The sequence below is a fragment of the Aquarana catesbeiana genome, linkage group LG04 (assembly GCF_042186555.1).
Source record: "Aquarana catesbeiana isolate 2022-GZ linkage group LG04, ASM4218655v1, whole genome shotgun sequence".
NCBI lineage: Eukaryota > Metazoa > Chordata > Amphibia > Anura > Ranidae > Aquarana > Aquarana catesbeiana.
The window spans coordinates 373,815,001-373,959,179 of NC_133327.1; the positions used below are offsets into that span (position 1 = coordinate 373,815,001).

Here is a 144,179-nt window from a genome sequence, read left to right on the forward strand (position 1 = left end):
ACGCGGGGCCGCCATTTTGGCGACACCCGGAAGTGCAAAGTAAACAAGCGGCACACGCCGGATTCTCATCAAAGGGGGTCTTAGTGGGTATATAAGTAAGTATGGCAGCAGTGGCAAGGTACCCCAGAGGAAGTCTAATGAGATGAAACGCGTCGGGAGACTCCACTGCCTGCCATTTAATCTATTTTAAGCGCTTTTTTACCATGGAACATGTAAGTTTTCTACCACAATAAATTTTATTTCTTTTAAACGATATCACACTATGTGGCCCCCCTTCTTTACTTTTCATGAGCCATCACTGAGTTGGGCCATACAAGAAAGAAATTTGCTGGGAGCCCTGGATACAGCATCCGGATTTCAGATCTGTCCAGTGTGACACTTCACCTACTTGCCCGGTGGCAATATAAGCATCTCTGACTCAAGGGATATACGTCTCTGTGAGTCCAACGGTTCCGGTAAGCCTCCACCATTATACATCGTTTGTCTTCAACCTATGTGACGTAGAGATATCACCATCTACCCTGGATCCTTATTATTTCCAGCTTCCATATAAATAGACATTTATGGACATGTAAAAACCATTTAGGATATATAGTGTTGGGAACTAAATGGTTATATATATACAATTTTTTTTTTTTCCTATCGCTTTTTGTCATTCTACTGGAACCTTTATTGGTTTATATATTCCCTTAGGAGAATAGATATTGATTTAGGTTCTTCTTGGCATCATCCTTTCAGTTTGGTGGTCCAAATTGGTTACTATGTCCTTTGGGATTTGTTTATGATTTAACATTAGCGCTACACTGTCTATATGCACCAGATGGGGATGTCACTTGCCATGCTGCCTGCCACCAGATGGGGATGTCACTTGCCATGCTGCCTGCCACCAGATGGGGATGTCACTTGCCATGCTGCCTGCCACCAGATGGGGATGTCACTTGCCATGCTCCCTGCCACCAGATGGGGATGTCACTTGCCATGCTGCCTGCCACCAGATGGGGATGTCACTTGCCATGCTCCCTGCCACCAGATGGGGATGTCACTTGCCACGCTGCCTGCCACCAGATGGGGATGTCACTTGCCACGCTGCCTGCCACCAGATGGGGATGTCACTTGCCACTATGCCTGCCACCAGATGGGGATGTCATTTGCCACGCTGCCTGCCACCAGATGGGGATGTCACTTGCCACGCTGCCTGCCACCAGATGGGGATGTCACTTGCCACGCTGCCTGCCACCAGATGGGGATGTCACTTGCCACTATGCCTGCCACCAGATGGGGATGTCACTTGCCATGCTCCCTGCCACCAGATGGGGATGTCACTTGCCATGCTCCCTGCCACCAGATGGGGATGTCACTTGCCACCATGCCTGACACCAGATGGGGATGTCACTTGCCACGCTGCCTGCCACCAGATGGGGATGTCACTTGCCATGCTGCCTGCCACCAGATGGGGATGTCACTTGCCATGCTGCCTGCCACCAGATGGGGATGTCACTTGCCATGCTGCCTGCCACCAGATGGGGATGTCACTTGCCATGCTGCCTGCCACCAGATGGGGATGTCACTTGCCATGCTCCCTGCCACCAGATGGGGATGTCACTTGCCATGCTCCCTGCCACCAGATGGGGATGTCACTTGCCATGCTCCCTGCCACCAGATGGGGATGTCACTTGCCACGCTGCCTGCCACCAGATGGGGATGTCACTTGCCACGCTGCCTGCCACCAGATGGGGATGTCACTTGCCACTATGCCTGCCACCAGATGGGGATGTCATTTGCCACGCTGCCTGCCACCAGATAGGGATGTCACTTGCCACGCTGCCTGCCACCAGATGGGGATGTCACTTGCCATGCTGCCTGCCACCAGATGGGGATGTCACTTGCCACGCTGCCTGCCACCAGATGGGGATGTCACTTGCCACCATGCCTGCCACCAGATGGGGATGTCACTTGCCATGCTCCCTGCCACCAGATGGGGATGTCACTTGCCATGCTCCCTGCCACCAGATGGGGATGTCACTTGCCATGCTCCCTGCCACCAGATGGGGATGTCACTTGCCACCAGATTGGGATGTCCCTTGCCATGCTGCCTGCCATCAGAAGGAGGAGGAGGGCGGAACAGCGGTGCGGGCAATGAGAAATGTCATCTCTCTCCACTGCCGCGGCACCGCTGACATTACTAGATACTCTCGATTTTTTTAAAAATGGCGCCACGCAGCGCAATCACGCTACTGCGCATGCGCCGCCCGGCCGAGCGCTTACGAACTTTCCCGAGCCCGGCCGGCTTCGGAACGGCGCATGCGCAGTTGCGTGGTCGGCTCGCGGCCATGTTTTCTATGGGCACTGGTGCCCATAATAGACAGCACGAAAGGGGGGGCGGCCGCGAAGTCGCTGCAGGAGCGGCGCCGCCCCTACACCACTGCCGCCCCGAGGCCTGGCCTCGGTGGCCTTGTGGCAAATCCGGCCCTGTACATAGTTAGTCAGGTTGAAAAAAGACACATGTCCATCCAGTTCAATCATAAAAAAAAAAAAATAAAATAAAATAAAAAATATCATACAATCCAATATACTGTACCCAATTCTATACCCACAGGTGATCCAGAGGAAGGCAAAAAACCCCAGCAGAGCATGCTCCAATTTGCTACAGCAGGGGAAAAAATTCTTTCCTGATCCCCCAAGAGGCAATCGGATTTTCCCTGGATCAACTTTACCTATAAATGTTAGTACCCAGTTATATTATGTACATTTAGGAAAGTATCCAGGCCTTTCTTAAAGCAATCTACTGAGCTAGCCAGAACCACCTCTGGCGGGAGTCTATTCCAAATTTTCACAGCTCTTACTGTGAAGAAACCTTTCCATATTTGGAGAAGTAATCTCTTTTCCTCTAGACGTAAAGAGTGCCCCCGTGTCCTCTGTGTTGACCGTATCTTTATAACTCAACACCAAGTTCACTATATGGACCCCTTATATATTTGAACATGTTGATCATATCCCCCCTCATTCTCCTCTTCTCAAGAGTGAATAAATTCAGTTCCTCTAATCTTTCCTCATAGCTGAGCTCCTCCATGCCTCTTATCAGTTTGGTTGCCCTTCTCTCCACTTTCTCCAGTTCCCCGATATCCTTTTTGAGAGCTGGTGCCCAAAACTGAACTGCATATTCCAGATGAGGTCTTACTAATGATTTGAACAGGGGCAAAATGACATCTCTCTCTCTGGAGTCCATACCACTCTTTTTTTTTAATAGAAAATTTTTATCAAACAAATCAGCATTACAGTACAAAAAATTAGTACAGTCATTGCGGTAAGAATAACAACAGTGAGATTTACTCTGAAACAATAACTACTGTTTATCAGGTGTTCCAGATGTGCACACAACAGAATTTTTTCACTTAACCATACTTCTCATGGCTCGTATCATCTTAAAATTCTTAGATAATATAAAGTAAATAACCCAGTATTCAATCAAGCCTATTAGGGGCGGCGGGGGGGGGGGGGGGAGACGGGGGGAGAAGAAAAAAGGGGGGGGAGAGGGGAGGGAAGAGGAAGGAAGGTGGGGGGGAGAGGGAAAGGAAGGAAAAGGAAGGGGAAGAAGGGAAACGGGCATAAGAGGAATAGACTTGAGATGCAGGACGTCCTCTACTATTTTCCACATCTTACTTATGGGGTAGGGGGTTCAGGGTCCCCAGAAGCGTCTACCCAGGACGACCAAATTTTGTCAAACTTCCCCGGACATTGCCTACTTTCGTCTATACAGGGGGAGTACCTTGTTCACCGACCTTATCCACGAGGCCAGGGTAGGAAGCTCCACCATTTTCCATCGCAGTAGAATTTCCCGCCTAGCATAGTACAATGTGAAGGTTAGACACAATTTATCATATCTATCACCCTCGACATCCTCCAGATGACTGAGCAATAGTATTTGGGGATCAACCGGTAAGTCTGAGCCTATGACATTCCTCAGTGTGGAGGCCACTGCTGACCAAAAGGGTCTTAGATTGGGACAAGACCAGACCATGTGCCAGAAAGTACCCACTTCCTGTCTGCATCTCTGACAGTTGGGATCTCTTTGGTGGTATATGCGCGCCAATCTCTGTGGGGTGAAATACGCCCTGTGTAGGAACTTGAATTGTATGAACCTATCCCTTGCAGCGATCATGGAAGGAATGTAGGAGATTAAACACTCCTTCCACTCCTCCTCGTCTAAAGAGGGGATATCAACCCTCCACTTTTCCCAGGTTTTAGTTAATTTCGCATCATACTCTACCGTAAGGTATAAATATAGTGTTGAGAGAGGCTTCCCCATCACGCTGGAGGTCAGGAGCCTTTCAATGGAGTCAAGTTCCAGAGTGAGAGGGGCAGGGAACTGAGCCTCAAAGGCGTGCTTCACCTGCCAGTATCTGAATTGGAAGGAGGTTGGGATAGCAAAGGATTGCCTCAGTGCTTGGAAAGTCATAAGCCTGCCATCTTTAACTATATGTTTTAATGTGAGGATTCCCTTTTTTGCCCAGAGAGAGGGGTCCGGTATAGTGTAAAAGTGGGAGAGCAGAGGGTTACCCCATAGGGACATGTGGGGTGAAATGTAGTTGGGCTTCCTATAGATTTTCCTAGCCTCCTGCCATACCCTCACAGTGGTTCGCATCGGAGTTGTCATGGACAAACTGGCCCTAAGACCGCGAAACGGGAGATTGCTCAGGGCAGCAAAGGAACCCAGAATGGCTGCCTCCAGAGTGACCGCCGGATTCTGCGTGGGCTGGGAGAACCACCACCGAATCATGACCAAAACAGCTGCCCAGTAGTAGATTTGAAAATTCGGTAACGCCAGTCCCCCCCCCGAAAGTGGGAGATATAAGATCTGCTTGGCCACCCTGGGTGGCCTCCCAGCCCAGACAAAGTGTATCAACAGACTCTCCAGTCTTCGAAAAAAAATCTTAGGAATGGGTATGGGTGTGTTGCGGAAGAAGTATAGATATTTCGGGAGGTAAATCATTTTTAATAAATTGACTCTGCCAACAGGGCTCAGTGGAAGGGAACGCCAAGCCGCACACCTAGCCGTAAGCTGTGCCATGAGTGGACGCAAATTGTTATCGATGTAGTCTTGGACTTTACCGCTAATTTTTATTCCCAGGTATTTAAAGTCATCTACCCATTTTAGCTGTGGGTGAGGTATTCTAGGGGTCGAGGGATGGAGTGGGAAAAGAACCGACTTGTCCCAATTAATGCGAATCCCCGAGTACCCACCAAATCGGTTAATCAGTTCGAGTGCAGTCTGCAAAGAGGACGACGCATCCGCTAAATAAAGCAGAGCGTCATCCGCGTATAGTGATAACTTCTCCTCAATGGGACCCACCTGGAGTCCCCTTACCCCAGGGTCGGCCCTCAACAATATAGCCAGGGGCTCCATCGCCAGAGCAAATAGACCCGGGGAGAGGGGACACCAATGTCGCGTGCCTCGAAACAATTGGAATTTTCCCGAGAGGCTTCCGTTAGTATGTATTCTAGCTGAAAGACAATGATATGACATGCGGAGCCATTTCGTGAAACCCGGGCCGAACCCGAATCTCGAGAGCACTTCCCATAGGTAGCCCCACTCGACGGAGTTGAAAGCCTTCTCCGCGTCGAGTGAGGCCACCGTTCCATTAGCCGCCTCGTCGGCCCTGTCTATGTGGGTATGGAGGCGTCTGATATTAATGTCAGTTCCTCTCCCGGGCATGAAGCCTGTTTGATCCCTGTGGATGAGAGCAGTAATTACCAGGTTAAGCCTGTTGGCCAGTACTTTTGCCAGTACTTTTGCATCCACATTCAGAAGGGATATAGGGCGATACGAGGAGCATATCGTGGGGTCCTTCCCTGGCTTGGGGATCACCACTATGATTGCTTCGCTCATAGTGTCCAGGAGTTTTCCGAGCTGCGTCGATGCAGAGAAGAGGCCCTGAAGTTTATCGACTAGTTCCGTAGCATATTGTTTATAAAACTCCACAGGGACGCCATCGGGTCCCGGAGTTTTCCCTGTCTGCATTGATTTAAGAGCCTGTAATATCTCTAAGGACGTGATTGGAGCATCAAGCTTGTCACGATATGTTACAGTAAGGGTTGGGATATCAATGTCGTCTAGGTACGCCACCAGATCTTCCCCTCTATAGTCCATCCTGGAGCCATAGAGGGATTCGTAGTACTCCGCAAAACAGCGGTTAATCCCCTCCGGGGTATGGATCAACTGCCCCGAGGAGTCCCTAATATGTGAGATGCTCATCCCGCCTGCCTGTTCCCTGGGGAGCCAGGCCAACAAGCGACCCGACCGCTCTCCCTGCTCAAAAATCCGTTGGGATTGAGCCAGCATTTTCTTCTGGGTAAGAGAAGTACGGAGACGAACCACCTCCTTTGTCATGAGTTGTAGATGCGAATAGTGCGCAGGGTCCCGGGAATGAACAAAAAGAGCCTCCGCACTACTTGCCTCCCCCTCAGCCTTAATTAAGTCTGCCCTACGCTCTCGTCGGACTCTGGCAATGATGGTCTGGTAACGTCCCCTCGTTGTGGCTTTAAAGGCATCCCACACAACTACGGGGTCAGCCGAGCCCTCGTTTACAGCCCAAAAATCAAGCATTTCTGTTCTAAATTGGGAGTCTACTGCAGTGTCTGAAATCCAAAATCTGGAGAGCCTCCATATCCTTTCTACTGAGCCAAGGGAAATACTGAGCCAAGGGAAACCATACCTCTCTTAATACAAGAAAGGACTTTGCTCGCTTTGGAAACCACAGCTTGGCATTACATGCTATTATTGAGCTTATGATCTACCAAAACCCCCAGATCCTGTGAGCAACAACCCTCGCTTAAATCCAGGGTGCTACATACAATAAGAATGTATTGTTTATGGAGAGCTTTACAGACTTCCAGGGACACACTTCTCCTGTTTTCAATACTACAGCTCTGCTCCACATAGGCTGTTATATGATTATTCAGCTCCTGCATACCCTGCCAAATGAATGCTTTATGCAAGAAAAAGGTAAAGTACAAAATGAGGAATGGGTAATGGAGGAGTTTTAATACAGGAGACTGGAGGCTGAGGTAATACCTATTCTAAAAGATAGAAAGCTTTTCCTTTTCTGAAATAGAGGAACAATAATAGTATATTATTACATAGGGATGCTGTATTTTACATGGTAATTTACATGGTCTAGTGCGGAAGTAAAAACATTTTTTTTGAAAGCATAAGATCAATGTTTTTTTTTCTGATGTGATGCTTCAAAGGTATAGGATAGATTTGATATTGATATTATCCATAAAGAGGACCTGTCATCCCTTATTTCTATCACAAGGGATGTTTACATTCCTTGTGATAGGAATAAAAGTGAGGTGTCGCTGGGAACGTTATAGCGAGAGCAATAATTCTAGCCCTAGACCTCCTCTGTAACTCTAAACTGATAACCTATAAAAGTTTTTAAATCGTCGCCTATGGAGATTTTTAAATATCGTAGTTTGTTGCCTCTCCACGAGTGTTAACAATTTTAAAGCATGACATGTTAGGTATCTATTTACGCAGCGTAACATCATCTTTTACATTTTACTAAAGAATTGGGTTATATATTGTGACTTTTTTTGCATTAAAGTGTATTTTAAAAAAATGCTTTTGAAAAACTGCTGCAAAAATACCATGTGACATAAAAAATTGCAATAACAGCCACTTTATTCTCTAGGTTCTCTGCTAAAAAATATATATATAATTTGGGGTTTCTAAGTAATTTTCTAGCATAGAATACTAATTTTTACTTGTCAATGAACAGTGCTAGAAAAGGCTTGGAGTTCATTGCATTAATGCCCTTGTCACCACAACACATAGGTGTACATGGGCCCTTTATAAATGCCATATACAGTGGAACATCGGATTGTGAGTAATGCGGTTTACAAGTGTTTCGCAATACAAGCTATTTTGTATAAAAAATCCTGACTCTGTTTGCGTTGTCTCACAATACTAGCAGGATTCAAGCCGCTGGGGGTTCAGTACCGCATTTGGCCAGAAGTGCGGGGGCACCGGTGAAGCTCAGAGACCGCTCTCCGAGTGGTCTCTGTGTATTTCCGAGTGTTTCTGGCGCCCCAGAACCTCTGTCCACATGCGATGCTGCATAGACAAGCAGTGGCTGTGGAACGGATTAGCTGAGTTTCCATTATTTCTTATGGGGAAACTCGCTTTGATATATGAGTGCTTTGGATTACAAGCATTCTTCTGGAACGAATTATGCTCGTAATCCAGGGTATTACTGTACAGTTAAAAAGTGGTCATATTATGGATTTTATAATGCTCAAACTGAGGGCAAATGAAGAGAATTTCTTACTTTAGTACAGTTTTGTTTCCTGGACAGCGTGAACAGTTCCTTCACCAATTTTACTTATTGTCTGAAGTTGTTTTTTACGTTGACTATTGTAAATTGTTTTCATTGTATCATTTCATTTCTTGAACAAACTACTGTGTGTGAAAGAAATTAACAGTGTATGTGTTTGATTCCTGTAATACATCTTGTGGAATATTCCTCCCGAGTATATTTCATTAGCGACCCATCTTCAGATGCCTATGAGGATAGTAAGTCATTGAATCATAACAGGTTGTGAAAGATTTGATTATGTGGTTGCCTTGAAGAAAAAGGAGAAAAATTACACTTTTCTTCTTGGGATCACATGGCTGACATAGTAAAAAAAAGAATCTGGGGCTCTTATTCTTTTAGACATCCTTTCATGAGTAATCAAGCAGAGAAGCCATTCTGAGATAGAATCACAGTGAAGCATACTTTCATAATGAAAGGAAGCCTAGAGGTAAAATGATACACAGATTGATGGCGATGTGATGCAATAGAGGCTCTGCAGGGATTTTTAACACACATGCTTTCCTCTGCATCAGCTCCCAAATTCTATTCAAGGTTCATTTAGTGTCATCTGTACCATTTTTCCCCTTCCAAAGTAATTTATTCTTTAAGGCAGCATGATCAAGTGGAAATGATGCAGGTTCTTGTCTAGTAGGAAAGCAGCAGAAATGAAATACAGTAAGTATACAGATTACCGCTGGCAGCTTTAAGATCATACCTTGGACAAGACCATCTAAGTACATTACTGTGGAAGACTATTTATCATTTCAGGCTCCAATATACCACATCTGGAACCATTATAGAATGAAAAGAGATATGTTTGGTCTTGCCCAATAAATTAAAAAATATATTTTTGTCTTTGCCTGGATTTAAATATATTTCTGGGAAGGCCAAGGGGTGAGATCATCTTGTTTCTATACTTTGGGCATTGATTGTGATAAAGGCCAACCATTTTAGGTTTAATGCCATTTTGGCTGAGTTGCAAACATTTTCATCAGCATGTACTTCCCTTTCATGCTGTATGACTCAAGCCTTTGAACCACTTGCAGATACTATGCATGCAGGCTCCCTTTTGCCAACTCTTACTCCTTATTTAATTACAGTGCATCCAGGAAAGTATTCACAGTGGTTCCTTTTTTTTTATATTTTGTTATGTTACTGCCATAATCCAAAATGGCTTTAATTCTTTTTTTTTTCAAAATTCTATAAACAATACCCCATAATGACAACATCAAAGAAGTCTGTTTGAAATTTTTGCAAATTTATTAAAAATAAAAAATTAAAAAAATGTACATAAGTATTCGCAGCCTTTGCTCAATACTTTGTTGAGGCACCATTGGCACCAATTACAGCCTCAAGTCTTTTTGAGTATTATGGTATAAGCTTGGCACACCTATTTTCGGACAGTTTCTCGCATTCTTCTTTGCAGGACCTCTCAAGCTCCATCAGGTTGGATGGGGAGTGTCAGTGCACAGCTATTTTTAGATCTTTCCAGAGATGTTCACACAGGTTCAAGTCTGGACTTTAGCTGGGCCACTCAAGAACATTCACAGAGTTGTCCCGTAGCCACTCCTTTGTTATCTTGGCTGTGTGCTTAGGGTTGTTGTCCTGTTGGAAGATGAGCCTTCGCCCCAGTCTGAGGTCCAAAACGCTCTGGAACAGGTTTTCATCAAGAATGTCTCTCTACATTGCTGCATTCATCTTTCCCTTGATCCTGACTAGCCTCCCAGTTCCTGCCACTGAAAAACATCTACACAGCATGATGCAGCCACCACCATTCTTCACTGTAGGGATGGTACTGGCCAGGTGATGAGCCGTGCCTGGTTTCCTCCAGACATGACGCTTACCATTCAGGCCAAAGAGTTCAATCTTTGTTTCATCAGACCAGAGAATTTTGTTTCTCATGGTCTGAGAGTCCTTCAGGTGCCTTTTAGAAAACTCCAGGCGGGCTGTCATGTGCCTTTTACTGAGGAGTAGCTTCTGTCTGGCCATTCTACCATACAGGCCTGATTAGTGGAGTGCTGCAGAAATGGTTGTTCTTCTGGGAAGTTCTCTGCTCTCCACAGAGAAACGCTGGAGCTCTGTCAGACCCACCATCAGGTTCTTGGTCACCTCTTTGACTAAGGCCCTTCTCCCCTGATCGCTCAGTTTTGCAGGGTAGCACACTCTAGGAAGAGTCCTGGTGGTTCCAAACTTCTTCCATTTATGGATGATGGAAGCCACTGTGCTCATTGGGACCTTCAATGCTGCAGAAATTTTTCTGCACCCTTCCCCAGATTTGTGCCTCAATGCAATCCTGTCTCAGAGGTCTACAGACAATTCCTTGGACTTCATGGCTTGGTTTGTGCTCTGACATGCCCTGTTTACTGTGGGACCTTATATAGACAGGTGTGTGCCTTTCCAAATCATGGCCAACCAACTGAATTTACCACAGGTTTACTCCAATTAAGTTGTAGAAACATCTGAAGGATGATCAGTGGAAACGGGATGCACCTGAGCTCAATTTTGAGTGTCATGGCAAAGGCTGTGAATACTTATGTACATTTGATTTTTTTCATTTTTTATTTTTAATAAATATGCAAAGATTTCAATCAAACTTCTTTTACATTGTTATTATGGGGTATTGTTTTTAGAATTTTGAGGAAAATAATGAATTTAATCCATTTTTGAATAAGGCTATAATATAAAAAAATGTGGAAAAAGTGAAGCGCTGTGAATACTTTCCTGGTGCACTGTATATAACATAATTATCTAATTGGTCTCTGCTATTGGTTTCTAGCTGTCCCTGTATGTATAACTCTTTGTTTCGATGTATAGTTTTAATTTTACAATTTGTACATGGCAGCAACCATACGTGCTCATTACATGATACAGGGGCTGTGTTTCCTACTGAAGTAGGCCATACATGGTTCAGTTTTTTTTATTCAACCAGCAGGCTGAACAAAAAAACTTTGAACACAGAAAAAATTGTACGCTTAGTGTAAAAGGAACAAAGGCAGCAACCTATATTCCAGACACAAAGGAATTACAAAAATAAGTACTCTAAAACAGGGGTAGGCAACCTTCGAGAGATGGAGATCTAATTGAACAACACTGATGAAGTCAAAGATCACCGGGCACAGTGTTCCCACCCCCCAAAATAAAAGACAGTAACACCGAACAACGTTTTTTTTTGCTAAAATATTTTTACTCAGATCAAGAATAAGTATTACAAGAGAGTGCAGGGTTTAGGAGTGCGCTCAGAATGCAGGGATCAGGAGTGGGCTGTGCTCAGAATGCAGGGTTCAGAAGTGCATTACGCTCAGAATGCAGGGTTCAGGAGTGCGTTACGATCAGAATGCAGGGTTCAGGAGTGCGTTACGCTCAGAATGCAGGGTTCACAAGTGCATTACACTTAGAATACAGGGTCCAGGAGTGCGTTACGCTCAGAATGCAAGGATCAGGAGTGCTTTATGCTCAGAATGCAGGGGATCAGGAGTGCGTTGCGCTCAGAATGCGGGGGATCAGGAGTGCGTTGCGCTCAGAATGCAGGGGATCTGGAAGGTAGTTGCGCTCAGAATGCAGGGTTCAGGAGTGCGTTACGCTCAGAATGCAGGGGATCAGGAGTGCGTTGTGCTCAGAATGTGGGGGATCAGGAGTGCATTGAGCACAGAATGCAGGGGATCAGGAGTGTGTTGCGCTCAGAATGCAGGGTTCAGGAGTGCGTTACGCTCAGAATGCAGGGTTCAGGAGTGTGTTACGCTCAGAATGCAGGGTTCAAGAGTGCGTTACACTCAGAATGCAGGGTTCAGGAGTGAGTTACTCTCAGAAAGCAAAGGGACACAGGATTAAGAGACAGAGAGGATAGTATGGTAATGTCAGATTGGCTTAACAGCCACTTTAATTCATCCTTAAAACACTTCCACTTGCCCGAAGTGCTGTTTGTTGAAAATATTTGGTCTGTGAAGGATCTCAGCTTATTGAAGTTAGCTGTTTTGAAATGTAGAGTTCTTGTCATACCAATATGCTTCTCTTTCCTGTACTGTATGGCAAGTATGATTACACCATGATTGCACTTACCCAGGCTGGCTATACATGGATAGAAAATTGAATCATTCGTTAGATTTTTTGCAAGGTTACTGTGCTTACTGTGACAGTCAAGCTCTGTTCCAAGATAAAAAATCAAACAATTTCTAATTGTTTGTAGGTCAATCATTTGAAAACAAAAATGTAAGTGAAATGCGCATGAGCAGTAATGCCGTGTACACACGGGCGGACTTTTTGGCATCAAAGGTCTGACGGTCTTTCCGACGGACTTTCAACTGACTTTTGATGGACTTCTGACGGACTTTTGAACGAACGGACTTGCCTACACACAATCACACCAAAGTCCGACAGATTCGTACATGATGACGTACGACCTGAATAAAATATGGAAGTTGATAGCCAGTAGCCAATAGCTGCCCTAGCGTCGGTTTTCGTCTGTCGGACTAGCATACAGACGAGCGGATTTTTCGACCAGACTCGTGTCCGTTGGAAAGATTTGAAACATGTTCCAAATCTAAAGTCTGTCTGATTTTTGACCGAAGAAGTCCGCTGCAGGTCCGATGAAGCCCACACACGGTCGGATTGTCCGATGGATTCGTCCCGTCGGACCAGTCTGGTCGAAAAGTCCGCCCGTGTGTACACAGCATAAGGGTAGTAATAGTAATCAGAAAAAAATCAATGTTGAACCACTTGCCTGCAGGGCACTTTCACCCCCTTCTTGCCCTGGCCAATTTTCAGCTTTCAGTGCTGTCGTACTTTGAATGACAATTGTACCCAAATTAATTTTTAAATTTTTTTCCAACAAATAGAGCTTTCTTTTAATGGTATTTAATCACCGCTATGTTTTTAATTTTTTGCTAAAAAACGAAAATATTACATTTTTTTGTCAGAAAATGTAGAAAATAAGTAATTTTTTTTTCTTCTTCACTGATGTGAGCTGATGAGGCTGCACTGATGTGCACTGATAGGGTGCACTGATAAGCACTGATAGGCAAAACTGATGGGCACTGATAGGTGGCACTGATGGGTACTGATGGAGTGGCACTGATGGGCACTAAAAGGCAGCACTGACGGGGGCGTGGCCTGAAGCTTCATGGAGTGAGGTGTGCGGTGTGAGAGCTCCGGCTACAAGTATCCTGAAAACCCATCCTGCGGGGCTAAAACACCCCTAAAACTTGGCACCAGGTACCACAAACCACTCGGCAGTCTCCCGTGACCATGTCGCCTCCTAAACGCAACACCGGGACTCTCGGGAAGCTTGACAAATACCGCCATGAGGAGGGGGAGCCTGCGACTGAAGATGGCGTCCCGTCGAATTCGGGGGAAGAGGCCCAGACATCCGGTGATACCGCTCGGATCCTGGAGGCGGTTTCGGTCTGTCAAACAACCCTCACCTCCAAGATAGAAGAGGTTAAGGTGGATATCTCGCTTATCCGACAAGATATCCACAAGCTCAGGGAGAGAGTGTCTGAGACGGAGCGCAGGATCGGCCAGACAGAGGATGAAATCCCGCCACTGCAGATCAGTGTGGAGAGATTGCAATACCAGCTAAACACAGTACTCAGTAAACAGGACGAGATGGAGAACAGACTGCGCCGTTGCAATCTCCGTTTTGTGGGACTTCCAGAAAAAGCGGAGGGCTCAAACCCCCCCACATTCCTGGAGAATCTCCTGGTAACTAACTTCGGCAGAGAGGCCTTCTCTTCCACCTTCGTTGTGGAGCGCGCGCACCGGCTGGCGGCGCGGCCACCTGCTCCTGGAGCCCCCCCGAGAACCTTAATAGCGAAATTATTAAACTTTCGCGACAGGGACACTATCCTGCGCCTTACCCGGGAAAAGGGTAATATCCCGTTTGGAGACGCACATGTGGCGGTCTATCCCGACTTCTCCGCCGAGGTGCAGAAGAAGAGGGCACAGTTCTCAGAGGCCAAACGCCAGCTGCGCAACCGCTACCTGGTCTACGCCATGCTGTTTCCAGCGCGCCTCCGCGTGATCCGGGACGGAAAGGCTCACTTCTTCGAGGATCCCTCGGCGGTAATCTCCTGGCTGGAGGGCTAAGCCGTGACCGCTGAAGACACCTTGAGCTGATCACCGAACCGCTGCTCCTTTACCCCGCGGCATGCAGGATTCCTCTATCCCGGAGCCATATACCACGCAAACAGTGAGTCACCCCCTCCCCCACATCAAGCCCGTACTCCCCTCCAGCCCGGTGGTTGCCTATGCCACTTGACTACATACCTTTTTTCATCCACCCCATGTATCCGGTTTAAAGCCATTCAGCTCAGTCACCCCGCTATATCATTTTTAGCCCCCCCTTTTTGCTGAAACATATGCCCAGCCGGGCTCCAGTACTTTGAAGCACCCCCCTCAGACGTTTGGATGCTGATTTGTTTAGCATCGCCATGTTCTTCAGATAACTCTTGTTCGCCCTCAGCGGATTGCGGGGTGGCTTCTACCCTAATCACAACCATGCATCTAAGCATCCTGCTTGGATCACTACCTGATTGGGGTGCTACCCTGCAACTGCATCAAGTAATGTTTCCCTGGCCAGCAACAGCCCCCACGGATGTGGAGGGTTGTCATAAGTTTGATAAGCCACGCTGGTCCAGAGTTGGCACAGTTTTTGTTTTTGTTCTTGTTATTTTGCTAGTTAAAGGTATCGATTCTCTTTCATATGAGCAATGTCTTACATTACATGCCACAAAACTCATAGCTGATTTGTGTATGTCTGTATCCATCGTCCTACTCACATGCGGGGTTTTCCGCAGATTGGCGGGACCCACCCTGGGTGTGTGTTCGGCCGTCCCGTGGAATCACCCCGATGGGACTGGTGCGATTGCAACTGTTTATTGTTTTAAAGAGGTGCCCTGCACGGGGCTGATTTTGTTGGATGGGGTGGGGGGTCTTCTCCTGCTGGTCCGATCAGCCATCACATTCCACTCACATAACTGATGGCCTCCTTAAAAATAGTGACATGGAATGTGAGGGGGCTATGCGATAAGTCCAAACGCCTTGCTGTGCTGTCTCATCTCAAGCGCATGCGTGCGGATATATCTGTATTAGTGGAGACCCACATAACAGGGCAGCTTCAAATGGCTCTCAAAGGCTGGATATATCAAGCTCCATTTACTAACAACTCCAGAGGCATAGCTGTCCTCATAGCCAAAACGGTTAATTTTCAACTGCATAATTTAAAGTCGGACCAGCAGGGGAGATTCCTATTCCTACATGTAACAGTGGGGGGGCTTGAATTCCTCTTGCTAGCTTTCTATATACCCCCACCCTTTCAATTCACTGCCCTCAGAGAGGGACTGGCTTTCATGTCTGAGCATCCCACGACACCAGCGATCTGGATGGGGGATTTCAATATAGTGATTGACCCCACACTCGACAGGCTCCACCCATCGGGCACACCACAGAGCAGGCCGACTCTCACAAGGTTCGGCAGATTCCTTTCGGAATTTGCCCTATCCGATAGCTGGAGACTTAAATATCCCAACACACCAGCATACTCCTGTTTCACGCCCGCACAAAACGCAATGTCTCGATTGGACATGATTTTGCTCACCCCCACTCTCATTCCAAATCTCCTAGCAGCGGGGTTTGGCTTGAGAGTACTCTCAGACCACTCCCCCTATTGGATCACTCTGAGGCTACCGTCCTCTGCGCCATCCCGCCTCTGGAGGCTGAATCCATTTTGGCTAACAATCCTCAATGACGTTGAGATCATACAGCGTGAGTGGTCTTTTTATTTCCAGATCAACCAGGGGTCGGCCTCGCCCGGAGTGGTGTGGGAGGCCTTCAAGGCCCATGCCCGCCTGATCCTATCCACACACATCAACAGGCACAAGGCCTCCTCAAACAACATTCTGCTACAGGCTGAGGAGCACTTGGGCTCCCTCGAACAGGCTTTCCTGTCAAACCCTACACCCTCCAACTCTGCCCAACTACGTTTGCAATCTAGACTTACAGATAGCTTACACTTCGAGAAAGCAAAGAAAGGAATCTTCTTTAGAAAACAAAGGATCTTTGAGCATGGTGAGCGGGCTGAGAAACTCTTGGCCTACATGGCTCACCTGGACCACACGCCCCCGGTGGTGGTCCGGCTCTGCTCACATGATGGTACCATGCTCACGGACCCTGAACAAGTAGCCCACGAATTCAGAAGATTCTATGCAGATCTCTACACCTCTAGGGCTAATCAATCCACAGATGAACTACACCTTCTTTTAGATAGTGTAGATTTCCCCTCCCTCTCAGACACCCAGGTGGAAGTTTTGGAGGCCCCTATAACTGAAGAATGCATTAAAGAAGCGATGGCGAATCTCCCTTCGTCCAAGGCCCCGGGCTCGGATGGCCTCCCCCTGGAGTTCTATTCCCAATTCCAAGAGGTCCTCATCCCCAGACTAGAGGCTCTATACACACACATACATACGTCCGGAACACTCCCACGCACCATGAGTGAGGCACTGATTGTCCTCATTCCCAAACCAGGCAAGGACCCCCTCCAGCCCGAGTCCTACCGCCCGATCTCTCTCCTCCAATTGGATGTGAAAATTCTCGCCAAAATTCTCGCCATGAGACTCAATAAGGTCATCCTCAGCCTCATCCACCCCGACCAAACAGGCTTTATGCCCAATAAAAATACAGCGTTTAACTTAAGAAGGCTATTTACAAATTTACAAGCTACGCATGATGAGACTGGGTCCAGAGTGGTGGTCAGCTTGGACGCCGCCAAGGCGTTCGATTCTGTGAAGTGGAGCTACTTATGGGAGTGCCTTCACAGGTTCGGCTTTGGCCCCAGGTTCATCAGGTGGCTCCAACTTCTCTATCAGGATCCTACTGCTAGGATCCAGGTTAACGGCAAATTATCCACCCCATTCTCACTGTCCAGGGGAACACGTCAGGGCTGCCCAATATCTCCCATGTTGTATGCCTTAGCGGTCGAGCCATTGGCCATAGCTATTAGAGCACACCCGGGCATCAGGGGCCTCCGCCGGGGGCAGCTGACTGAGGTGCTCAGCTTATATGCTGATGACATGCTACTTTACTTGTCGGATGCCGGCCCCTCGCTGGCCTCGGCTCTACAGCTTATCCAGCAACATGGGACCTTCTCGGGGCTACAAATAAATTGGTCTAAGTCCCAAATACTCCCCATTGATGTCTCTGTTCCAACGCACACCCAGGTGTCCCTCCCACTGATAAGGACTAGCCAGCTCAAATACCTAGGCATTCAATGTTCGCGCTCCTTAACTGACTACATACTCCTGAACATCGAACCAATGTTCGCGTATCTGAAAGGCAAAACACAAGTTTGGTCCAGACTCCCGCTGGGGGTGATGGGTCGTAACAGCTTGGTGAAGATGATTCTTCTTCCCAAGCTGCTATACCTATTCTGGCATGCCCCACTATATGTCCCAGCTCACATCTTTAGGTCCCTCGAGTCTATACTCAATACGTTTATATGGGGCACATCCAGACATAAGCTGTCATGGCAGACCCTTAAATGCCCTACCCACCTGGGGGGCACCGCCACCCCCGACCTCGCACTCTACTACTTAGCTTCGCAGCTGTCCCATCTTTACTATCTCAATAGGCATGACAGACTCCGCTACACCACCCTGGTATGCACACATGCCTCTGACGTGGTGGCACACCCCTTCCAGATACTTTTCTGCAAACATAGGGGCAATTCTGGCCCTATGGGAGGTAACCGGCTGCTACAGCATCATAGTAGAATCTGGCATCGCACACTTACTATCATAGGAGCCCCTCCTTTCCACGCTCATACCCCACTATGGGATAATCCTCAGCTCCCTGAACTACTGAACATCCCTGACTATAAGCTATGGATCATCTTTAAAGTTATATACCTCTACCAGGTCGTAGCGGGAGGGGGGGTCAGGTCCTTCCAGGCTCTAAAAGATGAATTCGCCCTTCCCAATCACATGTTTTTCAGATATCTCCAGATTCGTCATGCCCTTCAATCCCAATTTAACAATAGCATCCCGCCTTAGAAGTGGTGACTGTCACAGACCTTCTCTTAGGCGATGACCCGAAAAAGATGATCTCCACTCTATATAATATCCTTCTGTTACCCGCTGCCACCAACCATACTCAAAACCTAAGGGTTCAATGGGAGGCTGACGTCGGGACCTTGGATGATGACCAGTGGGGGGACATACTAGGGATTAGCACAAAAGTATCCCCGAAACTATCAGATCGCCTCACCCACCTATACATTCTCCACAGATCTTATCTCACCCCTGCACGCATCCTCAAGTACAAGCCGGGCGCCGCTTCGGCCTGCCCCCGTTACGGTGACACCTCAAGCACCTTCTATCACCTAATGTGGTCTTGTCCAATCGTCCAAAACTACTGGCTGCAAATAGTCAAATTTCTCCATGATCAAATGGGCTCTCCTCTGACGCTGTGCCCTCGCCAATGCCTACTTGGCCTGCTCACAGTATCGGAGGAGGAGAAATACTTATCAATATTCATGCAGGAGACCCTCTTCATAGCCAGATTGCAGATTGCCCAACTGTGGCTTCGGCCCAACCCCCCAACAGTGCAGCAGTGGAAGAGGGCGGTGAACATCACCCTACCCCATAAAAAGGTTTTGTATTCCCATCGCGGATGTCCTGCCAAATACCATAAAATATGGGACAGATGGATAAATGAAGCCTCTACATGTACAGACTAGCAATCTATAATACTAACTTGTGCGGTGGCACAATGCCACTCATCTTTACGTATGATCAAAAACTCTATAGCAACTCAATTAAGATGTGCACCCCGTTACTGGCTTGTAATGACATGTCAAAATTATCAATGTAAAGGTCGGTGTCTTTGACTTCAGTAAATGCCATGTATTGTTAATCATCACCTGTAAGATGTACTGACTATTATGCTCAATAAACTTTATTTCTGATTAAAAAAAAAAAAAAGGCAGCACTGACTTGCATCACTGATGGGCACAGAATGGCCTCACTGATGAGCACAAATTGGCATCACTGATGGGCACAGATTGGTGTCACTGATGGGCACAGACTGGCGTCACTGCTGGACAATGTTGGGGCTGCACTGATAATCAGGGCACTGATAGTCAGTGCCCTGATTATCAGTACAGGTCTTCCTTGTCAGGAGATGCCACTGATCGGCTCTCCTCTCCTCACACTCTGTCAGTATGAGGTGAGGAGAGCCAATTACCGGCAGTTCCGTGTTTACCGGCAGTTGCGTGATCGGCTCTTTACTGAGATCAAGGTCGTGCTGTGCCCCAGGGACACAGTGCACCTGTGAACGCTACACGCGATTGCGGGGAGATTGAGCGACGTCATATGACGTTGGTCCAGAATGAGAAGGATCCCGCCCACCGTCATTTGTCTAAACGGCAGGCGGGTGGTGGTTTTGTTGAAAACAACTGGAAAAATGTTGAAACTCACAGGAAAATTTCTGATACTATGACTGGGCCATCGACTGTTGGATCGAAAGAATGTTTAAAATTTTTTACAAATTATCAGGTTTTTTTTATCCACGTGTGGTCAGCTTGACCTGGACATTCATAATGAGCTCCATGCTGTTTGATTTGAATAGATCCAACAGAGCATTATTCCTTGTTGGGGCTTCAAACATCAGTTCCATTAAATTGTCCTTCAATAGGTATCAGGATAGTTAAAACCACCCATAATAGTAACATTATATGGCTTCCCAACCTGTTAAAGGAGCAGAAAATCTTCCCCACCCTTTAAGTTAGGGCAGAGGTGTAACTATAGGGGGTGCAAGAGTCGCAGTTGCGACCCGGCCCCATGCTGCAGGGGGCTTGTGCGGCTCCCCTGTCACATGTATCTACACCTGGATAGGAGGGCCACATATCGAAGAACCGATCCTGCTCCTGCAGCTGCTCAAAGCCCTGCGGGAGCCAGGAGTTACTGGAGGAGATCGATTCATCTACCGTCGCCCCGCCAGCCTGGTGCAAGCTGTATCCACAATTTTGCAAGGGGAAAGCAGTCATCCCTACCTCGGACTGCCAGCTTCACCCCCCAGACCCGATTCCAGGTCCTGCCCCCCCGATTTCAAGTCCCGCTTAGAGGCAAGCAGTCATCCATACCTCAGACTGCCAGCTCCGCCACCCAGCCCCACCCCCCAACTCTGACTCCTTCTTGCCTGAAGGCTGTTGCTGCTACATGGTATGATAAATGCTCCCTTTCCAGAGGCTGCTTCTGGTAAGGCACTCTCTGTCACAGCAGATTCCTGAGGGAAAAAACACAAAGCACTGCCCAGCGAATTATAGTGTGTCCAGGTGTCCTACTGCCTGTCATTCATACTCTCCGCCACTACCCCCTTGTCACACTGCCCCCCATACTGTCCTCCACTACCCCCCTCCCATCACACTGCTCCCCCCATACTGTCTTCCCCTACTCCCCTCCCGTCACACTGCCCCATACTGTCCTCCACTGCCCCCCTCCTGTCACACTGCCCCCCATACTGTCCTCCTCTACCCCCCTCCCATCACACTGCTCCCCCCATACTGTCCTCCCCTACCCCCCTCCCGTCACACTGCCCCCATACTGTCCTCCACTGCCCCCCTCCTGTCACACTGCCCCCCCCATACTGTCCTCCACTACCCACCTCCCATCACACTGCTCCCCCCATACTGTCCTCCCCTACCCCCCTCCCGTCACACTGCCCCCATACTGTCCTCCACTGCCCCCCTCCCATCACACTGCTCCCCCAATACTGTCCTCCACCACCAGCCTCCCATCAAACTGCTTCCACATACTATTCTCCACTACCCCCCTCCCCTCCCCTCCAACATCCGTACCTCGGACTGCCAGCTTCGCCCCCAGACCCGATTCCAGGTCCTGCCCCCGATTCTAGGTCCCGCTTAGAGGCCAGCAGTCATCCATACCTCGGACTGCCAGCTACGCCACCCAGCCCCACCCCCCGACTCTGACTCCTTCTTGCCTGAAGGCTGTTCCTGCTACATGGTATGATAAATGCTCCCTGTCCAGAGGCTGCTTCTGGTAAGGCACAAACACTCTCTGTCACAGCAGATTCCTTGGGGAAAAAACACAGAGCACTGCCCAGCGAGTTATAGTGTGTCCAGGTGTCCTACTGACTGTCATTCTGCTCCCCCTCCATACTCTCCGCCACTACCCCCCATCCTCTCACCCCCCCATACTTTCCTCCACTACCCCCCTCCCATCACACTGCTCCCCCCATACTGTCCTCCCCTACCCCCCTCCCATCACACTGCTCCCCCAATATTGTCCTCCACTACCAGCCTCCCGTCACACTGCCCCCCATACTGTCCTCCACTACCCCCTTCTGTCACACTGCCCCCCCATACTGTTCTCCACTACCCCCCTCCCCTCACACTGCCACTTATACTGTACTGCACTACCCCCTCCCGTCACACTGTCCCCCATACTGTCCTCCACTACCCCCTTCTGTCACACTGCCCCCTATACTGTCCTCCACTACCCCTCCCCTCACACTGCACCCCATACTGTCCTCTACTACCATCCCCTCCCGTCACAATGCCCCCCTATACTGTCCTCCACTACCCCCCTCCCGTCACACTGCCCCCCATACTGTCCTCCACTACCCCCTCCCCTCATACTGCACCCCATACTGTCCTCCACTACAACCCCCTCTCGTCACAATGCCCCCCCACACTGCCCACCCATACTGTCCTCCACTGGCCCCCCTCGACACACTGCCCCCCATACTGTCCTCCACTACCCCGCTCCTGTCACACTGCCCCTCCCATACTGTCCTTCACTACCCCCTACCCGTCACACTGCCCCCTATACTATTCTCCACTACCCCCTTCCCCTCACACTGCCCACCCATACTGTCCTCCACTGGCCCCCCATCACACTGTCCCCCTATACTGCCCCCTCCCATTACACTGCCCCCCATATTGCCCTTCACTGCCCTCCTCCTCCGCTGCCTTACTGACCACATCCACTGCTCTGACCACGTCCACTGCCATACTGCCACTGTTCAATGCTTTATGGACTGACACTATTCACAGTCCACACTTACACCACTGTTGGAACTACTAGGGTTGCAAAGGTCCCACTTGCGACTGGACCATAGCGTTCCACCACCATGGCAGGGCCCATGGCTGAAAGAATGTGATACACTGCACAATATGTTAAAAGGATCCGCTGTGGGACCCGTAAAGGGTCCTGGGATCAGTAGGAAGGTCTCTGGGCTCGGAGGGAAGGGCCCAGGTTGGAGGTCTGGGGGTCCTTCATGGTTTCTTGTACCAGGGCCCTGAAGGTTCTAGTCACGCCTCTGTGTTAGGGGGCCTATAACATATTTCCATTTATTATTTTTTGCACTGTTACCGACTCCGCACCATCACTGTTCTCGTTAGTGATATCCTCTCTCTAAATCACTTTCAGATCAGTCCTCACATACATACAATTGTGTACCCCTTGATATTAGCAGCCCAGTCGGGTGAACTGTCCAACCAGGTTTCCAATATTCCCACAAAAGCCGCATACACACGAGCGGAATGGCCGACAGAAAAAGTCAGACGGAAGCTTTTCATCATCTATTCCAAATCGTGTGTAGGCCTCATCTGACTTTTCACTTCGAAAATTCTGACGGACCTAGAAATAGAACATGTTCTAAATATTTCCGACGGAACCAATTCCTGTCGGGAAAACCGCTCGTCTGTATGCTGTTCCGACAGACTCGTCTGTATGCTGTTCTGTACGTCACCGCGTTCTGGACGGTCGGACTTTGGTCGGACTTTGGTTTGACCGTGTGTAGGCAAGACCGCTTGAATGGAATTCTGTCGGAGTTCCGTCGGAGAAACCTTCGGAGTTTATTCCGACGGCAAAACCGGTCGTGTGTAGGAGGCAAAAGTCAAAGTGCTCCTCAATTACCAGAAGTTATAGTTCATCCATTTTGTTTGCCAGGCTTCTTGCATTTGTGAACATACCGTTTAATTCTGTATTAGAGTTTAATATTCTATTATTACTCATTACTGAGTTATAATTTATTTCCACCACTCATTTTTTATTGGACTTAGACAATTTCTCTTCTGTCTAGTTTGAGCGCAGCTCCCCCCTATTATTCCAACCCCTCTATATCCTGTTGCTCAATAGACCCTTGCCCATTATATTATTTTCTGATCCGCCTCCCCCCCACCCCAGATCCTAGGGGTTTTCTGACATGTGCATTGTATTTACTCTTCCATTCTATCCATCTACAAAAATTACATCCAGCATTAAAAGGAACTGCAAGCATATCACGGTGCACATTTAATAACAAAGACACTTTAATAAACCAGAGATAGGGCACACTTTCAGAAAACTAATAACCTAACAAGAAAATGTTTATTATAATATTAACCAGAGTATATTAATTGTGGTTGTATTTTTACTTTTCATCACAACACATTGTAATGACCCTAAGTGGCTCATTTTATATTTTCGTCTTGACATTTCAGAAAAAAAAGCAAAGGCACCAAGCAATTTATTAATATTTTAGCCTTTATCATAGTAAATGGTTTTTAATGAGTGATTTATCATGTACAGTCAGAATCACTTTACCATTGATATCCATAGTTATACAAAAAGTGTTTCTGGCTTTTTGTAGTGCTTTTGATGAAAATGTTAACAAATATTGGAGACCTAAAATAACAGAGCAATAAAAACAATACAACAATAAAAACAATACACTACAATACAATAGGAGTGAGTGGGCAGAGTCACTCAGTTGTCCGGCCCTGTTCACAACTCCACGTAGCGAACATGCGTTTGTTTTGGTTGTTTCGGAGCATTTTTACAAGTCACGCATTGGCCTGCCCATTCACTTGAATGGGCTGCCCTAATGCAACAATCACTCAAGAGAAGCTCCAGAACTTTTTTAGAGTGGAGCATGGTGCGTTACCACAGTTTCTGGTGCTTTTGCGCAATTGGGTGCCTTTAACATGTAATGACAACACAAACATGATGCACATGTGCAGGGTTTCTGAGCAGTCTGCCATGCATTTGGAAACACACAGATGTGAATGGAGCCTTATTATTCCTGTGTAAACACACCAATTCCACTTTCAGGTCCCATTCACACCAAGAGTAGTGGGAGCGCATGTTTTTTGGCTCGTTTTTCCAGCGACACAAATAGGACAGCCCGTTGAGTTCAATGAGCTGCACTACACGTGGCAAAATAGCTCATTGGACATTTTGCTGTGATCTGGGTTGCACGTTTTTTACTGCGCATTTTGCTGTGTTTGTCACTCGTTTTTTCATGTGGCAAAATATGTGTTTGCTTCTGTGTTTGGCGGGCCATTAACAATTAATGGCACCAAAAGCACAACTAGTTCATTTTAGGTCTGTAAAGGTGGCCATATACTATACAATCTGATTGTACAATCGCTGTACAAACTCCTTTACCAAAACTGTATAATAGGAGGGCACACCTACAGTATCTATCCAATCACTCTGTATCCATTCAAGCAGGCCTTTGCAGTACATAGTTAATGGTAGCTTGAAAGGGGATTGTACTACAGCTCTAGCCACATACTATAGGCTGTTATGTGATCTCTCATCTCCTGCACACTCCAAAATGCCAAATGAACGATCAAAGACAGTGGAAACATAAAATGACCACATTTTGGAAAGTTACAAACACCACAACGTTTTTCCAAAAATGGCATAGTGAGTCTTTTGAATACATTTTTATGCCATTATTGGAAAATACGTATTGAAAATAAAAAATTATTTTTTAACACAGAGTTGTCAACGTAATAAGACATTTCTCACACACAGCAAGAGCATACTTAGAATAACACCAAAACACATTCAGCTACTTCTTCTGGGTATGGCGATACCACGTGTGAGACTTTTTTTAATGTCTGGACTGATTATACAGTATACCAGAAATTGTGTATCACAAAAACAAACCAATTGTATCAAACCCAATGTACTTAATTGGTTGCCTCTATACGAGTGTTAAGGGAATATAGCTTACTGTAGTGTCACTTATAGCAGTCCCTGTTCCCATAAGCCAAGCAAGCCTAGCCTACTGGTAGGTGGCTGCTCCTAGGAATGCCATGTTAACTGACCAGGAAGTATAGGAGGCTGAAGAAAGAAAGAACAAAAGAGTTCCTGTGATTCCAGGAGTGCAGTTGTCCACAGGGTACAAGGGTCACACTTGCGAACTGGCCCTGGAGTTCCACCACTGTGGGGGGCCCTGCCTGCCCATTCCGTCACTGTGGTGGGGGGGCGCATGTTCCGTCCGATGGCATGTTCCAGCTGATGGCCAGTAGAGTGAAGGGGGAGGAGCTCTCCACTCTGCGAGGAGACCCCATGTCAGGAGAGCCATCACTGGAGGCACATGAAGGGAGCTGAGAGGCAGAGACACACTGAGCAAGGAGAAGGGGGAACTGACTGACACTGAGAGCAGGTGAGTGCCATTATCACTGATCCCAACCCCACCACCACCACCGCTGCCTCTGACTGATTCCATCCTCCCCCGAACGCGCTTCAGGCAGTGGTAATGGGGGGATAGGGATGACATCATTGGTGATGGAGGGATAGGGATAACAACAGTGAGGGGATAGGGAAGATATCAGTAGCAGAAGACTGATGTCATCCCTATCTCCACCACCACTGCCACTGATGTCATCCCTATCCCCACCAACGCCACTGATGTCATCCCTATCCCCACTACCACCACCAGCGTTGTAATCCCTATCCCCACCACCACCACCGCCACTGATGTCATCCCTATTTCCACCACCACCACTGATGTTATCCCTATCCCCACAACCACTGCCCCCACTGATGTCATCCCTATCCCCACTGCCACTGATGTCATCCCTTTCCCCACCACCGCCTCTTATGTCATCCCTCTCCCAACCACCGCCACTGATGACATCCCTATCCCACCACCACCACTGCCACTGATGTCATCCCTTTCCCCACCACCGTCTCTTATGTCATCCCTCTCCCAACCACTGCCACTGATGACATCCCTATCCCACCACCACCACTGCCACTGATGTCATCCCTATTCCCACCACCAGTGCTGCCATAGATGTTATCCCTATTCCCACCACTGCCACTGATGTCATCTCTATCCCCCCACCACCACCACAGATGTCATGCCTATCCCCACCACTGCCACTGATATCATCCCTATCCCCACCATCAGTGCTGCCACTGATGTTATCCCTATCCCCACCACCACTGATGTCATCCCTATCCCCACCACCGGCACTTATGTCATCCCTATCCCCACCACTGCCACTAATGTCATCCATATCCCACCACCACTGATGTCATCCCTATCCCCACCAACGCCACTGATGTCATTCCTATCCCCACCACTGCCACTGATGTCATCCATATCCCACCACCACTGATGTCATCCCCATCCCCACCACCAGTGCTGCCACTGATGTCATCCCTATCCTCATCACCACCACTGCCACTGATGTCACCCCTATCCCCACCACCGCCACTGATGTCATCCCTATCCCCATCGCCACTGATATCATCCCTATCCCCACCACCACCAATTGTGTCATCCCTATACCCACCACCACCACAGATGTCATCCCTATCCCCACCAATGCCACTGATGTCATCCCTATCCCACCACCACCACTGATGTCATCCCTACCCCATAACCTGCTGCCACTGATGTCATCCCTATCCTCACCACCACCACTGCCACTGATGTCATAGCTATCCCCATAACCTGTGGCCTCGGACTTTATCCCCACCCACCAGACACATGGGAAGTGGAGAAGGACAATGTGATGGTGGCAGGAAATCTCAGAATGCAAAAGCCAGGAGGAAGGTGCAGTCTGGCAATAAAGGGGACATTAGCAACCAGGGACCCAAAGCTCCAGGGATAGCCACAGGAAAAAGAGCAAAATGGGGGAGTTAACAGGGAGCAAGCATGTTGAATTTCAGGGGCTTGCAAAGCATGTTTGCTGTTAAATTCTGAGTTCTTGACTGCACTGATGACCAATGAGCCCCATTTCTGCAATGCACAATTTCTAGCCTTTGACAAAGCAGGCTAACCTTGTGTAAAGCCAGTCACTAACCATCAATTGTGCCACAGTGACAGTGGGGCCTACCTTTCATCTGCCTACAACTAACCAGGTAGCATGGCCTACATCCAGTCTGTTGGAGCAGCCTTCAGGGAGTGTACCCAGCCTTTGTTGAATAGTGAAGTGATTGAGTGGCCTTTGGGTAACCATGTTTGTGTTTTAAACTTTGCTTACACTCTATTATAGACACTACTGTATATGGTAGAGCTCTCTTAAAAGAGACCAACCCATCCCTGTAGTTAATTATAGAAAACTTTGAGAAGGCCTTTGTGGATTACAAGTACCTTCACTTGAAGGCTGAGTGTTCCACTGTTAAATTTATGGGCTTCACTACCAGCAGACTTTGTACAGATTTAACCACTGACCAGTGGTTAGTTAGGCCCCAACAGTTAGCCTCACCCCTCTTGCTACATATCAAGGATGTTGGCTACATTGATTGTTTTATTGATGTTTGTAGTGTCGCTCTCTACTCACCTAGTGCATTTAGGGCAGGGCTATTCACTGGTGGTAAAGAGAAAAAACCATAGTCCTACTTATCTCATCACATTGTTGAACAATTATGCTGTTAGTAAACTGTTACCTTTATTGTTGTCCGACCCACTTAACAGGGGTCTACAATGTGTATTTTAATAAAGCCAATTATTGGCTATTGACATATTGATCCAATGTCCATGTTGGGATCCAATTACAGGGTAGGTGATCACTGGAAATGGTGGTAGAACCCAAAATGTCCATAAGCTCCTGAGGGGGTCATTGCTACATGTACATTAAAGTGCATAGAGGGCTTCTTGGTTCTTTTTGCTCCAACTCACTCTAAGCTGAAGAGCCACCCTAAAGTGAAAAAAAACCCCAAAAAACAATCATAGGAAGACTATTGAGGCTTGATGAGTTGCTATATCAAATTTTGATTTGTCTTCTACTTTCCTCTGTAAAGGAAACAGTGGGATTTATGGGACCTTTACAGTACCATCACAGAAGCAAATATGGCCTAGATAGACAATATGATTTAGGAGGTGAGTTCCCCAGCTCCATGAAAACTGTGATACAAGGGAAGGAAGGGGTGGACACAGACCAAATAATTTTTAAGTGTCAGGTGCTGGTATGCAAATTGGCTAATCTTCCTTTGTAAGGGAAATACTTAAAATATTGTTTTGCTTTTATTTGTTTAATCATTTTAATTTTTTAATCATTTTAATTAATTTAATCTTTTAAAACAAAATCCCAACTTTCTAACAGATGAGAGTTTACTTTGATCAATTTTAACAATAGAAGTTCTAAATTCTTTGCTTTTCGGCAAATAATGAGAAGTCAGTTCATACAATCAAATTAACGTTAAACTAAATGCACTACAGGAAAGACCACAAACATCTCCTGAGTCTTCTAAGGTAGCTGATATTGCCGTAGCCTGCTTGTTTATTTGTTGATTTAATTCCTATCCTTTGGGTACACATGGCACAGCAAAGCAGAAAAACAGAGTAAGGTAAAGAGCTGAGTGTGGAGCCTCCCGAGCCTGTGGGTACATGACGCAGATGGTTGTGTATGTGAGTGTATGTGTGCATAGAGAAAGGTAAGACTAACACAGACGACAGAAGGGAGCTTTGTGTGCTTTCTCATATCCAGCTTCGCTCACTTTCTATCTCTCAGTTAGATTTCAGGCATCATAAACATGCAGTGGCTCCTTTTGACTCTCTTCACTACTTACTATCAGCAGGTAAGTTGTGGTGCATTCATTTATTTTTCTTTAGCTCCGTGTTTAACTTTACAGAGTTTATGCTGCCAAAAAATATATGGAGAGGCCTATAGTAGGAGCAAACGTAAGCCGCTGCTCTGAAACGACGATCTTAAAGCTGCATTTCATGCTTGTAGACTTGCTCAGATCACATAGTTTGAGGTGGGAGCTCGCTCTTAAGCATCTAACAGCAGTTTCCACACCACGCCAACCTAACTAATTCACAAAACGTTTTCACTACTTAACTATTGAATACAGCACCCAAACTCTGAGCTACGTTTTCTAAATTAGTTATGGGGTTAAGGAAACATATTTTAAACTAGATTGCAAGTCTCTAAACATCAAATTATAATTTTGGCAGTGACACACCATGAAAACATAGCAAGCAATAGCACGCCATCAGTTACAAAGGTTTCTCAAGCCTATATGCTAAAGAGTCATCCCATGTGTTGGACTTTGTTTTAGGTGGGGGGGGTTAGAGATGTCATTGGAGTGTTAGTTAAGCAAGTTAAACACTCAGGTTCCAACAATATTTAATGTTATGTAACTTCACATTTTTGTCCCTTTTGGGATGTACTGCAAATGTCAGAAAACACCCAATTATTGTTAGTACTCAAGTCAAAGGGTGTCATCAAATGCTGCATTTTCTATTCAAATGCATGCAGCTGCATCCCAATTTAGAAAGCATTATTTGGCAAGTAAAGGCTGCTTTTAACCTACTTTACCTACAGTGCAAACACACTTCATTAGGACATACTGCATCCAAAGGAACACAGCGCAACACAAAGCAGGTCTAACTCAGCCTCTGAAATGTCAAGTATAGCGCTCCATTAACATCAATGGAATTTTGCTGACCTGTGTTTGACATGTGTTCCAAATGCACCTGTCAACATAAGCTCTTATTTCCTTTGAAAATATATTTTAATACATGTGTATAAATTATAATATTGTATTTTATTCCTTTTGTTTTCTGTGACACCTTTAACAACATGGAATCATTTCAATTGTAAACTCTCGCAAGCAGGGCCCTCCTAACCATCTTGCATTGATTTGTATTTAAAGCGGTTGTAGACCGCTGGACATTTTTTTTTTTTTACCCTGCAAGGTAAAGGCATAATGTGCTAGTATGCATCGCATACTAGCACATTATGTTAAACTTACCTTAAAATGAAGCCCTCCTGCACCGTGATGTCAAATCTGGAGGCCGCTTCCATCTTCACCCATCTTGCTTGGATTCTGGCTCCGTGATTGGCCGGAGCCACGATGATGTCAATCCCACATGTGTGCGGGAGCCGCCGGTCACGGCATGGGGCTCTGAAGAAACGGCATGGTGGTCGTTCCTTCAGAGCGCATGCGCCAGTGATGGCACTGGCTGTATGTACAATAAATATCTCCTAAACGGTGCACATTTAGGAGTTGCTTACATTTAGCCTTATTATAGGCTTACCTATAGGTAAAAGTCATGCACGGAAGTTAACTTCCACTTTAACTCTCTTGTCTCCCTTTATTTTGTGAATAGCTGTGCAAACTATTGGTGCTCTATAAATCCTGTATATTAATAACAATAATTATTATTTTTATAATAATTTGTAAGTAATATGTAGAAATACTACCATATTTTAATATTTGCCCTAAATGTTCATAGGGAAACTAACTGCTTTCAAAGGTAATCTTGAGTAGGATTTAGCAAAATACAGGACACACAAATTTACAGTCATTAATGGACAACCATGACATAATATATTATATTCTGATATCTGTACATGTTTAAACGTTTCAATACCAGGCACTTTTACCCCCTTCCTGACCAGGCCAATTTTCAGCTTTCAGCGCTGTCACATTTTGAATTAAAATTGTGCAGTCATGCAACACTGTACCCATATGACATTTTTTATATTTTTTTCACACAAATAGAGTTTTCTTTTGATGGTATTTATTTACCAATGGGTTTTTTAGTTTTTGCTAAATAAAAAGAATAAGAAGTTTGAAAAACAAAACAAAATGTTTTTCTTTGTTTTTTTTGTTATAACATTTTGCAAATAAAATCTTTCTTCATAAATGTAGGCCAAAATGTATAGTGCTACATTTCTTTGGTAAAGATAACCCTAAATCAGTGTATGTTATTTAGTCTGTAGGAAAGTTATAGAGTCCACAAAAAGTCCCGAAAATGCCCAGACAGAACAAATACCCCCAAATGACCCCATTTTTGGAAAGTAGACAGTCCAAGGTATTTAGGAGGCATGGAACATTTTTTGAATTTGTAGTTTCTTGTCTTGTTTTTTTTTTAAATTAATAAATTAAAAAAATATTTTTTTTTACAATCTTTTTTTCTTACATACTGTCACCAGTGCAGTACAGAACAGCATCATCATATAACTAGTGTGGTGGTGATCAAGTATGCTGACTGGTGACAGTATGTTAAAAAAAAAAAAAATTTCTTTCAATTTTTAACATTTTTTTTCTTTTTTATTACAATTTCATTTTCCTTTTTTTTTAAACAATATTTCAATATTTTGTTTTACATACTGTGACCAGAGCAACACAGTGCTATCGTAGTATCACTGTACTACACTGGGGAGGTGATCACTTTTATAAGCAACCATTTTTATGAATTACATCCATTCATCCAGTGTATACTATTGTCATTAGCTGTACCACAGCTGATCGTATGGTACAAATGGGCTGTGATTGGCTCTATCTGTACCATGTGATCACTGTGACCAATCACAGAGATAGATACAATAGTACACAATGAATGGCTATAAATGGAAGCCATTTATTGTGTACAATCGTCATGTGATCTGCTGCGATTGGTCACAGTGATCATATGGTACCACAGTGACCTGGTACACTGATCTGTCATCTGCTGTGTCTGGTGAACACAGTGAGTGAAAGATCACGCCACAGCACAGCCCATGGTACATGCACAAGGTGCGATCCTGGGAGGACGTCTTATGACATCCACCCAGGATAGCAGCGCTCCTGCTCAGTCATCTTATAACTATAGGCTAGGCAGGAGGCAGTTAATACATGTAATATTCATATTATTTTATATGAATTCTTTTTTTATTTTACATGCTTTTTTTTATATTCTCTCCACATCTACATGGGGATCAAGCTATTTATAAGTAGAAGATTTCAACCATCAGGATAAAAAGTGACTATTGTAAGCACCGTTGGCAGTGTTATTGTTTCTCCCCACCTCTTTCTAGAGCTGCACAATTAATCGTTAAAAAATCGTGATCTCGATTCACCTCCCCTGACGATCTCTCCTGCTGAGTTTGACGATTCTTTCATATAAACAAGTGGAGAGATTATCTGCTCACTCAGCTGTCAAAAGAAAACATCCAGGCAGTCTGCCAAGTTTAGAACTTGAAACATTGTATCTATCTTCCTTGTTAGATCAAAGGGATAAACTTCTCTGTGTAAACAAATAACCTGGGCAATCTGCCAAGCTTTAAACAACCTGTAAATGCAGGAAGTTTAACCACTTAAAGTCTAAATCTTTTTCTGACACTTCTTAAGTTAAAATCAATATTTTTTGCTAAAAAAAATTACTTGGAACCCCCAAACATTAGAGTATATATATATATATATATATATATATATATATATATATATATATATATATATATATATATATTTTTTTTTTTTTTTTTTTTAGCAGAGACCCTAGGGTGCAATATTTTATGTCACACTGTATTTGCCCTGCGATCTTTCAAATGCAATTTTTTTGGGAAAAAATACACTTAAATTAAATAAAATAAAATAAAATAAAAAGAAACAGTAAAGCTTAGCGCAATTTTTTTTTGTTTTAATGTGAAAGATGATGTTACTCCGCGAGAATCGTGAGAGAATCGTGATCTATCCTCTAAACAAAAAAATCGTGATTCTCATTTTAGCCAGAATCGTGCAGCTCTACCTCTTTCACTGTCATTTTTTTGAAATGCTTGGCATGTAACGCCACCAGCATTATAATCCGTCCAAATATTGAAATCCTGATATCAGAAAAGGTTACAGTGCTGTTATTATGTGTTATATATTCCTGGAATTGGAGCCTGTTGCTAAAAAGCTGTTTTGAGTACAAGCAGATTAGGACTTAATGTCAGACAATCTATATAACACACTGTGCAGCGCTGAAAAATATGGAAACAATACTATATAAATATATGAATCCAGTAAACACTATATATAACATAAATGTCTAAAGCATAACAACATATAAACACTATAAATAAAGTGCTTGTGCTCCGTGATATTGCACTCAGTCCTCACTAGGGATGAGCTTCGTGTTCGAGTCGAACCCATGTTCGACTCGAACATCGGCTGTTCGATCGTTCGCCGAATTGCGAACGTTATGGGCCGTTCGCGCTAAATTCGTGTGGCGCGTCACGGCCCATAATTCACTGCGGCATCGCAGTGCATTGCTGGCTGATGATTGGCCAAGCATGCACTATGACCCGCATGCTTGGCCAATCACAGCGCCGTCAGTAGAGAGAGCTGTAATTGGCCAAAGCCAGGGTGGCTTTGGCCAATTATGGCTCAGGGGATTTAGTACACACCCCACACTATATAAGGCCGCCTGCACGGCGGCCCTGTGTAGTGTGTGTTCCGGTGTGCTGAGAGATAGAGAGAGAGAGAGACAGTGTCATTTGATTTGAGTTAGATAGATTAGGCAGAACAGTCAGTCAGTTAGCTGCACTTACAGTGTATTGTGTATATATATGCATCCCAGGTGTTGCATATATATATATACACTGTATTCAGTTTAGCTAGATCCGTTCCTGTTATCTTCTATCTAGACTATTTACATTTAATGCAGTGCGTCCTGCTCACAGTGTTCAGCTAGATCCGTTCCTGCTATTTACATTTAGTGCAGTGCGTCCTGCTCACAGTGTTCAGCTAGATCCGTTCCTGTTATCTTCTAGACTATTTACATTTAGTGCAGTGCGTCCTGCTCACAGTGTTCAGCTAGATCCGTTCCTGTTATCTTCTAGACTATTTACATTTAGTGCAGTGCGTCCTGCTCACAGTGTTCAGCTAGATCCGTTCCTGTTAAATTCCTACTGACAGGCAGGCTTGTCTGGTTACAGTATATAAAGCTACCTGAAGAAAATTACAGGTGTTCTATTTGATCCTATTAGTACCACGGTCAGGCAGCTAGACTATTTACATTTAGTACAGTGCGTCCTGCTCACAGTGTTCAGCTAGATCCGTTCCTGTTATCTTCCTACTGACAGGCAGGCTTGTCTGGTTACAGTATATAAAGCTACCTGAAGAAAATTACAGGTGTTCTATTTGATCCTATTAGTACCACGGTCAGGCAGCTAGACTATTTACATTTAGTACAGTGCGTCCTGCTCACAGTGTTCAGCTAGATCCGTTCCTGTTATCTTCCTACTGACAGGCAGGCTTGTCTGGTTACAGTATATAAAGCTACTTGAAGAAAATTACAGGTGTTCTATCCCAGCTTAGTGCAGCTACAGGCCATTAGTATGTCTGGAAGGCCAAGAAGGAGAGGCAGACAGTCACAAGCCAATAAGAGAGGGCAAGCAGGCTCTGTGTCTAGTGCTGGTCGTAATATGGGAAAACAATTTCTCCTTTCCACTGATGCTTTCCAATCCTTGTTCCACAAAAAAACCCAAATTTTCAAAAAACATTTTTCATTGGGACAAAAAAGTGAGGTGAAATCTTCTGAAGAGGAGGAAAGACAGCAAAACAAATGTCACAGGGGTGATAACCCTTCCCTATGTTTTCCAAAAAGCTTAGAAAAGATTTTTTGGCTGGAGCTAAACACGTTAAAAATGTTCAAAATTACAAACAGATTCTACTTAACAACAAACCTACAGTCCCTGTCTTGTTTGCACCGCCTGTATACTGCTGTTCAGAGTATATAGGGCCTGGTGGCCCCACACCTTTCCTTATTTTAATTTGGGTGCGGGGTTCCCCTTAATATCCATACAAGACCCAAAGGGCCTGGTAATGGACTGGGGGGTACCCATGCCGTTTGTCTCACTGATTTTCATCCATATTGCCATGACCCGACATGACATTAAACCCGCAAGCAGTTTTAAATGAGATTTTTTCCTTTAAAAATGACATTTGGTGCAGGGACTGTTCTAAACATGGGAAACACGCGTCACTTTACAGGCATACTATAGACACCCCCCAGGTACGATATTTAAAGGAATATTTCACTTTTTTTTTTTTTACTTTAAGCATCATTAAAATCACTGCTCCCGAAAAAACGGCCGTTTTTAAAAGTTTTTTTTGCATTGATACATGTCCCCTGGGGTAGGACCCGGGTCCCCAAACCCTTTTTAGGACAATACCATGCAAATTAGCCTTTAAAATGAGCACTTTTGATTTCGAACGTTCGAGTCCCATAGACGTCAATGGGGTTCTAACGTTCGTGCGAACTTTCGGTCCGTTCGCGGGTTCTGGTGCGAACCGAACCGGGGGGTGTTCGGCTCATCCCTAGTCCTCACTAAACAACAACAGCCTTTATATATGAAAATAAAGTGCTTGTGCTCCGTGACTTTCAATTAATCCTTGATGAGTGTTTAAACTAAACAGCAAAAGTCCATATTAACATCAACCATGTGAAATTGTGTCTCCCACCAGGTGTACCCTCACCTTAGGGGCTTAAAAAATAAGCCTGTAATTGATAGCAATAGCCTGAAGAGATCCTCCTTTGCCTCCTTTATCCTATGCAGGTTTATGGGACACTTGTATGGAACACAGGCCACCTGCTACTTCCGATAATAACCCAGCTCAGAGGTCACTATTTTCTCCTGGTATGTTCAGAGACTCTCCTCATATACATCACATGTGGGAAATGATAGAGGCATGCAATAGCGTGATAACATTTAAAACATTTTAATTGCAAACAGAACTCCACATATATACAACTCACATTTCAAATAAATAAAAAACGCCTTTTAAAGTGCTATAGTGCTGAGGGGTGATAGAGTCACCTGTGGTTTGGTTCTCCAGCCCCGGTTTACACGGCGCTCCCCCTGTCCTATGCCAGCTCTGCAAAACTTCCTGGTACCTCTCTTGTCAGCCGATCAAGCTCCTCCTACCGGTTTCGTCTGGGTTATTATCAGAAGTAGCAGGTAGCCTGTGTTCCATACAAGTGTCCCATAAACCTGCATAGGATAAAGGAGGCAAAGGAGGATCTTTGCAGGCTATTGCTATCAATTACAGGCTTATTTTTTAAAGGGATTGTAAAGCTTCATTGTTTTTAAAAAAAAATAATAACAAACATGTCATACTTACCTCCACTGTGCAGTTCGTTTTGCACAGAGTGGCCCCGAACATCCTCTTCTGAGGTCCCTCAGTGGTGCTCCTGGCTCCTCCCCGCATCGAGTGTCCACGTTGGAGAAGCTCTTTCCTATGGTGGACACCCATGCAGGCGCTCTCCCGAGTCCTGCATCTGTGTCCATTCACAGAATGCAGGACTCGGCCCCGCCCCTGTTGCCGCGTCATTGGATTTGATTGACAGCAGTGGGAGCCAATGGATGCGCTGCTATCAAGCTATCCAATCGGGACACGGGACACCAGCTAGAGCTGGTCTGCTCGTTCCTGCCTGGCGAAGGATCGGGGTCAGGTAAGTAAAACTGGGGCTCAGGGGGGGGGGGGGGCCTGCAGCACCATGAGGGTTTACAACCCCTTTAAGCCCCTAAGGTGAGGGTACACCCGGTGGGGGTTGTGTGTGCACAACGCATGAAGACACAATTATCATATGGTTGATGTTAATATGGACTTTTGCTGTTTAGTTTAAACACTCATCAAGGATTAATTGAAAGTCATGGAGCACATGCACTTTTTTTTCATATATATGGACTGCTGTTGTTTAGTTTAATAACCTCATTGAGGACTGAGTGCAAAATCACGAAGCACAAGCACTTTATTTATAGTGTTTATATGTTGTTATGCTTTAGACATTTATGTTATATATAGTGTTTACTGGATTCATATATTTATATAGTATTGTTTCCATATTTATCAGCGCTGCACAGTGTTTTATATAGATTGCATTATCACCATCTAGGGAAGTGTGGGAATTGCAGGCAGCTTATTAGAGTTATATCTCCTGTGTTTATTTTAGGTTAATTTAGGCTTAGCGTGGCAGCTCACAAGGTTTTTACCCATTCATGTCAGACAAGCAGATGCTGTTGCTGCTGCATGTGGTCATGAAGTGGTTAAGCTTGTGCTTGCTGAGTTGCACTCCTCTCCTTTGCTCATGTGAGCATTCCAGCTACCTACTTTACTTTCTAAATAAAAGGATCACTTTATCTCATGTACTGGAATCTACACATGCTTTTGAAAGTAAAGTATTTCCTGTCGGGCTAATTCCTTAAATCTTTGGTTGTGTATAAAATTGAAAACATGCTGTCATATGGGTAATGGTGAAAGATTTGCCATGGGTCTGTATTTATAAAGGTTCCGATGTATAGAACTATCCAAGATTTAAAGGGTAACTCCACTTTCAAGGGAAAGAAAAGAGTAAATTTAAAAAAAATAATATAGCATATATAATTACTATGCTAGCCATATTGTAATTAAATGTTATCAAAAATTACCTTTCCTTCTCAATCTGCAGTGCTGTCATTTTCTGTAAAATGCAATGCAACAAGGCAACTTGAAGGCAATCTGTACACAGATGTTCACTGATTTTCCCAAAAGTCAGATTTTTTTGGGCATCCTCTGCTACAAAAATATAATTTTTTGGTGTGATACTCCCAAAGGGAAATCACGTCCAAAGGGATGCAGGCCCTGACACTTTTCTCATTAGAATCCTGCAAGTTCAGCAGCTGAATGATAATTATAAAATCACTCCCATTCACATTAGTTATGCACATGGACAGAGACAAACAAATATTTCTTCAGGATAACAAAAGGCAGGAATTTTCAAAAAAGTTTGTTAAACTCCCTGCAATGTACATTGATCACCCTGAGGGGAATGTTTTTTTCTCAACAAAAGTGGAGTTACTCTTAACTATGATTTATCATAGAGTATATTCACTAATTTAATTCAGCTGCTTTTTAAGCAATGTTTGCTGTCTATTAGCACAAATGTATTGTTGTTATTTTATCAGCATAGATTGTAAAATGCCCATTTCTCTTATGTTCAACATATTTTTAAAGTGACAAAAAGATTACTTGAAAATAGTTGCCATTATATCACGTGATTTCGCAAAGGTTATTGTAACCGTATTGGTGCACTTTCTATAAAAACAATTGATTAATGTCCGTGAAACTTTATTTGCACAACATTCAAATTTTCAGGACAAGCTTGCAGGGTATACCCCATTTTTCAAGTTTCCAAGCAGTATTCATGTTTGAATGTTACTGCAAATAAAAAAAGTATCATGGACATTACTTGGTTTATCTCCTAAGTTAAAGCAAATCTGAAGTGGCAAATTTCAGAAATCATGTGATGCCATATACTTATAAAGTGCATATTGCTATAGTTTCTTTGCAGGGCAGAAGAGCAAGCAAACTCATTGATGGCAACGAACAAGGCAGCGGACTCAGAGAACGTCCAACGAAAGGAGTTTTGTCACTGGCCATGCAAATGCTCCAATAAACGTGTATGCCCCATGGGAACAAGCCTGGTAAAGGATGGTTGTGGATGCTGTAAGATCTGTGCTAAACAACTGGGGGAAAGTTGCAATGAAGCAGAGGTGTGTGATCACCACAGAGGTCTGTACTGTGACTTCTCAGCTGATGCTCCAAAGTTTGAAGTTGGGATTTGCAAATGTAAGTTTGCTTTCTTATTGTTGGCTGTATTGGGGGATTTGTTAATGTTTTTCTTTTATCATTTGATGAATTGCAAATCTAAAGTATTATTGATCAGTGACCGCCATGCATTTTGAATTTTACTCATGCATTTGATTTACAGCTTTATGTTGTTAAACAATGTAGGAACAATAAAAAAATACACAAAGAAATATGAGGTGTGCCCAGAAAGTAAAGAGAATGATGTAAAAATTATTTTATTGAAAAATTTTACAATTGAACATTGGGGGTTATTTACGAAAGGAAAATCCACTTTGCACTGCAAGTGCACTTAGAAGTAAAGTCGCTGTAGATCCGAGGGGGACATGCAAGGAAAATAAAAAACAGCATTTTAGCTTGCACATGATTGGATGATAAAATCAGCAGAGCTTCCACTCATTTCAGATCAACCCCTTAGATTTAGAGCGACTGCACTTCCAAGTGCACTTGCAGTGCAAAGTGGATTTGCCTTTCGTAAATAACCCCCATTGTCTCCTTTAAAGTATGCGCCTTGTGAATGTAACAATGCTCCCAGCGATTTTTCCATTCTTCATAGCATCCCTGGAAGTCTTCAAGTGGGATGGCATTCAGGGCCCGCGTAATGGCTCTTTGGACGTTATCCACACTACCAAAATGGTGTCCTTTCTCATGTTCAAATCCTGAGTCACGATTTCACAAACAATTGACTTGGTACAGTAGTTCCCATTTCCTCTGCAATCATTCTGATAGTGAGCTGTCAGTCAGAGTTGAGAACAGATCTCTCTGCATCAACATTCTGTTCCCTTTTTGAACTACGACTCGCTATCAGAATGATTGCAGAGGAAACTGGAATTATGAAGACAATTGTTAATGAAATTGTGACTCAGGATTTGAACATGAGCAAGGACCCCATTTTGGTAGTGTGGAGCTTTTCATCGTATATTCCGACTGTGTGTATGCCCCATCTGACTTTTTCTGTCGAAAATTCAGATGGACTTAGATAGAGAACATGTTCTATATTTTTCCGACGGGAACAAGTTACTATCGGAAAAAACGCTCGTCATTATGCTGTTCCGATGCACCAAAAACGGCGCATGCTCTGAAACAAGTACGAGACGGAAGCGCTCGATCTGGTAAAACTAGCGTTCATAATGGAGATAGCACATTCCTCACGCTGCAAAATTCGGTGATCTTTAATGCAGCGCATTCTTTTGTATTTTATAATGCTAAAAGAATGAAGTTGTTTTGCTGCTGATATTCACACAGAGTTCTCACAAACTTATTTCTTTAATATTTCTTGTGATCTCATGAATAATCTTTTATTTTTTTAAAGCCAGATCTCCATAATAATGTTTAGAATTATTTTTTATAGTCACGAGTCTGAAAAGCGCGAATCGTCTCTCACCAAACTTCTACTAACACGAGATAATCACAAGATTAGCAGAAGGAGCCCAAATGGTGGAGCAGTGGCTATTGAACTTCCTTTTTATAGTGCCGTCGTATGTGTTGTACGTCATCGCGTTCTTGACGGTCGGAATTTGGTATGACCGTGTGTATGCAAGACAGCTTGAGTGGAATTCCGTCGGGAAAACCGGTCGTGTGTACAGGGCATTAGGGATGCAATGGAGAATTGAAAAATCGCTGGGAGCGTTGTGTACACTCACAAGGTACATACTTTGAAGGAGATATTGTTCAATTGTAAGATTTTTCCAAACTAGAGTTACTAACGCAGCTAAATTTCAGATAGTCCTTTTATTTACCTGAGTAGCAGTGCAGTTCTAAACATTCATATTTGTGGGGCCTAATTCTGCAAACAGATTAGGTTCTAAAGTCTCACCAATATTATGTGGTTTGGGACTGGACCAAGGAGATTGTGTACATCACATGCATCACTCACACACCTAGAGCTCAGGGCTTTCAAATAGATCGGCACAGAGATTTTTGCAGAGCCGTATTGCGATGATCTTAGCGTTATAATCATAAAAAGGTAATCAATTTGTATATACAGTGTATCACATTTTACACAGTAATTTTTATGTGAATAACATTTTTTCAGCATCTGACTTTTGCATATTTAGTACTTGTGGTAATTTCTCTAAAACCATCATGCAAAATTACTAATTATGCTAAATTACTTAGTCTAGACTTTTGAGACCTGACACAGTACTAACATCCCTTTGGCCCAGCCCCATACATGAGAAGCTGAACCCCATTAAATTGTATGGAGCCAGGATATGGATCAAAGCCAATTTGTCTCCCAAAGAAGTCTATGTACCCCTCTTAAACATATGCAAACATTAGGATGAAGAAGCTGTCTCAAAGGATGTAAACATTGAGACAGACCTCCACAGCTAAAACTCAGTGGAGTGGGGTCAAAAAGGTAACAGAACATTGAAAGTTTCCTTACCCTTTAAAGCTCTAAATGTACCACAAGACCTGAGTTTTTTTTTTTGTTAAAACATGTTTAGCATGACATAATCAAGAGGAGAATCAGTCATACACTGTATGTGCATGTAAAAGGCATGGGGACACCTTATCATTTTTTTGGTAAAGGTATGTTTATTGATTACGAGTAGTACACAGGACAATAACAAGGTGCATCATATCCGTTAGATACAGGGTAGAAAGATGGTAGGTGGTGTCTTTGGAAAATGTATCTAGGCATTCTGCTTCAGGGGTTGTGGCTAGACAGGTACATCTCTGCACATATGGTGGTCTTGCCCCAAAGTTTGTCGCTTTTGGATGAGGGTACATTTCTTTATATTTTCAGTCACGATGGCCAATATTATTACAGATGCAAGCATCACCCTGCTGAACAAACTAGTCGAAAATCTCCCGAGACACACACAGACCTTAATATACTTTATGTTCCTAGTGGCCAAAATCGCATTTGCGACTGCATGGAAAAGTCCAGTTATAGATATAGCTTTAATGAAACATAAGCTCAGGTGGATCATGTTAAATGAAAAAATTGTGAGTGTCATATGGTCCCCCTGGCTTGCCTATTTGCAGGTCCCAGATATATGGAGCTGACTCCGTCAAAAGATCCTCGGACATACTCACCTTCACTTTCTATTTTCCTTATTTTTCTCTTCTTTTCTTTCCTCTCCAGTCCTGTTTCTGTTCCCTCCCTTTCTCCTTTCCCCTTCCTTACATATGTTACTTACACAATTAGTCATTCTCCAATGAATGACTAAGATGCTGTCTGACAATGGGAAGCGCTTCTAAAATCTTATAACACAAGTTAAATGCTATACCATTTTTCAGATCACTTCATAGAGGTTATGTATTATTATCTCATTAGTCATGTTCCCTCTATGTTCTTTTTTGTGTATCTACTTTGTTGTATGTACAGAGCTATGTGAGGATTGTTTGCTCTCTATTGTTCCTCCTTTTTCTTCAGAAAACATTTAATAAAAACAATTGAAACAGAAAGATGGCAAGTGAACATCTGCCAAACATAATATGTTGCTGACCAGTAATACTACGGTACATAGATACATGCCTATTTACATGGCTTAACATGATGCCCCTTTTCTGAAAAAAACATGACCTATGAAAGATTCAAACTTATAATGCCCCGTACACACGGTCGGACTTTGTTCGGACATTCCGACAACAAAATCCTAGGATTTTTTCAGACGGATGTTGGCTCAAACTTGTCTTGCATACACACGCACACAAAGTTGTCGGAAAATCCGATCGTTCTAAACGCGGTGACGTAAAACACGTACATCGGGACTATAAACGGGGCAGTGGCCAATAGCTTTCATCTCTTTATTTATTCTGAGCATGCGTGGTGCTTTGTCCGTCGGATTTGTGTACACACGATCGGAATTTCCGACAACGGATTTTGTTGTCGGAAAATTTTATATCCTGCTCTCAAACTTTGTGTGTCGGAAAATCCGATGGAAAATGTGTGATGGAGCCTACACACGGTCGGAATTTCCGACAACAAGGTCCTATCACACATTTTCCGTCGGAAAATCCGACCGTGTGTACGGGGCATAACAAAGAAATGAGTATTAAGTAGCACACAGTATACATATACCTGATATTTTCTGTCCTTGAACTTACAGATTTGTATGCTGTTGGATGTGAACTCAACGGTGTGCTTTATCAGAATGGACAATCATTTCAGCCAAGTCCCTTTTACACCTGTCTTTGTATAGGTGACACAATTGGATGCTCTCCACTGCCTAATTCTAAACAAGATGGAAGCCAATGCACAGAGTCTACAGACATCACAAAAAAAAAGGCTGACTTATCGAACTGTGCTCTAGAGAAGAACGCAGCTATGACAGAAAACAAACTTATACCAGGTATACAGAATTACCTAGCTTTCTTTGTTCACTGTAAGGCCTCTTTATACAGGTCAACCAAACCTGTTGATTTAAAATAAATTTTGTTTTAGTCCACAATAATATTTTATCATAGTTTGCAGCACTGACAAATGTCTATGTAAGTTTGTTTAGTGATATTGAGCCAGACATTTGCAGCATGTAAGAAACATACATAAAGGTTGTTTGGTTACCCAGTGATTAATAGTTTGTCTTTTTTTGTGGGTTTTAGGGTGGACACTTTTTGTGTGTAGACATTAAATAGACAATAAATTTCACAGCATGTAAGGTATTTACATAGCATCTGGGATCAATAGTGGAAATGTCAACTTTGAGTTGTTCAAAGGAAACAAACAATGAAGGATATTTGTAGGCATATCTTGTGAAAATTCTAGTTGTCTGACTGTCTGTGGCTTCCAATACATAATACAAGCATTTTACAAGTGAAGTCAACACCTTATTTTTGTAGAGTTCCAGAGTCTGTGACTCAAAAAGTATTGAGGCCTTAAAGTGTAAGTAAACCCCCCTATCGTTTTCAGCCAAGGAAGCTGCCATCTTTGCCTCTGTTTAATCTACAAATGCCATGATGCTGCACATGTGATCAGCTATGACACCAGCCATTGGATGGTTTGACAGTTTGGTTGAGAGCACAACCAATGGGGGTGTTAACATTTCTGGTACGTGCCGGAAATGAAACAGTTTTATGGATGTGCTGACTTCCACTGTAGGCTGGCTATAGATTTCCCCGCATCCAATTTGCAAGTCAGGAGACTGTGACAGGCTCTCTATGTAGCCAGTTCACACATCTCCAGAGTGGATCTGTTGCAATTTGCACAACGGTCCTGTGCGTCGTCTGATCCATTTCAGGTCCGAATTCAGGCAGAAATGCGGGCTGAAATTGGATCTGAACCGGTGAATGGAGAGGCACCGGACCCCCTGCTGTGAGCCGCTCCGTGCGGCAGTGTGAATCCAGCCTTAAAACCTTATAATTGTATTACATGTTCCAGTAAATGTAGGGATCATTATTTTAAGGCATTTTGTCTTTTAATTGTCAGCACTTTACCTTATCAGAATTCATTGTGTATTCTGTGCATAGGAAGCAAAAAATAATTTTCTGAGTGAATACGCTGATAAAGATTGACTATATCCGCTTTTAGCATTTGTGATCCAATTATATGAGATGTATTTTGTGTATGATGTCTAGATCATTGACCTTAATCAGTAGCTGTCACTTTGTAATGTAAATGGTAATAGTTTTAGCTGTGTGTTTTCATCTATACTATGGCTCACAGATGCTTGTTATATTTGAAGATGACTCACAGGCTGTTCCGAATCTGTTTTGTCGGATCACTTGCATTAAGTGCAGAAATCTCACTGCAGGTTTTTTTCAAACCAATAATTTAGCACATTGTGTGTCAGTGCCAAATTATTGTCATTCATATAATAATGGCATTGCTTTGTTCTAAACAATACTTTCACTAGTATTGGTGGAATTTTTGTTGTAATTATCATCAGCAAAACAATGATGGATCGCTAAGGGGATTTATGTATGAACAGTGAGCTAACAAAAACATTTCTTGACGCCTATAGTAATTAAACAGCTTGCAACTGCACTCTAATACAAAATTGAAAGGGCTAATTTTAATCTGCTTTGGACTTGGAAAAGCGATCCAGTGGATCAGGCAATACTGCTACCTCCTACATGCCTGTTTTTTTTTTTTGTTTGTATACTTGAACAGTTTTTTTGATTGGGAGTACTATACTGTGAGCCTAGAATTTGGCTCGAGGTTGCGGCTCAGCCTCATTCACTTGGCGGCGTTACAGCTAGCACAGATATATAATTTTTGCAGCTGCAGTAGTGAAGCAAAGCATCATACAACTTCATCGGGTCACGGTAAAACTGTGCCTCAACCGCCCTTGACCGCAAGTGAAAACCAGCCTAAAATGATATATTCTGATTGGTTATTAGAACATATTTCCTGTGGGCGGAGAGTTAATATTTCAAACAATCTGCTGTTTTATAGGTTACTGTTAACAATACGTCTTTTATTCTGGGTATATTTTGTCGTTTATGAATTTAGACATCGTTTAGAAGATACACACATTTATAGACAGTAAATTATCAAACAAATTCTGTGGGTGTTAAAGTATAATTAAAGACAACATTTGTTTTTTGTTTTGGATAGAGTGGAGAGAGATTAGAACACCTGCCAGATTTTTATTGCTGTCTGTGCCCCCCCCCCAGTGAGGGAGAGTCCCCCTCTCTATTTGTCCTGCTTACCATTATCATTGAAAGTGAAAGTAAAAGAAAATCCCACATTTTGGGTTGTCCCCAGAAAAGTAATAAAGGGTAACTTTTTCAATGAGGACACTAGTTCTGGTGACCTGGGGATCACCAAGGAATTTCCTTAGTTTGCAGGGATTTCCTCTCACTTCCTGTCTGGCTATGGGACAGGAAGTGAAGGGAAATCTCTGCAATGGGACACAGAAGGCAAAAAAAAAAAAAAAAATTCTGACAGGGGTAATAACCCTCCCTTAATCCATCCAAAATGAAAAAAAATGTTTTGCCTATAGTTCCACTTTAAGCATGGTACTTCATTCTAAATTAAAAAACCTTGCGAGCTACCACTCCTGAAAATACTCCTATTTGGACAGCTGCTAGCATTGATCACGTCCCATAAGATTGTGCCTAAACAGTGTATATAAATAAATATATGTAGCAATAACTCACGGTGGAGCTGCTGATTTTTTATCGGGCCTGTTCTCTGATCTCTTCACCCCTCTTAACTTGTTCAATCCCCTTGACACAGCTGTAGTGCAGTGTTGTAGTGACACTAATACCAATTATAGCTCTCAATATATACACATATATAGATATGTACCTCTACCTCTACCATGACTCCACCTGCAGGAGAAAAACAACACTGCACACAAACTTCTGTAATAACCAAAATAATTTCTCTTTTTACTTAAATGATAGGTATATATAAAAGTTATTACAGTGACTACACTATCACACCTACGTAGTGTAACAGTGCAGTAAATATTTACAATAGTCTTTGTACACAACACAGATATACATAGATTTATCCACACACACAGAACCTTCCTGAAAAATCCCCTGATTGGTGCGTCTCCAGGTAGGACCAGTGTTCAAAGCGAAATCGTATAAGCTCTGGACACCTTCCCACCTCCAGCACACTGTAGCAAGTGCAAAGGCACAGGAATGAGAATATACCACACTATAGATATCAGGGAGCTCCCCCTGCTTTAAACAGTAAAGTCACTATCCCTTTATGAATATTTGCAGGGCCCTGCAATAGGAGAGATAGTCCTGACGTCTTCAATCTTCGCTAGCTATCAATCAGTATTTGTAATCCACAAAAGAGTTCTTCTGGAGTGTTGCGCAGTGCAAGGTGATACATAAAGGTAGTTATAATCAGGCAAATTGATTGAGTGTTCTTACTTGAAGGAGACAGACATCTATTATCAGTCCCTGGATATTGAAGTCTGTGTAAATGTAATGCTTCCCAACTAAATTGTTCCGTGGGACTATCAGTCTCAGCAACACTCTGTAACAGCTATAACTGTGTGTAATGTTGAACAAACTTCTGGGTGTTAGCCCTCTCACCGCACCGGACCCAGACAGATGGATGTCTACGTTTCAACAGTTCTCAGTCCATATGGAGCCACCACCACGCTGTCACGCCGCTCCGTTCACTAACGACCAGGAGTCCTCAGTTATCTCCTCCACGGGTCTCCGGAACGATCACTTCTGCTGCTCCAGCACACTGTGATCAATAGCAGGATCCTTGTTGCTGCTCTGCTCCTTCGCAAAGTAAGCCGCAACCCTGTGGGACACACACACCCACAGAGTTCTGCTGGCAGGCCACACGTCCTAGGAACAAGAGACCTAAGATGGACGCTCTCAGCCCTTTTATATCCTCCCCACAATGCAGTTCGGTTCTCCTCTCGTCCATGGGCATTGTGGGTAGGTCATAGTTAATGTCCAGAAGTAAACAATCAATCACTTCCATGTCACTTCTCAAAATGATGAAAATAAAGTATTGTACCCTTATAATTAGCCACTAGATGGCACTATATCAACTTATTACCTTAACAACAACACATACGACTAGAAACAAAAGTTTTCAGCACTATATATATATATATATATATATATATATATATATATATATATATATAAAAGATGCTGTGCTATCTTAATAATGTAAACAATACATATGTAATAATGAGTATATAAAGTGACAATAGTGAAATAAAGTGCTATAGTGCCTAAAGAAAATACACTAATAATAAATCTCGTGAATCAAAACAACATGATTAGATTATAAAGTCCATTTCAAACATAATAAAATCATATCATGATAATCCAAACATGAAATGAATAAATAAAGTGACAAATGGTGACGTAAAGTGAATCCCCCAGAGGAAGATACGTCATAGCCCTGTATCAACACGCGATGGGGAGGGGACAGGATGGTGCAGGAGACAGCTGGTCTGTCTCAAGGCGGAGGGACATCTGATCTCAGCGTTTTTCTGCTTTCTGTAGAGTGGTTGTCAGGGACTCGCTGGCCATAGCAGAGCAGATGTGCAGAGACAGAGGCCATTGTGCATGCCTGGGCACAATTCGAATGATGTCCCTCCTGACAGGCAGGTCCGCGGGCTCAGGCGAACGCCTATGCACATGCGCAAATGTGTGCACCGAGTGCACGCGCCCCCATTAGCATTGGTGCCCATTTGTAGTATATAAGGTTGGCAGATGTACTAGGGCCTTTGCTGTCTAATCTGCAGTTTCCCCCTGTATCCTGTTTCCAGTGCCTATCCTGGATCTGATTGTTACCTGGCTTCCTGACTACTCTGATTCTCTCCATTCCCGACCTTGGCTTGCTTGACCCATCTTCAGTCTTACCTCCGGATTTCTCTGTTGCCAAACCTCTGCCTGAACGTGACCATTCTTAAGTGTTATCTCTGATGTACCTTGATTCCTCTGTATCTGACCCGGCTTGTCTCACTCTGCACCTTGCTTCAGCCTCCATGTACCTGCATCCGCAGCAACCCTGCATCCACAAGTGCCTGCACCCAAAACCACCAACCGCAGCTCTACTACTGCTGCTGGCTGCTACCAGTGTCCTGCTACGGAGAACATCACATGGCACTCCTACCCCACCATGCTCTCGCAGCCGCTGTTGCAAACTCAGTGGCCCTTGAACCGGAGTTGTATGAGAGGCTTTCCTCTGCTAGTCAGGCTCTACCTTAAGGTATGTTACAGTATCAGACAGCCATGACAGAGCCTGCAAAAGGATCCTCTCCAATGGAGGACATTTGCCAACACCTCGAAGCCCTTACACAGACCGTCAAATCCTTACAAGAGGGTTATACTCAGCTGGACAAATGGGTACAATCCCTTGCTACTCCACCCGGCTCTCTCACCAGTCCGGCTCCAGCACAGGTGGGTCCTCCACCTACAGTGATGATGCTACCACCAGAACTGCGGGTTCCCACACTCGAGCGATTCTCCGGGGATCGGAGCAAGTTCCGGGCCTTCTGTACTGCCTGCCAACTATACTTCGCTCTCCAACCCCAAACCTTTTCTCTGGAGGCCACAAAGGTTGGGTTCATCATTGCTCTCATGCAGGGGTGCCTCAGTCATGGGCCCACCAGGTACTGAAGAAAGAGGATCCACAAGTGCAGGAAATGTCATCCTGTTTCAACGCAATGGCACAGCTATATGATGACCCCAATGTACTGTTACGGCCGAAACAGTTCTCCATGCCCTGCAGCAGGGTCGGTGAGCAGCCGAGGATTATTCCAGATTTCAGATGTTGGAATGGGGACACCCAATGGAATGACGCAGCCCTGCAAAACCAATTCCGTTTGGGCCTTTCTGAGAACCTCAAGGACGAGCTCGCCTGGGTCGGGGTACCTAATACCCTGGAGGCCTTGATTACCTTGACAATCCAAATCGACCAGCGGCTCCATGAGCGCTAAGCCCAGAGATTCATCCCATCCAACCGGCCTGTCTGGATGACACCAAGGGCCCCACTTCTGGCTCATCATGCCCAGTCCGACCCAGCCATGATGCTTACAAGTTCTGCCAGCTCGGCCCCTAATGAGTCTGAACCCATGCAAATTGGATTACTACGCCCGACATTATCTCCTGAAGAGCATCTGCGGTGCAGACAGAGGGACCTATGCCTATACTGCGGGGAAGCCGGCCATTAAATACGTGCCTGCCCAGCGAAACGACGTAAGTGCTCCCCCATACCTAACTCCAGCTCATCTGTCTTCCTTGTCAACACATGCAACTCATCTCATGCTTCTCCTCTCTTTTCACCGTCCGAACAGAGTAGTATGGGTCTATGCCATTATTGATTCGAGGGCATGCAGCTGCTTTATCGACCTGACCTTTGTTACTCAACAGCTCTTCCCACTACGATCCAAGACGCAGGGTTTTTTTGGTATACTTAGCTGACAGATCCCGTATTAAGTCAGGACCAGTCACCCAGGAGACCTGGCCCCTCTCTGTGACTACACCAGCTTGGCATAAAGAACTCCTAAACCTGGATGCAATCTCATCTCCACTATTTCCCATCATTCTGAGCCTTCCCCGGCTCCAAGCCCATAACCCTCAGATCGATTGGAGCACTGGTGAGATCAAGTTTCAGTCCCATTACTGCCAGGAACACTGCCCCCCTAGGGCCTCCGAGACCGAAACCAGCTTACTATGTATGGGTTCAGACCCGGAGACAAGTCAGCCTGTACCCAAGGCTTATGAGGAATAGGGATGAGCCGAACACCCCCCGGTTCGGTTCGCACCAGAACCCGCGAACGGACCGAAAGTTCGCACGAACGTTAGAACCCCATTGACGTCTATGGGACTCGAACGTTCGAAATCAAAAGTGCTCATTTTAAAGGCTAATTTGCATGGTATTGTCCTAAAAAGGGTTTGGGGACCCGGGTCCTACCCCAGGGGACATGTATCAATGCAAAAAAAACTTTTAAAAACGGCCGTTTTTTCGGGAGCAGTGATTTTAATGATGCTTAAAGTAAAAAAAAAAAAAGTGAAATATTCCTTTAAATATCGTACCTGGGGGGTGTCTATAGTATGCCTGTAAAGTGACGCGTGTTTCCCATGTTTAGAACAGTCCCTGCACCAAATGTCATTTTTAAAGGAAAAAATCTAATTTAAAACTGCTTGCGGGTTTAATGTCATGTCGGGTCATGGCAATATGGATGAAAATCAGTGAGACAAACGGCATGGGTACCCCCCAGTCCATTACCAGGCCCTTTGGGTCTTGTATGGATATTAAGGGGAACCCCGCACCCAAATTAAAATAAGGAAAGGTGTGGGGCCACCAGGCCCTATATACTCTGAACAGCAGTATACAGGCGGTGCAAACAAGACAGGGACTGTAGGTTTGTTGTTAAGTAGAATCTGTTTGTAATTTTGAACATTTTTAACGTGTTTAGCTCCAGCCAAAAAATCTTTTCTAAGCTTTTTGGAAAACATAGGGAAGGGTTATCACCCCTGTGACATTTGTTTTGCTGTCTTTCCTCCTCTTCAGAAGATTTCACCTCACTTTTTTGTCCCAATGAAAAATGTTTTTTGAAAATTTGGGTTTTTTTGTGGAACAAGGATTGGAAAGCATCAGTGGAAAGGAGAAATTGTTTTCCCATATTAACTCTTACAGGAAAGAATTTCCCTTCCTAGGGGTAGATTTCATCTCACTTCCTGTTGTCTCCTTCCGTTTGCAAGTAGGAGTCGTTTGTAAGTTAGATGTTTGAAAGTAGGGTCCTGCCCTATATACTCAGCAGAAATTTGGGCCTTAGGTGTTGCTGTGGCCACAACACTGTAAGCCCTCACAGGGCCCTGCTGTGAAATATTAGATCAAGAATTGTAATTACATGCCCCTGTTGAACAGGAGCTGAAAAATTAGGCCTTAGGCACTGGTGCTGGTGCCACAACACTGCAACCCCTCACAGACACTCTAGTTGGAACGCAGGAACGAGCCCTGCTGCAAAGTATTGCTTCAAAAATTGTAATTACACGCCCCTGTTAGACAGGGGCAGAAAAATTGGGCCTTAGGCACTGGTGCTGGTGCCACAACACTGCAACCCCTCACAGACACTCTAGTTGGAACGCAGGAACGAGCCCTGCTGCAAAGTATTGCATCAAAAATTGTAATTACACGCCCCTGTTAGACAGGGGCAGAAAAATTGGGCCTTAGGCACTGGTGCTGGTGCCACAACACTGCAACCCCTCACAGACACTCTACTTGGAACGCAGGAACGAGCCCTGCTGCAAAGTATTGCATCAAAAATTGTAATTACACGCCCCTGTTAGACAGGGGCAGAAAAATTGGGCCTTAGGCACTGGTGCTGGTGCCACAACACTGCAACCCCTCACAGACACTCTAGTTGGAATGCAGGAACGAGCCCTGCTGCAAAGTATTACATCAAAAATTGTAATTACACGCCCCTGTTAAACAGGGGCTGAAAAATTGTGCCTTAGGCACTGGTGGTGGCGCCCAGAACCAAAAATGTTCTTACAAGCTATCAGCGTGATGATTGAGGAGGAAGAGGATAATTACTCAGGGATAGTCACTCAGCATCAGCATAGGCAGTCTTTGAATGGATCTGAGATTTCAAAAAAAATTATTCGGTTACATCAGCATCAGGTGCTTGGTAGCTGGTGGTGATCCAAGACTCATTCATTTTTATGAAGGTCAGCCGATCGACCGAGTCGGTGGACAGACGCACCCTGTGATCGGTTACCACGCCTCCAGCAGCACTGAATGTGCGTTCCGAAAGAACGCTGGATGCAGGACAGGCCAGTAGCTCAATTGCATACTGTGCAAGCTCTGGCCAGTGATCCATCCTCAAGACCCAGTAACCCAGAGGATTTTCGGTGGGAAAGGTGTCCAAGTCTGATCTTACCCCTAGGTATTCCTGCACCATGTAAAACAGACGCTGGCGATGGTTGCTGGAACCGATCATACCTTGGGGCTGCGGACCAAAAAATTGTCTGAACGCATCGGTCAGACGGCCACCTTCTCCACCGCTTCTTCTTTGACTGACCGAAGCCTCAGCAACACGTTGTCCAGAAACAGGAGTTTGTAACCTCCCAGTCTCTGGGAACGCGTTGCACAGACCTTTCTGCAAGGCCTCCCGAAGATGTTTCATCCTCTGCTCCCTCTGCGATGGCAAGATAAGGTCCGCAACCTTACCCTTGTAACGTGGATCAAGGAGGGTTGCCAGCCATTATTGGTCCTTCTCCTTGATACCACGAATACGAGGATCCTTACGCAGGCTTTGCAGGATCAGGGAGGCCATGCAGCGTAGGTTTGCTGAGGCATTCGGTCCGGAGTCCTCTGGGTCACTAAGAACGACATGGTCCGCAGCCACCTCCTCCCAGCCACGTACAAGTCCATGTGTTTCTTGGGACTGATCCCTTAAAGACTGCTGCTGATGCTGAGTGCCAGGCTCCACCTCCATACTGACACAATCTTCCTCCTCCTCCTCTTCCTCCTCGTCCTCTTCCTGTGTGATCGGCGGGCACGCAGGAACACTGTCTGGATAAAGGGGGCCTTGAGAGCTAAGGAAGTCCTCCTCTTCCTGCCTCTGTTCTGCCTCAAGTGCCCTGTCCATTATTCCACGCAGCGTGTGCTCCAACAGGTGGACAAGGGGGACAGTGTCACTGATGCATGCACTGTCACTGCTCACCATCCTCGTGGCCTCCTCGAATGGTGACAGGACAGTGCATGCATCCCTGATCATGGCCCAAAATAGATCAAATAGAACACCTGTAATTTTCTTCAGGTAGCTTTATATACTGTAACCAGACAAGCCTGCCTGTCAGTAGGAAGATAACAGGAACGGATCTAGCTGAACACTGTGAGCAGGACGCACTGTACTAAATGTAAATAGTCTAGCTGCCTGACCGTGGTACTAATAGGATCAAATAGAACACCTGTAATTTTCTTCAGGTAGCTTTATATACTGTAACCAGACAAGCCTGCCTGTCAGTAGGAAGATAACAGGAACGGATCTAGCTGAACACTGTGAGCAGGACGCACTGTACTAAATGTAAATAGTCTAGCTGCCTGACCGTGGTACTAATAGGATCAAATAGAACACCTGTAATTTTCTTCAGGTAGCTTTATATACTGTAACCAGACAAGCCTGCCTGTCAGTAGGAAGATAACAGGAACGGATCTAGCTGTACACTGTGAGCAGGACGCACTGTACTAAATGTAAATAGTCTAGCTGCCTGACCGTGGTACTAATAGGATCAAATAGAACACCTGTAATTTTCTTCAGGTAGCTTTATATACTGTAACCAGACAAGCCTGCCTGTCAGTAGGAAGATAACAGGAACGGATCTAGCTGAACACTGTGAGCAGGACGCACTGTACTAAATGTAAATAGTCTAGCTGCCTGACCGTGGTACTAATAGGATCAAATAGAACACCTGTAATTTTCTTCAGGTAGCTTTATATACTGTAACCAGACAAGCCTGCCTGTCAGTAGGAAGATAACAGGAACGGATCTAGCTGAACACTGTGAGCAGGACGCACTGTACTAAATGTAAATAGTCTAGCTGCCTGACCGTGGTACTAATAGGATCAAATAGAACACCTGTAATTTTCTTCAAGTAGCTTTATATACTGTAACCAGACAAGCCTGCCTGTCAGTAGGAAGATAACAGGAACGGATCTAGCTGAACACTGTGAGCAGGACGCACTGTACTAAATGTAAATAGTCTAGCTGCCTGACCGTGGTACTAATAGGATCAAATAGAACACCTGTAATTTTCTTCAGGTAGCTTTATATACTGTAACCAGACAAGCCTGCCTGTCAGTAGGAAGATAACAGGAACGGATCTAGCTGTACACTGTGAGCAGGACGCACTGTACTAAATGTAAATAGTCTAGCTGCCTGACCGTGGTACTAATAGGATCAAATAGAACACCTGTAATTTTCTTCAGGTAGCTTTATATACTGTAACCAGACAAGCCTGCCTGTCAGTAGGAAGATAACAGGAACGGATCTAGCTGAACACTGTGAGCAGGACGCACTGTACTAAATGTAAATAGTCTAGCTGCCTGACCGTGGTACTAATAGGATCAAATAGAACACCTGTAATTTTCTTCAGGTAGCTTTATATACTGTAACCAGACAAGCCTGCCTGTCAGTAGGAATTTAACAGGAACGGATCTAGCTGAACACTGTGAGCAGGACGCACTGCACTAAATGTAAATAGTCTAGAAGATAACAGGAACGGATCTAGCTGAACACTGTGAGCAGGACGCACTGCACTAAATGTAAATAGTCTAGATAGAAGATAACAGGAACGGATCTAGCTAAACTGAATACAGTGTATATATATATATATATGCAACACCTGGGATGCATATATATACACAATACACTGTAAGTGCAGCTAACTGACTGACTGTTCTGCCTAATCTATCTAACTCAAATCAAATGACACTGTCTCTCTCTCTCTCTATCTCTCAGCACACCGGAACACACACTACACAGGGCCGCCGTGCAGGCGGCCTTATATAGTGTGGGGTGTGTACTAAATCCCCTGAGCCATAATTGGCCAAAGCCAGCCTGGCTTTGGCCAATTACAGCTCTCTCTACTGACGGCGCTGTGATTGGCCAAGCATGCGGGTCATAGTGCATGCTTGGCCAATCATCAGCCAGCAATGCACTGCGATGCCGCAGTGAATTATGGGCCGTGACGCGCCACACGAATTTAGCGCGAACGGCCCATAACGTTCGCAATTCGGCGAACGATCGAACAGCCGATGTTCGAGTCGAACATGGGTTCGACTCGAACACGAAGCTCATCCCTAATGAGGAATACCAGGATGTTTTCAGTAAACAGGATGCAGACACACTGCCTCCCCATAGACCATATGACTGCCCCATCGAGGTAACTCCCTGGAGCTGAGATTCCCTTCGGGCGCATCTTCCCCCTGTCCGAGAAGGAACAAGGAGCACTAAGGGAGTACGTGGACGAGAATCTCAAGAAGGGATTCATCCGCCCGTCCACATCCCCTGCAGGGGCTGGAATCTTTTTTGTGACCAAGAAGAATCCTTACGGCCATGTGTTGATTACAGGGAACTGAATAAGATCACGGTTAAGAACCGCTACCCTCTTCCCTTGATGCCGAGCTATTTCAAAAACTGAGAACAGCAACCATCTTCACAAAACTGGACCTCACAGGAGCATACAACTTGGTCCGCATCAGAGAAGGGGGTAAGTAGAAGACAGCTTTTGCACCAGGTTTGGTAATTATGAATATTTGGTAATTCCCTTTGGCCTATGCTATTCGCCAGCCACCTTCCAACACTTCATCAATGATGTTTTATGGGACCTTCTATATATCATTGTCATTGTTTATCTGGATGATATCCTAATCTTTTCCTTATCGCTGAACACCCACCAAGGACATGTCAATAGTGTCCTGCTCCGACTTTGTCAACACAGACTCTACGTCAAAATGGAGAAATGTGAGTCTGAGTGCCAGAGCATTCAGTTTTTGGGGTTGATGATCTCTCCAGCTGGAATCAAAATGGACCCCCAAAAAGTTTCTGCCATCCTGGATTGGCTGGCACCCACTAACAAGAAGGGGGTGCAGCGATTCATAGGATTTGCTAACTTCTACAGGAGGTTCATAAAGGGGTTTTCAGCTATTATAACCCCTGTCACCCAGTTAACCAAGTCGCACCTGCGATTCGACTGGAGCACAGAAGCCCATGAAGCGTTCCAAACCTTAAAGAAATTGTTCACTTCTGCCCCGATTCTAAGCCACCCTAACCCAGCACTACCCTACATCTTGGAGGTAGACACCTCAGAGTCAGCAATAGGAGCAGTGGTGTCACAACGCCAGGGATTAAAGGACCTGATGCACCCCATAGCCTTCTTCTCCCGCCGACTCTCCCCAGTAGAGAGAAATTATGATGTGGGTGACTGAGAATTACTCGCCATTAAGGCGGCATTAGAAGAATCGAGGGCACAGCACACCCCATACTGATCTACACAGATCACAAAAACCTAGAATACCTATGATCTGCCTGATGGCTGAGGTGCTGTTTTTCACAAGATTTACCTTTATATATCACTTACAGACCCGGATCCAAGAACCTTAAACCAGACACATTGTCAAGGATGTACGACGACCCAAGGGAAACGGCCGTACCAGATACCATTTTACCCACAGGTAACTTTCTGCTATTACAACCTGATCTACTGTCACAGGGTAAACAGGCCTCCACTAATATCAGTAGTCCCCCCGGGGTAACCTTGGTAGCCAGAGATGGGTTACAATGGTGGGAGAGTTAAATTTTCAAACCAGACCAGGCCGGGTACAAGTGCTAAAGCTTCTTCACGATCACCCATTGGCAGGCCATTTCGGCATCACAAAAACAATAGACTTGATACTTCGTACCTTTTGATGGCCAGACTTAGAGGGGTTCTGCAAGAGTTATGTGAATTGCTGCCCCATCTGTATCCGAAGCAAGCCTGCAAGAAGCCGAGCCTGGGGGTTACTGAAACCACTACCTGTTCCAGATAGACCATGGAAAATGATTGCAATGAACTTTATCATAGAGCTCCCACCATCAGAGGAATGCACGGAAATCTTTGTGGTAGTAGATAGACTATCAAAGATGGCCCACTTCCTACCATTGAAGAATACCCCATCTGCCATGGAGATGGCCAGAGTCTTTATTAAGGAGATTGTGAGATTGCATGGGGTTCCAGTGAACATTGTATCTGACCGGGGGGTGCAGTTCACCTCACGGTTTTGGTGAGCATTATGTGAGGTTCTGTCAGAAACCATGAAATCAGACCAAGACAGAAGTACAGTTAAATAATAATAATAAAAGTAAAAATAACAAACATAGTCAAAACATAGCCAAAGTTCAGTAACCGGAACAGATAGTCAGCCAAGCTAGAAGTCAGTGATCAAAGCAGTGGAATAGCAAGCAGGATCCGGAGCCAGGAGGGATGTCAGCAAAGCCAGTCTTTAAACAGGAACACAGGAGATGCTTCTTGTGATGTTGACGAAGGCGAAGCTGAGCCGACAGCTGAGTGGCCAGCTCAGAGAAGTAAGGGCTGAGCCCAGCCCTGACAGGCCCTGAAGATTGAGCTATCCTTATCCTCTGCATTATCCTCTGCATACCACCCTCAAACTAATGGACAGACAGAGAGAGCAAATCAGACCCTGGAGCAGTACATCCGGTGTTTTACATCGTTTGTACAAAACAATTGGGTGTCATTGTTGCCCCTGGCCGAGTTTGCATACAATAATGCTAGCCATTCTGCCACAGTACAGTCCCCATTTTTTGCAAACTATGGTTTCCACGTATCTTTTCTACCTGATTTTGTTTCTGAGTCCTCAGTCCCAGCAGTACAGAATACAATGGAGTTCCTCAGCTACAACAACAAGATCCTACAGGAAGCAGTGACAAAGGCACAGATGGCATTCAACAAAAAGAGGAGAGGGGAGCTGAATCTTCAAACACGAGATCGAGTATGGCTATCCACAGCAAACCTCAGGCTGGCATGCTCATCAAAGAAGCTGGCGCCCAAGTTCATAGGTCTTTTTCTGGTAAAACGAAGATTGAACGAGGTATTGTATGAACTGTCCTTGCCGGAATCACTTAGAATCCACCCAGTATTCCACTTATCACTGTTGAAGAGATACAGGGCCCCTCCCCTGACAGAGGGTTGGGCCCACCCGAACCAGTGTTAATCAATGGTGATGAGGAATATGAGGTGGAGGCCATTCTGAACTGCAGGGGAAGGAGAGACCAGCTGCAATATCTAAAAAATGGAGGGGTTATGGTCCAGAGGACAACTCCTGGGAACCCGAGGGGAATATCCATGCAAAAGAGTTGATACAGGATTTTCTCCATAGGCACCTGCAGAGGGAGGGCCGAGTGGGCATCCGGAGGCTGCCCATAAGCGGGGGGGGGGGCAATGTCAGGGACGCGCTGGCCATAGAAGAGCAGATGTGTAGCGATAGAGATCATTGCACATGCGTGAGCACAATTCCAATGACGTCCCTCCTGACAGGCAGGTCTGTGGGCTCAGGCGAATGCCTATGCGCACACGTGTGCGTGACCCTATTAGCATTGGCGCCCATTTGTAGTATATAAGGATGGCAGATGTACTAGGGCCTTTGCTGTCTGATCTGCAGTTTTCCCCTGTATCCTGTTTCCAGTGCCTATCCTTGATCTGATTGTTACCTGGCTTCCTGACTACTCTGATTCTCTCCATTCGCAACCTCGGCTTGTTTGACCTTTCTTCAGTCTTACCTCCGGGTTTCTCTGTTGCCAAACCTTTGCCTGAACTTGACCGTTCTTAAATGTTATCTCTCATGTACCTTGATTCCTCTGTATCTGACCTGGCTTGTCTCACTATGCACCTTGCTTCAGCCTCCACGTACCTGCTTCCGCGGTAACCGGCACCAATAGCCTCCCTACATCTGCAGCAGCCCTGCATCCACAAGTGCCTGCACCCACAGCCACCAATCGCAGCTCCACTACTGCTGCTGGCTGCTACCAGTGTCCTCCTGCTACGGAGAACATCACAGACACTCCTACCCCACCATGCTCTCGCGGCCGCTGTTGCAAACTCAGTGGCCCTTGATCAGGAGTTGTATGATAGGTTTTCCTCTGCTCGTCAGGCTCTACCTTAAGGTACATGACAATGGTGCACTGAAGCACCTGTATCATGTGAGTACCCTGGAGAGGGGCTTCTGTTTAAATGCAATTTTATATACTAAACCGTATCACACTATCCAGCCTTATTTATATATCCTATATGTATGTGGAGACAGTGCTATTGGGCAGCCCAGGATCCCACTGCATTCACAGAACCCAGAAGTGGTTCACATGCATGTTTTGACTGAACTTAATTGTGAGGTCACACGCTGAGGTGAGCGGATTCACATAGGGGGGGGGGAACCAGTGTGTGGACACATGAACACGTTTGGATCACCATACCAAGAATCAATTATGTTTGAAATAGACTTTATGGTTTAATCATGTTGCACTGATTCATGAGATTCACTGTCAGTGTATTATACTCACGCACTATAGTACTTTACTTCACCATTTGTCACTTTATTTATTCATTTCATATTTGGATTATCATGATATAATTTTAATTATTTTTGAAATGGACTTTATGATGTAATCATGTTGTTTTGATTCACAAGATTTATTATTAGTGTATTTTCTTTAGGCATTATAGCACTTTATTTCACTATTGTCACTTTATATACTCATTATTACATATGTATTGTTCACATTATTAAGAAAGCGCGGCATCTTTTATATATATATATAAAGTGGTGCACAGTGGTGTAGTGGATAGCACTGTCACCTAGCAGTAAGAAGGTTCACTGGTTCGAATCCCAACCATGACACTACCTGCCTGGAGTTTGCATGTTCTCCCTGTGTCTGCGTGGGTTTCCTCCGGGTACTCTGGTTTCCTCCCACACTCCAAAGACATGCTGGTAGGTTAATTGGATCCTGTCTAAATTGTCCCTAGTATGTATGAATGTGAGTTAGGGACCTTAGATTGTAAGCTCCTTGAGGGTAGGGACGGATGTGAATGTACAATGTATATGTAAAGCGCTGCGTAAATTGACAGCGCTATAAGTACCTGAAATAAATAAAATAAATAATAATTAAAAAAAAAAAAAAAAAAAAAAAAAATTATATATATATATATATATATATATATATATATATATATATATATATATACATATATATATATATACACAGGGCTTTTTTTCAGCGGGAACGCGGGGGAATGCAGTTCCGGCACCTCCAGCACTGAATGTATATAATAGCATGGGGTGTGCTGGAGGGTCTATTGATGTTGGCTGCTGGAGGATCCATTGTCACTGGTGGGGATCTGATTTTGTGTGAGGGTCTATTGTTGCTGATAGGGAATCTATTGCTGCTGGGGGGGGGTCTTATGTTGCTGGAAGGGATCTACTGTTGAGGGAGAGGTCTATTTTTATTGGCTGCTGGAGGATCTATTGATGCTGCCTGCTTGGAGATCTGTTGTTGCTGCTGGGGGGGATCTAATGTTGCTTGGGTGGATATTTTGTTGTGGGTGGTTCACTGTTGCTGCAGGGATTCTATTGTTGTTGGGGTGGAGTCCATTGTTGCTGGGGGAGTCTATTGTTGTGTGGGGATCTAATGCTGGGATTCTATTGTTGCTGGCTGCAGGGGATCTATTTTACTGCTTTTCTTTTTATCATTAACATGTTCCATACAAATGATTTAGCACCACAAAATGATACTTGGTTCTGGGTTTTCTAAAAGGTGCAGTACTGGTAGGTGGGTAGGGGGTGGAATCAAGGGACGGTGGTCAGAGGTGGGTGGGGGCAGACAAGGGGTGACTCAGACGGGGGGAGTTCCTGCACCTATTCTCCGAAAAAAAAAGTATATATATATATATATATATATATATATATATATATAATATATACAAATGCTACTTCATTAATGCTTTTCCAGCCACTAATGTAATACTCACATACTTACCTGTCCACTAATATAGGGACCGGGTGATGCAAATCTAAAGCAATCCCTGTATGGAGATATGCTATCATATATGGCAATTACAGTATTCTATTTAAGCTATTCCATGTAAAAAGGAAAAGTGCTGCTTCCCTCAATAACAAAAAGAAAATTATGCTACATTTTTCTTCTGGTAACTGATAGAAGGCTTTTCATCACAGGTTCACAACTAAGCAGGAAGGTGCACACTGAAGATGACAGACCACATCCAACTTTATTAAAGCCCGACAAATCACACTGCTTCCCTACCTAGGACCACCCTTCTCTAATGTTTCATCCAATATGGGCTTGATCACAGAGATGTGATCAAGTCATTCACAACTAGTCACATGTGATACAGGGGGCAGATCCAGGGGGGCATTTCTGCCTAAAGTAATTCATTATATCAGTATATTATTCTAGCATAGTTGCCAACATTGTGAAAACATTTTTAAGGACACTTTTTTGGCTGTAGGCAGAGTCTTGTTATAATTAGGGGGCGGGGGCATGCATTTGTGGGCGTGGTACAGGGGAAAAGTAGAATGCGGCGCGCGAAGCACGGCGCTGCGAAAAATGGGCATGGTTTACGTGAAGTAGTGGGCGTGGCTCAAAGGGGTGTGGTTAGAGTCTGAGATGAATGAGGATGGAGAAGGAAAGGGGGGAGAGGGATGGAGGGACAGCAGCCCCAGATCCTACACAACAATGGAAATATGTATATTCTAGAAAGTTTAACAATCAGCAGATAAAGATACTCCAAACACCTGGTGTTAGCACTTCAATCATCCCATCACCATGGTTGTTATGGTGTCAGGATGATTGAAGTGCATTATTTCTATTATTACATTGTAATATAAAATGAAATCATTCAACTCACCATAATGCCGAATCAGTGGGATCCCTGAGCGTGTCACCTGCCACATCGCCTGCCACCAGCAGAGTCCTTCCTTGCATCAGGTGCCCCAGCAGAGTCCGTCCTTGCATCAGGTGTCCCAGCGTTGCCCTCCCTCACATCAGGAGTCCCCAGCGGAGCCCCCCTCACACCAGGAGTCCCCAGCGGAGCCCCCCTCACACCAGGAGTCCCCAGCGGAGCCCCCCTCACACCAGGAGTCCCCAGCGGACCCCCCCCTTACACCAGGAGTCCCCAGCGGAACCCCCTCACATCAGGAGTCCCCAGCGGAGCCCCCTCACATCAGGAGTCCCCAGCGGAGCCCCCTCACATCAGGAGTCCCCAGCGGAGCCCCCTCACATCAGGAGTCCCCAGCGGACCCCCCTCACATCAGGAGTCCCCAGCGGAGCCCCCTCACATCAGGAGTCCCCAGCGGAGCCCCCCTCACATCAGGTGTCCCCAGCGGAGCCCCCCTCACATCAGGTGTCCCCAGCGGAGCCCCCCTCACATCAGGAGTCCCCAGCGGAGCCCCCCTCACATCAAGAGTCCCCAGCGGACCCCCCCTTACATCAGGAGTCCCCAGTGGAGCTTGGTCTAACAGAACCCAGCTCCATCTCTCCCTGTACCTCATCCAAAAGACACCCGGGATCTCTCTGTGCAGCTGACACATGGGGCGGAGGGGCGGCGGCGGCAGATGATTACATCCTTGTGTTCAGTGGAGAGCGGGGAGGGGCCGCCAATCCCTGCAGCCAATAGGCACACTGAAGAGAGAAGCCGATTGGCTGCCCCTCTCCTCTGCACTGAACACAAGGGGAAATAACACTCATGGTGGCGGCGGCGGCTATGTTTGTGTAGCCGCTGCCGTTTTTTAGCAAAAACATTCCCGATTTTCTCGGGACAAACTCAAAACCCCGGAAAAATTATCGGGACAAGCTTAAATCGGGACGAGGGTCCCAAATTCGGGATTGTCCCAGGAAAATCGAGACTGTTGGCAACTATGTTCTAGTGAGAAATCATATGAATTAATTTGATTAAGATACAAAAACTAACTAACCTATTATAAAAAAAATTGGATCATTTGTAAAAAAAATAAATAAAAAATGTCATAAGCAGGTATTGGCCATAATTATCCAACTGCCAGGGGAAACTTGAGATTAGATAAGCCACACTAGGAAATATCTGGCAAAGACTGGCTTTTATAAAGAGTTACATGCTTTAATAAATTACATGCAAGGGGAAAGATTAAAAAAAAATCTAACAGTGAGAAATCAGAGAAGGCCGAAAACTGTGTGTTAATGCTGAGGTCCAGGGAACAGTAGGTAGGAATTGTTAGTAAATCTGATGCACCAACGGAGTGTGAATTGTGTGTTATCTGCAGAATGTATTATTTAAAAAAAAAGCTGTTCACTACTAGCCCTTTCACACCGAGAGCGCGGCCGCATTAGTGGTAAAGCGCCACTATTTTTAGCAGCTCTTTTCGGCCGCTAGCGGGGAGCTTTTGACTGATGAAGGGGTTAATAGCGCCCGGCGCTTTGGCGGCGCTGCCCATTGATTTCAGGGGCGCTCCTAAAGCTCCCCAAAGATGCCGCTTGCAGGACTTTTTTAGCGTCCTGCCAGCGTAGCGCCCCAGTTTGAAAGCACTCTGGCTTTCACACTGGGACTGCAGGTGAGACGTTTTTCAGGCACTTTACAGGCGCTATTTTTAGCGCCTGGAAACGCCTTCAGTGTGAAAGGGGTCTAAGTCAATGGTCTATTTAGCCCAGTGTAACCCTCCCAGCATTCTTTTTCCTGCAAGGCTATTTAAAACACCTGAAAATTTTCAAAGAATATGGGGATTTGGTCACACCATATGGCTATATGGTGCTTAAGCCCACTTACTGCATCAAAGTATCCCATTATCCGTGGGCCCTACACTATCCATAGAATGGAAGATCTTGCTTCTCTGAACCATGGGAGAAATACACACCTCTATATGGGAGAACTAAAGGGCTCCTCCTATAACACAGGTGGACACTAATGAGAGGCAATGATGAGGGAGTGGGGTTCTCCAGCCCAAAAGGATTTGGTCAGAATCCATACAATAGACAAAGATTTGGGTGGCACACTCTAAATGATGCATCAGAGATGGTGCAGCCATAAGACTATAAAAGAGCGCATACATGCAAAAAATTACATTTAACTCCTGCAAGGCTATTTAAAACACCTGAACATTTTAAAAAAATATGGGGATTTGGTAACACCATATGGCTATATGGTGCTTAATCAAACAAAGCCTGGGGAATGCCCAGGAAAAAAACAAAGCCTACTTACCACCAACTCGCAGACAACCAAATTGACCTGTCCAACAGTACGCGTTAAAAACAGGGGTTTAGTCCGCACGCATTTGCAAATGCATGCGTAAGCCACAGAGCCTCGTCACGGCACCCTGATATCTGTGGTCCTAACACTAAAATATGAGTGTCCCCACAGTGGAGGCACATGCATTCTAATGGATAAATGCTGGCAGGTGGACTGAAGGGAGCCCATCCCTTCTTAAAGGTACAGAAGCACACCAAACACCCAGCAAATAGCACCATGGCTGCAAAGGTGCTGGTGCGTTTCTGGACCAATAAACACATCAAGGTGATCTCAAAAAACTTGCCACCGCCTTCATTTATAGCTGGCTATAGCTGGCTATCGCAGTAAGCGGCTTTGGAGGGCTACAAACAGATGCAAACAAAGCCTGGGGAATGCCCAGGAAAAAACCTCTGCAAGTTGGTGGTAAGTAGGCATTGGTTTTTTCCTGGGCATTCCCCAGGCTTTGTTTGTATATGGTGCTTAAGCCCACTTACTGCGACAAAGCAGGATCTTCCATTCTATAGATAGCGTAGGACTCACGGATAATAGGGTACTTTGTTGTTCAGGTGTTTTAAATAGCCTTGCAGGAGGTGAATGCATTTTTTAGATGCGTGCGTTGTAATATTTTGTCCTATTTTATGGTCTTATGGCTGCACCATCTCTAATGCATCTTTTGGGGTGTGCCCACCAAATCTTTGTTTGTCCACCAGTATGAGCAAGACATGGAGTGGACCATCTCCCAAACATGTTGGTGACAGCAGAGCTTGAAGTAATAGAGTACGAGGGACATTTTCTGATTCCCTCATACTGCCCTTTTCACTGCCCTCATTGCCACTCACAGGCATTGGCTGCAAGATGAAATGCCACATTGATTTCTTGGAGATATCTTTCCCAAGCTCAGGGCTATTTCTTCCAGTTCCTTTAGTCGAACTTGACAGGGGCTACAAAGGAACAGGGGCAATTTATTAGGGGCAAATTCTGGTAAGGAGGATACATTTTTTACCACTGAAACGAAAAAATGTAATGTGCTATGGGTGTAGAACTAAAAAAGACAGTTAGGGGGAGCCTATAGTTCAGCTTAAAGATGAAGATCTCTTGTGGTCCTGATTGGACGTTGGAAAATCCAGGTTAGAGTAGTGACTGCTCTGTAATTGTAAACAAATATCTTTAACGTTAATTTGGATTTGTAAACAGGTTTACTATTTTATACAGGTGAACTGCAAGAGGCGTAATATAAGTTTTCAAATTAATGCAATGACTACATATTGCATATTTTACAACTTAATATTACAAAATAGTACATATCCAAAGGTAAAGGAAAGAGTTTTTAAAGGGCACATATATGAGAGATGAGAGTACAAGCAGTCAACTGCTGCTGCTGAACCAGTGTTTTGTACTACTGAGACTTCTTTGCCGTCAAATATCTGTGATTTCACTAATAAGTACATCTGTACATCTTTTAGGAAATAATTTAGCGTTAATTGTTAGATAAGGGTTGTGAGTTACATTTAGGGTGTTGTGATTAAATTTAAGTTAGGGGTTGATTTTTGGGATTGGGTTAAAGTGTTATAGATAAAGGTAAGAGTGCAGCGCCGGATAAATACTACAAGTGAGTATGATGTGTGTAATAATAATATATACAGTATATTGCTAGTATACCAATAGTGATCAATAATCCAGTGCAAAATGAAAAATGAAATGAAAAAAAAGTCCATATGTAATTACGCCATTGGCAGTAAACATGCATAAAAAAACACAAAAAATTGGTGACAAAAACAATTCATAAGTGAAAATATCCAAATGGAAGTTTTCCAATGCGTGACGCAGGGTCTATGTTTTCCACCACTTGTGCTGCCCGTCACCTTTTAATAAAAACAATGGAGGCTTACCAGAAAGCCTGCGACCGCCCTTACTCAGGGGGGTCAAAACAGGCTTAGTAGAGCAACAGGAACGCTGCTAGGATCTCACAGACCTCCTACATAGGTGACCGGTCAGCATCAATGAAGATCATCTTCAATGACGCACTCCCAGGAGACAATCGCTATACACCAATGGACGTGTGCTTCCATGGGTCGGGCATAAGCATCCATTGTATTATCCAAAAGGAGGAGAAAAAAGAGACTCCAATAGTGCAGAGATTCCTTTGAAGATTTATTTAAAGTTCCAAAAATACATAGAAAGCGTTCCTTGCAAGGATAAATGTAAAAAGCTCTGCTAGTATCTATAAAAACAATTCGCGCATGCGCAGTGCATGTATATGTGATGACCCTACGACCAGTTCGTCACAACTGACGTCATCAAGTGTTACTAAACCCACAACAGTAAAAGTCAGTGTGTATATGCTCTTGTGGTGATGTATGGTGCAGACCTATCACAGACTTAGGGGTCTCAGCACACATCCCTTTTATGATTGGGGGATATCACCTTTGGATGTAATACAACCCATCAGACAACCCCGTCCCCCTCCCTTACACTATCCCTAAACCCCGTAGGGAGCGCCACACCCCTTTTAATTTATATCCCATTACTCTGTGGAGGATCCTCAGGGAAACTCCTTTAGGGGGGCTGCATACCTATACGTTTTGTCCTAAGCGCAGCTTCCATACTTAATTTAGCAGTTTATATTTACTAAAGTAATTGCATTTCCATGTTCTGTGTACTGTGGGAGACCAGATATAGTGAATGCAGGGTCCTGGGTTTAGTAACACTTGTTACTAAACTTGTTACTAAACTTGTTCCGGCCGAAATTATACTTTTTAAATAAAAATACCCCTATAATACACAAGCTTAATGTATTCTAGTAAAGTTAATCTGTAAACTAAGGTCTGTTTTGTTAGTTCATAGCAGTAGTTTGTTATTTTATAAACTTACAGCAGGCCGTGGCCATCTTAAGTGTGGGCATCTGAAGCCAGACTGTATTTCTTCCTGGATCTCATCCTTGCAGATCTCACACATGCTCAGTGCAGGACATGCAGTGTAATAGTTTTCAGGTCAGGTTTCCATAGCAACGGCAGTTTCAGAGGAAGTTGCCGCCCCTTCCCAGAAGGCATTGCAAGCAGGAAGTGATGCGATGGGCCGCGGCCAGGGAGGAGGAAGTGAAAAATGAATACAGCAGATATACAGTAGGTGCTGAGAAAAAAAATAAAAAAATATCCAATTTGTTTACAGTGCACAGTTTAGTGAGGGATGCTGAAGAGTTGTAAAAGTGGGTGTTCAGTTAAAGGTTAGGGTTACATTTAAAGTGTATGTAAAGGCAAAACTTTATTTTTAGTTTTGCTTAGAGTGGGAAGGCTTAAACCATTTGCCAAGTTTTTATTGCTGGCTGTGTCCCCACTGGAGAAATTCACCCCTCTATTTCTGGTGACTGTTGTCATTGAACAGAAAGTGAGAGGAGATCCAAAGTTTTAGAGTTGTCATGAGAGAGAGAGAAGGAAATTCATCACATGAGGACATATATTCTGACGACAACTGTGTAAGAAATTTCCCCTCCCTTTGTGAAAACTTCTGCTGTGCCTTTAAGACAGGAAGTAAAGGAAAATCTCCTTAGCAGGTAACAGACAAAAATAAAAATAAAAATAAATAACCTGAGGTGTATATTGACAATATATAAATTGATAATATAACACAGCTTGCATAGATAAAAGTAATCTCATGCCTTGGCACTTATCAGCTTTGCTTTGAATCTTTGTATGATAGCATGAGATAAACAATTTAATATTCAAACTAACATTTTAACATGCTCTTATGTATTGCAGATAAGTTCCATGGCTTTTAACCTGCTTCCTCATCTGACAGCATTAAACCAATGTCTACCTTTCAGGTATACGTATAGATTTGGTCATATTAATGAACAATGTTAAGGATGGGCAATGTTGAAAGGCTACCTTAATGCTTTACGAAGTACTAATGCAGACAAGGTGAGAGTAGATGCTTTTATTAACAAAATTAAACAAAGAGGACTTTTGAATCACAAGGTATTCTTTTATAAGTATTATAGGTAATAACTTTTCAGAGATCTTTGAAACATCGATCCAAAGCTTAATCTCTGTACTTCACAGCTATCCTTATATCTTTCTTTGTAAAAAAATGTAGTTCGTTTATCTGTAGTTATAAAAGTGAGGGTATACTGTATATTGTGATAGGAAACTAAGCAAGCAGTGACTGAAGATGGCTATAGGCAGGCTCATCAATAGCCACCAGTGCAGAGACATCTTTATGTTGCTGATTACTTTGGAATCTACTGCATAGTATCTTGGGCTAACTGAATGATGGAGCAGTACACACATTGTAAAAGTACTTATTTACTTCTTATCAGTTGAATACATTGGAAAACAGTGTGTGCAATAATGCGTGCTTCCAAATGTTAGAAAAACTAATTTTGGGTAAAACAATAACTCTTTTCAATAAAACATTTGTAAACAAAAGAAAAAAGAATTTTGTAACCTTCCATGGTCTAATTCGAGTTAGATTGATGCATCAGGAGAAGAATTTGAAGTTTTATGGCCACCCTGGCAAATCACCTATACAGAGTGTCAAAACCATGTTATAAACAGAATACCTCACAATATTGCAGTCTTGATAAAAAAAAAAAAGCAATGAGCAGGAACAAATGATCTGTGACATAAAATTGAAGATTACCATGGTTAGTTGGTAATCAGCAACAATTTAAAGCACTGTCTTCTTATAACAGAAGGTATTTACAAATCCTTACTTCCAGCACAAAATCTAAAAACAAAGAGATCAGTCTCTGCTTATAGGTAGGTGGGCAGAGTCATGCAAATCATTTTTTTACCCCCTTTTAGCCATGTGTGCATCAAGACCTGATGGTGTATAAAACAGATATTGCCCAAATATTACAGAACCAATATTACCAATTTGCATACAGCTGTTTCGGGTTTCTCGGCCATTATAGATGCAGGATGTGGCTTTACTAGCTCTATATTGTCATCACATTATCCCTTTACAAAATACATGCAGTTGTGGACAATAGCCTCTCTTAAGCCTGGTACACACTATTAGCAGGCTGAACAAAACATAACTGAAGAGCTAGGGAGGAGCTGCAGTACTAACTATGCGATGTTAGTACAGCGACCTCCCCTGCTGAGTTATGTTCTGATAGGGGACGCTCCCCACCCCCCCGCCAAAACATCCGGTCATTGGCTGAGCTCGCTGATCAGATGACCCTTTTTGGTCATGCTCCTTCGACAGAAGTTGGCCGTACGGTCGGCTTCTGTCGGACTGGCTGCCGTACACACGGGCCGAATGTTGGCCGGTTTCTATTGAATCGCCCAATACCACCCAATATTCAGCCCGTGTGTGCTAGGCTTTACATGGAGTCACACATTTTTTTCCAAGAGCCAACTCAATCAGACACCAGGTAACCTAAGAGTATGTGTCTGGGTCATTGCAGAAAATCAAGGTACCAGGAGGGAACCAAAATTGGGAAATGTACATTTTATTCTTGATCCTAACAGAACTCGAAATGTCAGTGTTTTAAACAGAGATACCCACAGGAAGACCTTGAAAGCTGGTTAAGACAGGTATGTATGTAGATGAGTCACACCTGAGCTTATTAGTTCTTATCCATCTCTTTAGCACACTCCTACCCTAGGTAGGAGGACTGGACATATTGAGACACGTATTTCTTAAATTGCTATGATAACCAGAGAAATCTTGCTACTCACACTCACTCTTAATCGTCTCTGACCTAGCTTCCCTAATGCATAAAAATAAATAACTTCAGACATATAACTTTGGCCTTTAAAATAAACCTGCATACTTAAACCTAGTCTGGTTTAAAATATTAAGACTTGTATGCCCTGAAAAGACTTGTAGCCCAGGGAAAGAGATGACACCGGCTGTAACAGTGGATGTAACGGTTGTTTCACTGGAGGATGGAGGTATCTTATAGAATTTAGTCCCACATTAACTGCTGTATTTCTCATATAGATAAATGTGCACACATGATTGGAAAGCTTCCTACTTTAGCTGATGGTCATGGCATACCTTGTGGAACATGCAATATATGCTAGGATAAAATATCAAGCAAGAATGTGCATGCACTAATGCACTGCAACACATCAGACATGCGTGAAGGAGACCTAAAATTTCTCCAGCTTTTATGCATTCAAATTTTGGTAAATTTTTTGTATATACTGTTTAAAATAAATATGTAATAAGAAAATATGATTGCTGTCCTTGTGACACTGCTAGTTGCCTGGGTGCAATTTCCTTAACCTCTGGCTTTAAAACACTGAAAAGTCTATATATTGCAATTAAGAACATAGATGCATACAAAGCTCTTCTCTTTGTTATTTATTTGGGTTTTTGGTAGATGCTACTAGGTTGAATTACACACCAGCTTGTTGCACCTCTTTGGGACTCAGCCCAAGAGTTCCAGTCTTTCAATGTGCTCTAAACAAGGAACTACAAGGAAATCGTGACAATGAAGTCACCCTACTAAATCTTGGGAAAGAAAACCTATGGTGGGTGTGTAACACCCAGGAATGCAGGGGAAGGTCTCATCTGGAGTGAACAGCAATATAAGCAGTGGGTGACTCAGCCCATTGCTGTCCACCCATAACCTGAAATGTCAGGTTTTTGGAAAACTCACTTTAAATATACTATGCTTTGTTTCAGTGTACAAGATTTTACCACTTGTTTGGAAAAAGAAATGCCTTGTCCAAGCTACTCAATGGAGTCCATGTTCCAAAACATGTGGCATGGGAATCTCTATCAGAGTTACCAACGAAAACAGCAAATGTGAAATGACAAAAGAAAAAAGACTATGCTACCTACGACCATGTAATAGTACTCTTCTCAATGCTATAAAGGTAAGCATGTATGAATTTCCTTTTTAGGTCATCAATGTACATTTTTTAACTATGTAATAGGTATTTTAAGTTCAAACCATTGGAATACATTTGTGGAGATTTGTTAGTTATACCATAATAGATATTCCAGAACTCAAAGCGTGTCATGCACACTTGGCTGCTAGGTTCACTTCTCACCAGGACCCAGTCTGTATGGAATTTCTACATTCACCCTTTACTTGGATTGGTTTCTTATAATTTCTCAAATCTCTTCTGAAAACATAAATACATGTTTTCAATTTGCTTGGATTCTGATTAAATTAGCCCTAGAGTATGTACACATGCTTTCAGGATTGTGGTAGCTATATTTGAATGCAAGTGCCTCTGTGGCAGGAGTTGATGTAAATGGTTCCATGAATTCTCTAAAGCTTTGTTTGTTGGTGCTAAATAAATAAAAAAGTGTTACTGTACATTTTACATGGGTAACAAAGGAAATTCAATAGTATCCAAAATGTATAAGTGCCAGGGATCCAGACTTGATCATCTTCCAGCTAACCAGTACAGTGAAATATGGTATTTAAATATGTACTGTATTAAAAGTTAACAAACCTGCCTGTTTGTGGCTAGTTTTACAGTAGATATATGAGAAGGTTACAACTAGACATGTGCACACTGAAATATTTTGTTTCTGAATTTCGTTTACGTCCGAAAAATAAATTTATTTAGTTACTCCCAAAATTCGATTTTATTTATTTCGTTTTTCATTAAAAATTGCATTCGTCCGAAAATCCAAATTAAGGTCGAATCTGTCATTGAAGGCTTATGGTGTCTGTCGAATGTTCAAAGAAGATTCGACGGAGCAGCTAAACTGTACTGACACCGCAATCGTACATTTCCGGTCGAATTTTCCGCCTACAAGCTAGCTGTAGTAGAATTCTAATGTTGTATGACTAGTAATAATTATATTTATTAATTATTTTATTAGTCAACCAACGTTAGAATTTTTCTATAGCCTATGGGCGGATGCATTTGACCAGAAATGTACGATTGCAGCGTCGTACAGTTTAGCTGCTCCATCGAATCTTCTTAGAACTTTCGACAGACACTATAAGCCAAAGATTGTATGTTTTTCGTTGCTTTGTCGAATCTTCGTCGTTCACGTTAAATAGGGGTGCAACGGATCACAAAACTCACGGATCGGATCGATCCTCGGATCAGAGTCACGGACTGGATCATTTTCGGATCAGCAAAAAAAAAAAAAGACAAATCTTGTTAAACCCACCGGAGTTTTAAATTTAACAGCTATTTTCAACACAAAATGGAGCTCATATACATAAATACAGTATTTGTAGAATGGACGGACTGTTTAGATGTTAAATTTTAAAAGCAGCAGCAAACCTGCTGACCTTACATGGTCGCTAATGTGACAGAACAACTCTGATTTTCACATTTAACATTAAATGTGAAAATCAGAGGTGTTCTGTCACATTAGCAACCAAGTAAAGTCAGCAGGTTTGCTGTTGCTTTTAAAATTTAACATCTAAACAGTCCGTCTGATCTACAAATACTGTATTTATGCATATGAGCTCCATTTTGTGTTGAAAATAGCTGTTAAATTTAAAACTCCGGTGAGTGTAACAAGATGTCCGCTTGCCCCCTTCTCACTATCTCATTACAGTACTGTGCAGGAGTGTGGGGTGTAGCAAGATGGTGGCGACGAAACGTCACTTCCTGATGAAACAGCGGCCGCCGCTGGGTGTACCATGATGGCCGCCGCTCCGGAGCTAGGCCGGCGCCGCGGCCTTTCCTATGGCCGAGGCTGCAGAGCGCTGACCCGTACGGATCACGGATCGATGATGATCCGTTGCACCCCTAATGTTGAATGGTCTGCTCTACCCCAACAGTCAGCCAACTTTCACATTCGTTTCTCCAAGTGCGATGGCGGGCGCGGTATCCGTCGTTGTGTCAGATATTGATATGGCATTATTATATAGAATCTATAATAATAAATCCGGGCAGCCTCTGAGGCTATCACAACACTAGCAACACTAGTATCACTATCAAGTTCACAACACTAACACAATAGCAGCAGATTATTATGAAAAAGTTCAGTTGAACTGTAGCTTGCTTCACTATTGTTCTGCTGCTGTGCTTATGCTTAATTGCTAAATAATTCAGGTTCTCTGACAAACAGACCAGCTAAGATTGACTGTCTTCTGAAATGATTCAGTGTGTGTGTCTCTCTCTGCTAGCAAATCGTAAGTGAAAGTAAGTTGGCTGTACGTGTGTACTTAGTTCTAGCTATTTTACTGCCCCTCCTCTTTGGTTACAATCGGCCAATAACATTCATCATCATCATTATTTTTCTTTTACTTCCCCCACCCAATTCCAGCAGCGATCTTTTTTCTCTATGTCGAATCTTTCCTCTCTATGTCAAATCTTTTCTCTCTATGTAGAATAATCTTGGACTAATAGAGTTAAGGTTAGGCACATTCGACCACAGGTTTGATGGACACAGATTGTTATTGTCAGCGTCATGTCGAATCTCCTATCTATATCGAACTGTTGTCGCAATTAAAACGAAAATAAAGCATGTGTTTATGTTGGATCTTTCAGTTTTCATATTCTGCGCTTTGGTTATCATTTGTTAAAACGATAACGAAAATACCTGAAATTCGGACGAAAATGCATTTGGACGAAAACAAATGTACATGTCTAGTTACAACTAATAAATTTGAAAATAGACACGCTGTCTACCTATTTTGGTATGTTTCTCTAATAATAAAGTGGATGTCACATCAATAGAACACCATATAGGTTGCCAGAATGACATTGCTAATGAACATAATTGGCTTACTGAAGTCCCATCATCTTTTATTTTAATATCATGCAAGCTAAGGCAATATTGTAACAAATCAGAGAGAACTCATCTCTTTCTGCCTCTGCAGGTAGATGTATTAACACTACAGTATTCAGGCTAAACTGAAATATCCTCACTGTTTAGTTGTTATAGGAATGGCTGGGAATATGCATGCCATGTCATCCTATTAAACACAGGAAAACTGGGACTGGAAAAGGAAAGAGTAGTGAAGTGTATATAGCCCCAGAGACCAAAAATGTAATAAATTGCAGCTTTACATTCCTTATACATTATATGCTGGCTGCATTTGTTTATTTCTAGTTGTTTTCCCTTCACATGGTGATCCTGTGAGTAACACAGATTCTGTACTAAGGTGAAAATTCACTGTATTTTAATTATGTAACAGCAGCATTTTCACCCTGGAACAAGAAGTGTCTTAGGACAACAGATCACCTACATCTCTATAATATGGGGGGGGGGGTTGTTCTATAGTCCACAGAAAGAGACTAAACTGATGGTCTCTTTCTGTGGACTATAGCAGAGACAGAGCGAACAGGAAGATTTCTGGTGGGATCAACAGGCATAACAAATCGCTTTCAATGGTATATTTATCAGACCAAAAAAGGAGCAAATTAGAGAAGTTATTGTAATGCCGTGTACACACGAGAGGACTTTTGACAGACTGAATCCCTGAAGGACTTTTTGACGGACTTTCGACAGAGTTCCGATGCAACGGACTCGCCTACACACGATCACACCAAAGTCCGACTGATTCGAACGTGATGACGTACGACTGGACTAGAATAAGGAAGTTCATAGCCAGTAGCCAATAGCTGCCCTTGCATCCCTTTTTGTCCATCGGACTAGCATACAGACGGATTTTTCGACCAGACTCAAGTCCGTCGGATAGATTTGAAACATGTTCTATTTCAAAAGTCCGTCTGATTTTTTGACAGCAAAGGTCCGATGAAGCCCACGCACGATCGAATTGTCCGGCGGATTCGTTCCGTCGGACCTTTGCTATCGAAAAGTCCGGTCGTGTGTACACGGCATTAGGGTTCACATATGATTTAAGACCTAGGGTTAAAAAAACAGCAAGACAAGTCAAAGAGTAAAAGAAGCTGTTACCAAAGGAATCTTCAGGAAGAGGTGAATGTGGATGCTTTGGGGTCAGGAAGCAGGGAGAAAGTGAAGTTACTGCATTATAATTAACCACTTAAGCTCTGGAACGCCCCACCCTCCTCATGACCAGACCATTTTTTGTTATTCAGCATTGCACTACTTTAACTGGCAATTGGGCCGTCATGCACTGCTGTACACAAATTAAATGTATATAATTTTTTTCACACAAATAGAGCTTTCTTTTGGTGGGAAGTGATCACCACTGGGTTTTTAATTTTATAAACGAAAAAAGACCAAACATTTTTGAAAAACCCAATATCAAGTTTCTTCATAAATTTAAGCCAAAATGTATTCTGCTACGTCTTTGGTAAGAAAAAAAAATCCCAATAAGTGTATATTGATTGCTTTGCCTGAAAGTTATAGCGTCTACAAACTATGGTATGTATAGTGGAATTTTTTTTTTTTATACTACTAATGACTGTGATCATTGTTTTTTAGTGGGACTGTGATAATGCGGTGGAAAATCTGACACTAACCGACACTGGTTGGGAACTGAGTAACCAACACTGACATCACCAGTGACACTAATATAGTGATAATACTATACACTGTTACTTTACTAATTACATCTAGTTAACATCTAGGGGCAATCAAAGGGTTAACTGCGTGCCTAACAATGTGTAATGTGTGCTGCTTTTACTAATAGATGTGGCTGTTTTCGTCCTGCTTTGCAAGCAGAAAACATAGCCACATCATTTCTCCATGTACAGAGCCCTGTGTTGTTAGTAAACACAGGACTCCATACTGTGATTCACTAAATCGATCAACAGGCACTGGCCATAAATCATTGGCCGGGACCTGCTAACGGACTTGTGCTGTAGCAAATGACAGCATAGGCAGGGTGGCAGGTGCTCACCCCCTACCCGTAAATGTTGGATCACGTACACATATGCAATCCAGCGCAAAGGGGACGCCCTGCTGCAGAAAAACGGCTGTCTGCAAGTGGTTAAAACAAGACAAAGTAAGATATTGTAAACATTCCACATGCTGAATGGTCCTCAAATGCTTTCTATTTCATGCTTTTTTCTTGTACTGTATATTGAAAAAGTCCGCTTTGAGATGGTCGCAAAGGTGCTAAAGTTATTGGACAGTCTGCCTAATTTACACAAACACATCTGTGGCTGTAAATTACATATCATAACACCTTATGCCTGTCAGAAAATCACTCAGTTGTTCATTTCACTGAACACATATGGATTTCAGTACTTAGCTAAGTTGCACACGGACTTAAGAATTTACTGATGTTTTTGCCCAGGATCTTGTAAAAAAACAAGATCCTGAGTAAAATTATTCGCAAAGACCTTGCGTAAAGGCATATAAGCGTAAACAAGAGTAAAATTCTGTAAACGTGTATAGATGTGTAAACACAAGTATGCATGTAAGTTAATGTACTGAAATGTAAAATTTTCTATTTTTGTTTTACAGCTCTGTATTCACCAGTCTATTACTGATCTCTACAAAGCTGTGTGTATGTTTTTTAGGTGAGGCAGTTGGTTACATAGTAATTAAAGTAGAGCTCCAGCTGCTGACTTTTAAGACTAGGACACTTACCTGTCCAGGGATCCCGTGTACTTCTGCCGTCGCCATTCCTTGTAAGGGAAGCTGGCAGTGAAGCCTTGCGGCTTCACAGTCAGTTCCCTACTGCGCATGCACGAAGCGCACTGTGCTTTCTGAATGGCCTGGCGGCAGTGGAAGGAGAAGGGGGCCAAACTTCTCAGTGGGGGGTCCTCGCCGTGTTTTTGACAGGTACCCGCTCCCCCCTCCCCTAAAAGGTGCCAAATATGGCAACAGATGGGGGGGAGGAAGCAAACAAGCAAAGGAAGCAAATGACAGATGCAAAAAAAAAAAAATTATGTTGTGTGTATTACTTTACAGATCCCAAAAGGAAAAACGTGTCAAGCTACATTTCAAGAAACTCAACCTGTTAAATTGACGTTATCAGAGTGTTCAACTGGACGGAGCTATAGACCCACTTATTGTGGTGTGTGTACAGATCGGAGATGCTGTATCCCCAACAAGTCTAAAATGATAACAGTCCAATTCCACTGTCAAAATGAAGGTTCCTTCAGATGGAAAATGATGTGGATCACATCTTGTGTTTGTCAGAAGACTTGTATTAACCCAGGAGACATATTTGCTCATCTTAAAATTTTGTGAGTGGTAGTTTAGCGGTTTGGTTACAAAATGGTAATATTACAGTCACACTTTACACTGAATCCAAAATCTAGAAATTATCAGGAAATATACGATAAACTAAGCACCTAAGGCCCCTTTCACACGGGCTGTCCGATCAGGTCCGCCTGTCAGTTTTTCAGGCGGACCAGATCGGCCCATCCATTCATTCCTATGGAGCGACAGATGTCAGCTGACACCTGATTCTATCCGATCCGTTCCTGTCAGCCAAATCCAGACAGATGGTGGTCCTAGATTCCATCCGTCTGGCAGATCAGATGAAAACAGACAGGCGGTCCGTTTTCATCCGATCTCCCCAAAGAGGAGAGTGGGACTCTGACAGGTCCATCTCTGCACAGTGAGCAGAGATGGACCTGTCATCTGCCTGCTCAGATGATCTCTGCTGAGCAATCATAGTCCATCAAACAGATCCGCCCCATGTGAAAAGGGCCTAAAGCTGATCACTTTCAGAAACTAATGCTAAAACACAGGAGAATATACTGTGTTTGTATATATATATATATATATATATATATATATATATATATATATAGTCACCCCCCTTGGCTTGTTACATTACAGCCTTTAGTTCAATGTTTTTTTTAATCTGAATTATATGTGATGGATCAGAACACAATAGTCTAAGTTGGTGAAGTAAAAAACTGATAATTGGCATGTGCATATGTATTCACCTCCTTTGTTATGAAGCTCATAAAAAGCTCTGGTGCAACCAATTACCTTCAGAAGTCACATAATTAGTGAAATGATGTCCACCTGTGTGCAATCTAAGTGTCACTTGATCTGTCATTACATATAAACACCTTTTTGAAAGGCCCCAGAGGCTGCAACACCTAAGCAAGAGGCACCACTAACCAAACACTGCCATGAAGACCAAGGAGCTCTCCAAACAAGTAAGGGACAATGTTGTTGAGAAGTACAAGTCAGGGTTAGGTTATAAAAAAATATCCAAATCTTTGATGATCCCTAGGAGCACCATGAAATCTATCATAACCAAATGGAAAGACCATGGCACAACAGCAAAACCTGCCAAGAGACGGCCGCACACCAAAACTCACGGACCATGCAAGGTGGGCATTAATCAGAGAGGCAGCACAGAGACCTAAGGTAACCCTGGAGGAGCTGCAGAGTTCAGCAGCAAAGACTGGAGTATCTGTACATAGGACGACAATAAGCTGTACGCTCCATAGAGTTGGGCTTTATGGCAGAGTGGCCAGAAGAAAGCCATTACTTTCAGCAAAAAACAAAATGGCACGTTTTGAGTTTGCGAAAAGGCATGTGGGAGACTCCCAAAATGTATGGAGGAAGGTGCTCTGGTGTGATGAGACTAAAATTGAACTTTTTGGCCATCAAAGAAAACGCTATGTCTGGTGCAAACCCAACACATCACCCAAAGAAAACCATCCCCACAGTGAAACATGGTGGTGGCAGCATCATGCTGTGGGGATGTTTTTTGGCAGTCGGGACTGGGAAACTGGTCGGAGTTGAGGGAAAGATGGATGGTGCTAAATACAGGGATATTCTTGAGCAAAACCTGTACCACTCTGTGTGTGATTTGAGGCTAAGACGGAGGTTCACCTTCCAGCAGGACAATGACCCCAAACACACTGCTAAAGCAACACTTGAGTGGTTTAAGGGGAAACATGTAAATGTGTTGAAATGGCCTAGTCAAAGCCCAGACCTCAATCCAATAGAAAATCTGTGGTCAGACTTAAAGATTGCTGTTCACAAGCGCAAACCATCCAACTTGAAGGAGCTGGAGCAGTTTTGCACGGAGGAATGGGCAAAAATCCCAGTGCTAAGATGTGCCAAGCTCATAGAGACTTATCCAAAGCGACTTGGAGCAGTAATAGCCGCAAAAGGTGGCTTTACAAAGTATTGATTTTAGGTTGGTGAATAGTTATGCACATTGACTTTTTCTGTTATTTTGTCCTATTTGTTGTTTGCTGCACAATGTAAAAAAAAAAAACATCTTCAAAGTTGTGGGCATGTTTTGTAAATTAAATGATGCAAATCCTCAATCTATGTTAATTCCAGGTTGTGAGGCAACAAAACATGCCAAGGGGGTGAATACTTTTGCAAGGCACTGTGTGTGTATATATATATATATATATATATATATATATATATATATACACACACACACATACACACACACATTCATACACAGTGTATGTACAAAACAAGAACCCGAATCATAGGAAAGCATCTGAAAGATTCTCATTAGAATGTACAGAGCCTTGAAAAGGTATTCATACCCCTTGACATTTTCCACATTTTGTCATGTTACGACCAAAAACATAAATATATCTTATTGGGATTTTATGTAATAGACCAACACAAAGTGGCACATAACTGTGAAGGGGAAGGGAAATGATAAATGGTTTTCAACATTTTCTACAATTAAATATTTTAAAAAGTGTGGCGTGCATTTGTATTCAGTCCCCCTGAGTCAATACTTTGTAGAACCACCTTTCACTGCAATTACAGCTGCAAGTCTTTTTGGGGACATCTCTACCAGCTTTGCACACCTAGAGAGTGACACTTTTGCCCATTCTTCTTTGCAAAATAGCTCAAGCTCTGTCAGATTGGATGGAGAGCGTCTGTGAACAGCAATTTTCAAGCCTTGCCACAGATTCTTAATTATATTTAGGTCTGGACTTTGACTGATCCATTCTAACACATGCACTAAACTGGAACAAAATCGAGTGGGACTTTACATGGACCTTGTAGGGTCTAATAAATGCACAAACTAAGGAGATTTTAAAAGAAAAAGTATACAAAAAAAAAACTTTTACTCTACACATACAAGTAGTTAGGTTAAAAAAATTCAAGACAGAACTGGTTAAAATCACAGTTACAGTTAAGTTGTCCAGCATGTTGTTGACCTGTCTGAGAAATCCGAAGAGTCGGCCTACATATTTAGCGGGGTGACCCAATTCATCAGGGCCTCCGATTATAGTACAAATTATACATATACTGTAATGATACACAAACATATTATTAGTCTACCCCCCCTTCCCTCTCATTTTCTCCCCTTTTCCCTCTCTCCCTCCCCCAATTTTTGTAGACTTTTTAAAATTCAGCCTCCTTCTTAGATATAGTTGCTAATTTCACCTTGACTATCCAAACTGCCATCGATATATAGGAATACCCGCCCCTGATGTGAGGATGCAAAGCTAATCCCCACAGGCTCCCCAGGCTAAACCTCCATCAAATCGGCCGCTAATATTTTACAGGTGAAGTTGCCAATATTCATTTACAATCTCTTATGCCTATTATGTGTTCCAAATTTAAATATTGTTTATAATATCGTTCATATGCGTACGTTGCCCTATTAATCTGTCCTCTCCCTCTTTCCCTCCCTCCCCATGGTTTGTCGCAGTGCATGTAACAGGCTCCATTATGATCCAGTGGGTAGACTTCTCAAATTATTAAACCTTAATTTAAAGGAAATATGATAATATTAGTTAACACTGTTGCAATATTCAATGTAAACTTTTTCAACCTTCATAAGAATTTGCTGTTAATAACATGTTTGTGTATCATTACAGTATATGTATAATTTGTACGATAATCCGAGGCACTGATGAAGTGGGTCACCCCTCAAAACGCTTAGGTCAACTCTTTGGATTTCTCAGCCAGGACAACAACATCCTGGACAACCTAACTAACTCTGATTTTAACCAGTCTGTCCTCAGTTTTTTTAACCTATTTGTATGTGTAGAATAAGGTTTTGTATACTTTACTTTTAAAATCTCCTTAGTTTGTGCATTATTAGACCCTACAAGGTACATGTAAAGTCCCACTCGATTTTGTTCTAGTTTGGTATATGTTTTCTATGGGATGGTACCTTTGCAGGGTCATAATTATCTCACACTCATCCCCCACATCTTTCTACCATTCTAACACATGAATATGCTTTGATCCAGACCATTCAATTGTAGCTCTGGCTGTATGTTTAGGGCCGTTGTTCTGCTGGAATGTGAACCCTCGCCCCAGTCTCAAGTGTTTTGCAGACTCTAATGCCGCGTACACATGGTCGGACTTTTCGTCTACAAAAGTCCGACGGACGCCGACGGACTAAAGCTGGCTGACAATCCGATCGTGTGTGGGCTTCCTCGGACTTTCAGCGGACTTTTCCAGCCTCAAATCTGAAGGACTTTAGATTTGAAACATGCTTCAAATCTTTACGTCGTAACTACGCCGGACCCAGAAATCCGCTTGTCTGTGTGCTAGTCCAACGGACAAAAACTTATGCTAGGGCAGCTATTGGCTACTGGCTATCAACTTCCTTATTTTAGTCCGGTGTACGTCATCACGTACGAATCCGTCGGACTTTTGTGTGATCGTATGTAGGCAAGTCCGTTCGTAAGAAAGTCTGCCGCAAGTCCGCCGCAAGTCCACCGCAAGTCCGCCAAAAGTCTGTCGGACTTTTGTAGACGAAAAGTCCGACCGTGTGTACGCGGCATAACAGGTTTTCTTCTAAGATTGCCCTGTATTTGGCTCCATCCATCTTTCCATCAACTCTGACCAGCTTCCCTGTCCCTGCTGAAGAAAAGTATCCCCACAACATGATGCTGCCACCACCATGTGTCACAGTGGGGATGGTGTGTTCAGGGTGATGTGCAGTGTTAGTTTTCCGCCACACTTAAGTGTCCGTTTATGAAGCAGTGGAATATATTCACTGCTCCATTCTCCGGCATTCACAGAGGAGAACTCTCTCCTCTGAGTGCCAGTTTATGCAGCGGTGTAGAACGCTTCTCCTTTAATGAAGTGAAGCGACCTACAGATGCTTCAAACAGTGGAGAATGTCCCCTGATACTGGAATCTCGTGAGACTTAACGAGATTACAGTACCAAAAATTCACTGAAACACTCAAGGTGTCCGTTTATTAAGCAGTGATAGATTATCACTGCTCAGTACACAGACAGTCCACCTCATGTTAATAAAATAAATAGTCCCCCTACATACACACACACATTATATATATATATATATATATATATCACAGAAATATGACAGGGGGACATGTTTACTGTCTTGGGAGGTCTGATCGAGGTAGAAGGAAGGTAATAATATTCCTCCTTCCCCATCAGTTCCCTCTGGATTCTCTCTTCACTCCCCGATTCACCACCTCTGAGTTGGTGAATCGGGGAGTGTGAATTCTGACACAGATCGTCAGTGAAGTGCTGAGATCGCAGCTTTATAAACTGGCCATTTCTGTGTCAGACAATGATGGATTCTCAGTGTGCGGAGATCGGCGGAGAACATGTTCTCCCCCGATCAGCTCTGTTTCAGCCTCCACATGGCTTCTCGCAAACTGCAAAGGGACTTCTTTGTACAACGGCTTTCTTCTTGCCACTCTTCCATAAAAGGCCAGATTTGTGGAGTGCACGACTAATAGTTGTCCTGTGGATTCTCCCACCTGAGCTGTGGATCTCTGCAACTCCTCCAGAGTTACCATGGGCCTCTTGGTGCTTCTCTGATTAATGCTCTCCTTGCCTGGCCTGTCAGTTTAGGTGGACGGCCATGTCTTGGTAGGTTTGCAGTTATGCCATACTCTTTCCATATTTGGATGATGGATTGAACAGTGCTCTGTGAGATGTTCAAAGCTTGTTTTTTTTTTTTTTTTTATAAACTAACGCTGCTTTAAAATTCTCCACAACTTTATCCCTGACCTGTCCGGTGTGTTCCTTGGCCTTCATGATGCTGTTTGTTCACTAAGGTTCTCTAACAAACCTCTAAGGGCTTCACAGAACAGCTGCATTTATACTGAGATTAGATTACACACAGGTGGACTCTATTTACTAATTAGGCGACTTCTGAAGGTAACTGGTTCCACTAGATTTTAGTTAGGGGATACAGAGTAAAGGGGGCTGAATACAAATGCAGGCCACACTTTTCACATATTTATTTGTAAAACATTTTGAAAACCATTTATAATATTCCTTCTACTTTACAATTATGTGCCACTTTGTGTTGGTCTATCACATACAATTCCAATAACATACATTTATGTTTTTGGTTGTAACATGACAAAATGTGGAAAATTTCAAAGAGTATGAATACTTTTTCAAGGCACTGTACAATAATCTATAAGCCTTCTGCACACTGGATGTTTTCACAGCTGCTGTTTTTGGCTTCAGGAGTTTTTTTTCTACAGCCAGTAAACTCGCCAGCATGTTATGTGTCCATGCACATATACACTTATCACAAGTTTTTGGCAGGGCCATTTTCTGTCTGGAAAAAAAACCCAGGACTAGTGGGTGTGAACAGGAGTTTTTCAGCTGTAAAAATGCTCGAACTCTGAAAAACGTAGCTCTTCTGTGTGCAAAAAACTCACGTTTTTAAAAGCAGCATTCTACAGCTCAAGTTACTGATATTTTTATAATGTCCAGTATGCATGAGGCCATATAGACAATTTATATATATATATATATCACACACATACACATAGTACATATTATAACCCACTAATGTCCCAAGTAATAGAGAATCCTTATTTTAAAAATATAAGTTGAATAGCCACAACCTCTTCTCAGATATTAGCTACTCTGGGGCTTTAATGATCAGGGTTTGCATCTGGCCTCCAGCTGTTCCCTAGATATCCCGCTTTTGTATACTGAAGGTAAGATTTCACTGATGTAAAATTACAAAGTCACACTCTTTCACCCAAGCAGTATGAACAAGAACAGTCAAAATTATTAGGAGCAGGTAGGCTTCAACACCAGTAGTACTATTTTCAGCTGTATAGTCTTTAGTGAGCTGCTGTGATTCCTTAAAAACATTTCCTAAATCCATTTTACTGAGTTTTGACTGAAAACAGGAATATATTTTCTGTCCACTTGGTGGAAAACCCCTATAATCATATATTATACTATACAGACCCCTGAGGAATACAACTGTTCGAAATGCTTTGGGTTGATCCATATGAATGTCATTTTAAAGCAAGACATATTGATAATTAATGCAACACGTGGGGAAAATAGTAATTCCCCACATAGTGCCTATAAAGTCCCAGCCCCATGTATACGTTTTGAAGTCAATTGTAATGCTGTGTTAAGTCTTTGTGGATATCCCAAAACCAGTCCTTTGTAAGTTTTTAAAAACAAAAGTTTGTGAGGCCAGGCTACTAATTGGAAAAAAACAAGCATTACATTTGATCTAAAACATATCCTCCTGTCAAAAACCTGGGCAAATGTATTTTTTTTTCTTACTGTACTAAAAGGTTGTATATCCTCCCAGTACTTGGGATACACGTAAGCTGTACAGTTAACTTGAAATTTAGTTGAGAGCAGTGGGCGCAGACACATTGGGGTTTATTTACTTTACTGTGCACTACAAGTGAACTTGAAGTGCTGTCGCTGTAGATCTGAGGGAGAAATGCAAGGAAAAGAAAAAAAAAAAAACAAAACAGTATTTTTGCTTGCACATGAGTGGATGATAGAAATCAGCAGAGCTTCCCCTCAGATCTACAGTGATTGCACTTAAAAGTGCACTTGTAGTGCACTTGTAGTGCACAGTGGATTTGCCTTTAGTAAATCAACCCCATTATTTTAAAAGAGCTCTGCTGGAAATAACAGTTTCAGCTACTTTCATTTCAATAGAAGGGGACGTTATCTAGTTCTATCTATTCATGTAAAAAAGCTCCTCATTTTGCTGTTTGATTATTTTTAAATATGTAGAAAAATACTTAAAATTTATTATCAGCTAAGTACATGTGGATTTCAGATATGGTAGCCACCGTTGATAAATACTGGTATAATACATTCATCATTCAGATATGAATACCCTAGAACATGGTGGATTACAGAATGATGTCATATTTATGTGACATCAGTGTGTAGAGTCAATGCATGTAGAAATCAAAGAGTGAACCACTGGGAAAAATGCAGAGCTAATTCTGGCAAACTGCTTGGCTAACTCACTCAGGAGTAAAAGTACTATTATTGGCCAAGTTTTGACTTTTCTTATGTGTGACATACATGGTCTTGTGTGCAATATATAAATCATATATATTGAATATTATATGACAAAATTGAATATTGGTAGGTTTATGGTTGAAGTTAAAGCGGAATTCCAGTCAAACAAACTACTTTTATAGATGCTCCATCTGATAACACCTATTCTGACTAACCTGTGTAAAAAAGGCCTGAAAATAGGCAAGTATATCGATCTTTACTTTAGTTAGTTCAAATAGGTTAGAAGAAAGTAAAATAAAGATATGGACTTTGTAGGCACACGCGTAAATTGTAAAGAATTAGTTTTTTTAATTGGATAAAGTTAAAACCCATTATATACAGACACAGATTAAAAAAAAAAAAACATATATTTGAGTGACCTCACAGACTCTAATATCACCTCTAATAGATAAATACCACATAGGAAATGTGCTAAGATTGTAACATGTAATAACAATATACATCCAGTGATTATTAGATACGTGAAGTGGTTGAGTCGCAGTAAGAGGTCCCTCAGAAAAATTGATCTACATGTTACGCTTGTTGGTGCACTTCTACAGGAACTTGCATATCTAATAGATGTATACAAAGGCATCATATAAATACATCATAATATCCAACATAAAACTTAACCAGCTATAAACAATGAAAATGATCACTTTAAAAGAGTCCAGGAGGGTGTGTGGCCCAGAGAGTGTGACTACCAGGGGGCAAGAAGCAAAACCCCCCTATGGGGACACAAACAAATATCACGTTAACATATTTTTGAAATAGTATCGAGTCAAAAATAGGAGCGATACATTAAATGTTTTTTTAAAAAATTGGGAACTTACATAATTGAACTTTACTGGAAGGTAAAAAGAATATAAATGTAGAGATTATACGTAAATGTGGGTGATCCCGGCAGTATAAAAATACCAATCTGTAAAGAAAAAATAGAAAAGTGTAGTACCAATGTGTGTGCACAAATTCACATGCACACACACATTACAAGCATCATAGAACTGGTCATAGAGAAAGAAAAAAAGGGGGTATGCTCGTGGATATATGTTTAAAAAAAGGCTTACCATGTGCTAAGTACAGGCATGAGTTCAACACTATATAACGCTGGTAAATGTAACATTCAAAAGGAATGGTAATATTAAACACACACGGGGGGTAGAAGATTGTCTATAGCGGCGACATCAATATTTGGCTGATAGACGGCGATGTCCAAAAATCAGAGGAAAGGTATTAGGCTTAATTGGCCAAAGAAAGAAAAAAAATGAAAAAAGCAAAATGGTATTGCTAGTAGCGTAAACATGGCTAAGGATCAGGAGATCAAAATATGCCAGATGTAGCCAGCTGATCTTACCTCAAAAGGACAAAATAGTAGTGACTGGAAAAGAACCGCTGTCGTGTGTGCGCATGGATGGATAGCGTTGCCTGACTGATTGAGCCAGGGGACAAGTCCGTTATGTATATGTCCCGACCAGAAATGTGTCACCGCAAACCGAAAGTGACGCAGTCCGGCCTGGCCACAGGCTGCCGCGCGTGCGCCGACGGCCGACGCTCACATGGCAACAATCGGCCAATAAAATGGCAGCAGAGGCGGGCCAAGGAGGGGTGGTAAAACCCAAGCAGCCCTGCCAATCGCCACACACCTAGTCAAACGAAAGGGACAAGGTGTGTGGTGCTGGGGGAGCAAAAGGAGCCTCAATGCTAACCTGAGGACCACGAGAGTGGGCACACCACCCTGCTGGACAAAAACAAAGCAACATGCATATAAAATATAATGTAATATGGAATTTAAACAAAACATTCCTTGTAGCACATAATATAGAAAGCAAAATAACAAATATCCCAAATCTTGGATTCAGCATAGAGACATATGTTGTATCACGCTGTACTCAACTATATTGAGTCTCTATGATTGTAGGTTTGAAAAAAGATTGAGAGACCAATGGAACAGAAGGCACAGAAGGGAAGGTGGCACGCTCCAAACGACAACACACAATGTAAAGGATGCATCAATAAATCAGTGCATACATCGTGAACTGAAGTCTATAGCAAGCCAACACAACCAATGATGGAAGAAGCAATGAGGCAATGAGACAGACACAACAACAGTTTAAAGAAAGGGTTTGTAGGACTGAGTTTCAGTCCTGGGGGATAAATAGCAGCCAAACTCTCAATCCAGAGAGTTTCTTACTGGAGATTAGCTTTGTCCCACTCTCCGCCTCTTGGGTTTTTGGGGACGACGGCCAGAACAAAGAATGAGGTTGAGGATGAATCAAACTTATGATAGAGATCTAAATGTCGACTGACTAGAGTAAGCATCTTGCCGTTACACGAAGAGTACACATGGTCGTTTATCCTCTGTCTCAGTTGTCTGGCCACCTTCCCCACATAGAAAGCCCCACATTTATAGATCATAAGGTAAAGTAAACCCTGTGTCACAGCTTGCAGAAAATTTGAGGTAAAAGGTTTCACTATTGGGGAGTGTAAATTTCTGACCTGGTAATACCCAAGGGCAGAATGTACCTCCCCCACATCTTGAAAAACCTTGAGGTTGTTTGGGGGGGCGAACTTTGCCCCCATTGTAGTGACTAGAGACAAGCTTGTCATGAAACGATTTGGCTCGCCTGAAGGTTATTTCAGGATGTTGACCAATATATTTGTTTAAGACTGGATCCTTCCGAAGGAGGTGCCAGTGGGTGGCCATAATATTTCTAAGTTCAATAAGGTGGGATGAGAATCTCGTGACAAGCCTGACTGTCAGTTTGACGGTAGGGACTTTAGATTTCAATAAAAATTACGCGTTTGGCGTGCTGCCTTGTTGTAGGCTTGTAGGAGAGACCTACTATATCCTCTAGATAGCAAAATTGCTTGTAATAGTTTGGCCTGTTTTTAAAAAATCTGCTAGATGTGTATAATTCCGCCACAATCTGATATATTGAGCATAAGGTATGCTTTGTATTAGAGCTGGTGGATGTGCGCTACCCGCATGTAACAGCGTGTTACCCGCTGTTTTGCTGAATAGATCGGTTGTCAGATAGTTGTCTTCATCTTTAAAGATAGTGAAGTTAAGAAAGGTAGTTTTGTATTTATCACAGTTGTAAGTGAATTTCAAGCTGTATTGGTTTTGGTTCAGCAATTTCATAAATTCATCAAGTGAATCCCTAGTATCTATCCAGACAATGAAGACGTCATCGATGTAACGCATCCAACAAAAGATATGGTTTGTAAAGCTGGACAGAAGATCACTGGCAAAAAGATTGCACCCCCCCAGGTACAGGTTGGCGTAGGCTGGTGCACAACAAGTTGCCCTTGGCTACCCCCTGTACCTGGAGGTAGTGGGAATCCTTAAAGCTGAAGTAATTATGAGTCCGTATGAAGCAACGAAGCCTCAGAATTAACTCATTAAAATTTCCAATGGTGATGATCCGCTTCATAGAGGAAGGTACGAATCATCCCGACACCCTGCTCGTGCGGGATGCTGGAGTATAGGGCCTCCACATCCAGAGTCACGAGCAGGGCACCGGGAGGAACGACCATATCTTCTATTTAAGAAAATCCAATGTATCTTTGGTGTGCGATGGTAAAGATATAACATGTGGCATTAAAACCGAATCCACCAGTTTGCTTGCGAGCTGTAAGAGATCCAACATTGAAATTATCAGTCTACCAGGGGGTGACAAGGGATTCTTGTGCACTTTAAGTAGTGCATAGAATGTCGCAACCCTGGGAGACCTAACATTCAGGTAGTCGTACAAATCTTGATCAATGAGACCTTCAGAGAAGGCCTCATTGATAATTTGCAGAAATTCATTTTTAAAAGAAGAGGTGCGGGATGTAGCTATCCGACGATACCAATGGGAATTAGATAAGATGTTGAAACACATTGTTTTATAGTTAGATTTGGTCATAAGTACAACATTTCCTCCCTTATCTGCAGCCTTGCTTATTAGGTCAGAATGATTCTGTAATTTAAGAACGGTCTGCTGCAGTGTCTGTCAAATTGCTCTCCTTGGGAGCCACATCAAGCCACTTGATGTCACTCACTACATCCATAGAAATGCCCAGGCCTGGGGATTTGTAGTAAGATCTGGGAAATGTTTTTATTTTGCTTTAAATTTATGGGGGGGGGGGGGGGGGTGATGTTGTGGCATTTGCTACAGTATTTTCACCTAGAAGTAGCATAAGGTCCCGGAGGGCTTGAAAGTCCTCCATCTTAAAATGCTTAATGCTATCTGAAAGTTCTCGTTCTTGTTTGGACCGCAAACAAACCTTATCGAACATAAACTTGTATGTAAGATTTCTAATGAACACGTGGACATCCTTGCTTCATATCTAGTTTTTGAGAGGGACAAAAACTAAGTCTGTATTTAAGCACATCTAGTTCTTGCCTAGTGAATTGATAAGGAGTAAGATTTATTATGTCTAGTTCTAAGTTTGAGACAGGTAGGGCCTGAGTGAGGGAAAATTTGAAGTTTGTGTGCTTGTCTGATTAATGTGAGGATCAAGAGTGCTTTGTTTTTTGAACATTTTGTAACTGCACAGCAGGGGATAAATTTGGTGTAGCGTGTGTATTCGGGACATTAGGCTGTGACGCTATGTCTATAGATCTGGGTGATGACTGTGTGCTAGTGAGTGTAACATTCGTTATATTCTGTGGATGAGAAACAGATGATGTATTGTGCATCTGAACTTGTGTGTTTAGAATTTGTAATGCTTTTATAGCAGTGGGTCCCATATATTTTGTTTGTGACATATGCCCAACACCATTATCAGAAGTAGCACCTTGGCGTAGTGAGTGACAGAGTCTAATATCTTGATTATTGGGTCTCTTTTTAGAATAGGGTGTATAGTGCCCTCCACCATGATTTCTCTTACGTGTACTCGAGTCGTTGTGCGTAGTAGTAGTGCCTCTTCTTTTGGGTAACTGTAAAGAAAGAGTTGACCTAGATGAATCTGATTCTGTATCCTCATCGGTGATATCAAATTAGATTCCCTGATGTTGATTTCTACGATTATTTTTTCTGGGTCCCCTCCTTTGAAATGGAGTTTGCCAACGATAGGCAAAACCCTCCACAAAAGCCATCCTATCCTTAACTAATTTACTTTGTTTTTTGAAGATATCTTTGGTAATTTTAGTGATGTAATCTTTGACTTCCTGCCATTTCTTTGTAAATTGTGTATGATTTTTCTGATTTTCACTCGTAGATTGTAGACAGGATATCTTTATCAAGATTTGTCTGTTCAATCCGACAGTGAGAAATAAGCAACTTCATAAGTTCTGTACTACACTGTGCCAATGTTCTTTTCCAAGACATTTTAAATTCAGGACCAACATTTTGAAAAGAAGAAAGATATAGTTTTATTCTCAATCCAAGGGGGCTAATGTTTTCACATACGTTTTGCTGCAAGAAGTCTTCGTGCCAAAGAAGGTTAGACTTCTTTTTCAGCAGTCGTTTCATTTTAGTCATGTACTGATTAATCCCTATTTCCTGCCCTATGTTGACATAACAATTGGTTTGGATCTCATTCATATAGCCTGTCCAGGCTGTACCTACAAAGTCCATATTGAAATAGATCTGAACCACTAAGGATATCAATGGATAATACAAATAGGTAAACGGTCATCTAAATAAATTACCGGGGTGGAAGCATCCATTAATTAACAAAAAAATTGATTTTAATGCATCAACACTGGGTGACACTGTGGATACATGGGTAACAGTGTGCCAACATCCCAGTAATTGTTAGAAGAAAGTGAAATAAAGATATGAACTTTGTAGGCACATGCGGAAATTGTAAACAATTTTAGTTTTTTAATTGGATAAAGTTAAAACCATTATATACAGACACAGATTAAAAAACATATTTGAGTGACCTCACAGACTCTAATATCACCTCTAATAGATAAATACCACATAGGAAATGTGCACAGATAGTAACATGTAATAACAATAAACATCCAGTGGTTATTAGATACGTGAAGTAGTTAAGTCGCAGTAAGAGGTCTCTCAGAAAAATTGCTCTACATGTTAAGCGTGTTGGTGCGCTTCTTCAGGAGATTGCATATCTAATAGATGTATAAAAAGGCATTATATAAATACATCATAATACATAACTAGATATAAACATTGAAAATGATCACTTTGAAAGAGTCCAGGAGGGTGTGTGGCCCAGAGAGTGTTGACCACCAGGGGGCAAGAAGCACAATGCCCCTATGGGGATACAAACAAATATCACATGTTAAAATATTTTCGAAATAGTATCGGGTCAAAAATGGGGGTGATATATATTACATTTATTATATAAATAGTGCAGTGCTACTCGCTCTCATGTGATTAATCAAAAAAATAAAACCGATCTAAACACAGTGAAAATATCATCAATAAATGTCCATAGTAAATAAAATGTACCAAAGTTTATATATATATATATATATATATATATATATATATATATATATATATATATATATATATATATATAGTAGAGGCCCTAAAGAATAAAATGGTATATATATATATTTTCAATCAACTTTTCCAATTTCTTGATTGTTGTGCATCAGTAATCCACCGCTGTGTATCTATCACACTTCTCCAGTATTACAAAACATGTGCACACCTCCACCAGCTGTTATGCCTGTTCACCTCAACAATGAGCCACACAAGCGCTGAATGGGAACTCCCTCCTTTCTCCACTCCGATATCAGCTCTCCTGCTCCAGCCAGTTATATAAACAACTCACAGATGAGACTTTTCTCTCGGGATATGGTCTGTATTCATGCAGATACAAATGCAGGAAACATAGTGCTCTCCATTTAAATCATTTATTTGGGTTTCCCCTTTAAAATATTGCACTTACAAGGTTTAACAAAGATAATAATTTGTCACAGTGTTACAGGGTGTCCGTTCGCTCACCACTCTGCTGGCGTGAGGTCACAGACTCGGCTCCTTCCCATCTACACGCGTATCGCCTCAATTAGCTTTCTCAATTGTTGAGGTGAGCAGGCATAACAGCTGGTGGAGGTGTGCACATGTTTTGTAATACTGGAGAAGTGTGATAGATACACAGCGGTGGATTACTGATGCACAACAATCAAGAGATTAGAAAAGTTGATTGAGATCATAATATATATATATATATATATATATATATATATATATACACATACACACACACACACACATACATATATGTATATATATATATATATATATATATATATATATATATATATATATATATATATATATATATATATATATATATATATATATATATATATATATATATATATATATATATATATGAACTTTTGTACATTTTATTTACTATAGACATTTATTGATTATATTTTCACTGTGTTTAGATTGGTTTATTTTTTTTGAATAATCACACGAGAGCAAGCAGCGCTGCACTATTTATACAATAAATCTTTTAGTTGGTGGAGTGATACAGTAGAAGTGTTCAGCAGCTGTAGAAATTTAGTTTAATTTATATTAATTGTACACTTTCATAACAATTTTAATTGTATACTTATTTATTTAGCACATAGCACTTTGTGTGGCGCTGATTGACTATATCACGATATATATTACATGTTGCGTAATAAAAATGGGTACTTACATAATTGAACTTTACTGGAAGGTAAAAAGAATATAAATGTCGAGATTATACGTAAATGCACACAATTTACGAGTGTGCCTACAAAGTCCATATCTTTATTTCACTTTCTTCTAACAATTACTAGGACGTTGGCACACTTTTACCTGTGTATCCACAGTGTCACCCTGTGTTGATGCATTAAAATCCATTTTTTTGTTAGTTAAAATAGGTGTTAGGAGGAGGGGGGAATTAGTATTTTTAGAAATAGTTAGGGCTTGACTGGAATTCTAGTTTTTAGTGGTTTCTATCTTAACTAAGCTAGATCCTTTGATGAAATATGGGAGCTACCAACGCTAGCATACTTCTGAAACTGCTAGCTACTTGGTTCTGACTGGCATTAAAGTTTCAAAGTCATGGACCAAGAGCAAGCATGCTGCAAATAAACAAGAAAAGTCAGAATTTGTTATTTTTTTACTTGATACGGGTCAGTAAATCAAAAGCATCGAAGCCAAAGTATCAACATGACACCCAGACCTAACATTCTCAGGAGATGTCAGCTCCCATTTTTTTCATGGCAGTTCTTAAAATACCTTTTATTTGTACATATTTATTGTGTTAGTATATATTTTGTGAATGAATGTGTTATTAGGTTCATAAAGGTTACCGTGGATTTTTAAAAAAATAAAGAATCAATTGTTCTAAACCCACAAAAACCATGCATACATAATTTTAGACAGCAAATAACTCTTTATGACTTCAAAATACTCTCCGATCAGGTCTAATTGCAGTAATAAGAAAATACAAAAGAGCAGACTCCTTAGATCAGTATATTCAGTTATGTGAATTTAATAATAAAAATAAAGCCATTACATAAGGTTTATACAATACAATCTTATTTGTCACAACTTAAAGTATTTTTTATACTGAGGTAAAACATGTTTCACAAGTTCATGTTCAAATTGCATACAGAAAACATGCACTTTTTTGGTTATTAAATATCAAAAAGAGAATCCAGTTTATACATGTGAAACTATTAATAATTAACATTACCATTCACAATAGTGTTAAAAAAATAATTGTAATATTAAGGCATGACGTATTGTAAACTGTACTACCAAGCCTTAACTACTGGGTCCGATTGTGGGCACCAAGCCAAATGTCCCTTTATATACCTCTATATTTAGAGACGCTTTCTGTTGACCCCAAACCCTGCATACAGCATTCATGGAGTGGTAAACCATTATAATAATTGTCCTACTCTGAGCATGTAAGGAGTGTTGCTTGGCCCAGCATCTGACATCTGTGTACATAGGTTCAGTAACTCTTCTACACTGAAAAAGTCTAGTATTTTATATAGGCACCCACTGAAACATTCTGAATACTTCTTCCTTGCACAGGTGGCTGTATATACTATACCTACCCTTCATGGAAAAATAAATAAAACAAACCAGTATCAAAACCCAACATATCTAAACCAAGAAGAAAGGAGGCCCACAGTACCGGTCAGCATGGCTGAATCATTAAAACAAAATAAAATAAAAATCATGTGTCAAAACAGAGACTTTAAAGAATTAGGGCTCCTGTACACGAGCATTAAGAGCCTATGCAACATAAATATGGGCGTATTTCTCCTATCCGAGAACACCATGTGCTGCATACAGCTGCTCATAGGCACGAATGGCTGTACTTTATACTCAGGTGTAAGCTGGGACTCGCATAAACACACGTACAGTGTATGGCCCTATTCAAAGAACAGAAAAAAAACAGTTAATTATAATAATAGAAAAGTCACCAAAAGTGATATATTACTGTAACTGAAGTCCAGTGGGCAGAATCTCCTGAAAACTGTATAGCTGAACTTTACCTCCCAGTTTCTGTAGGCTCTACTCTTGCTAAAAGAGTGGTCATGGGTGTTCCAATCCTCATTACTGGAATTTGCCAAGTTAATAAAGGCAACCTCCTCATTTACATTCCTCAACTTTCACAGAACATGCTTGTATCAGATCATTCTGGTACATATGTATCTTACGAAGATTTTCCACTGTAGAATACTTTTAGCAATTTCATACCAAAAGTTAAAAAAAAAAAAGGAGGATAGAAAATGGAGTGTCAAACTGCTATGTTAAGTCGAGGAGGGTTCGGCATATATAAGCCTTTGGTGGAATCCAGTTGGTCATACTCTTCTATTAATGAGGATAATGATGTCAAAGCCTCTGAAAAACAGCTCTGCTCCATGCCGTCAACTTGTAGGTAATGGTGAAGATGAGCCTGCAAAAATTAAAGAGTTTACCAGTAATTAACCCTATATAAACATGTTTAAAAAATGAAAACAATATATGTGTATTTATATACGGTTATTATACGCTATATGCATTTTGCGCAAAAAAAAAACAAAAAACGTTATACATTAATATACATACCTTCTTTCTATACAGCCTATTAAACCGGTCTCTCAGGTCCATAAATGTTGGCTTCACACATGTGTTATTGGCTAGTGCCAGCAATGAATGGGAATGGCCAACTGGTGGGACAGAACACATCCCAGTTTCCACCCTTCTTGGTTCCAAGAGACAAATGGTAGTGAGGGTTTCAGCCTGAAAAAAAAAAAAAATAATTTTATAATATACACACACATATACATTGTTTTTTTAACAGAAGTCATCTAAAGTTATTACAATGGACTTTCCCATCTGAACCATAAAGTGTTCAAATCTACTAAAAACTGACAAAAATGTTATACTAGCCTTAAAGGGTTACTAAACCCTCTTTTTAAAAAAAAAAATAACAAACCTATCATACTTGTCTGCTTTGTGCAGTTGGTTTTGCACAGAGTGGCCCAGATCCTCCTCTTCTGGAGAAGCGCTCTCCTTCGGGACACCCGTGCGGGCATGCTCCCGAGTCCTGCTGCTGCATATATTGACAGACAGCAGGACTTGGGCCCGCCCTTCGAGTCACTGGATTTAACTGACAGTAGCCGGAGCCAATGGCTGTGCTGCTATCAATCTATACAATCAGGACACGAGACATCGGCCGGAGCTGGTGTGCTCCTTCCCGTCGTGGGAATTACAGGGCCCAGGCAAGTAAAAGGGGGGCTGCATTAAGGTGAAAAACCTTGAGGGTTTACAAACCCTTTAACAACTTCAGCCCCGAAGAATTTACCCCCTTCCTGACCAAGCCCTTTTTTGTGATATGGCGATACCAAGCCCTTTTTGCAATACTGCAAATTGCGGTCGTGCGACGTTGTACCCAAACAAATTGACGTCCTTTTTTTCCCCACAAATATAGTTCACTTTTGGTGATATTTGATCACCTCTGCGGTTTTTATTTTTTGCGCTATAAACAAAAAAAAAATAGCAACAATTTTGAAAAAAAAGCAATATTTTTTACTTTTTGCTATAATAAATATCCCCCCCCCAAAAAAAAGCAATAAGCATATAGATTGGTTTGCGCAAAAGTTATCGCGTCTACAAAAATAGGGGATAGATTTATGGCATTTTTATTAATTATATATATATATATATATATATATATATATATATAATATATATATATATATATATATATATATATATATATATATATATATAGTATATATATATATATATATATATATAATGGCTGCGATCTTCATCGCGACTGACATTATGGCGGACAGATCGGACACTTTTGACATTATTTGGGACCATTGGCATTTATACAGCGATCAGTGCTATAAAAATGCATCGATTACTGTATAAATGTCACTGGGGAAGGGAAGGGGTTAAACACTAGGGGGCGATCAAGGGGTTAAGTGTGTTCTAACTGTAGGGGGGGTGGGCTCACTAGAACATGACAGATCACTGGGAGCAGTAGATCCCTGTCATGTTGCTAGGCAGAACAGGGAATAGCCTTGTATACCATCTCCCATTCTGCCTCTCTGTGCCACCGGTGGACTTCGAGCTAGCTGCCGATGACGCAGTGACGTACGGGTACATCATTTTGCGCAACCCTGCCACTTTGATGACATACATCGGCGTGACCCAGTCGGCAAGTGGTTAAACAACTATCTTTAGGGCCATTTCACACCATAAAAACGCAGTCTGGATGCGTTCCAAATGCTTTTCAGCATGCACGTTTTTGAAGCGTTCCAGTGCGTTTGTGGTGCAGTCCAGTGCATTTTTGCCCCTCTTTTTCCTAACTTTTAGGCCTGGTTCACACTAGTGCGATACCAGACATTTCATGTGACTCACACCGCATTGCTGTTCAGATCACATTCTATGTCTGTGCAATGCGATTTCAGCCATACAAACTGTATGGCTGAAATCACATCACATTCGAAACAAAATGGTGCAGAACCCTTTTTTTGGTCCGCACTGGAATCGGATCGTGTGGGTATTCACACTTATGCAATCTGATTCCTGCACCATTTCACAGTTCGCACTGTGATCTGCTGACCAATCTGGGGGTGTCGTTAACTTTACATTGATACCTGCAACGGTTTGCAGATCTCAGTTTGAACCACTGTGCGATTCAGGTGCGATGCAGGAACCCGCACTGGATTCGTAGGACATGTGCGTTCCAGTGCGTTTTTGATGCATTTTACAGCGTTCCAGTACAGTCCAGTGCAGGAAAAATGCAGCATGTTCTACTTTTTTTCTGGAACGCACTGATACTGCAAGCACTGGTGTGAACTATGCCATTCAAAAACCATATAACCTACTTTCCAAGCATTTTTGATGCAGAAAAAACAAAAAAAACAAAAACAAAAAAAAAAAACAAAAAAAAAAACCGCACTGGACTGCATGTGAACCCTTAAGGCCGGGTTCACACCTGTGGGCCTTTGTGTGCATTTTGCAGCACATAATAATTCATGCATCATGAAAATACATTGATTCCAATGAGGCGATTCACATCTGCATGTTCTGTTGTAAAAAATGAAGCATGTCCGATATGATCTGCATTTACCTCCATTTTCTAGCCCATTAATGTCTATGGAAGTGGATGAATAGACAGGTAAAAAACACATGAAAATGCATTAAAAAAAAACAAAAAAAAACACACATGTAAAATGCACTAAAAAGCGCATGTTAAAGAACACACACAAAACCAGGGTGGATAAAAATCAATGATTTTTTATTTTAAAAAAAATTTAAAAAAATAATCTTATTTTAAATCATATTTTTTTGTTTTTTTTTTAATCAAATTTGTTTTAATAAAATGCTTTTGGAGTATCTAAAGATAGTTTTCTATTTGATATACATTAGTTTATTCAGCATGAAATGGAGCTTAGTTATGTAGCATGAGGCTGTATAGTCTACAATATTTAAGTTTTTTGGTAAACTCATTCAATGAATCCAAACTCTGCAAGATGAGATAACATGCACTGCATTGATGCATTCACAGTTTCACAGTAACCATGAGATAAAACAAAGTTTAGGAATATTCCTTTATCCTATTATTTTGCAAATCTATGTACACTACAAACTGTATGATTGAATCGGTTCTGATATCGCTGGTTTACTAACCTGACAGCTTATTCTAAATAGGAAGCCTTCATTTTGTATGCAAATATTAAAGATTCTAACAACCAGCAAGAATAAGTGCTTACATTTAAAGAGCACCTGTCATTTAAGATCCATCATGGCAGCGCCTGTTAGCGGGCATCCACTCACCTGCTGCCGCCACGTCCCTCACCTTGTTGTGTCACTGCCGCATCACCAGCCATGCCATTAAAGTGAATGGGACTGTCGGTGAGTCAACAGCGGGTCAGATGAGGAGGAGCTGCTGCAGGACAGGGATGACAGTTGCTCTTGAAAAATTATGATTCAACCTGAAACAATTAATGGATCCACAGATATGGAGTTTATATGTAAATCTTGACTCTTCCAATACAAGCTGAGCTTTCCCCTTACTGGTCATTTTTACCTTCTTTTTAGTCACATGCAGATCTTGCATAATCCGGGGCTCTTCTTGGTTATCTCTACTTTCTGCATATCCACTACACTCCTCACTATGAACAACCAGGGGCCATCAGTCCTTGACATTGTTACTTGGGTATACTACATATACACAATAATTTCACGATAACCGCCCTGTGTATTGTTTTCTTCTACACTCCTAGTTTGCATCAATTTACAACTCGTACTGCTCTTTGAAATAGTATTTTGAGGCATGTGACAGCTGAGCCAGGGTGTGCTTTAGTTATAAGGACAATACTGGTATCAGTCAAAAAACAGACAGGTCAAATTCAAGATCCGGGCGCGATTTCTCAGAGAAGTCATACTGCATTACACAGCCCTTAGAAAAATACTTGTCCACTTAGTAACAGGTTTGCTTTAATCCCCATCCAGCAAACGTGGATTTTATTCACTCATGTGCCGCTGCCAGCCTTTCAGTGACTTGTAGTTCACACACAGGACTGTCCTTCCACTTCCAGTGGCTAACTGGAAAGGTGGGGTAATGAAAAGAAGGCAAGTATGTTTCTGCATTATAGCAAAACTGTTTATTTTTTCATATTTTGTGAAAACATTTTGCAGGTAAATTTTTCTCCTTCACTGATGTGCACTAATGAGGCAGCACTGATGGGCACGGATAATGAGGCACTGAAGGACACTGATAGGTGGCACTGCTGTGCTGATGGGTACTCACGGGCACTGATTAGCAGACTTGCAGGACACTATGGCACGGGCGCCAAGTAGTTAAAGTGGTTGTAAAGGATCAAGGTTTTTTTTTTTGCAACCCCAGCCATCCCCCCCCCCCTTGAACTTACCTGAGCCCCATCTCGATCCAGCGATGTACACGAAAGCCTTGGCTCTCCCTGGTCCCTCCCTTCTCACTGGCTGAGACAGCAACGGTAGCCATTGGCTCCTGCTACTGTCATTCACAGCCAGTGAGCCAATGAGGTGAGAGTGGGGGCAGGGCTGAGCCTGCTCAGGTGCACTAGGCAGAAGGGAGGGGCCTGGAGTTCTGGCGGGGGACCTGAGAAGAGGAGGATCAGGGCTGCTCTGTGCAAAACCACTGCACAGAGCAGTAAGTATGACATGATTGTGATTTAAAAAAAAAAAAAAAACAAATAAACCTCTAATAGCACTTTAAGGCCACATGTACATTGGACCTTCTTTCTGCTGCTCGTAGGAGACGGTTCTTTTTTTTTCCCAGCGTTAATCCCCCTGCATGTTAGCCTATGTGTCAATGCACACATAGGTGCTTAGAGGCGAGGCGTTTAGAGACCAAAAGAAAAGCCACACAGCCAGCCAGTGTGTCCAGGAGCAGCAGAGTTTTGGCAGAAAAAAAAAGTCTGACGCACCTAAAAGGCGCTTAAATGCTAGGTGCGTTTCGCGATTGAGCGTTATTTCATTTCAATGGCCAATATAATTTATTATTGTAGCCAATAAAATGAATTTATGCCCAAGTGCTTAACGCACCTAAATGCGTTACATGAGTTTATGAGCATTAACAGTTTTTTCTACCAAAACTCTGCTGCCAGGTGGAAAGGAGTCTAGGAGGGTTAGCAAAACATCCAGTGTACATGAGGCCTTAATATTGTGAAAACTTTATACATAAGGTTTAGACTCTTAGAAGTGCCCGTCGACTCCTAGATAAGTCTGACACAAAATACAATACAAATTCTTTCACAAAAATGTCTATGTGATTGGGACCCTTGTGTGCTATACACCAAAAAACATTTATTTTTTGGAGGCATTATTTGACACCAACCTTTCAATATTCCTGCGAAGGTCAGAAATGTGAACATTTCCTCTCACCATCAAAGCACAGGCAAGGTAAAGATTATGCTTCGGGTCTGCTCGAATTAACTGATGATCTTTGTTAAAGGCATCAGAGAACATTTGGTCCAACCTGTGCAAAAATAACATAACATCACAGTAAACTGGGTGTTGTGCTGCATTCTCAAAATGGCAGCAAAATACTATAATGTGCAAACATTCATTTAACTTTTTTTGTTATATTTTTGTCTAAGAAACGTTCCCCATGTTACTACAATTGTTCAGTGCAGTCTTTTCCTGTTTAATGGATCCCTAAGGCATATCAATTTGCAAGTAAAGAGCTCAGTTAGGAGAAACTTGGCATGAGAAAATCACAGAGGCAGTTGTTGCTGACTGTTCCTCCCAAAAAGCTAGCTGCCCTGGTGTTGTGCTGATGGAACATATAGGAGGTAAGACATTCTGTGCCTTTTCCTATACTCCTCTTTAGTAAGTTCCAGGTCAGTGACAAAAGTATTGATGGCAGACAGTCGTTGAACTAGCATTTTTTACAACAGCAACCCCTATAGGTCTCTCATGATGGGGTCACTTTAAAAACCCTAAATCTCTCTGGAGGAAGATATTAAAGTGGTTCTAAAGGCAGAAGGTTTTTTTTTTTTTTTATCTTAATGCATTATATGCATTAAGATAAAAAACCTTCAGTATCCAGCAGCCCCCTAATACTTACCTGAGCCTCATCTCAATCCAGCAATGTGCAAGTGCCTAAGCCATGCGGGACTCTCCCTCCTGATTGGCTGAGACACAGCAGCGGTGTCATTGGCTGACTTTGACAGCAGCAAGAGCCAATCAGCAGAGAGGGGGCAGGGCCGAACCATGGCTCCATGTCTGAATGGACACACAGAGCTGCGGCTCGGGTGCCCCCATAGCAAGCTGCTTTCTGTTGGGGCACTCGACAGGGGGAGGGGCTAAGAGACCAGGCGAGGAACCTAAGAAGAAGAGGAGGATCTGGGCTGCTCTGTGCAAAACCACTGCACAGAACAGGTAAGTATAGCATGTTTTTTTTTTTTTGTTAACTTTAAAAATAGACTTTAGTATCACTTTAGGTTGGCCATACACGATTCACTTTTTTTATTTAACTAGCAGGTTGAACAAAAGAAAAATGAATGGATTCCTCCAGCCACACACTTGAGGTGGATGTGGGAATCCCTCCCATTAAGCTAATGTATTCTTATGCCCCGTACACACGATCGGATTTTCCGATGGAAAATGTGTGATAGGACCTTGTCGTCGGAAATTCCGACCGTGTGTAGGCTCCATCACACATTTTCCATTGGATTTTCCGACACGCAAAGTTTGAGAGCAGGATATAAAATTTTCCGACAACAAAATCCGTTGTCGGAAATTCCGATCGTGTGTATACAAATCCGACGGACAAAGTGCCACGCATGCTCAGAATAAATAGATGAAAGCTATTGGCCACTGCCCCGTTTATAGTCCCGACAAACGTGTTTTATGTCACCGCGTTTAGAACGATCGGATTTTCCAACAACTTTGTGTGACCGTGTGTATGCAAGACAAGTTTGAGCCAACATCTGTCGGAAAAAATCCTGGGATTTCGTTGTCGGAATGTCCGAACAAAGTCCGACCGTGTGTACAGGGCATTACAGTGGGGAAGCTTTCCTGCTGTTAGGGTATGCTTTGCAGCACTGCCGCCTATAGCCGGCAGCACTGATCAAGTGACGTTTTTCCAACAGGCTGGCTGATTGAGAGATTTACTTCTGTACAACCAGCCTGCCCCCATAGACAGATCAAAATTTGTTTGGTTCCTGCTGAGCTATGCCTGGCTTTAGCATGTATAGTAAGGAGGGTTGAGCAATATTCACAACGCACACGTTCCTGAATATAGCTGAAGAGTGAAAGGGTGCTATAGTGACCACTGGAAGGAGACCAGAAAAGCTTCAAAGCAAGACATATTTCACCAGTATACCAGGGAACTCCATAAGAGGGTCCAACAATTTATTGTATGATAACATCACAGCAGAAGATAGCAACATCAGGCCACATGCCTGATAAAGGGGTCCTGGGTGGCTCTGAAACATTGCTATCTTCTGCTGTGATCATACAACAAAGCACTAGACCCTCTTATGGAGTTCCCTGGTGTGCCGGTGACATAACTCTTGCTGGTAAGAAGGGTAGTACCTAATCTTGTATTTACCTCAGTAACACTGCTTAACACACTTAACATATTAAATTCATACAATTTTGATTTTGTGAGACAAATAGGCCAGACTCCTACAGGAAATGCAATAAATAACTAAAGTGCGCAAAATATGAAAAGCCAAATTTAAAAAAAAGCACACACACACTGCAAACCAAGATTGACTCTGAATCTATTTGGACTCTCTACAATATAAAACCACTGGTGGTTTTGCATCAAGCCTTTTTATGTAGCCAATTTTTGTTTGATAGCGATATATTTAGATTATAATCTTTCATTATGTATTTATCCATTTAAGATTTCTAGCCGACACACATTTTGAGTAGCAATTCTGCATGTCTCTTTGAGAATAAGTAGTTGGTAATATGACTCCTATGTATCCCCCCTCACCCCCCCAGGAAAAAAAAAAATGGCTGCTCGGCATTCAATTCTAAAAATGAAGCTGGTATATCGCTACTGTGAATGGGAGTTGTCATCCAACCAAAAATATGGCAACCATAACTTGCTTTATTTAAGCCTATGGTAATATGGCTCCAACGTCTCCCCCAAGTAAAATGATGGGCGCTTGTTATACAGCTTTAAAGATGGTGCCGGTACATTGTTACTGTGAATGCGAGTTTCTATTCAACCAAAAATATGGCACCCACAATTTGTTCTATTTAAGCTCATAGATCTGTACTTAGTGTAATCTTGACAAAGGGGCAGCTCTGACCAGAAACGCGTTGCCACGCTCCTCACATTATGCGTGACGTCATCAGCAGTGCAGTCCAGGGACAACACCGACCTGCTGTCTCTGGCAGCTTCCTAGGGCTCCGTACCCTTTATCATACACTTACCGTGTGTTCTTGGAGAGATGCCCTGCCATCTGTCTTGACATGCAATTGCTTAATTTACTTATGTGAGTGCATTTGTTTTTATGCCTATTGAATAAAAATACTACACTGAGATAGTGGCGCTTCTCTCTTCTGCCACTTTGTTATACAGATTCCTACAGGCACATATAAATTATGGTCTTCATAATTGCTACCCTTTGTCTAATAAAATTGTTCTCATTTATGCTAATCTACTCAAGGTATTGGAAACTGATTCGAAGATCGGCTGGGGTGCGGACATTGCGGGCTCCCTGGACAGGTAAGTGTCCATATATTAAAAATCAGCAGCTGCAGTATTTGTAGCTGCTGACTTTTAATTTTTCGTGTTTGGGGGTCCTCTTTAATTTACAGAATGAGCTTTCCCATCAGCGATCTAGGGATTGCTAGAGAGCTGTGACATGAGAAAGGGAACTATAAACACATTAGAGCAATTGCTATACACAGTTAGATGGGACAGCAAGAAGAATTGCATGGGTCAATTTAACAGCCCTAGCCTCAGAGCTCTCACCTTCGTGTAGGTATATTCACATCAGCAAGTGTATAGAGAGGAGTTAGGCTGGAGGTCAAATAATGCAAATGAGGAAAGGGGACCAAGTTCATGGTGATCTCATTCAAATCCATATTAAGTTGCCCTTCAAATCTTGCAGAGCTAGGAGGAAAACAAAGACATTAAATGTGATTTGCTGTCTCATGCACTGCTTCCCATTCAGCCATTTTTCAAAATTTGACATGCAAATATAAAACGTGGTTCCTTAATCTTGAGGATCCTTCATCTGGCAGGATAACAGTGATAAAAGTACATCTAATATTTGTGTACCCACGTTATAGTGATGTCCAAAAGGTGCCTACAACTAGTAAATGGGCTGCTGCTGGAATAAAGGAGTATTTCAAATCCCAGCGCTGTCCCCGTGGATCATACAATTCATGTATTACCAATCCTCATAATCATAAGCATATATAGTATTTAATTGAGTCCAAATGTGAAAGAAATTATTAAAGTTAAGTTCTCCTAATAAAATAATCTGAAGACCCCCAGCGGGAGGGAGAAATGCATTAGGCAGTAACTTCCGGTGACATTGTGCTTGTTCCCGAATTGGCATTACATGCTTTTTTATCCAGAGTGTTTGCGAGTTATATATGTTTTAGACTTTATTAATAAAATGGAATTACACTATGGAGATCTCTTCATCCTCTTTACATGACAAACATCTTGTCAACCTGCCAGCTCACTGAGAGAAGTGGAGGAGCTGGAGAAACATCATAATCTGTGGACTCATCTGTATTGACAGGTGCATTAAAACTCATAAGTTGGTGAGTGAGGGCACAAGAGCACTTTAATGCACACAGAAGAATTGGAGCACTGCTTGCACCGTGAAGAAAGCACTTTTGCACTTTATTAGGAGAACGTTATTAATTTCTTTCACGTTTGGACTCAATGAAATATTATATACGCATATGATTATAAGTATTGCTAATATATGAATAGTATGATCCAAGGGGACAGCGCTGGGATTTGCACATAGAGTGCTAAAATACAACTCAAGCTAAAACATCTTTGTTTGAATAGAATTGGATTGGTTAGGGTCTTTTGCAGCTTTTCATTGTTGTATCTTTCTACCCTCTGGGAAAATTTTTCTTAAAAAGAAAAAAAAAAGGATCACATGAAAAATACAGGGGTTGCTATTGCGAACTTCCTGCTAAAAATTGCAGTTTCCTAGTTGTTTGTGGCTTCAGTACTTTCTGATTCACTGACCCGGAACAAGTATGCAGCAAGTAAAGACAGAGTGAGGTCAGAACATCTGATTTGCATATTCGATCTGGGTTAGGCCAGCCATACATGGATTGAAATTCATCTGGTTCAGCAGGGACTGCCCAAATTTCGATCCATGTATGGACAGCCTGGTTGTACACAAGCTGCTCTATTGTACAACTAGCCTGTTGGAAAAGTATCTCTCAGCTCTGCTGGTGCTGATCAGTGTATTCTGAAATACAATAGGGCAGCGGGAGGTATTCCCCCATCCACCTCGAGTATGTGGATGGGTAAATCAAGAAATTAAAAAAAAAAAAAAAAAAACAAAAAAAAACAAAGAAGGACTTATGTATAACCAGCCTTAAAAAGTGTTACTAAACCCACAACAGTAAAATGAGTCTGTATATGCAGTAAAGCACGCTTGTTATACTCATTGTGGAACCTAAGGGGTTAATCCTCTGCACTGTGGAAAAAGGCTGTTTGATCCTGTCTTCTCTGATCTTCCCCTTCCTCCACTGACCCCAAAACAAGTCCAGGTAAGAGAGTTACTGGAGTCAAGCTGCACATGCTCAGTTTGGGGTTTGTTGCTAGAGAGTTTTTTTTTCTTGGGGAGAGTGCATATGATTAGCACAGGGCCGATAAGCACTATCCAGACAGAGGGTCAGGGGGGTCCTGCATTCTCATAGGGCAATCGTGGAAGAATGAAAACTCCTCCTACAAGCTTTAATCGGACACTCATAGAAGTCATAGGACTATATACTGCTGATAAAAAAAGTATTTAGCAGTTTATATTTACTAAAGTAATTGCATATCCATGTTCTGTGTACTGTGGGAGACCAGATATAGTGAATGCAGGATTCTGGGTTTAGTAACACTTTAATCATTTAGAAAGAAATGAAGAAAAATGGTCAGCGTTTGAACCATGCAACTGGAATCAGGAATAAATGAGCAAATGCATTGTTGGAGTTTACAAATTATGACCGCTTGCAGCTTAAAATAAGAGACGATACAGCAGAGAAGATATTCATAGCATACATAAAACTTCCAATAAAGTGCAGTGCCCCCACAACCATACTAAAATGACATAATAGCGAACTATATAACGATAATCTCCACATGAATAGTACTAAGACTTGGTAACATATATACCTGTACAGGAAAAAGACAATAGTGTGTAATATATAAACATTTCTAAAACAATAGTGTCACATTCAATGTCTTTTTGGGCATAAGTGCCCATATTCATGTGTATCACTATACATTTCTCTATTATGTAATTTTAGTATGGTGGTGGTTGTGCTGCACCTTTTTGGAAGTTAATTCATTTTTATGCGTTTTGGCAACGCGGAGCAATTGTTTTTTTTTATTCATAGCATACATAACACTGGTCGAAAGCAAAATACTCAGTTACCAATTACATGCATTTCTAAAGCTACGCAAGTTATTATGCAAAAAGGTGTTTAAACATCTTTTCTATTGGAGAATGTCTTGTGAAGAATATTCTCCTTATTAAAAAGGAACAAACCCACAAAACTAATTATCAAAACCAGTGAAAATGAAATATATATATATATATATATATATATATATATATATATATATATATATATATATATATATATATATATATATATATATATATATATATATATACACACACATACTCTATCTATACACACATATACACACACACACACACACACACACACACACACCAAAGTGCATATATAGCAAAAATTCACAGTAGCGCAACAAAAACACCTAATTGGGTGTTCAATACAAAAATGTATTGATCGAACATATATAAATATTCCATGTGCAAAGAAAACATAAGAGGGATAAAATTAAAATGTCATAAAAAGAAAAGTCCAATAGCAGTCCTCTTTAGACAGCCGAGAACAGGTGGGAAATGCCTGGGAAGTGACGTCACCAATAGACTTACTATGGGGCTTCTGTTGTCTGCTGCACCCGCCTACACAGAGAAGCCACTGCTGACAGCTCAGCGTGGGATCGAAGCGGCTGCACAAAAGGTATGTATAGCAAATTTTGTTTTACAGGGATAGATAGATTAGCCTTATGCCCCATACACACGGTCGGATTTTCCGACGGAAAATGTGTGATAGGACCTTGTTGTCGGAAATTCCGACCGTGTGTAGGCTCCATCACACATTTTTCCATCGGATTTTCCGACACACAAAGTTTGAGAGCAGGATATAAAATTTTCCGACAACAAAATCCGTTGTCTGAAATTCCGATCGTGTGTACACAAATCCGACGGACAAAGTGCCACGCATGCTCAGAATAAATAAAGAGATGAAAGCTATTGGCCACTGCCCCGTTTATAGTCCCGACGTACGTGTTTTACGTCACCGCGTTTAGAACGATCGGATATTCCGACAACTTTGTGTGACCGTGTGTATGCAAGACAAGTTTGAGCCAACATCCGTCGGAAAAAAATCCTCGGATTTTGTTGTCGGAATGTCCGAACAAAGTCCGACCGTGTGTACGGGGCATTAGAATGTAACATCACATCTGCGTATTAGAGATGGTATGAGAGTCCTTGAGGTCACTCAACTATATGAGTTTTAATGTGTTTGAATACAATGGTTTTAACTTTATCCTATTAAAAAATTTCAATTTTTTACCTGATATACACGTGTGCCTATTTTAAAGTCCATGTTTCTATTCTAATTCTTTCCTAGTCTTAGAATGTGGCTGCCAGAAGATTTAGGAGTTGGTTTTAGGCTGAACTTCTATTTTAAATTTTGCATACAATACAAGAGAAGTAGTACTTGGATCTTTGTTTACACCCAGTAACAGAAAACCATAGAATTGCAAAATGAAGGGGTTTACCTGGTGAGATTTAAAAGCAGGTTTGCTACAATGTTGTTCATGGCATCAAATGGTTTTTCATTTTCTTTTCCTCCACCTTTATTGGAAATTAGAAGACTATTTGGCTTTACACTTCCAAGTTTTCCAGAATTTGTCATCATCTGAACAATTTTATTCACAATGTCAACTAATGACTTAAAAGAAACAAATAATGGATCAATACAAAAAAACATAATAAGAACTAGAAGAAAAGAGACAATAGTATATAGTAAACTCCATGCTTTGTTGGATTACATAACATAAACACATATGTTCTCAGGATTTACCATATTTATCGGCGTATAACACACACTTTTTTCCCCTTTAAATCAGGGGAAAATTGTGGGTGCCTGTTATACACCGATCCCTGCTGTCTCTGAGGGAAGAGGAGCAAGCGTCGCTTAATTACATAGAGCCGGGGGCGTGTCCTGGCAATGGAGGAGTGAGGACGTGCATCGCTGCAGCTCCGTCCCGCCGCCGCACCTGATCACAGCCATTCCAGGAAATATCACAGCCAGCCGACTCCTGACATGTCCCAGAGGCACCGGACATCCTCATACCCACAGCGGAGTGACCGATCCAGGCAGGGTCAACTGCATTCGTTCCTGTCCGGGACCCGGGTACAGAGCCGCGAGGCTGCAAAGATGGCGCCGACCGGGAAGGCCCTGAAATCGAGCAAGGCGCAGACTGCTGCTGCTCAGCCACCGCAGACCACCGGATCCCCTATACCCTCTCCGGGATCGGTGAGTGATTCGCTCCCCCCTCATTCCCCAAGCTCTGCCGCGTCCATGGACAGAGGCCCTGAAGCCCCAGACCCCCTGGAAGACATGGATATCAGACGCCATATTTGGTCTCTCCCCACTAAGGATGACCTAGAAAGGTTTGCTGACAGGGTAGAGAAGGCCCTCAAGGAGGACATAGCACAACTGAAGGCAGGCACCTCTCACCTGGGGGGCAGACTAGAAACTTTGGAACAAAGATTTGATGACACTCTCCCTGTTATTACCATGCTGCAAGACAAGTGCACCACACAAGATCATCAGATTGAGGCCTTGCTCTGCCAATTAGATGATATGGAAAATCGCAGCCGCAGGGCTAACATCAGGATCAGAGGCCTGCCTGAGGCGACCGGAGCCAAAGATATTATACCAACCCTGGAGGGTATCTTCAGAGAAATACTGGGGCTCCCAAACACAGTTGCTATCGAGATAGACCGGGCGCATAGGGCCCTTAGGCCCCCTTCCCAAGACATGAATAATCCCAGAGATGTCATATGTAAGCTACACAAATACACATTAAAAGATCGCATAATGCAGAAAATGCGAGGCAAGCCCTATTTCGACTTTGATGGTGCCCAGCTTGCATACTATCAGGACATTTCCAGACGTACTCTAATGCAATGAAGGGCACTTCGTCCACTGCTAGAAGCCATACAAGATGCAGACCTGTCATACCGTTGGGGCTTCCCGTTCTTCCTTCAGGTGACCAAGGAAGGCAAAACTGTTACCTTACGCAACAAAGACGACTTGCCGTTCTTTCTGTCCTCACTGGGATTGGATCCTGTGGACTTTCCAGATTGGCGCGGCGCCTCGGACTTTCCGGCACTCAAGCTTCCACTTTCCCAACCATGGATTCCGGCCCCTCGCAGGAACCGCAGAAGAGACCGGCGACGTCAAACGCCTGACTCCTCACCAGGCCCAGCAACTCTGAGAGACTGATGGCCTGCCTTGGCCTGTCCCACCATGTTGGCCCTGTTTTTTCACTCTCCCCTGAAATACCTTCTGGCCTCCCAAACTCGATACTACTTGAGTACCCGAGACGCTTTTGACCCAGTCCCGCCCTATCACTTTTAAGCCTCTAACTCCGGTTAGATACAACTACCTAGCTAGATATAACCGATACACGCTAGGAACACGCTCATTATTTGCCCTGGACATTGCTTAAGCTCACTTAACTGGAGACATTACCCAATTTAATTCATCTGAATTTCCTCCCCATACTGCACACCATTAGGTGCGGTATATGGACGTGGTGGTGCCCTCTCGCCTTCCCCCTTGTTGGCTCACGTTCCCCCACATAGGCCAACCTTCGTGGTTTCTCTTTTTTTTTTCCCCCTAGGTTTTATTCCCCTTTTGGGACCCAGGGTTCGTGGTCTGATCCCCCCCCCTATAGGGGACGGGATTAAGAGCATGACCCTCAGATGTTATACAAGTCCGAGTGGCTTTGGATATGTTGTTCGTTATGTGTTTATCTCTGGTTTCTCATATCTTTGTCTTTCTTCTCTACCTATCCCCGCCTTTCCTCCCTCTCTTCCCTCTCTCCCCTTCCCAGGAGTGATCCGTCGCATCGACTTTCGCACCGAGCACACCGCCTACCAGACTGGTACGTCCATTCTCAGACCTACATATGGCTACTCTACAGGTAAGCTCATATAATGTACGGGGTCTTTGCTCCCAGTTCAAACGCAACAAACTATGGGGGGAGTTAAAACGATTGAAGACTCAGGTGGTCTTTTTACAAGAGACCCACTTCACACCCCAGTCGTTCCCCAAATTACCTACTCACCTATTCAATCAGTGGTTCCTGAGCAACTCCCCAGTGTCCAAGTCTAGAGGTACAGCCATTGCCATACACAAATCATGCCCCTTTCAGCCCACTGACTATAAAACCGACCCTTTGGGTAGATACGTATTTTTGAAAGGCAAAATTGCAGATCTCACCTACACGTTTGCGACGATCTACGCCCCCAACGCCAACCAGCTCACTTTTATTGACACGACTCTGGATCAATTGGCAGAATTTAAAGATGGCCTCTTGATTGTAGGGGGAGACTTTAACATCAGTCCAGACCCCTTGATAGATACATCCCACGCGAGACCCCCACACTCATATACTTTTCTCAAGCACTTCCGTAAGACACTCCAATCTCACCGACTGACGGATAGCTGGAGAACGTTGCACCCAACAGATAGAGACTTTAGCTACTACTCCAAGGTACACGATGTGTACACACGAATAGATCATATTTACGTAGACCCAAACGCCCTAGAACTTTTGCAAACGGCGTCCATCGGCAATATCACCATCTCTGACCACGCACCAATCACAATTGGCATTACACTACCCTTTGGTTCTCAAAGGGCCTGGACATGGAGACTAAACGAAAATTTACTGGACGATGAGGTAGTAGTAGAAGAGATTTCTAGCACATTAACCCACTATTTTAAAGAAAATCTTGCAGACGACACTGGAGAGGGAGTGGTTTGGGAAGCCCATAAGGCAGTGGTCAGAGGGGAACTGATTTCTAAAGGGGCTAAACTTAAGAAAATGCTTCGAGCAGACTTCCAGAGAGTACATTCAGCTCTACAAAAGGCTGAACTCCAGCATAAAGCTTCAGGGGGTGCTGAGGCATTGAATAAACTTACTGAGCTGAGGGAGTTGTTCCTGTGTCTCTTAGATCGCCAATCCCGTAAACAATTTAGATACATGTCCCACAAATTTTATGAACAAGGGAACAAGTGTGGTCGCATGCTCGCTAGAGCACTCAGAAAAAAACAAGCGCAGACATACATACCGAAGTTACATTCACCCACAGGGAACTTGCTAGTGCAGTCTTCTAAGATTGCTGCAGGCTTCAGAGATTACTACACTAATTTGTATAATATAAACCCCGAGCTTCCAATTGACTCCCGTGACACTAAAAGGAAAGCAATACAGGAATATCTAGCATCGGCAGGCGTTCCGTCCCTTACGGAGGAACAATGCTCCGATTTAGAATCGCCGATCACTCCGATCGAACTGGGGGCAACAGTGGAGTCCTTGCCCAATGGGAAAAGCCCGGGCCCAGATGGTTTTACTAAGGCTTATTACAAAACCTTCTTCCCACAGCTAGTAGCTCCCATGTGCAAGTACTTCAACTCCATAGCAGGAGGCAGGGCCATCCCATCAGAAGCCCTGTTGGCTCACATTACTGTGATCCCGAAAGAGGGCAAGGACCCCACTGTCCCCCAAAGTTACCGCCCCATTTCCCTTCTCAATTTGGACATTAAAATTCTGGCAAAGATCTTAGCCAATAGACTTAAACACCTCCTGCCTGGAATTATCCACCCCGACCAAACAGGTTTCATCGTAGGTAGGGAGGCACGGGACAACTCCCTCAGGGCAATTCAACTAATACACTGGGCCCGTACCCGCTCTGACCCCCAATCCTATATCATACTTTCGACAGACGCAGAAAAGGCGTTTGACCGTGTCGACTGGTCATACCTAGAGGCAGTAATCAGGTCCCTAGGGCTTGGGCCGAGGATGATATCCTCGATCATGGCTTTATATTCTACACCTTGTGCACAGGTGAAGGTAAACGGAACGCTCTCACCCAGCTTCCCAATCGGGAATGGCACGAGACAGGGGTGCCCCCTCTCGCCCCTGCTGTTCGCCCTGGTGCTGGAGCCGTTGCTTCGCACTGTGCGAAATAGTAGAGACATTAAAGGCTTGCAAGTAGGTAACACTGAACATAAGCTCTCGGCTTATGCCGATGATATTTTATTCCATCTCTCGGACCCCCTGATTTCACTACCTAACCTGATGAAGGAACTTAAGCATTTCGGATCTCTTTCCAACTTTAAGATAAACTACTCAAAATCAGAAATCCTGCCCATTTATTTGCCTTCTCACCTATCCACATCCCTGCGAGCTGCATTCCCCTTTACCTGGACAGTCTCATCCCTGCGTTACTTAGGGATACAACTAACAAATAGATTCGATACCCTGTATGCGACTAACTTCCCCCCGCTGATCATGGCGATTAAGAAAGACCTATTAAACTGGACACGAACTGCCTTTACATGGTTGGGACGGGTGAATATAATAAAAATGAACGTACTACCCCGTATACTCTTTTTTCTGCAGATGCTACCGATACCCCCACCTAGACTTTTTTTCGACAAGATGACCAGCATGCTATCTGAGTTCATATGGCATGCACGGAAACCTAGATTGGCCCTAAAGATACTTAGACGCCCAAAATCTGAAGGCGGTTTAGGGCTTCCCGACATAAGACAGTACTACAGAGCAATTGTCCTCCAGAGGATACTCAACTGGCGTTTCCACACCCACTCAAAACTATGGGTTTCCCTTGAAAAATGCCTGGCAGGCAGGAATTTATCCTTTGCCCCATGGTTGCCGAAGGAGCACAGAGGGCTGTCTGAAACAACTTCCCCGCTGACGGCACAGGTGCTCTCAGTCTGGGATCGGATGAATCCACTCCTTAAAATTGCACCCCCTGTGTCCCCACTTGCTCCTTTAGGTGGATTCCTATGGTTCCCCCCAGGTGAACAAATGGCCTTCTTTGAACCCTTGGTGGCGGATGGAGACGCCAGTTGTGGCAAATTTATGAAAGAGGGTAAACTCTTGAGCTTCGAAGCCTTACAGGCTAAAAATCAAGGCTCACCAATGAATTTTTGGAGGTACAGACAATTACATCATTTTTTCGAGAGACACGGTCACACAATTAGAGATCCTCTATCCCTGACCCCGTTTGAGCAACTTTTTGTGCAGGAAGAACCCGTTACCCATATGGTGTCAGAACTATACAAGCTACTAGGTTCGGCCGCCCAGCTACACAAACCTACTTACATTAGAAAATGGGAACGAGACTTGGGGACCGAATTCACTGACGTACAACTGTCTCATTTATACTACCTTACACATTCGTCCTCCATAGACTCCAAAGTACAAGAAACAAACTTTAAGATAATGTCCCGCTGGTACCGGGTACCAGAAGACCTAGCCCGCATTTATCCAACCAGGTCGGATCTCTACTGGCGGGGCTGCGGACATAAAGGAACGCTCACCCACATATGGTGGAACTGTCCTAAAATAGTACCCTTCTGGACTGATATAAAAGACCAGATAAAAGTAATAACAGGTATAGAGGTTCCTCTCTCTCCGATGCACTTCCTCTTACATGTTCCCCCGATCTCACTCAAACAATATAAAAAAATATACTGCCTCACCTTTTGAATGTGGCAAGGCGGCTGCTCCCAATCTACTGGAAGCAATCCAAAGTCCCCACAAGAGAAGACTGGATCAAAGGGGTGAGTGCAGTCCGAGAGGCTGAGGAATGGCTAGCGACATGTAGAGGGTCCCAAGCACGGTTTCTCGGCATTTGGGCACCCTGGTCTGAATACACCACAGACCCTAAAGACATACCCTCCAGTCTAGATATTGCTCTATTAGAATTAGCAGACCCAACCCTACGCGCTCGAAGGCAGTCTAGACCCTAGACGAAGGGGGTTCACCCTTCTAAACATATAGCTTCCCTTCTCTTGCCAGAGGCGGTGTGCTTGGAGGCGAATGGGCTGCATCCACTTTCTGGAAAACAGGTACGTCTGGATTACTCCCCTCCCCTGTTCCCCCCTACCTTCCCTCCTCTCTCTTCTCTCTTCACTATCCCCCATTGTTTCAACGTCTATTGTAAGGCAAATGTAAGCAACCTATATGCTATACCTCAATGATTTATAGTTTAAGTGGTAAGCTGGTGTGAGATTGATGGTTGTAAACACTTAATGATAAAGCAACCATGGGATAAGCCTCCTATTTTCAAGGAGCTACTTATAGGTTCGCTTGGATGGGTGGGGTGGCTCCCGGGTACCCCAGAATGTGTGGGGGGAGGAGTGAGGTTAGTAGGAGGCTCTATGGCCCCCCTCTCTCCGACCCGGCCGCAGGAAGGGGACCTAACCTTTAATGTTTCACTATAGGTGATCCTCCCTGGGTCATCCCTGATAAGGGAGCTGCTCCCCGGGGGGATTAAACGTGCCGTATCCCCCACCCATCCAATAAATACACCCATACATTTGCTACCTGATCGCTGTTGGTAATCAACTAGCTGAAGGGAATTTGTCTCAGTCAATCCCACCTAACGATCGCTAGACGTGTTCTATTTTCCATGGTGTCTCTTCCTGCTCTTGTTTTTTCTTATTATTTTTGCTTTCTTATTATCTTTGTTCAATGATCAAACTGAACATGCCAGACCTTTGTGGGTCATTGACTTTATCCTATTGTAACCTGTTGGACATGTCTTGTTCTCTGTTTTTTTTGTCCTTTGATAACTAAAATAAAGATTATAAAATAATTACATAGAGCCGCGATCTCCTGTGTACCTGGCGCTCCGTCATTCATAGCCATGCCTCCTGGCCCCACATTGGGCCACTGTTCTGTCTATCATATGAGCAGGGCCAGGAGGCGTGGCTGTGAGTGACGGAGTGCCAGGTACACAGGAGATCACAGCTTTGTGTAATTCAGCGGCGCTCGCTCCTCCTCTTCCCTCTGAGACAGCAGGGATAATCCAACACTGGCGAGGCTGCAATGATGGGAAAGGTGAGGCTGCAGATGGGCACTGAACAGGCTGCATTGATAGGCAATTTAGAGGCTGCAGATGGGCACTGAGCAGGGTGCATTGATGAGCTGTGACCCTAATTTTGCCTCAAATGCACAATTAAATAAAAACACGATCGGGAAGGGTACAGGCTATTCATACAACTTCCCACTTATGCAACTTAATGGTTATATTAGTGTTTCCACAGATTGTGGATCACCAGTAATGTGGTCCCCATATGGTTTACTGCATTAGCTTGTGTTGCCATTAAAGTCCCACTTTTGAGAGTTCCTCTCCTTTTGCCTACATATTACAGGGATGCTGGCAACCATAGGCTATTGCTAAAAAAAAATACTAACAAAGAAAGGAGAGTGCTGACTGTTAACAATGAGGAAATGTGCTCATAACCTGTTTGAGCTGACAACATAGTGCCTTTTCTGTAATAAATCCCACAAAGTATTGCCAGCCCTGCCCAGTTCTCCCCTGCTGGACTTCAGAACACCCCCATGCTTATTTCCTTAAAACATGATAGAGGTGTCCTGCGATCCACAGAGTAGATCTGTGCAAACCTGATAACACTGCTTGGGATTTCAGTGCAGCTCAGGAAGTTAGTACCTCACTAGATTTCTGGCTAGATTTTCTTGAACCATTTTTAACCACTTGCCCACCAGCCGCCGTCATTATACTGCGGCAGGTTGGTACGTTCTGGTGAAATCGCCGTTAAAAAAAAAAAAAAAAAAGGAAGAAGTATAAAATATTGTTTTTTTTCCCAAAATTGACGGTCTTTTTTTGTTAATAGTGCAAAAAATAAAAACCCCAGGAGGTGTTTAAAATGAAATAAATAAATAAATAAATATCACCAAAAGAAAGCTCTATTTGTTTGGAAAAAAAACGTCAATTTTGTTTGGGTACAGCGTCGCAATTGCCAGTTAAAGCGACGCAGTGCCGAATCACCAAAAAATGGCCTGGTCATTAAAAGGGGTTGTAAACTCTCGTTTAAAAAAACAAAAAACAAAAAAACCACCACAAACATGTCATACTTGCCTCCACTGTTCAATTCGTTGTGCACAGAGTGGCCTCGATCCACCTCTTCTGGGGTCCCTCGGCGGCGCTGGTGGCTCTTCCCCACATCGAGTGTCCACATTGGAGAAGCGCTCTCCTTGTTGGACGCCCGTGCGAGCGCGCTCCTGAGTCCCGCATCTGTATCCATTCACACAGAATGCAGGACTTGGCCTCGCCCCCCGTGATTAGATTTGATTGACAGCAGCGGGAGCCAATGGCTGCGCTGCTATCAATCTATCAAATCGGGACACGAGAGGAGACACCAGGTAGAGCTGGTGCACTCTTTCCGGCCAGAAAAGGATCGGGTCAGGCAAGTAAAACGGGGCCTCGGGGGGGCTGCAGCACTACAGAAGGTTGTTCAACTTAATGCATAGAATGCATTAAAAGTGAAAAACCATGAGGATTTACAACCCCTTTAAGGGGGAAATTCTTCCGGTCCTTAAGTGGTTAAAGAAACAAAACATGGGAAGTGTGCAAGTACTGCATGTTTTTATTTTTTGCCCAAACATACTCTTTAAGAAACATGTATTCAGAACAGTAAAGCCTCTTTGGGCAGACTTAACTTTCTATTTAAAACATGTAGCATATACTACACCATCGTTGCTCCTAATAACTGTATATTGCAAGGGGGACAGGCTCAACTGGTAGTGGCATTGGTAAACCAGACAGAAAAATCCAAGAACAGTGCATGCAGGTTTTTTCTGCAATGTAGCAAACTAACACAGTTCCAATGCAGAAGTTTGTACTGCAAGTCCATAACATAGAACAAATAAAATACCTGCACGTCTGAGCCTGAATACAAGTCAGTTCCTAACAGGTTGCCCCTTAATGGGTTCTTCATAACAAAGAGGCAACACTTGTAATTTGTTTTAGTTTCAGTCAGCACTCGCCTTTTCACCCAACAGCAGAGAGTAAAAAAGAGCTCCAAGCATCAGTCAGCTCATAAAGGCTTGTGGAGAGCTGATACCAAAAACAAGATTGGGCTGCTAGGCAAGATATGGATCTACAGTGCCTTGAAAAAGTATTCATACCCCTTGAAATGTTCTACATTTTGTCATGTTACAACCAAAATGTAAATCAATTTTATGTGACAGACCAACACAAAGTGGCACATAATTGTGAAGTGGAAAGAAAATGATAAATGGTTTTGAAACTTTTTTACAAATAAATATCTGAAAAGTGTGGTGTGCATTTATATTCAGCCCCCCTGAGTCAATACTTTGTAGAACCACCTTTCGCTGCAATTACAACTGCAAATCTTTTTGGGAATGTCTCTACCAGCTTTGCACATCTAGAGAGTGAAATTTGTGCCCATTCTTCTTTGCAAAATAGCTCAAGCTCTGTCAGAATGGATAGAGCACGTCTGTGAACAGCAATTTTCAAGTCTTGCAACAGATTCTCAATTGCATTTAGGTCTGGACTTTAAATGTTCCAGTCTAACACATGAATATGATTTCATCTAAACCATTCCATTGTAGCTCTGGCTGTATGTTTAGGGTCATTGTCCTGCTGGAAGTTGAACCGCCGCCCCAGTATCAAGTCTTTTGCAGATTCTAACAGGTTTTCTTCTAAGATTTTCCTATACTTGGCTCCATCCATCTTCCCATCAACTCTGACCAGCTTCCCTGTCCCTGCTGAAGAAAAGTATCCCTACAACATGATGCTACCAGCACGTTTCACAGTGGGGATGTGTTCAGGGTGATGTGCAATGTTAGTTTACCACCACACATAGCATTTTGCTTTTAGGCCAAAAAAGTTCAATTTTGGTCTCATCTGACCAGAACACCTTCTTCTGTATGTTTACCGTGTCATGGCTTCTTGTAAACTGGACTTCCTACGGCTTTCTTTAAAAAATGGCTTTCTTGTGGAGTGCACAACTAATAGTTTTCCTGTGGACAGATTCTCCCACCTGAGCTGTGGATCTCTGCAGCTCCTCCAGAGTTACCATGGGCCTCTTGGCTATTCTATAATTAATGCTTTCCTTGGCCGGCCTGTCAGTTTAAGTTGACAGCCATGTCTTGGAAGGTTTACAGTTGTGCCATATACTTTCCATTTTCGGATGAATGCTGGGGGGCGGGCATGTAATTAAGACAGGAGTATATATACAAACACATGACGTCCAGACTAAGCCCCCGTGATACGCTGAAGTCCCCCCCCACAGGGACGATACGCGTGCAGACGGGAAGGCTCTGATGTCATTGCAGCCACCTTTCAAGTTTTTATCATGAGATGCTGTATTATGAAACAAGCTCCATCTCCCAGCACTGGGGTTTCAGTGCTTCCTTTGTAAGTAACATTTTTTTTTTTTTAATAAAAAGCTTTTCAATATAAGCAGAGAGCACTATGTATGTTCTATTGATTTTTACATGAACGATATCTACCCATACATGAGAGGGTGTTGCTGTTGTCATCTGAGGCTGGATTACTGGAACATCGTAAAGACAGGATCTCAGCTTACTATCCGATTGCCCCTGTGGGGAATGCCTGTATGACCTTTCTGTTAGGTCAGAGGTCCACGAAGTAAGGTGAGCGGCCTGTACCAACAGTGGTGGAAGCACAGATAAGGACGCACATCTATTACGATTTTATTTGAGCAACCTGATCACTATTGAGGACTCTTCATCTTGTCTGTTGGTGTCTCTCTCTACGTTGACTTGGCTTTTTGAATCACTCATTGGGACTATCTATATAATATAGAGTTATTAGACAGTCCATATGAAAATTCTTTGAATTATTGTTTTATTATTTTAAGCGCTGCACTGTTTTTTTTCTACATTTTCGGATGATGAATTGAACAGTGCTCCATAAGATGTTCAAAGCTTGGGATATTTTTTTAAAAACCTAACCCTGCTTTAAACCTATCCACAACTTTATCCCTGACCTGTCTGGTGTGTTCCTTGGCGTTCAAGGGCGGTCTGACCATTCGGTCACTGCTCGGGGTCAGGGGGGCCCCATGAGAGGCTCAGTTCACCCATGGGAGGTGCCCACAAATTTATCATGGAGAATAGAGGCAGTTTATACCCCATGCAGGCAGTGAGCTATGGCATCCCTGCCGGCGGTTGATGCGGCTATATGAAAGAACTCAGGTACTGGCAGGGATCAGAGCGAACATGGAGCCATGGGAATTATGGCAGAGACAGGTGCTCCGGCCACCTCTCCCCCTGGGGAATTCAACAGAAGGGCTAAGCCACAGTACACATTCCTCCCGCAGGTGACAGCTGGTGAGAGAGCTGGAGGCTGCAGAGTGCACTGTAGACAGAACTGAGTCATCTTGGAGCCTTGTGTGCAGCAGCAGGTCAGTGTGTTATCAGTGTCAATCCTGGAGCCCAGTGCTAGAAAACTTCCAGCACTGAGCTCCGGTAACTAATCTGACAGGGGTACGCTAGCTTGGGCACACGAGGCCCGCCCGGCGTCCCACATGCGGCAATCACTCTTCTGTGGCAGTCCCCACTCCCAGTCTCCACTGACAGCCTCATACAGCTCAAGGAGGATCCTCTTCCCCTTCCTCGGCTCCAATGTTCTGATGTACACAGACATGAGGACGAGGAGGAGCCGGAGAGATATTTTACTGCAAGAGATGAGCTGATGATCTGAAGTCTGTGTATATTTTATAGATACAGTGGAGGGGAACACCATAACCTGGAAGGGGGAGGGGGGCAAGTAGCACGGATGCACACATGGTGGAGATTGTTGAGAGGGGGCCTCCCCACTCCCAAAGCACCCCCCCCAATACCTATTCTCTCCCCCAAAGCAAAAAGGTGCCACATAGTCCCCCCTCTGTCCTCGCCCCATGGAGTTCCCCCTCCTCCTCCCACGGCGCCCCCCCTGTCCTCCTCCCACAGTGGGAAGAATGTCCCTTACATTGATGGTCAGTGAGAAAAAAGTCCCTTACATTGTTGATCAGTGGGAAGAATGCTCCTTACATTGGTGGGAAATATGTCTTACTTTGGTGGTCAGTGGGAAGAACGCTTCTTACATTTGGTAGTCAGTAGGAAGAACGTCCCTTATATTGTTGGTCAGTGAAGAAAATGCTCCTTACATTGGTGGCCTGTAGGAAGAATGCCCCTTGTAATGGTGGTCAATGAGAGGAATATCCTTTACAGTGGTGGTCAGTGTAAATTATAGAAAACAAATAAAAATTATAAAAAAAAATAAATAAAATGTATAGCACACCAATCTAGGGTGTTATGTAGGACGAGCACATGTATGTAAACAATAAATGGCGCCACACATGTATGGTATCGTCGGGAAAGTCAGAGTGAGAGTACTTCTAGCGCCATCATTTTGTAACATGCTGGTCAGAGCTTTTTATTTTTCGTATATTTTATTATTAAAAGTGGTAGTAAAGTCTCAAGGTTTTTCACCTTCGTGCATTCTATGCATTAAGGTGAAAAACCTTTTTTTACTGCAACTGCCCCCAGAGCCCCCCCTTTTTCTTACCTGAGCCCGTCTGTTCCAGCGACATGGCTCGGGTAAGAAAAATACTGATTGGATAGATTGATAGCAGCCGAAGCCATTGGCTCCCATTGCTGTCAATCAAATCCAGTGACACAGAATCAGGGGGCGGGGCCAAGTCCCACTGTCTGTGTCAATGGGACAAGGGAACGCGCCCACACGGATGCCCCCATAGAAAGCGGCTCTCTGCGGAGGCATGTGATGAATGGGAGAATCCAGGAGCGCCCCAGAAGAAGAGAGTCGGGCTGCTCTGTGCAAAACCCTTGCACAGAGCAGGTAAGTATAAAAGGTATGTTTTTTTTCTTTTGTTTTTTTTTTTATAAAAATAAAACCCTGTGAACATGACAACCCCTTTAAACTGTTCAGCTAAGACATTTGTTGCACCTGTTATATTGTGTTAGTTTATGAAAACCTTATTTTTGGAAATGTACCATTGTTGCACTTTTAATGTAAGTTTATTTCTCTTTATTTTCTATAATAAACATTTATTTTGAACACAGTTTAGAGAAATTCTGTGACAAACTAATGTAATGTGGGCAGTGCAATATGTAGGTGGGGCCACAGGGGGCCCCATGAGTTGCCACTCCGCCCCTGCTGGCCTTTATGATGCTGTTTTTTCACTAAGGATCTCTAGCAAACCTCTGAAGGCTTCACAGAACAGCTGTTATTATACCAAGTTTAAATTACACACAGGTAGACTTTATTTACTAATTAGGTGACTTCTGAAGGCAATTGGTTCCAGTAGAATTTAGTTAGGGGTATCAGAGCAAAGGGGGCTGATTACAAATGCATGCCACACTTGTCAGATATTTATTTGTAAAAAATGTTGATCATTTATCATTTTCCTTCCACTTCACAATTATGTACCACTTTGTGTTGGTCTATCACATAAAATACATTTACAATTTTTGGTTGTAGCATGACAAAAAAAATTTTAAGTGGTATGAATACTTTTTCGAGGCACTGTATTAAGTTTATCTCCATGTCACACACAACCCTGGAGCCTTCCATAATGTGTAGGTGAGAAGCCTAAGTGAAACATACACACAGTCCACAATCCTGTCAGCCAGTGTGTCACTATATACAGCAGGGATATGCAATTAGCGGACCTCCAGCTGTTGCAAAACTACAAGTCCCATCATGCCTCTGCCTCTGGGTGTCATGCTTGTGGTTATCAGAGTCTTGCTATGCCTCATGGGAATTGTAGTTCTGCAACAGCTGGAGGTCCGCTAATTTCATATCCCTGATATACAGTATATGCTTTTTTTTTTCTCAAATAAAGACACACATACAAAACACATGCTGATATTAACTACTTCCGGACCACCCGCACTATACTGCGGGTGGGCAGGCAGCCTATACAGGTAAAGCGACATACTGGTACAACGCTGCTTGTTTTTGGGTTTAGGGCGAGCAGACGCGCACCCTCCACCACCGACTTCCGCTGTGATTGTACACAGCTGGAGTCTGTCTGCCAATTATTCATAGCCGGGACCTGCTGACCGGCTGTGTCCAATCACAGCCCAGAGCCTTGTGTTGACAATTAACAGAGAGTTCTGTATAGAGGGCAGAGAAGCAGAGAGAAGAAACAAAGGGATCTTTAGTAAAAAAGCAGCACACATTACACATTGTTAGGCACACATTTAACCCCTTGATTACCCGAGATGTTAACCTCTTCCCAGCCAGTGTCATTAGCACAGTGACAGTGTATAGTATTACCACTGATCACTGTATTAGTGTCACTGGTGATGTCAGTGTCCGTTCCCACTCAGTGTCAGATTTCCCACTGCACTATCGCAGTCCCATTATAAAAATCGCTGATCACCGCCATTAGTAGTATATTTTTTTTTTTTTAAATCTAGTATATACATACACACACACACACACACATTGGTTTGTGTGGAAGTTATAGTGTCTACAAACTAATCAATATACACTTATTGGGATTGGTAAAAAAAAAAAAAAGAAGACGTGTAGCAGAATACATTCTGGCCTAAATGTATGGATGATGAAATGTTATTTTTTTTTTTTTTTATTATTGGATATGTTTTATAGCAGAAAGTAAAAAATGTTTTTTACAGAATAATATCAACAAAAACTAATGTAAAGGTTCTTACTTGGTTTTCAATGGGAAGTACACAGTCTGCATGTTCAGTAAGCTCCTTCATGGCTAAAACACTGTTGTAGGGTGATGTGATAACATCATCTTCAGCTGATGGGTAGACAGCGGTGACAAACCTGTATACTTCAGGGAATTCATCCTCAAGCACATTTAGTACATATGTACCCAAACCAGATCCTGTTCCTGAGGGTGGAAAAGAATTTCAACAAGAACTGAGTTAGGAATTTGCACATTCTTTGGTAGTCTATAGTTATTGCAGGAGTAACCTCAAGATAGTTTCAAAACTTGTCTAGCTTTGCAAGTAAAACATACCCTATAGATATAGTGGCAATGCTTAAATAGTAAACGGTTTCTTAAATTGTTGTTCCATTAAAGCAGTCACCTGCAGATAAGATGATATGACAGACTGGGTGTTTAAAAGTATTACATTTAAACAGCATTAGCATTGCTAGCGATTGGGCAAGTTGGAATTTTTAAATAAAACGTCTACTTATTTGAAAATAACCAAGTTAATCCTATTAATGCCTATGAGCTTGTGCGGCATGCACTGAATAGTAAATATGCTCGTCAAGTAAACAGAAAATCATCTGATGTCTAACCAACCTGCTGATAAATGATCATGTTTAATTTCCACTAATAATATTCTTCTTACCTCCACCCATGGAGTGAATCACAAAGAAGCACTGAAGACAATCACATTGCTCAGCTGTCCTTCTCACATTCTCTACGATTTGCTCCCGGTACTGAGAACCATACAGCTTGTGACCAACTGCCCTACATATACAAATTAATAGGTATATATCTTCAGAAATCATTGTGATCATTATAAACTTTTTCATTCAGAAATATTAAAGAGGAAGTAAACTTGTTTTTTATTCAAATGGCTGCCAGGTAGGGTATTTATGACAGAATACACCCTATTGGTCTCTTTTGCCATAAATGCATCCTTCTGCCTGTCAGCTGTCATGTTCACTGAGCCGCGAATGCACAGCTCAGCAAACATTTACAGCCCCGATCCCTGCCGTGGTGATGTGCCTCCTAAGTGCATGCGCGGGAGTGGCGTCATCGCGGCCTGGCCTATCAAAGGCACGGGACCTTGAAGTAAGATTAGGCAAAGATGGAAGCGCCGGGGGCCCGCCTAAACGGTCCCAGCGCTGTGCTGGGAGGACACCATATGACAGGTAAATCTGCCATAATGTACCAAAATGTTGGGCATACTAGTGCATTATGGCATAACCCACCTAGGGAGCCTTGAGGAAAAAAAAAAAAAAAAAAATACAGCGGACTTTGCTTCCGCTTTAATTACTTTTTCAGCAATATTTGCTGTAACAAATACATGCCACGTAGTTCACACCATATATTATCCTAAAGCGGTTCCTGCCACAGCACCAGCGAGTCAAAAATGTCCTGTCAACGCTTTGTGGCAATATCATAACACAGAGCAGGTCAGTATAACCTATTTTTTTAATTAAAATAAAAAGTAGCTTTTGGAAATGCTTTAAAAACAGTTTTGGAGAACTTATCTTGCCTGGAAGAAAATTTTACTGATCGCACCTGTATAAAATTTTAAATTTATTAGCTCTGTCCTACAGATATGCAGTGTTAAAGGTCTTACCAATTATTTCCTGAGCCAGACACATCAGTAATGAGCTGCTTGCTATCAAAAAGGTCTCGAAGAGGCCCTTGTAATATCTCGTTTACAACACCTTCTTCCATATCTATCAAGACAGCCTAGGGGGACAAAAAAAAACAAAACAAAACACAAAAACACATTTAGCATGACATTGAGCACTGTATTTACAGGCACTAGGCAAAATACTGCCGTTTCTCACATGTGTTTGTGAGGGACTTTTAATTTAATGTTGTGATGTTTGTTAAGCACTTGATTTCAGGAATGTGAAAAGGAGCATAAACTTTCAAAATGTTAAAGTATCATCTAAGCAAAAAAACAAAACAAAAAAAAGAAGCATAATACTAAGGCTTTGTAAAAAGCAATGAAAGTGTTGTAACCCACATTAACACGATTCTACCAATCATTAGTGGACCTGCACACATAGGTACTGGTCCTGCCATTACCGTTCTCCAATGTGAGTGTGGTAAGGGGTGCTAAGAACCATTCAGCTAAGGTTCCTTCTGCTGTTATGCAAATGGTGGGGGCTTTTAGCATCAAGAGTCTTAAGCCGTGGAAATATTTACCAAGTACCCTGGTTTGATGTCGAAGTGTAAAGAACTGTAAAGTGCAACTGGTAAGTGGAAAAAGTAGTCAAAGGCTACCAGATGATACAGGACTGTCTGAACACATGCCAAGCTAATTTTACCACAAGCACTTTGAGATTAAAGTTTTAATGGTCATTCTGTAGCCTGCTTCTTCCACTTTCCTTTCTGCAATTTGCAGCCAATAAGGAAACAAGGGAAAAGGAAAAGGGACTGGTTACTGAAAAACCAAGTAATTGGTGCCATTAGGATAAGAGCGCCACCTAGAATTTAGGAGGTCCTGGGGATGACTGCTGTATAAATCAGCAGTCAGTTCACAGTCTTATCACACCACAGGTCTGTTTTAGGGCTTGGATTAAAGCTCAAGCACAAAAAATAAAAATACCCTGCAAACTGTTAAAATGAGAAATAAAAAAAAAAAATTCTCGCTGTAATTCTCCATCTCCAGCGCTGCCCCCAACAGATTCACCACTCTGATCCGGTGTTGGTCCTCATATGATGAATGATGCCCAACTTCATTCAACTTACTTCCTGTGAGCCAAAGGTGTCAAGGACTCACCGCCTGGAGGTACGTCGTCCAACCACACTGGGAGCACATGAGAAAGCTGCTGAGCAGCAACATGTCACCATGCGACTATTGAAATTAGCTTTTTAACCTGCCTGTCTCATTAAATAAGCCTATTTCTGTGTAGCCTATTATGCACATTTTGTTACTCATCGGTAGTCTGAACAATTAAACATTATTAACAGCCTAATCAGTTTAAACGTCACAAATTTTGCAAGTTGGAAATTAGCATAAAAAATATTTTCACTCAGTGTAGGATTGTTTCTGGTGTTGCATGAAAGAGAAAGATAGTAGACTACATATCTGGTGGTCCTGCCCCTTGATCAAGGCCCTCTGGATAAAGATCTTTTCAATATATAAAACAATAGCTTTTCAATCTTGAGGACACCAGAAACTGCCCTTCTCCCCATGCTCCCAGGATTAATTTCAAATGCCAAGAACGTTCTTCTATTTCTTATAGCAGCTAGAATTGTAATACACAAATGCTGGAGAACAAAACCAACCACCTTACCACTAGGGAATGGGTTCCCGAACGTACCCAGTTATCCTCGCCTGGAGGAGCCAACAGCTTGATTCCAAGACAAATTTAACCAATGTGCATCCACCTGAAGCATTTGGATTCATTACATGAACAATGAAGCCTGCTTCAGAAGCCAACTGTGACACCGCAAACCATTAACCCATGCAATAGACAAGATGGCCGCTCCTCTCAGTGACTGACCAAGTCTTATTATTAAAATAATAATAAAAAAAGGAAACTAAGAAAGAAAAAAAGTACGAAGAATTGGAAAGTACTAAGTATATCCTTTAGATTCAATTAAAATAAAACACTGGAACCGCACCTTCTTCAATGGCTGGGATAACACAAGGAGTGTATCTCGGTAAGCCATTTTTTTTGTTTGCATAGAAATATCATGAGTGGAAGTTGTTTGGGAAAACGTCCTTCCTCTAGCTCATGATTTGTGCATAGACGAGATATACTTTGGGGGTTGATTTACTAAAACTTTAGAGTGCAAAATCTAGTGCATGGTAGCCAATCAGCTTCTAATTTCAGCTTATTCTATTAAGCAAAAAAAAGCCTGGAAGATGATTGGTTTCTATGTAGAGCTTCACCAGATTTTGCATTCTCCAGTTTTAGTAAATCAACCCCTGTGTACATTATCCAGGCCACTGTAAGAGGCAAGCTCCAGTGTTTTTTCTTTTCTTTATTGATTTTAGAGGATACTCTAATGCTGCGTACACGCGACCGGTTTTGCCATCGGAATAAACTCCGAAGGTTTCTCCGACGGAATTCCATTCAAGCGGTCTTGCCTACACACGGTCAACCCAAAGTCTGACCAAAGTCTGACCGTCCAGAGCAGAGTGACGTACAACACTTACGACGGGACTAGAAAAAGGAAGTTCAATAGCTAGTAGCCAATAGCTTCTGTCTCGTACTTGCTTCAGAGCATGCGTCGTTTTCGGTCCGTCGGAACAGCATACAGACGATCGGTTTTCCCGACAGGAATTGGTTCTGTCAGAAATATTTAGAACATGTTGCATTTCTAGGTCCGTCAGAATTTTCGAAAAAAAAAAAAGTCCGATGAGGCATACACACGATTGGAATAGATGAAAATTTCCCGTCTGACTTTTTCTGTCGGACATTCAGCTCGTGTGTAAGCGGCTTTATGCTGCATACACACAGACCGAATTTCCGTCAAAAAAAGTGTGATGGGAGCTTTTGGTCGGATATTCCGACCGTGTGTATGCTCCATCCAACTTTTTCTGTCTGAATTTCTGCCAGCAAAAGTTTGAGAGCTGGTTCTCTATTTTTCCGACGGAAAAAGTTATTGATGGAAATTCCATTCATCTGTATGCAATTCCGATGCGCAAAAAAACACGCATGCTCGGAAACAATTCGACGCATGCTCAGAAGCACTGAACTTCATTTTCTCAGCTAGTCGTAGTGTTGTACGTCACCGCGTTCTTGGCGGTCGAAAGTTCAGAGAACGGAACACACAGTATATGACCGTGTGTATGCAAGCCAAGCTTGAGAGGAATTCTGTTGGAAAAACCCATCCAAGATTTTTCCGACATAAATTCCGCTCGTGTGTACGGGGCATTAGAGGTGCTCTCTGCTCCTCTCTTCTAGTTGAATTTCTTTCCCACCCGTGGTGGTTTGGATGTTCAGAAACCTTGGAGGAACCTTGCAGCAATTGACAATTAGCTTATCTGAAGGACTATCTTGTTGGTCCTCCTCACAAAAGGATTTTTTTGTGGATGCCACAAAAAAAACAAAAAAAACACAACACCACACAGGTGCTTATGTCTTACTGTGTATGTAATTTTCCATTTAAAATATTATAGCTGGAGCTAAAGTGCATCTGGGATTTCAGAAAGTAGTTTAATTACAGTAGCTTAAAACATACCGCATATTTAGCAATGAATAAGAGTATGAGTATAGTGCTAATTTGGTTCATAGCATAATTGGGTTGCACATGACTTAGAAATATTTGTAATATATTTTTTGATAATCCATATTTGTACTTTGTGTGATCAGCAGGACAGAAGCTACATTATTGTGCAGTCATAACAGCACTGGTACTTTTTGAGATGGCAATTCTAGATGCAATCAGTTTCATTTGTCTTACCCGTGCTTTAAGTGAGCAAATCTTCCCTCTTTGAACATCTGGTCTGACAGTTTCAGTTCTGGAAAATAAAAGACAGTTTTTCTTTTTAAACAATATTTAAACTCTCCTATTCACAACAAAATGACTGGGACACTGGTAAGCATTTTACCATGTCTAAATACTGAGATATTGTTGTACATTGCACTTCTGCCTAAAGAGTATTGTCACATATCACTTTTCCTCTCAGACTGTAAAAGTACTCCAAGACAACAGGTTTGCATCCTCTCACATCATAACCTCCTAAAAAAAAGAAAAAAAAAAAGAAAAAAAAAAAAAAAAAAAAACTGGTCCCCCTGCAGGTTTAAGTCATAATGCGCTAGTATGCACTGAATACTAGCACATTATGACAGACTTGCCTGCTAACAGAGCCCTACAGCGCAGCACTGTGACAGCTCCCCCGACACTTCCATCTTCGTCCATCTTCTTTCCAGGTTTAGGATCTTCGGCTGCTGAATTGAATCAGTTGAATGGCTGGGCAGCAGTGAAATCACACCCGTGCAGACAAAGGCATAATAAAACTAGTATGTATCGCATACTAGCTCACTATGAAATACTTACCTTAGAACGAAGCCCTCTCATCGGCGCCTGCACCCCACTGAGACGACTGACATCTTGCCCGGTGTTTCTTCAGGGTTCGCAGGCTCCGGCTCTGCGATTGACGGAGCCGCGACAACGTCACTCCCGCGCACGTGCACGGCAGCTGCCGGTCACGGCACAGGGCCCTGAAAAAACGGCATGGGCGGCTGTTCCTTCAGAGCACATGCGCAGATGACGTAATCGGCGGCCTATACAGTAACTATCTCCTAGACGGTGCATGTTTAGGAGATATTTACAGTACCTATAGGTAAGCCTAAACAGTAGAGTTTACTTCCGCTTTAAGTGGTTAGCTTTCCTTTCAGGCCCCCCCCCCCCCTCAACTTCACCTGGTAATTCTGTGAATAACACACTTCTTGCCCTTTCGGGTCTGTCATAATTTCTTCAGTGTATCTATGGGGGCATCCAAGGTTGCAATATATGCTGGATTGCTGCCTTTGTTCGCATCCATTACATGGTAGATTATTGATATTAATAGTTTACACAATAGAAATAAGGTTCTTTGCACTCTGTTAAGCTTACAAGAAGTGACAAAGACACTGCATTTCTGGCAAGATCAACAAGTATTTTCTGTACTTGATAAAATGTTCTTTGCTTGAAAAGTGAAAACTGATGAAGCCACAACATCTAAGGACTGATAAACTACAATATATCATTTTTGGTTTTGGGTATGGAGTTTATTGAATGGTTACCTTCTCAGTTTCAATAAGTAAACATAAGAAATTTAAAATCAAAAATACATATCTTTTTTTCCCCAAAAACACAAAAGTATGCATCTGATTATATGCAAAACATAGTATACAAGTAATGCAAGACAAGTCAGATATAACAACAGATCTCTATGTAGCAAGAACTTAGAAGTAGTAGTCAATTCTGTTAACCTACACGCGTCAAACACAGGGCCTGTGGGCCAAATCTGGTCTGCCAGGCCATTTCATGTGGCCCTCGCACCTCTCCTGCAGCTGCAGCACCCCCCTCATTTCCACCCCCCCACCTTATCTCAGCAGCAGAAAGGAAGACAGAACTCCTCAGCCAGATCCTGTGCTTCTCCAGGCATCCCTGGAGATGCTAGTCTCTGCCCCCTGTCTCAGCAGTAGAGAGGAGGATAGAACTCCTCCTACAGATCCTGTGCCTCTCTGTGCAGTAGCAGCACCCCTCATCTCCACCTCCCCTGTTCTCAGCATTCAGCAGAACCTGGCAGCTGGCTCCATTCCTCCTCTGGTTCTCCTGTAGACCATACACTTCCTGCTTCCCAGCTCTTCCCCCAGCTTCTTCCCGGCAGCAGCGCAAGGTAAGGGGGTACACTGTGATGTAAGAGAGGGTGGGGTACTCTTGACCTCTGATGGTAGGGGGGCTCATGATATCTTATGTAAGGAGAATGGGGTGCTCTGGACATTTATTTATAATTATTATTAGGAGAATACTACAATTTTGTGTCAGTTTAAAAGGAGGGTTGCACACTGCTGGTATCATAAAGAATAGATATATCTACATAGTCTTATGCCGCATACACACGAGAGGATTTTCTGTTGGAAAAAACCTGGATGGTTTCTCCGACGGAATTCCGCTCAAGTTTGCCTTGCATACACACGGTCACACAAAAGTTCTCTGAACTTTTGACCGTCAAGAACACGGTGACGTACAACACTACGATGAGCCGAGAAAGTTTGGTTCAATACTTCCGAGCATGCATAGGAATTTTGCGCGTCGGAATTTATACAGACGATGGCATTTTCGTATAGGAACTTTTTCCGACCGAAAAATTCAGAACCTGCTCTCAATCTTTTGCTGGCGGGAATTCCGCCAGCAAAAGTCTGATGAAGCATACACACGGTCGCATTTTCTGACCAAAAGCTCTCATCGGTCTTTTGCTGGGGGAATTTCCGATCGTGTGTACGGGGCATTAGAGATAGAAATGACCCCTTAATGGCAACCATAATTATGATACGGTCAGCAATGAAATTGGGTTTGACATCTGTGTTACTGATCTGGCGTAAAAGGTAAACAAACGTACAAAAACAAATATATAGCAGCAGCAAAATTGCAAATCAACTGAGGGTTAAAGAGATTCTAAAGGCTCAGGTTTATATAGGTTATATATTTTTTTAAATAACAAACAAGTTATACTTGCCTGCTCTGTATAATGGTTTTGCACAGAGCAGCCCTGATCCTCTTCTCGGGTTCCCTGCTAGCGCCCCCCCCCCCCCCCCCCTGCAGAGTGCCCCCACAGCAAGCGGAGGATTTTAGATGACTGCTCCTTTCCCGGGCAGAATGAGCACAGATGTCTTCTGCTGCTTTGCTGAATAAGGTAGACTTGTTCATTTTAAATTTTGATTTCTCTGGTTTACAACCACTTTAAGTTGGCCGGTGAGTCTAGGTTTCAATGACCTCTAGGCATATAAGAGTTGAAGTATTGAAGCCAGAAAGTCAGTATGACCAGCTAACATTGTCAGAAAGGTAAAAATGTAATTCATTAGGTTTTCTTTCATGACAGATTTAAAAGCCAGGGAGGTGCCAGTAAAGAGGTCTTGGTAAAGGCAGTCCTATAACCTGATGTAAGCTATTGGACTATATAGGACTATTGACTAGGGGCCTATTTACACTTAGGTGTGAATTACAACACATGAGGTAATGCACACACGTGCCACATATACGGTAGTTCCCCTTAAATATACACTAAACTGTATTGCATAGATGCAAACCAGCTACATAGGAAAGAATGGGATTTCTAAACACATTTTTATTTATGGCTTTTACTCCAGGAAAATGGTCACTTGTGAATAGGCGCCGATATTGGCCACACGCCACAAACCAAAATACATGAGCCTCACAAGCATGATTTTAATGGGCCAATGAACACTTTGAACCACTACGATCATGTCCCTTTAATGACCAGGCAATATTTTGCGATACGGCACTGTGTCGCTTTAACTGACAATTGCGCGGTTGTGCGACATTGTACCCAAACAAAATTGATGTTCTTTTTTCCCCCCCACAAGAGTTTTCTTTTGGTGGCATTTGATCACCTATACGGTTTTTATTTTTTGCGCTATAAACAAACAAATGCGACAATTTAAAAAAAGAAATACTTTTTTTTTACATTATATATATTTATACACATGCAATAAATATAATATAATATATATATATATATATATATATATATATATATATATATATATATATATATAAAGTTTAGGCCGATATATATTCTTCTACATATTGAAGAAAAAAAAAAATCCCAATAGGTGTATATTGATTAGTTTGCGCAAAAGTTAGCACATCTACAAACTATAGGATGGATTTATTGACTTTTTTTTATTTTTTATTGTCTTTACTGGTAATGGCGGCGATCTGCAATTTTTAGCGGAACTGCGACATTGCGGCGGACAAATCTAACCCCAATTTACACTTTTTAGGGCCCAGTGATATTATTACATTGATCAGTGCTATAAAAATGCCCTGATCAATGTAAAAATTACAGTGGCAGGTAAGCGGTTAACACTAGGGGGCGATTAAGGGGTTGGCTGTGTTCCCTAGGTGTGTTCTAACTGTAGGGGGGGGGATGGGCTGCCAGGGACATGACAGAGATCACTGTTCCCGATCACTGGGCACAGTAAATCTCTGACATGTCCCCTGTCAGAACGGGGATTCGCCTTGTTTACAAAAGGCAGATCCCCGTTCTGCCTCTGTACTAGGCAATCGCGGGTCGCCAGTGGACAGAGTCCGCTCAACCCGCGGGCACGCTCCTGCAACTGCGCCTGCCGACGTAGCCCTACGGCGATTCGCACAGGAGAGCCAACCTGCCACCGTATAACAACGGCGGCTGGTCGGCAAGCAGTTAAGACTGTGTTCACACTAGTGCAAATTGGATATGTGTTTCTCCGCATTCAATTCGCATGACAGGAGATTGTGACCGGCTCTCAATGGAGTCAGTTCACATATTTCTGGAGCAGATTGCACAAGGGATCTTTGTGTCTTTGGCTCAGTTTCAGGTCCGAGTTAAGGCAAAAATTCGGGCCTGATTCGTCCCTGAAACTGAGAACAGGGACGCACCGCACCCCTGCCGTCAGCCGCATCCGTTTCAAGTGTGAACCTTGAGGAATATGTTAGCCCCAAGTGTGGTGGATCCTCCTGTGATAAAAGAAAAACAGAATTTTTAGTTTTATGCATGTGGGAAATGCCCAACATGTAAGCCAGGGGTCCTCAAACTACGGTCCACGGGCCGAATCCGGCCCTCCTGCGTTTTTTATCCGGCCCGCGGACTGCCCCTTTAACATCGCAGCACTCCCCCTGCCCTCTGCTACTTTTATCACACAGGACAGGAAACATGACAGGTCTGGACAAAGGACCTTTTGTGTTAAGAAGCAGGCGATTGGTTACTAGGCATCGGGGCGGTCCCAGGAATCAATCACCTGCCTTTCACTTGCAAAGTCCCGCCCTTTGTCCAGACTTACCATGCTTCGTGTCTTGTGTGATACAGGTAACAGAGGGGACGGGGAGTGCTGTGTTATACAAGGGGCGGCAGTGTAATATCGATTGGGGGATCTGTGATATGGGGGGGATCTGTGGGGGATCTGTGATATGGGGGGGGGGATCTGTGATATGGGGGGGGGGAATCTGTGTTATGGGGGGGGGATCTGTGTTATGGGGGGGGGGATCTGTGATGGGGAATCTGTGATATGGGGGGGATCTGTCATGGGGGGCTTTGTTATGGTGTGAGTCTGTGATGGGGAGGGGGGGTCTGTGATTGGGAGTGGTTCTGTAATGAGGGGAGTCTGTGAAATACTGATAAGTTCATATTGATTACAATTGTTCTTTATTTTAAATATTGTACTGTTTTTTCCTGTTTTTTTTTTTTGCACTGCAAATAAGATGTGTGCATAGGAATTAGTTAATATTTTTGTAAACTATAGTGCGGCCCCCCAACAGTCTGAGGGACCGTGAACTGGCCACCTGTCTAAAAAGTTTGAGGACCCCTGATGTAAGCAATGTAAACACAACCTCAAAAAAAAGGAAGGAATTTATTGCCTCCACCACCAATAGAACTTACCAGATAAAAAACCTAATCACGTGTGATACGGTGGGGGTGGTATACATGCTGCAATGCGATTGCGGACTCCAGTATGTGAGGAGAACTTCTAGACCCATGGGGGTCCGCATAGCAGAACATGTAAGTAATATTAAAAGAGGTGTGAAAACACATAACGTGTCTAAACATTTCAGGATTTTCCATACCAGGGATCGGAGAAGCTTACAATTCTGGGGTTTGGAAAAAGTTACCAAACACTGGAGAGGGGGTAATTATATAAGGCAGTTGAGTCAGCGGGAATCCCTGTGGATCCATGAAACCCGGGTTGCGGTCCCTAGGGGGTTAAATGTTGAGTTTGATCTCAACTGCTTTATATCAGACAAATAAGATCAGATAGGTTTGTGCTCATTCTTTTCTTTTTTCCCTCTCTTATGTGTACACTGGATTTTGATATAGTTAATGTATAGAGATGGCGCGGGTACATAATATGAATTTTTTAATCTGCTTCACTGTCTAATGATCCGGTTGGTTCCTTGGGGTCAGTGGGGATTGATTTTTTATGTTTTTATGATATTTTTCCTATTAGCTGGTGTCCCCACTGGATAATGTTGCCGTTTTTAGGTGCAGTGTCCACTTCCGGCTTTTGTTACATACCTTGCAGACACCAGCACTCTATTTGCATGAATCTATGCATGGGCGCTGCTGCCACCCCCTATTCAGGCGCCTGGCGCCTAAATTACAGCGGCAGGGGGTGTTTTTGAAGCACCTGATTAGAGCCACAGGCTCTAATAGGCGTAAAAAAAGGTGTGTTAGAACAGCGAACGAATATTCGCTGGTCTAACACTGAACCACCTCTCCGCCAATCAGGTGCTTGGGTCTGTTACCCGTCATCTGATTGGCTGAAACGACAGGCGCTGTGATTGGATGACTAACGGAAGGAGGGGACAGGAAGAGACACATGAAGACACCGCTCACCGCCGTCACCCGCTGCCCCACCAAGATAGGGTAAGTGTCGGGCAGATGGCGAGCGGGCGGGGGGGGGCAGGGGTCACAGTGGCAGCATTGGATGGCAAAGTGGCAGCGTTCCACGGGCGCAGTGGCTGCGATTGATGTTTTTTTTCAGTTTGTTTGCGCCCCCCAAAAAATTTTGAGCACCAACCACCACTGATAGTAGTACACAATTCAAAAGAGGTGTGCCTCTGCAATACAATCGTATCACATTCCCTCAGTACAGCTGCGCTCAGCTGATCTCTTCTCCTGCCTGTCAGCAGGGGGTTGAGACCTCGGCCTTCCTCCCACTGTAGGCGCTCAGCTCCACTGCTCTCCTTGTCTCCCGGGTGTCAGTGAGGGATCTCGGCCCCGCTCCCTCTGCAGTGCTCGGAGTTGTGGAAGATAGCTCAGGCGGGCCATGGAAGTGCCGAGCGACGCCATAAGAAGGTACTTGCACAATTTTATTACAGAAACACACACCCTCCACATTACATATTCCTGTAATAGAGAGGATTCCAGCATTTTACCGGCACTTTTACTCTGTTCACACTGGGGATTCCTGGCATGCAGGGAGGGAGAGGGGGAGAGAAGATAGCACATTGCATGGCAAGCCCCACCCCGAAAATAAGCCCTACTGTGTTTCTGGTTGCTAAAATTAATATAAGACCCGGGCTTATTTTCGGTAGTAGCATGTTTCATATTTTTTATTCTTTGGTATAAACCATAAACCTTACCTTGTATCAACATTTCTAAAAAAGCTGCACAAAGCTTCGTCGTAAATTCCTTTCTGGAAAAAATAAAATGTTTTGCTTCTGGTTAGATTTATATAACACTAAAAGATGTAAATACACCTTTACAGCAATCTTTGTTCCTATGACCTGACCCTAACAACAAACCTACAAGAGTACCTGTCTTAGCCTTCAAACCATACCTATGGAGATCTTTAACCCCTTCCCGACCGGCGCACGCCGATGTATGTCGGCAGAATGGCACGGCTGGGCAAATGGGCTTACAGGTACGTCCATTTGAATTCCACGCTGTGCCATTGCGTGCGCACCGGCCAGGAGCTCCGTGAGTCGGGTCGCGGGTCCCGCGGACTCGATCAACGCGGGGACACCCGCGATCGCCTCACGGAGAGGACGAACGGGGAGATGCTGATGTAAACAGCATCTCCCCGTTCTGCCTAGTGACAGTCTCACTGAATTCACTCCCTAGTACTGACATAACCCCTCCCCGCCCCCTAGTGGTTAACCCCTTGACTGCCAGTGTCATTTACACAGGAATCAGTGCATTTTTATAGCACTGATCGCTGTATAAATGACAATGGTCCCAAAAATGTGTCAAAAATGTCCGATGTGTCCGCTATAATGTCGCAGTCACAATAAAAATCGCTGATCGCCGCCATTACTAGTAAAAAAAAAAAAAAAAAAAAAAGATTAATATTTTGTAAACGCAATAACTTTTGAGCAAACCAATCAATAAACGCATATTGCGATTTTTTTTATACCAAAAATATGTAGAAGAATACGTATTGGCCTAAACTGAGGAAAAAAAAAATGTTTTTTATATATTTTTGGGGGATATTTATTATAGCAAAATGTAAAAAATGTGTTTTTTTTCAAAATTGTCGCTCTTATTTTGTTTATAGCGCAAAAAATAAAAATTGCAGAGGTTGTCAAATACTACCAAAAGAAAGCTCTATTTGTGTGGAAAAAAGAACGTCAATTTTGTTTGAGAGCCACGTCGCACGATTGCGCAATTGTCAGTTAAAGCGACGCAGTGCCGAATCGCAAAAAGTGCTCTGGTCAGGAAGGGGGTAAAATCTTCCGGGGCTGAAGCGGTTAAAATAGAACTATGACATCCTAAAAAAAGTGCTGCATCTGTAGTGACCAATTTACCTTATTTCTCCTACAAATTCTCACAAATACCAAATGATCCTGCTAGTGTAGTCCATCTAAATGTAGCTTACAGTGACGGGGGGGGGGGACAACACTGCTGCACTGCAAGTTTAAAGCATTGTCCCTCATGTGGGCCAGGTTTTCTTGCAGTACAGTGGGATCAGGGGATGTGACTATTAGAGGTCGACCGATATATCGGCTGGTGTTTTTTACTTAATCGGCATCGGCCGATTGTGCTGATAAAAAAGGCCGATATCGGCAGACTTGCAAAAAACTTCTGAAATAGAAGTCAATACAAGTTGCCTGAAATCTTCTGTGGAGAGACTTCTCTCCTCTCTGGGCAGCCTGTCAAATCTGATAAAAAGAACCTGAAGAGATACAATGTTTACACTTATGAATGGACTGAACTCTGTGTGTAGAAGCTCTCAGTTTAACCATTTAAAGACTAAATCTTTTCTGACATTTGTTGCTTACAAGTACAAATCCTGTATTTTCTGCTAGAAAATCACTTAGAACCCCCAAACATTATATAATATATATATATATATATATATATATATATATATATATATATATATATATATATATATATATATATATATATATATATATATATATTTTTTTTTAGCAGAGACCCTAGGGAATAAAATAGCGGTTGTTGCAATATTTTATGTCACACGGTATTTGCGCAGAGGTCTTTCAAACGCAATAATTTTTGAAAAAAATACACTAATAAATTAAAAAAAAAACACTAAGCAGTAAAGTTAGCCCATTTTTTTTCATCCAAAAGTTTTGATTACCTGTTTTTTGTGTATTTAATATTTAAGATATAGTTTTTTTTTTTTATCTAAATTCTACATACAAGTAAACTGATTGGAGGTTTGTTTTGTTTAATAAATGTTTAAATGTAAAAAATTTTCTGTATCACTTAAGGTTGCTTACACACTGGAGCGGGCATGCGATGACGGTAAAACGCTGCTAGTTTTAGCGGTGCTTTACCGTCATTTTAGCGGCGCTATTCGGCTGCTAGCGGGATGCTTATAACCCAGCTAGCAGACGAGGAAGGGGCTAAATGCGCCCCTGCCGAAACGCTTTGCAGGCGCTTCGGCAGCGGTGCGCATTCATTTCAATGGGCAGGAGTGGTGGTATACACCGCTCCAAAGATGCTGCTTGCAGGACTTTTTTTTTTTAACATCCTGCCAGCGCATCCCCTCAGTGTGAAAGCACTCGGGATATCACACTGAGACTGCAGGGGAGCCGTTTTACAGGCACTTTACAGGCACTATTTTTAGCCCAAAAGCGCCTGAAAAATGCCCCAGTGTGAAAGGGGTCTAACTGTTACATTTTATGAGATGAAGGGAAGAAGAAAAAAAAAAAAAAAAAAAAAAAAAAATCGGCCTAATATATCGGCCCAAAAAAATCAGCATCACATATCGGCCATCATGATTTCTAAATATCGGCATCGGCCAGAGAAAAACCCATATCGGTCGACCTCTAGTGACTATCAACTAGTTCTGCCCAGTGCTTTCTGGATTGGTACTCTCTCCACATTGTGAATGTCAGAGTGTGTGAGGCACAAATGAAGGAGGTTTTGACTCACTAAAAGGGAGGAAAATTAACATTTTTAAAAAAAAAAGACTTCTGCATCACATAGCAACGGGATTTGAAACCTTTTAGACTACCACACAGGAGCCTTTAGATGCGTTTTGGGCTGGATCCATACAATCTGTATTTACAATGTCTGTATAACCTCCTTTAGATTTACCAACAACTAACTGTAGTCAGGGTGGCTGTGGTTGTTGGCAGTTTTAAAGGAGATTGTAATGCATGGAGCAAGCTTTGGAGGCTAGGCCCAAGTTGTAGAGGTTGACTTATCTCCTAGCCAAATTTTTTCCACCCCCTCGTGTAATTTGACTGACAAATGCTAGAATCTCAGAAGCTGTCAGGATCTGGATCACCTGCTGGTGGTACTGTGCTTCCCAGAGCACAAGGTGGTAGTTTTGGTGTCCGCTAGCAGGTGTCTCCCAGCAGATCCCAGTAATCAGTTTCCACCTGATGCTGGGTGCTGGGAAGACATTTAGGCCCTCCCCTACTAGTGCCTCTTGCTCCAGTGTTTTGCTGCTGCCAGATTCTGTTTGCAATTGATCCTGATAGGGTTGTACCGATACCATTTTAAGACAGAGTACAAGTATCAATACTTTTTTCAAGTACTCGCTGATACCCGATACTTTTTTTTAAAGCAGAGGTCCGCCCACCGCTGCAAAAATTAAAAGCCAGCAGCTGCACATACTCCAGCTGCAGACTTTTAATAAAATCGCACGCTTACCTGTCCTGGAGTCCAGCGATGTCAGCATCGCAGCTGATGTTTCCATCAGCTGTCGGGTGCATGCCGCCTCCATTGGGAGTAAGGGAACCCGGCAGTGAAGCCTTACAGCTTCACGCCGGGAACCCTACTGCGCATGCACGAGGCTCCGCGCCTCTCTCCTACTGGCCCGGCAGCCGGGGGAGGAAGAGGAAGGAAGCCCAGGCGGTGACGTCAATACCCGCGGCTGAGGCTCCCGGAAGTGAGGACAGGATACCTGTGAAAGACAGGTATTCTGTCCCCCCTTGCCCCCGAAAGGTGCCAAATGTGGCACCGGAGGGAGGTGTGCAACGAGCGGAAGTTCCATTTTTTGGTGGAACCCTGCTTTAAGGTCATGTAACAGTGGCACTAATATGCAGCAATGATGGGTACTGATGATGCGTGGAGGGTGTCAGTCATTTTTTATTCTTATTTTAATTTTTTTTTACAATTTTTGAAGATGAATGGACAGGAGACAGAGGCTCCTATTCATTCATAAACTGAAGCATCGTAAACACAGTTACCGATGCCCAGTTATGAATGGACAGAGTCAGTGATCACTGACTGTTCATTCAGAAAAGGAAGGAGCCGGTAAATTACAAAGTTTACCGGCTCCTTCCTCCGCTCTCCATCCTGAGATATCTGGGACAGGGGGGATCGGGAGGAGGAGGAGCACACAGAGGGGGACCGGAGGAGATAGGCTTTTTTTTGTATAAAGCTAGTCTCTGTTTAATAGGTTGATTAATTGGTTATTCTGTCACTATGTTATATTTTTATGTTTGCTGTGTGCTGGTGTTTGGATGGATTTTGTTTCACTGTCTCCGCCAGTCTCCAGAATGTAGCTACGCAGATCTGAGCTGTTGAGGCCGACATCCCTGGAGTGAATACTGGCATGGAATTACTCTTGTAACACTTTTACATTTCTAAACCATCACAGGAGCACTTTAAGGTCTTGAACACATGGGCAGCATAACGTGGAACTTAGCATGCGTTTCCAGCATTGACCATGAGCAGAAACATATGTCAAGCCAAATAGCTCAGCACAAGTAGCCACATAAACACTTAATGAAGTATTACTTTGCTCTGTGTTAAACCGAAGATGAGTTGCCATTGATGTTGTACCACCACTCAGGACTGTTAAGTACTAGTCAGCAGAGGATATGCAAACATACAGTATGTGTCAGCTTGGATTAAAAAATAAATAAATAAAATAAATTTTAATATATATTCTGAAAAGGGAAGTTGTTTTACCTTGTTCACAGCGGCATGTTCTCTCAATGCAAGGTCCCAGAACCTGCACCCAATCTGATTTCCACACTGTCCAACTACACAAAAAAAAAAAAAAAAATAATAATCGTAAAATATTCCCAGAATTGCTCTGTTGCTTGGGTCATATTTTGCGAAGATAGAATGTCATCATATTCGTACAATGCCATATTACACATAGAGTGCAGAGAGACAGTCACAACACATCCTCAAAGAAGTCTGCTATTTATCATGCCTATACTGTATTCCAGTTTGAGAGGAAGCTAAATCCTTACAAGCATTATTTTGGATAACGGGAAGAAACCAGTTTAGTGAATATCTAAAATCAACACAGATAAATGTTCCCACTGAGCATTGGAACTCAAAGATCTCAAAGCAACGGCACTCTTCTTACTATTTAGAAATGATGGTAACTAAAAGGAAGGGAAGTCTGTATGTTTAGCGTACTCAGTTAATGCATAGTCTGATTATGAAAGTGGCAAAAATATGGACTCTTTACAGCAATCTCTCTGTGATTGAGTGTAACATGTGGCTGTGTAGTCTCTACAAGACTTTATAACAGAGATATGCAATTAGTGGACCTCCATTGCATATGCCTGCTTCATAACAACAAAGAGTCAAGTTGAGAAAAGTATGTTCCCTGCGCAGATCTAGGAACCCAGAAGGGTTAAGCTAATCTTTTTTCAGGAGTACAAAAAAAAAATAAATAAATAAATAAAATAAAAAAAAACCCACATTACTAAGCCTTTAGGCTCGGTTCACACTGAGGTGACCCGTGTAACATTCAGTGCAATGGTACAAAGTACGCTCCGACTTAGAAAGAGGTTCCTGTACCATTTGGGGGCAACTTCAGAGTGACTTGCATTGACCTAGATTACAGAAGTTGGTTGCAAGCTGCACTGAAATCCCGCTGTACGGCGCGGCTTCAGAGTCGGGCGACTTTGAAGCTGCCCCAGTGTGAACCGAGACTTAAAGACAAAATTTTTCAAAATATACTTACATTACTAATAGTAGCAATTTTCTAAGAATAAATGAGTTTACTAAGGGCCGGTTCACACCAGAATGTGGTGCGGGAAACCTGTGTTCCATGTATATATCACCGCCTTCGAAATGCCCTGCAGTTGCCATCGGCAGCAGCTCTCAATATTAATGACACCCCAAATGCATGTCGCAAACGTAGCACGCTTGCCCTGAACCGGATCACATGGTATAAAAGTACCATGCAAGCCTAGTTGCAGTGATTTTCCAAAAGTAGTGCATGCACAACTTTGGTGCTTTGCAATTTTATCAATCAAGATGAACGGGCTGAAATCGCACCGCACAGAACTGTATGTAAATCGCACGGTGCCACTATTGATGCCCTGGATACGCTGATGATGGCCCAGTGTCACTGTGCCTTGGATATGCTGATGACGGCGTAGTGTCACTGTGCCTTGGATATGCTGATGATGGCGTAGTGTCACTGTGCCCTGGATATGCTGAGGATGATGGCGTAGTGTCACTGTGCCCTGGATATGCTGAGGATGATGGCGTAGTGTCACTGTGCCCTGGATATGCTGAGGATGATGGCGTAGTGTCACTGTGCCCTGGATATGCTGAGGATGATGGCGTAGTGTCACTGTGCCCTGGATATGCTGATGACGGCGTGGTGTCACTGTGCCCTGGATATGCTGATGACGGCGTGGTGTCACTGTGCCCTGGATATGCTGATGACGGCGTGGTGTCACTGTGCCCTGGATATGCTGATGACGGCGTGGTGTCACTGTGCCCTGGAAATGCTGATGACGGCGTGGTGTCACTGTGCCCTGGATATGCTGATGACGGCGTGGTGTCACTGTGCCCTGGATATGATGATGGTGTAGTGTCACTGTGTCCTGGATATGATGATGATGACGACAATGGCGTAGTGTCACTGTGCCCTGGATATGATGATGATGATGGCGTAGTGTCACTGTGCCCTGGATATGCTGATGACGGCGTGGTGTCACTGTGCCCTGGATATGCTGATGACGGCGTGGTGTCACTGTGCCCTGGATATGCTGATGACGGCGTGGTGTCACTGTGCCCTGGATATGATGATGAAGGGGTAGTGTCACTGTGCCCTGGATATGATGATGACGGCGTGGTGTCACTGTGCCCTGGATATGCTGATGACGGCGTGGTGTCACTGTGCCCTGGATATGCTGATGACGGCGTGGTGTCACTGTGCCCTGGATATGCTGATGACGGCGTGGGGTCACTGTGCCCTGGATATGATGATGAAGGGGTAGTGTCACTGTGCCCTGGATATGCTGATGACGGCGTGGTGTCACTGTGCCCTGGAAATGCTGATGACGGCGTGGTGTCACTGTGCCCTGGATATGCTGATGACGGCGTGGTGTCACTGTGCCCTGGATATGATGATGGTGTAGTGTCACTGTGTCCTGGATATGATGATGATGACGACAATGGCGTAGTGTCACTGTGCCCTGGATATGATGATGGCGTAGTGTCACTGTGCCCTGGATATGCTGATGACGGCGTGGTGTCACTGTGCCCTGGATATGCTGATGACGGCGTGGTGTCACTGTGCCCTGGATATGCTGATGACGGCGTGGTGTCACTGTGCCCTGGATATGCTGATGACGGCGTGGTGTCACTGTGCCCTGGATATGATGATGAAGGGGTAGTGTCACTGTGCCCTGGATATGCTGATGACGGCGTGGTGTCACTGTGCCCTGGATATGCTGATGACGGCGTGGTGTCACTGTGCCCTGGATATGCTGATGACGGCGTGGGGTCACTGTGCCCTGGATATGATGATGAAGGGGTAGTGTCACTGTGCCCTGGATATGATGATGATGGCGTAGTGTCACTGTGCCCTGGATATGATGATGGCGTAGTGTCACTGTGCCCTGGATATGATGATGATGATGGCGTAGTGTCACTGTGCCCTGGATATGATGATGATGATGGCGTAGTGTCACTGTGCCCTGGATATGATGATGGCGTAGTGTCACTGTGCCCTGGATATGATGATGATGATAGCCCAGCGTCACTGTGCCCTGGATATGATGATGATGATGATAGCCCAGCGTCACTGTGCTCTGGACATGATGATGATGATAGCCCAGCGTCACTGTGCTCTGGACATGATGATAATAGCCCAGCGTCACTGTGCCCTGGTTATGATGATGATGATAGCCCAGCGTCACTGTGCCCTGGATATGATGGCGTAGTGTCACTGTGCCCTGGATATGATGATGATGGCGTAGTGTCACTGTGCCCTGGATATGATGATGGCGTAGTGTCACTGTGTCCTGGATATGATGATGATGACGACAATGGCGTAGTGTCACTGTGCCCTGGATAGGATGATGGCGTAGTGTCACTGTGCCCTGGATATGATGATGGCGTAGTGTCACTGTGCCCTGGATATGATGATGATG

The 144,179-nt window shown here is 43.1% G+C and overlaps 2 protein-coding genes across 2 annotated transcripts in view; one reads left to right on the forward strand and one right to left on the reverse strand.

Annotated features, from left to right (window-relative positions):
* The first annotated feature begins 29,040 nt into the window (after positions 1 to 29,040).
* CCN6 (cellular communication network factor 6) lies at positions 29,041 to 77,642 on the forward strand. The gene is made up of 5 exons (XM_073627104.1): positions 29,041 to 29,176; positions 38,674 to 38,962; positions 43,039 to 43,281; positions 70,787 to 70,980; positions 76,877 to 77,642. Exons 1-5 carry the CDS (start codon positions 29,132 to 29,134, stop codon positions 77,156 to 77,158), a joined length of 1,053 nt encoding a protein of 350 aa, XP_073483205.1. The 5' UTR covers positions 29,041 to 29,131; the 3' UTR covers positions 77,159 to 77,642.
* A 15,937-nt stretch (positions 77,643 to 93,579) lies between these two features.
* Positions 93,580 to 144,179, reverse strand: part of TUBE1 (tubulin epsilon 1) — a 55,310-nt gene continuing 4,710 nt past the window's right edge. The window contains 12 exon segments of the mRNA XM_073627105.1: positions 93,580 to 95,025; positions 95,178 to 95,305; positions 95,308 to 95,351; positions 100,453 to 100,593; positions 104,056 to 104,196; positions 108,151 to 108,323; positions 123,178 to 123,365; positions 123,835 to 123,956; positions 124,798 to 124,913; positions 128,592 to 128,649; positions 135,981 to 136,033; positions 140,737 to 140,810. Coding sequence (XP_073483206.1) covers positions 94,867 to 95,025; positions 95,178 to 95,305; positions 95,308 to 95,351; positions 100,453 to 100,593; positions 104,056 to 104,196; positions 108,151 to 108,323; positions 123,178 to 123,365; positions 123,835 to 123,956; positions 124,798 to 124,913; positions 128,592 to 128,649; positions 135,981 to 136,033; positions 140,737 to 140,810 — 1,397 coding nt within the window. The 3' untranslated portion in view covers positions 93,580 to 94,866.

Excerpts from the sequence above, each read along its gene's own strand:
- CCN6 (XM_073627104.1), top strand. The coding sequence starts at position 29,132 with ATGCAGTGGCTCCTTTTGACTCTCTTCACTACTTACTATCAGCAG. Across the intron at positions 29,177-38,673 it reads TCACTACTTACTATCAGCAG|TTTCTTTGCAGGGCAGAAGA; the intron begins GTAAGTTGTGGT and ends ATATTGCTATAG. Across the intron at positions 38,963-43,038 it reads TGAAGTTGGGATTTGCAAAT|ATTTGTATGCTGTTGGATGT; the intron begins GTAAGTTTGCTT and ends TTGAACTTACAG.